Source organism: Heterodontus francisci, chromosome X (assembly GCF_036365525.1).
Source record: "Heterodontus francisci isolate sHetFra1 chromosome X, sHetFra1.hap1, whole genome shotgun sequence".
In the NCBI taxonomy this organism is placed as follows: domain Eukaryota; kingdom Metazoa; phylum Chordata; class Chondrichthyes; order Heterodontiformes; family Heterodontidae; genus Heterodontus; species Heterodontus francisci.
The window spans coordinates 3417550-3561728 of NC_090421.1; the positions used below are offsets into that span (position 1 = coordinate 3417550).

Here is a 144179-nt window from a genome sequence, read left to right on the forward strand (position 1 = left end):
TGAGTGGTTGGGATCTGGAATGTACTGCCTGAGAGTGTGGTGGAGGCAGGTTCAATCCTGGCAATTTAAAGGGAAGTGGATAAGCACTTGAAGAGAAAAACATTGTAGGGCTACTGGGAAGAAGCAGGGGAGTGGGACTAGCTTAGTTGCTCTTGCAGAGTTGGCATGGACACAACGGACCGAATGGCCTCCTTCTGGGTTGTAACCATTCTATGATTCTATGCCATGATTACATAGAATGTACAACACAGAAGCAGGCCATTCACCCATTCAAGTCTATGCTTGTATTTATGCCTCCTCCACCCCTACTTCATCTTACCCCATCACCATATCCTTCTATTCCTTTCTCCCTCGTGTTTATCCAGCATCCCCTTAATGATGTTGCCTGCCTGCAATGGGATACTCTTTCAGGACACAATTTACAGTTCCTTTGTGCTCAATGCATATTGATAAATGTCTTTCAGTACTTACTGAGAAAGGGATGGAGGGTGGACTGAGCTGGAAAAAGGAAGTTGGACAGAAAGTCATGAGGAGACAACAACCCTGTCAATAGATTTCTGGAATTAGGGAGGGAGGTGGCAAGGTAGAGATGGTGAGGGAGGGTGTTCCAGAGGTTGGGGGTAAAGTGAGAGGGGTGAGGCCATGGCAGGATTTCAACATGAGAACAAAAATCTTAAAGTCAAATCTCTGGGAACCCAGTGGAGCTTGATGAGGACAGTGATAATAGGGCTTCAGGTATTAGTACATGTGAGAGCACAAGACTCCAGCATTCTGGATAACTTGTGGTTTAGAGAAATTTCCATTTTGACTCTGGGCTGGATTTGAACCTAAGTCCGAGAAATAAATGGACAATGTATAACCTACTTCATCACCCAGTAGTCAAGAGAATTAGCTCTCAACGTAGATAGACAAGCCTCCAGTTGCCATTATGAATTTAAGAGGAGCCATGAGAAGAACAGGGAGTTCTCCAGGTGTCTTGGCTAACATTCCTCCCTTATCCAAAAAACACCTAAACAGATTGGTCATTCATTCATTTGCTATTTGCGGGAGCTTGCTGTGCACGAATTGGATGCTGTCTATGCCTACAAAACTTTGAATGAGATGCTGAGTTAGTCACTGCCTTTGTAGATATGACAGTGATAGTTCTCCATTACTGGCTTTCCTTCCTTACACTTATTTGTAAAGTGCCTTGGGATGTTTCATTATGTTGAAGATACTATTTGAAATGCAAGTTGTGGTTCTTGATATAGACCATGCAATGAAAAAAGATAATCACTTTTATTGTTTTAATATTTACAATGACACTTCAGTTATGAGGTTGTCTGTTGCCATTGTTATCCCTTTCCAGTTCAGTTGCTAGTTTGCTGAACCTGGCATAAAGAAGGAAAAAAAAAATTAAATAAATCACAATGTCTCCTTCCACCTCCACACAACATGTTTTCTCCCTCCTCTTCTGAAGGCAGTATATTGGAGTATGATCCCATAGGCACAGGCCACCCTTCAATGCCTTTCCAAAATGGCCATTGTGCATTTCTGAATCTATACAGTGAGTGTCGATTGGTTATTTGATCGTGGGGGTATCACAGCTGAGCCAAGTACCTTTCTGGTCTACAGGAGTCAGTACCACGTTTAATAGTGTACATTCCAACTGAATCAGAAACCACACTTCATGGAAATCTTTGGTAAAAGATGAAGGATTTATACAACATGACAGTAAGAAAAATGATCTTAAAAATCAACAAAAATAGATAGAAAAGGAACCAAAAGATGCTCGATTTAACTATGAGACGGGCAGGGAATCCAGATTAAAATCCTAATTATGTTATCAAATGTTAGGAGTAGCTTTACATTAATTATCTAAATTTTAGTATTAACCGACTGTGTCCTCAGTATCTTGCTCTATGGCAGTGAGGCCTGGACAATGTATGTCAGCCAAGAGCGACGTCTCAACTCATTCCATCTTCGTTGCCTCCGAAGAATCCTTGGCATCAGGTGGCAGGACCGTATTTCCAACGCAGAAGTCCTCGAGGCGGCCAACATCCCCAGCATGTACGCCCTACTGAGCCAGTGGCGCTTGAGATGGCTTGGCATATGGGCCGCATGGAAAGTGGCAGGATCCCCAAGAACGCATTGTACAGCGAGCCCGTCACTGGTATCAGACCCACCGGCCGTCCATGTCTCCGCTTTAAAGACGTCTGCAAACGTGACATGAAGTCCTGTGACATTGATCACAAGTCGTGGGAGTCAGTTGCCAATGATCACCAGAGCTGGTAGACAGCCATAAAGGCGGGGCTAAAGAGTGGTGAGTCGAAGAGACTTAGCAGTTGGCAGGAAAAAGACAGAAGCACAAGGAGAGAGCCAACTGTGTAACAGCCCCGACAACCAATTTTATCTGCAGCACCTGTGGAAGAGTCTGTCACTCTAGAATTGGCCTTTATAGCCACTCCAGGCGCTGCTGCACGAACCACTGACCACCTGCAGGCGCTTACCCATTGTCTCTCGAGACAAGGAGGCCAAAGAAGAAGAACCGACTGCAAAAATATAATCTATCTGCCACATTAAATTCCTTTGTATGACTGCATTGTTCTACAGCTAATCACATTGCAGAACCATAAATTAAAATTGTTCTGGAGCTGATCAAATCCCAGAATTTTTATCAGTCAGTGACTCCAATTCCACACAATATGGTTAATTCTTAATGCCCTCAGGTCAAAATGGCAACAGGCAATAAATGTGGCCGTGCCAGTGTCACCCACATTCCAAGAACAAGTTTCAAAAAGATCAGATCCTAGAGCTATCTCTGTAGTATTATGTATGACAGTTGTAGTGCTCGTACATAGTAAAAATGTCTCAAGGCGCTTTGCAGGAGCGTAGTCAAACAAAATTTCACACCGAGCTGCATAGGGAGACATTAGGAAGCTTGGTTACAGAGGTAGGTATTAAGTAGTGTATTAAGGGAGGAGAGAGAGGTGGAGAGGTTTAGGGAAGAAATACCAGAGCTTAGAGCCTAGGCAGTTGAAAGCATAGCCACCAATGGTGGAGCAAAGGAAATCAGAAATACACAAGAGGCCAAAATCATAGGATTGCAGAATTCTTGGAGGGTTGTAGGGCTGGAGGAAGTTACAGAGATAGGGAGGAGTGAAGCCATGGAGAGATTTAAAGACGACACAACAACTTACATTTATATAGCACCTTTAATGTAGTAAAATGTCCCAATAACACAAGGATGAGAATTTTAAAATTGAGGCCTTGCTGGACCGGGAGCCAATACAGGTCAGCAAGCACAGAGGTGATGGGTGAGTAGGTTAGCACACTGTTTGTTCACTTATAAACTTGGGTTTTGAATCCAGCCCAGACTGATAAGGTAAAAGCCTGTTGTTTGTTTTGGTTAGAAAAGTCTTCTGTGAAATAAACCTGGACAGTCTCAACCCACTTCATATGAGGGCATGAGCCCACAGCCCAACTACTCATGATTCAGCATTAAGTGGAACTAAACCTGCAGTATCACTCAGATAATGGTTAGTGTGGGAAATGGAAATGTCTTGGAGTAGGAAGAGGGTCCTCGTCTGGGGTTGAGACTGCCACATATTATTAGAGCAGAGTAAAGCAGCTGGATGTGCTACAGATCTGACCTGAAAGTTCATGGTGCTTACATCCCCATTAATGACATCCATGACCAAGACAGGCAGAAAAAAATTAACAAAAAAAAATGGAGAAACATTTGCAAATCTTTAAAGGTCGCAAAGTGGGCACAATAACAAGGATAGTGACAAATTCAAGGTATGGTACACCAGATACTTGTACAAACTAGTCATCACAGAGGAAGCTGTAAATAGTACCTGCCTCCAGGTCTGGCTGTGCAAGAGCTGAAATAAAGAACAAAAATCTGTAGGTGTTGTTTAAATTTTATTGAAGCAAAAAACAGTAACAGAAACAAAAATAGAACAAGGAGCACAACATTTACGAGGCAGACAACTGTTGTTGCAACAAACTCTTTACCTCTGCTAAAAGAAATTAAACTTGTTTGTAGATGTAGCAAGGGGTAAGGTCCCTTTTTTGTCTGAAAATAGAGGAACACATGATTCAGGTGGAATGGAAAGACTCTTCGTTGTTGTCTGCAGGCTCTCTCCTACAATACTTATCTGTGTCTTCGCCAACATCTGCCTAAAAGAATTCTTTCTGGTAAAGAAAATGAAATATTGATGTAACACATTTATGCAAAACTGCAGGGAAGAAAAGCAATTGAGAATTTACAAATCTTTAAGGACCTTGAAGTGATTCCAGTTATAAAACAAAGAAATCAGAGGTCCCTGATGACTCGGTTGGTAACTGCACCACTGTGTGTAGTACTAAGCCAAATTGACACTCAGAAGCTCAAGAAGGTGTCAAGATTAATGCCTCTATTTCCCCACTTTCAATTAGCCCACTCAGGGGGTAAATTGAACCTTGTGAGCCTGTTTTATGGGCACAACGCAGGCCAAGTTTGGGAACCACCTTCCTGCATCCCAAGAACACCTGAAAGGCCTGCTGTTGGGTCAGGCTATTTTTCAGGCACCCTGGCAACTGCCTAAAATGGGCATTAAGCACCTCACATGTGTAAATGAGAGGCCTAGTGTCTGTTTTAAACCTAATTGGATCTTGATGAACGGAGCAGACACAGGGTCTGGTCTGCTCCGGGATTCTTAAGCAGTTACTACAGCTTAAAAAGCGACTGCCAATAAATTGTTTTATTAACTGTTTCTGTGGAGCCAGGAGGAGCAGGAGTGGTCCCCACAACTCTACAGTACTTGTGATTGTCCCACTCCTTACATTGCCACTCCATTCTACCCCACCGCCCCTTCCTGGGTCTTACCAGAGGGCCGCTGTCTGTGGACGCATGATAGATGCCAGCAGCTCATCTAAATACTATAATAAGGCCCGAGGCCCAATTTCGAGCTTGCCTCAAGCCTCCTGAAGTGCACCATAACCAATTTCTAGGCCTCACTGCTACTTGTTTGAGACATTGGAAGATTGCTGATGCTTGTGGAGTCATACTCTTGCATGAATTATTGCTTTCAGGAGAGGAGGAGAGAAAATTGAGGGGGACAGAAAAGGAAAATCAGATCATAGAATTTAGAAAGGACCCATGATGTTGCTATTATTTTTGATCTCTTCAGCTTTCTCTTTCACCCCCAGATTATTGCCACATACATCCCCCAAACCATTGCCAAGGATACGACTATTTCATGTATATCCCTTCAGACTACTGTCATGCACAAACCCCTGTTTAATTATCGAGGACAAAAGGGAAAATAAAACTCCAGATTATCATCACTCCAGCACTGAAGCTGCTCTGTGAATGAGCGTAGGAGTTCATTATCACTCTCAACTCTCTCTTTAAAGTAGGAGATAAGAGAACAGGATCCAGGGAGCAGATAAACAGGATAACAAACAACAAAATGGAACTCTTACCTATCTATTGTCACTAACTTAGGAGTCCCTGGAAACGAAGCTGGGATAGCAGGGTCTTTCTGAGCAATTGAAAAACTCCCATCTACAATATTTGTGCACCACATGTGGGAGTTCCTAACAAAGGATAAGATCTATTATTAATGAAGTACAACATTTGACATTCAATCAACCAGTGATTGTAAGAACATAAGAAATAGCAGGAGTAAGCCATAAGTATCAGCCCATTCAGAGCTGCTGCTTCACTGGGCTCCTTCAATCACTGATCCTCTTGAACCAATCTGTGCAGATAGATCACTGGACATATGGTCTCACAAAGTTACACAAGGTTAGCTCTGCAGGCAAAATGTATGCATTGTAATCCAGATTGGGGAAAAAAAGACAGGCTGACCAACTGGAGAGCAGCTGGCCAGGGTTGAATGGTGGAGGTCTGGGAATGGATAGATATTTTGTGTCTTTGTGGACCACTGTCTCAGGTTGAACCAGACTGTTCACAACCTCAGCATACTATTTAATCCTGAGCTGAGCTTCCAGCTCCTTATCCACTCTATCACCAAGACTGCCTACTTCCACCTTGCATAATATCGGCTGTCTCCACCCCTGCCTCAGCCCATCTGCTGCTGAAACCTCCATCCATACCTTTGTTACTGTCAGACTCCACTATTCCAATGCTCTCCTGGTTAGCCTCCCATCTTCCACCCTCCATAAATTTCAGCTCATCCAAAACTCTGCTGCCCATATCCTAACTCACACCAAGTCCTCGCGGACCACCAGTGGTCCATGGACCACACTTTGAGAACCTACATAAACAGCAAGTTTAATGGACCTAATGGGTTTTCTATGTTTCTAGTGCTGGATAATATACAGAGGTCATATGACTAAGCATTAATGATGCATTTTAGAAAAAAAACACTGAATCCAGCCACCCTGATGTGTTTTTTTTGTTTTATTTTTCCTGAAACCACCATGTGTTCTGTTTATGCAAAGTAACTATTGTGCTATGAGACTAGGAGTAGTTTCTTCTTTTGAAGTTAAACACTTCTGTCAAGAAAACACTATATGCCAAATGAGAAATACTAATTCATCGGTTGGAAACTTACATAAAATTTTTAATGGAAAAAAAATCCTACAGTTCACTTTTTAAAAAACTGGCAGCCAAGATGGCCACCGCAATTTGCGTCTGAAACACCTTTGCACATTCCAAGGCCCAACTGGAGTCAGAAGCCTAACAAGAAGCTCAGCCAGGACAATGTTTTGGCTAACTGAGTAGACTATCCAGATCATCCTCATTAGCAGGACATTCAAAGCCATCTTGAGGCATTCATGAATGGAGATGTCCCTCCAGAGGGTAAACACTGACAATACCACCTGAGAGAGGTTTTGGTTTTTAAACTTTGGACCTTATTAAAAACAAAGGGGATTGAGAGAACCATGTGACCGTCTCCTCAGGCTGTGAAAAACTGGGAGTTTTGTTGCACACAAAGAGACAAGCAGTAACTGAAACTGAGCAGCAGCAGAAGGTTGTGTGCTTCCCTTTCTCTCTCCCTCTCTCTCCAGAAAACATCAAGTTTGAAAACCATCTGCAACTGTGGACCCTCCAAGCCTACAGAATGCTACAGCCAGAGACCAGGGGAAGAGGGCCAATTACAATTCTGCCTCCAAGAAAACCCTGAGCAAAGCGGGCCAACCACAAAGTGCACTTTGACCAGACAAGACTTCAAGAATACAACTCCAGCCTGAAGACCACCGAATCATCCATCCTCGGACTGTGTATTTAACTTTTATTTAGATTAGATTAGAGATACAGCACTGAAACAGGCCCTTCGGCCCACCGAGTCTGTGCCGAACATCAACCACCCATTTATACTAATCCTACACTAATCCCATATTCCTACCAAACATCCCCACCTGTCCCTATATTTCCCTACCACCTACCTACACTAGTGACAATTTATAATGGCCAATTTACCTATCAACCTGCAAGTCTTTTGGCTTGTGGGAGGAAACCGGAGCACCCGGAGAAAACCCACGCAGACACAGGGAGAACTTGCAAACTCCACACAGGCAGTACCCGGAATCGAACCCGGGTCCCTGGAGCTGTGAGGCTGCGGTGCTAACCACTGCGCCACTGTGCCGCCCTTATTTATTAAGGACTTTAATCCAACCAAAAAACCTCCTTTCCACTTTGTCATCTATTTGTGTGCATGTGATCCTCGTGTGAATGTGTGCGTGAAAGTGTAGCTTTTTTTTTATTATTTTAGATCGGGTTTTGCTTGTTGAGTATAATAAACTTACCGCTTTCTTGTTTAAACTCAAGAAAACCTGTCCGATTGTTTTTTTCACGATCACATTAAAGGTAAAAGGTAAAGCACTCACTGAGGTGGTAAGCACCACCACTGTTTAAAAAAGGAATAAATCTTGTTGCGGTCAAATAAGAGGAAGGGCAAGAGAGGCGACTGTGACCCTCCCCCCCACCTCCTCACCTGGCCGTAACAACTTTCCTTTCATTGTCTAAGGTGGAGTTAGTGGGACAGTTGTTTTTAATGTCTGGGCCTCTGTTCCAGCAGTGATACATTCTAATTATAACCTTGTTTAAATATCTGTAAGTAATGTGAGTGAAAATTCAAATAAATGGTGCAAAATCTATTTTTATATTCTGTAAATAAACCACATGCATGTATTTGGGGCAAATTGCTACAAGTAGTCTTCACTGGCTGAAAGTTGCTGTTGACCTGCTTCAGGGCAGCTTCTTCTCAGGATTTCCCAGCATCTCTTTAAAAATGACTCTTATTGGTGCTGTATAGCATCCTTGTCGGAATCTCAGCCGTGTTTGAATAACTGGAGCCTTGAGAACAGCGTTGCTGGTAAGAGCAGCTGCACAGTGTATATCCTTTCATGGTAAATAATGTCGTCGTCATCAATCTGGACTAACAAATTCACTTGACCATTTTTACAACAAAGTAAACATCCAGTAGTTTCTGATTAAACGTCATCGACCTGAAATTTTAACTCTGCTTCTCTCTCCACAGATGCTGCTAGACCTGCTGAGTATTTCCAGCACTTTTTAGTTTTATTTCAGATTTCCAGCATTCGCAGTATTTTGCTTTTATCCACTAGTTTCTGATTTATATTTTTTAAAACTCCACTGTGTGCCAGTCACATCTCTTGAAGATTTTAATGACGTGTAGGTGTAGATGCAGTTGGGGTGTCTGAAAAGACCAACCACACTGGGAGCTATAAAAGGCAAGACCTGGAATTCAGAAAATCCATTGTTCCCAAGTATTGTGTGTACATCTACATAAGAACATAAGAAATAGGAGCAGGTGTAGGCCATCCGGCCCCTCGAGCCTGCTCTGCCATTCAATAAGACCCTGGCTAATCTTCTACCTCAACTCCACTTTCCTACCCTATCCCCATATCCCATGTGATATTGGGTCACACCAGGAGCTAGATTTTCCTATAGTCTGTAATCTTAAAGGCTGATTTTCCAATGACTTTGTTTAGCCTGATATTTTATGATTTTGGGTGCATAAATGATGAGAGCAAATATTAGCAGCCTTTATCACCGCACCACCAAATCAGCGATTGACAACAAACTGTGTTAAATAATGGTTTACTACACTGGCCATTGAGGAACACAGCTAATAACTGCTGACATTTTGACTTGAGCTGCAGATCAGATTAACACATCACCAACACAAGATATGTGTGCACGTGTAACAAAGACTGTCTTCTAGTAGAAATCTGCATGGAGAAGGCTACATTAGGTCCTAATTAAATTATGTAAAGATAGAAATAAACGTAACATCCTGGGTAATATTACCCTCTCACAGGATCCTGGTAATCCCACAGTGAGAAGTGCAAATGAGGGCAATCAATAATACCCAAGTCTTCTTTGTCCCTTTCTAGGATTCAGTACAGTCAGTGGTTTAGCTCATGTCCTAGCTTAACCCTGTTGTACTTCTTTCCCATCAGCCTTACAGTTTGGTGACAGCTGTTAAGTCAAGAAAGTCAGGAATAAGACGACCTACATTTCAAATTGCATTTGCAATGCTACTCAGGTTTCTCCCAACAGGCTGCGTTGGATCAGCAATCAAATTCTACCAAGATTGGCCCTAAGATGTTTTTCTCTCCTATTTTCTTCTCCAAAGGTCCACTACCATAGCAAGGGAGCAGGACAGGAATAAACCAGCAAACAACTCTCAAGCAATGAATCTCAACCTCTATTGTGGAATGCATGACCTCAGGTTATGCTGTGCACCCTGTTTAATGACCTGTTTAATCCTTGCTCCTTGGCATTTCATCGATAAATGGATTCATTTACAATGCTGGGACCAGACTCTCTTTTGCTCACTGCAATCACAACAAGTATTGAACATTGTTTGGTTAGGTAATGCAGTGACGGTTCAGTACAATGCTGACCTTTCCCTACAACAACAGGACGATATACTCAGCCACATTTCTTATCAGCTGCCTTCTCTGATATCCTCCTTACGCTATCATGTGTAAACAAGGGTACATTCAAGTTTCTCTAGGTTTGCTTTACAAACGATACTGCATACTGCCCACAAAATGGTGGTCGGCTGAATCTGATTCGAGGAGGAAAACTGAAAACACCCAGAACAAACCATACCAGGAGACACCATGAACACGCCATTGGTCCACATAATGAAGCAATGCCAATCCAAGGACACTTTTGTCCTGTGGGCCCATTTGCACTGGAGATAGTAACAAAAAATTAAAATTTTACTTACAATCATGAACAGCCACCATAAAGAACCTTCAAGGGTCCTAACTTACTCTGTTGCCTTTTGCCTTAAGAAAGATGAGGCCTATTTAGCATTATTCAGTTGAAATTCTCATAACCTTTAACACTGAACTCGTACCTCATTCTAAGAAAAGTTGAAGACGCACAGTTGCTCTGACCTCGAAGATAACATGGTCTATTGGATGCCATCAAAAACGTCGTCTGAAGAGGGGACCTGAACTGTTTCCTAGTCTTTGCATTTGGCGACTTGGTGGCCAGAAATGGACTGAACAAATGTAGGCCATTACGGTGTTTAAGCTTTAAAAAGAATATGAATACAATGGTAATAGACTTTAATTTTTGATCTTCTCTCCTCAAGGCAGTGACTATTGCTGGGTTATGGTTCAATGGTTTCCAGCAGCCCTCTAGTACCTCACACAAGTAGTCATTTTAATGAGCAACTGGGGCCAGAGGAGGAGTAGATAAAAATGCATCACAGCTATGTCCAATGATGTCCTCCCTCGCCATCTACAGATAGGAGTGGGAGAAGGCTATTCAACCCTTTGATCCTGGTCCACTGTTCTATTAGATCATAATATTAGATGTAATTGAATAGAACTTCCTGAGTTCCCCAACTCAACCTTTTTCCTGCATTGATGCACTGGGCAAAGGCCACGAGGGTATATCAGAGAGGGAATTATCCCTGAATTTTTGACTTTCTTGTGACTGTTTTCACAAGGGGCTTGGATCTGGGAGGAGCCCAACCAACAGAAGAGACTGTGTGGCTTGGGGAGACAAAATTGGGCAGAAAGGGTGAGAATGGCTGAAAAGAAAGAGACTATTGCCTCCACAAAACCAAAACCAAAATTAAACAAAACAGACAGTACTAAATGTATATCTTCTTAAAATTAGAACACACCTGATTGAACAAGTCAGTCATTCGATTCAAGTGCCTTTGGCGACTCTGATTAACTAGTTGCTGTCTTGCATCCCAGTGCTGCATGCTGGACGTTACACGTGCTTCAAGTCTGTTGGCAAATCTGTACAGATCCTGAGCAACCTCTTCATCCTTACTGCTAACATCAGACATCCTGATGTTCAAATAATTTCTTAAAGGAGAAAGAAAGACATAAAAAAATGAATAAATGAATCTGCTCCCACACTTTAGGTGCTCCTGTGCCGCTATTCTCTCTGGTCTGTTCCTAGCCCTCTCCTTGTGCCACAGTTGGGCTGAAAAACAGTGCTTGACTAGATATCCAATTCTTCTTTCTCCCTTCTTCCTGGCAAAGTGACTGAGACCAAGCATACACTGGGCGAAGAAATCCGGGGGAGGTGCTACCGAAATTATTCTGTAAATCCTTTTCCAGGCTTTCTTCTCTTTTCTCATCTCCTAAAGACACTAACTCAGAGTGGGCTTTAGTCCCAGGTGTCTCCAGTAAAACCATGGAGAGCACCAGAACTGAAGCCAATCCTGACCTCATGCAATGTTCATATACTTAACAATTCCCAGCAAGATCAATGTATAGCAATGGAAACAAGAATCCTTACTAATTGTTCTCTTCCCTAGCCTAGAGATGTGAGGACCACTGTAGCACACCAGGAGCTGCCCTGGCTGAAATCAGCTGACTCTGCACATACTGGGAATAAAACATGGGAGCTTCCTGGTCTGTATGGCTTAGTATGACACATGACAGTACTTCAGAACACATGAATATAAGAAAACTTAAAGAGGAGGCCCATCGAAGTTCACCTGTTTCATTCACTATCTTAATGTGAACTCAATTTTGATGTTCTTTCTTTTTGTTCTATTATCCTGCCTGGTACTCACTAAGAGACTGGACGAGCTTGTATTTTTTTAAAGAAAAATATGGCATGGGTGCAGTAGATAGCGAAGATCACCAGACTATCAAGTACACCGTGAGTCTGTCATATAGAGCTAGCAAAGTAATTTAATACTGAGTTTATGTTAGATCCTTTCTCTGCTACAGCAATGAAGCTTATTGCTTAAATCTATTACCACTACTCCAGTGGTTCAGTGAGTAAATACAATATGGTTCTGAGCCATACAGACTAGTAAAGTCCCATGTTTGATTCCTAATCTGTGCTCAGTTAGTTGATGTCAGATAGGGCAATAGTAGGGCTACAACAAGCGGCATCAGCATCCTTGGACTCAGAAGGGGAAAAAAACCAATTTGGAACGTTGCTCCTGATCACTATACGAAGATATGTGGATGTTGGGTAAGAACAGAATTTGGTTTGGCCATAATTCATAGTCAAATAGCCTGCTGACAGTCAAGACCAGATTTTCCAATTGGTGCCAACTTAATGCCAGCAGTAATCCATTTATTACTGCCACGTCCATTTGAAGATCTAAATATCATTGTTTAAGCTCACATGAAGAATAGCAACAGATGAAGATCTGGAAATTTGCTGGAGCTGCACCCAAGTGTAAGTCACTTTCTTCAGGAGAGGGAGAAAATTAGCATTCCATTTCTAAGAACACACTTTATCTTGTCTCTCAGCAACATCCCAAAGCACTTCATACAAAATGGATTGCAATAATTGCTGTTATGTGGCTAAACAGAGGAGCCATTTTGCATACAGCAAAGTCCCACACGCGGCAATGTGATGAATGACCAGTTAACCTGTTTTTTTACTGTTATTGGTTGAGGGAGGAATGTTGACCAGGAAACGCCCTTCTTTACATCAAACAGTGCCATGCAGTCCTTATCATCCTTGGTTTAACCATTTATCTGATGGATGGCACCTCTGACAGAGCAGAACTCACTCTCTCAATACTGCAGTGGGGCTCGATCCCACAATCTTCTGACTCAGAGACTCCTAATTAAGCTGAGCTGACGCTCACATGGGAAACTTGGCAATTTTCTGACTGATTTCAAATATTCAAAATCAGTATTTATACTGATATTTATTGTGCATTTGTGCCCATTTAACCCAACAAGAATTTTTAGCGAAAGGTACAATAATCTGGCCAGGTTGGCATCAGCCACTCTTTTAAAAAAAAAACAGATATTCATCTACCTAAGGGTTTGGATATGACGGAAGGTAATGTACTTTCTGAACAGGTAAGCCAGTCGAAGCTGAACTGTCGTTAAGGTTTGATGAATAAGGTGTGTTGCTATGGCATGGAGTCGTCTGGAAATGATACCATTATACACGGCTTGGTCCAAAGTTTTATAATTTGTTCTTAGGTATGTCACATTTACAATATATGACCCATCAACAATTTTTTCAGCATTAGCAGCCTGGAAGACCTTTCCCCTGGGTTGTATTGTTCCTGCTATTGTCTCTGTTACCATATTGGGCAGAGGAATGCCTTCCTTCTTACAATGCTCTGCCTGTAGTTTCATTTCCTTTCCTTTAAGCCCAAAGACACTGTTGATAGAGTATAGATTCTTGGTTGCCTCTCGAATCCTGATTAACTGATCCATTCCAGCCCGAGAGGACATTTTCTCAAGCGTCATAATTGTGTCTAACGCTTCCAGGGTATTTTCATGGAAGCAGGTTTCTTGCTGGGACATGCTTTTGTCCTGTTCGACCTCTTCAATGAAATACTGAATTTGGGCACTTAATTCATCAAGTGCAACCTCTTGAATAATACTGAATCTGGAAATTTCTTCAAGAAGATCAGCAAAAGTCATAAATTCAGGTTGTTTCTCCTTCAATTTCTCCACTAAGCTTTCCTTTGATGGCTTTAATACTTGGATAGGTTGCTCACTAACCTCTTGTGTGAAGTTCTGCATTGGCTTGGCAAAGATTTCTTTGATTGTTTTCTCAATCACTCCATAAAGATTTTTTAATTCAGTAGACTTGAGAAGAGCTTGGACCTTACAGATGTCATCAGGCGAAAGTTCTTTTCCGCTGCTCAGTCCGTGATCCAGTGAATACAAAACAGCAGTCTGAAAATCTGTGAGCAAGTCCACAGCCATCTGCTTAGCCGTGGTCTTTAAAGTTTCTTCTTTCCAAGCTGATGCCCTCCGTTTCTTTCCTGCATTGCGGTTAGATTTATGCATTTTATTCTTCACTGCTTCAGTAAGAACTATCTCCAATTTGGGCTGAGTTGTGGGAGTGATCCTTCCATTAGACACTTCTGTGGGAATATTTTCTCCTTCAGGTTTTCTAAAGGGAATGTTTTCTTCCTTGGATACTTCTAGGATAGTCCTTTGTTCCTCAGGTTCTCCAAAGGGAATATTTACTTCCTTGGATTTTACAAGGACAGTCCTTTGTTTGTCAGGGCTATCATGCCCATCAACAAGAATATTTTTGTGCTCCTGACTGAGGAGATATTGCCCCCTGCGATTTTCTACAGGAATGATTTTGTCCTTTGATTTTTTCACAAGCGCTATACTTTCATTTATTTTGGGCGCCTGCTTTGTTTTTACTTGCAGATCATTAGATAGAGAGAAATTTTCAGAAGTGATTTTCTCGTGAGGGAGTGTTTTGCTAACGTTTTGTAGCTGCTCAGCTTTGGACCTCAAAAGTTTAATGGTGTTTTCCAAATTGTAGTTCGCGTTACATGCTTCCCTGTAATTACGTTCCGCTAATTCAGCTCGCGTTTTAAGTGCACTGCTATGTTGTCGAAGATGTTTTAGCTCATTCACCAGATTACCTTCAGCACCCTGGGAGCCAAGTGAGTCTGACTTTCTCAATTCATTTTCCACCTCAAAATATTCCTGTGACCGAATGTGAAATGCCTTGTGAAGATTCGCTATGAATTTCCTGATGTATCTGAAGGCAATTGTCTGGGCTTTCTTGCAAGGAGGAGATTTTGTGATGTCTGTTAGTATCATATCAATCTCTCCCACTGCTGCGTCCAACTGTTTCGCAATGTTCGGTTCCACCATTTTCACTGTACTCATTGGCTGCATATCCAGAAGATGCATGAGTGTTTTGGGATCCATCTTTTTCTCCCTCCACCATTTCAAAATGGTATCTTGACCACCAGGTTCTGCAAAGAATCACAGTGTAAGACCAATCATTGCGTACTTTATTATGTATTATGCTCCAAAACGTTTTGACAGTGTTTAAGGTGCTATGTCAATACAAGTCTTTTTCTTTCAATCAAAATTAAATATTGTGTAATTTCATGTGTACTCTGATTTTAACATTGTACAATACAACTCTCTAAATGTCAGCTTGGCTCAGTGGTAGCACTCTCGCTTCAGTTGGATGATCATGGGTTCAAGCTCCATTTCAGGACTTGAGCAATCTAACAAGAAATGCTGGAACCACTCAGCAGGTCTGGCAGCATCTGTGGAAAGAGAAGCAGAGTTAACGTTTCGGGTCAGCGACCCTTCTTCGGAACCGCTGACCCGAAACGTTAACTCTGCTTCTCTTTCCACAGATGCTGCCAGACCTGCTGAGTGATTCCAGCATTTCTTGTTTGTATTTCAGATTTCCAGCATCCGCAGTATTTTGCTTTTACTTGAGCAATCTAATCTAGGCTGAAGTAGCAGGTCAGTACTGAGGGACTGCTGCATTGTTGAGAGCGCTATCTTTCAGGTGAAACATTACACTGAGGCCCCACCTCTCCATTCAGGTGGATGTAAAAGATTTCATGACATTATTTGAAGTCAGAGCAAGGGAATTAATTTCTTCTGGTATCCAAGCTAACATTTGTCCCTCAACCAAACAGATTAGCTGGTCATTTATCTCATTGCAGTTTGTCTACAAATTCGTGCCACGTTCAACTATAAAAAAGTGACACTTCAGAAATAAATAATTGGCTTTGGGACATCATGAGGACGTGAAAGGCACTATATGAATGCAATGAGGTACAGAAAGGTAGTGGTTATGCTACTGGACTGGTAATCCAGGAGCCTGGAGTAATAATCCAGAGAATATGAGTTTAAATTTCATCATGGCAGGTTGAGAATTTGAATTCAGCATTTAAATAAAAATATTTGAAACTTATTCTGTCCATTAATGTGTGGTAATTTGGTATGTTAACATGACTGGAGTATTATCCCATTTGCGACCATGTTCCTTGGGGAGCAATTTGGTTTAACAGATTCTGGAATAGCATTTTAAGGGCACCAATTAAAAATGCAAATTTGCTCATGCTTGCCTTCCAGCCAGCATCACGTTAATAAAAGGTCATCAGCCTGAAACATTAACTCTGTTTCTCTTTCCACAGATGCTTCCTCACCTGCTGAGTTTTACCAACATTTTCTGCTTTTATATCAAGTTAATGAAGCTTACAGGTTACAGTAGGGCAGAGAATCAGCAGCATTCCAACCACACCCAAATCCATGGAAGCACTTTGGATGTGGTATGTCCATGTTATCGACTGTCACACTGCAAGTTTATCCCATCAAAACTGAACAGTGATCAACCCACCTCCATAAAAATAAGTCAATATATCATTATAAGGTTTAACAATCAGTCCAGTAATAATTTATCATATTATGTTTGTATAAGGTCAATTTTAGATCAATCAGAACTGTAAAAGATATTTGTCAATGTTAAAGTACACATTGCAGTTTACCACAGGACTTGGTTCTCCTTAGGCTAAGTAAAAGAATAGCCATTTTCACCAGCTTTTAAACATGATTTAAAACAATATAAGAACAGCTCTTTTACGCAAAAATGTAGTTGACCATTACAATCCTTTCACATTAATTCTCCTCACCGTCATCAACAAAATTAGTGAACTGAAGGACAAAGAAGAAGGAAGTGACTTCTAATAGTCACTAGACATTATCATATTTCTATTGTTTTACCATCAGCACTACTGTCCAGTGACCATTTCATGCCCAGAATCCCTCCTTATTACTCACTGTAGTGAACTGACCCAATATCTATAAGCATTACCTTCGAGCATTAGGGCAATCAGTCAACTTTTTAACGATCCAAGCCATTTGCCATAGTCTTGTGAATATAAAAAAAATGAGTTGGTTCAGTCATTCTTGTGTCATGCTTGAGCAGAGACTATTTTTTAAAAGCATCTCAGGACATTGAACAAGCATTCATTAACTGCATTTGTTGCCAGCATCAATGGGATCAACCGTATCAAAATCTTAAAACTTGAGAAAGGTTTTGTTCAGTATTATGCAAATTCTTCATGAAATCAGTCATGTATCTGAGTTTAGTTTCTTCATCATTTTCAGCAAGCTTAACAAGGGCTTGTAGTTGAGGCTTCATTGTCATCAGAATGCATGTCATGGTTTCCTGAACTCCTCTTCACATTTTTCATCTTGTACAATCTTAAAAGTCATTTGTTATTGTTTAGTGTCAATCTGATATTTAGCCTGTTCTAAACATCCTTCACTGGGATACCCTTGAGGCAAACGGTCTTCAACTGAATTAAGGTACTCTGCAGAAGATGCTTCCTGGCCCTGTTTTCATTTTGTTTTCTGGTGAGTTGAGGTTTGCTCTTGTCCATGTACACATCTGTGGCTGTTTGCTGCATTGACTCCACAATCTCTAGGCAATGAATTCTTAAAGTTACATCCTTGCTAAGTTCTCGGTTTCTGACATACAGGTGTCTGGAGATTGAAGTGCTTTGTTGAGATTGACAGTGACAACCTTTTAGTGTGCCCAGGGCAACTTCAAACAGGAATTCTCATATACATGTGGGGGAAAAAAACTTCTAAGATCATAATTTGGTGTCCCAATATGCTCTTTCTCTTTCCCCCCCCATCTTATAATTGTGTTGAAATCAACGTTCACCACATCATCTCCAACTCATTATTTCCCTGTATCTCAAAACTGTGGATGTCTCCTGTCAATTTGGGCACTGGGACATGTGGCAAAATCAAATACTTTTCTAAATTTACCTGGTGATTTTGGCTTTAAACGCTCATGTTGAAGACTAAACAGAGTGTCAGATAGTTTATAGAGATTGTCTATACACTCTTGTGAAGAAGCCAGGCTTGTTTGCACTTTAACATTAACTTCCTCAATCCATTCAGCAGACCTTTTTTCAACTTCTCCATCCTCCTCGACATCGTATTCATCGATTAGTATTTGATCTACAAAATACATGGATAACAGAAAATTACATTTGTAAATTACATTGAAATAGCCTGTGTGGCCTTACATAAAGCTGCTCCTGTTTTAGAAGCACATATTACTCATTGCACCTTTTTTGCTAATCAAGGTAAATACATTAGTGCTAGTAAGTGAAACACTTTCCATTTTGAGCACAGAGCATTGTCAGCATTGAACAAGTCAGGAATAACATAGTTTGATAGAGAGTGAAGCTCCCTGTACACTGTCCCATCAAACACTCCCAGGCCAGGTACAGCACGGATTAGATACAGAGTAAAGCTCCCTCTACACTGTCCATTCAAACACTCCCAGGGCAGGTACAGCACGGATTAGATACAGAGTAAAGCTCCCTCTACACTGTCCCATCAAACACTCCCAGGGCAGGTACGCACCTCCTCTATCTGGGAGTCCTCCTTAGCCCCGCTGAGGAAGCCTGGCCAACAAACTGGCAGGTGTTGGAGGCAAAAGTCACCACTCAGCTGGGGCGCTGGACAGGACTGCTTTCCTACAGGGGCCGAGTGCTGGTCGTAAACGAACTGGTGACCTCAATGCTGTGGTCATTTTGGCCCCACCCCCTGCATTTTCCGCCAAGATCCAGAAGAAGCATGTCGATTTCTTCTGGGGCAAGAGGAAACACTGGGTCTCTGCAGCGGTCCTGAGTCTCCCGATCGAGGAGGGCAGCCAGTCGCTAGTGTGCGTCCACGCCCAAACTGTGACTCTCTGCCTTCGGACCCTGCACAGATACCTGTACATTGAGAGTCCTCCCAGATGGTGTGCGCTAGCTACATATTTGTTCCGCCGGGGCACTGCCTTCAAGACGACACGCAGCTCCCGGCGGAGAATGTTAGCCGCGCCTCTCTGAGGGAGTTGCCTGTCCGTTACCGGAGTCTAGAACATGGTCGCCTCTAGTCAGGGCACTCCCCCGCTGGCGGAGGAGAGCGCCTCAGCTGTCCGGGCAGCTGGCTCTGGGGACAAACCGACGGGCAGAGGAGTAGCCAAACCCCCCGGGACGCCCCTCACTGCGGGTGACGAAGGGGCTAACCGAGCTGACCCCCGCTCGGATGGAACTGCTCATCGGACCCAGGCCCCGAAACCCTCCTTGGGAGCCGGTCCCGCACAACCCAAGCCGCCTCTCGCAAATGCCTTCCATGCAATTCCACACGGCGTGAAGGGGTTTCCTGTACAGGCTGCTCCTACACACTCTTCACTTTCTCGCCCTCGTCTGCCGCCCGGACACGCCGTGGCGGTTCGTGTTGACATCTGGTGGCGAGGGGAAACCCTGGTGGAGGTCTCTGTACGTGGGAGTCCTCCCCCTTTACATCTGAGACCTGGGATGGAGGGTGCTGCACAGGGCAGTCCTGTGCAATAGACTGTTAAGTAGGTTCACGGACTCCCAGGCCGCCTGTAATTTCTGCGGCTTGGGCGAGTCCGTGTTCCATGTTTATATGGAGTGTGCGAGGTTGCTTTGAGTATTTAAAGGGGCTGCTCAAGTTTTCGCTGCACTTCAGCCCCACACTCCTGATCCTTGAGCACCCGGTCGGAGGAGGGTGGGCCGGGAGGAGGATCTCCTCGTTGGTCTGCTTCTGGGCCTGGCCAAGGTGGCAGTTCACAGGTCCAGACTGTGGGCCATCGGGGGGTCCATCCGCCCTGATTGCCTGCCCCTCTTCTGAGGTCACATTCGCGGGTGTCCCTGGAGAAGGAGCATGCGGTGTCCGCTTGAGGCCTTCTGTGATTGGTGGGCACCACAGGGTCTGGAGTGCATCATCAATGCCGAGAATGGCATTTTAATTTGAGTTTTGTTTCATTAATTCACTTTTAATAAAATTATTTATTTAAAATATATATAAAGGGGGCCTGGGGAATAAAGGCCCCCTCGACAAATAATATATAAAAGGGGCCTGGGGTATAAAGGCTTCCAAAAAAAACCTCCCTCTACACTGTCCCCATCAAACACTCCCAGGACAGGAACAGCACTGGGGTTAGATACAGAGTAAAGCTCCCTCTACAAAAAAAAAGAAAATAAAATGGGATTAGATACAGAGTAAAGCTCCCTCTACACTGTCCCCATCAAACACTCCCAGGACAGATACAGCACAGGGTTGGCTGCGCTCTTTCCCCATATTGACGAACTGGCATTATGGTGCGCATGAACGTTCTTGCCGATGCTCTTACAAGCATCAACAATGCAGAGAAACGTGGAAAACGCCAGGTTCTCATTCGGCCATGCTCCAAAGTGATTGTGAGATTTCTGACTGTAATGATGAAGCATGGTTACATTGGAGAGTTTGAGATTATTGATGATCACAGGGGTGGGAAAATTGTTGTTAATCTCACAGGCAGACTGAACAAGTGTGGTGTCATTAGCCCCAGATTTGATGTTCAAGTAAAGGAGCTAGAAAGGTGGCAAAATGGTCTACTGCCTTCCCGTCAGTTTGGGTACCTCGTTCTAACAACCTCAGCTGGCATCATGGACCATGAAGCGGCCAAGCGAAAACACACAGGAGGAAAAATCCTAGGATTCTTTTTCTAAAATTTGAAACCAGTCTAAAATAAACCATTGAAACCAAAAAAAAAAAACAGGGTTGGCTGCTGGCTAAGTGGAGTGTTGACTGCTGATTGCAGCAACGAGCCTCAGCTGAGAGTGCTGGTGGCAGTTGGAGGTTGCAGAGGTGGAGAGAGGAGCTACACTGAGCAAGGGAGAGCAGTTACAAACAAGCAGAGGAAAACTCCAACAACAATCGCCTTTAAAAGAGAAGAAAGCGACATTCTTTTTTTGTTGGAAACAAGGCTTTGTCTGGAGGTGGGTGCTGAACACCAGTAATTTACTTTGGACAGTTGGGGGAGGAACAACAAGGGGTGGGGCTGCCAATTCAACAGGAATCTGTGCTGCTGCAAAAGCACACAGGGAAGCTCCCTCCCCACCCCAATTGCCAAGCCTGGGTCAGCTGAAGCTGCCCAGCTAAACAGACGGAAGGGGATAGATAGTGCCTGGGCAGCTTCAGCTGACCCAGGTGAAGACGACTCCCCCAACCAGAAGACCGGAAGACCAAGTTCAAAGACTGTTTTAAGTGTACTGTGAGCACCACCTCCAGAAAGCAAGTCATCCCTTTCAGCCTGCCTTTGCCTCTCCTCTATTACCTCAGCCTCTCCACTAACCTGTTGTTTGTTTGCTTGTTTAGTTTAGAGATACAGCACTGAAACAGGCCCTTCGGCCCACCGAGTCTGTGCCGACCATCAGCCACCCATTTATACTAATCCTACACTAATCCCATATTCCTACCACATCCCCACCTGTCCCTATATATTTCCCTACCACCTACCTATACTAGGGGCAATTTATAATGGCCAATTAACCTATCAACCTGCAAGTCTTTGGCATGTGGGAGGAAACCGGAGCACCCGGAGGAAACCCACGCAGACACAGGGAGAACTTGCAAACTCCGCACAGGCAGTACCCAGAATCGAACCCGGGTCCCTGGAGCTGTGAGGCTGCGGTGCTAACCACTGCGCCACTGTGCCGCCCATATGTCTTTAATACATATTCAATTTTTTCTGTGAATCTCTGATATTTGGTGTGCGAGCCCACAATTTGGGGTGGGTTTAGCTCTTAGACCATGGCAAGCCCCTCATCACCGGTGGCGGGGCCCTCTACTACCTATGCAGCTGCAGTTTCTGTGGCTGCCCACGTGGCCCCGTCACCCTTTAAATTAATAACATCCAGCCATGGGGTGAAGAGCTATCCCCACCCCAACATGTCTATTGAGGCCTGCGTAAAGGCAATGGCCGAGGTTGTCGGCCCCTCGGCCATTGTTGCGGCCTCAAAGATGTATGGGAAGGCTGTGTTCTTTTTGAGGACCGAGCGGGCGGTGTCCCTGGCCCTGAGTAAGGGGCTCGCTGTGGGGGGGACCTTCCTGCCAGTGGACCCTCTGGGGGCCACTGCGCATCGGATAATGTTGTCCAACGTCCCACCCTTCATTCCCAGTGAGCTCCTCCTCCCCCACCTGCACCATCTGGGGGAGGTGAGGTCGGGGATCACCCCAGTCTGGCTTGGTCTTCGGGAGCACAGCCTCCAACATGTCTACTCCTTCCGCCGCCAGTTATTTATGCAGCTGGCGCGGGAGGAGGACACGGAGGGCCAAGTTTATGTGGAGTTCCAGGGGACGGCCTACCACGTCTTCTGGACCTCGGATGGGGCGCGGTGCCACGTCTGCAAGGGGGTGGGGCATGTTCGTAAGAACTGCCCCAACCTCCCGGCCGCCAGCTCCACCTCAGCGGCCCAGAGTGGTTCCACAGCACCTCCTCCCACTCCCCCCACACATCCAATAGACGCCGCTCAGTCAGTTCCGGAGGCTGTGGTTTTCACAGCCTCCGGCGGGGAGGGGAGCGTCCGTCCGAGCAGAAGGAAGACGCGGGGAAAAAAGAAACATCATGAGGCGCGTCCCCTGGACACTTTGACTCAACCCGAGCCTGAGCTCAGCCCAAAGCCCATTCCCATGGAATCCACCTGTCCCAGGGCTGGGCTCAGGCCCAGGGTGACTAAAAAGGAAAAAAAGGGTGCGGAGGTGGAGGTCTCTGATGACATGGAGGTCTCTGAGCCTCCGCGCCCTAGTGGGAAAAAGAGGAGCAGGCACCCCTCCACAGAAATAACACAGGGCCCTGAGGTGCTGGGCCCATCTGTTGGGGGGGAAGCTGTCTCCTGTTTCGGATCCTCAGGTTCCCCCTACCACCACCACCAAGGCTGCAAAGTCCGGGCAGGAGCTCCCTATTCCTCAGGATGGAGGGGAGGGGAAGGCCCCGGTACATGAGGCCCCTCCTGAAGGAGTAAGTGGGGCCCTGCTTGTGGTGGGGGAGCCTGGGGACGCCACCCATTCTGCCACTGCTACTGGGTCGGGTGCCCTGAATGAAGGGGAGGGCGACGCCCCAGAGGGTCAGCCCTCCCAGCCGGAGTCCACCACCAACCAGGAGACACCTGACCTGGTGAAAACTGAGAATGCTGCCCCATCTGCTGGACCTGTGGGTGCTGGCAGAGCGGGAGATGGCCTCCTCTCTCCGCCTCGGGTCTCGGCTCCGGCTGGATTTCCGGAGTCGGGATCTTATGTCTCCCCTGGACCACTCGTTGGCCTGGGGACGGAGGTGGAGGGGGGTCCTGGGCTGCTGGCGCCCACAGGCTCCAGTTTTACAATAGAACCCAGAGACGACTCCTCCGCCATCGATCCTGGGGGTGGGATCGTGACGGGGGCGGGACCAGCTGGTGCGGCCGGGACGTTCGCCCCACAGTGTGTGGTGGATGTGTCGGCTGCTGGCGGTGACGACCCGGAGGAGGATGGGGATTCGGTGTGGGGCACGGAGGATGATCTTGATTCCATCGCCAGTGAGGTGGTGGAGTCCCTCGTGCCTCCCACCGAATCTCCTCTCACCCCCACGGCGGAACTCCGGGATTTCCTCGCGGTTTGCAGGGGCTGCCGCAATAAAGTTCAGCTGGCCCTCGACCGCTGGTCGAATCTGGCGCTGATCATCCAGTCCGTCCGTGCTGCCCTGAAGATAACGGGCAAGCGCGCGGGCGTGAAACTGGTTGAGAGGCGCCGGTTTAATGTGTTCCTCAATGGGTTGCTGGGGGAGTGGAAGGCCAGGTGCACTTCCACTCCCTCCTCACAGTGAGCTGTTGGTGACGGGTTTTAAGTACCTTTGACATGAAGATAACCATAGCCAGCCTCAACATCAACGGCAGCAGGGGGTCTCACCCTAGATTTCACAATCTCTCAGTCCTTAGGGAAGGGAGATATGCGGTGAGCTTTCTGCAGGAAACCCACACCGTTCCGGGAGACGAAGCCACCTTGCTCCTGGAGTGGCAGGGTGGGGTCGACATGAGCCACCTCACCCGTATTTCTAGTGGGGTGGCTATCTTGTTGGCCCCGACTTTTCAGCCGGAGATCTTGGGGGTCAAGGAGCTAGTGCCGGGCTGCTTGCTCCACCTCGCCGTTCGCCTGGGTAGCGTGCCGCTCCACTTTGAACATGTACGCGCCCAGGTCCGGCGCGTTGCAAGCGCGCTTCTTTGAAGAAGTGTCCGCTATCTCTCGAGCTCCATTCATAGCAGCGAGTGCATCATCCTCGGGGGGGATTTTAACTGTACCCTCGAGGTGGGGGATCGCTCCGGTCCTCAGCGCGGCCAAGCGTCGGTGGAGAGGTTGAGGGGACTGATCAGCTCCCTCAACTTGGTGGATGTCTGGCGGAATCTCCATCCCGACTCCAGCGCCTTCACGTGGAAGTCTGGAGGAGAAGGGTCTCGAATCGACCGCCTCTACTTTTCGCAGGTGTACGTCTCTCGCATCTTGGCGGCCTCCATGCGGCTGGTGCTGTGCTCGGACCACCACCTGGTGTGAGCGGAGTCCGCATACTGGCACTTTAACAACCGGCTGCTGGAGGACGAGCGATTCCGGGACTCGTTCCGTCAATTCTGGGCCGACTGGAGAAGGAAGCAGGGGGCTTCCCCTCCTTGAGGCTATGGTGGGACGTGGGCAAGACTCACATCCGTGGCTTCTGTCAGGAGTACGCGAAGGGGTTGACCAAGATGCGGGAAGCCGAGATCGGGCGCCTTGAGAGGGAAGTGCTTGGCTTGGAGTCCCGCCTCGGTCATGCCATCACGGACCCGGCCCTGTGGCAGGCGTACAAAGAGAAGAAGGGCGCGCTGAGGGACCTGCAGCTTATCGGGTCCCGAGGCGCGTACGTAAGATCGCAGATCAGATCCTGTAAAATTTGGACCGCGCCTCACCCTTCTTCTACTCGCTGGAAAAATGGTGGGGGGTCCGTAAGCAGCTCATTGAGCTGCTGGCCGATGAAGGATCCTCCATCACGGATCCGGAGGGAACTGGCCTCCTGGTCCGTACTAATTACAGTGCGTTATTCTCTCCGGATCTGTCCAGCGAGGACGCACGCAGAGTTTTGTGGGAGGACCTGCCGTAGGTCAGCCCGGAGGGCGCCGAAGGATTGGAGGCTCCGCTCACGTTCGCGGAGCTGACCGGCGCCCTCCACCAGCTCTCAAGGGGTAAATCCCCGGGGCTGGACGGGCTGACTGTGGAGTTCCTCAGGACGTTCCTCAGGACATTCTGGGATGCCCTGGGGGACGATTACGAGTGGGTCCTGGGGGAAAGCCTGGCGACCGGTGAGATGCCCCTCTCGTGGGGCAGGGCGGTCATCATCCTGCTGCCGAAGAGGGGCAATCTCTGCCTGCTTAAAAACAGGCGTCCAGTCTCCCTCCTCAGCACGGATTATAAGATCTTTGCCCGGGCTATGTCTACCCGCCTGGGCTCCGTGCTGGCCCACATGATCCACCCCGACCAGTCCTACACGGTCCCGGGCAGGTCCATCCAGGACAATATCCACCTGCTCTGGGACCTGATCCATCTTTCCCAGAGGACTGGTCAGTCGGTCGCCTTTCTCTCCCTCGATCTGGAGAAGGCGTTCGACAGGGTGGATCACGAATACCTTTTTGGGACTGTGCGCGCTTTCAGACTCGGGCTGCATTTTGTGGCCTGGGTCTGACTTTTATACGTTGCTGCAGAGTGTCTGGTCAAAGTTAACGGGTCCTTGATGGCACCCCTTCGCTTTGGAAGAGGAGTGCGTCAGGGATGCCCCATGTCTGGCCAATTGTATACGATCTGCGTGGAGCCATTCCTGTGCCTGCTTCGCAGGAGGTTGATGGGATTGGCTCTGCGTGAGCCGGCTATGCAGGTCGTCCTCTCTGCTTGCACCGATGTGCTCCTCGCGGTCACAGATCCTGTTGACTTGCAGAGGATGCGCGACTGCCAGCAGACCTTTTCTGCCGTGTCGTCCGCGAGGATCAATTGGGAGAAATTTTCCGGTCTCCTGGTGGGTCAGTGGCGGGTGGACTCCCTGCCGGAGGAGTTGACACCTTTTGCGTGGAGCACCACGCACCTCCTCTATCTGGGAGTCCACCTTAGCCCCGCTGAGGAAGCCTGGCCAACAAACTGGCAGGAGTTGGAGGCGAAAGTTGCCACTCGGTGGGGTGCTGGACAGGACTGCTCAGAGTGCTTTCCTACAGGGGCCGAGCGCTGGTCATAAACCAACTGGTGGCTTGATGCTGTGGTACTGGTTGGTCACTTTGGCCCCGCCCCCTGCATTCGCCACCAAGATCCAGAGGAAACTCGTCGATTTCTTCTGGGGCAAGAGGAAATACTGGGTCTCTGCCGCGGTCCTGAGTCTCCCGATCGAGGCGGGCAGCCAGTCGTTAGTGTGCGTCCGCACCCAGGTTGCGACTCTCCGCCTTCGGACTCTGCAGAGATACCTGTATGTCGAGCGTCCTCCCAGTTGGTGTGCGCTGACGACGTATTTTTTCCGCCAGTATCACTGCCTTCAAGACGGCACGCAGCTCCCGGCGGAGACCGTTAGCCGCGCCTCTCTGAGGGAGTTCCCTGTCTTTTACCAGGATCTATTCCGAGTCTGGAACACGGTTGCCTCCAGTCAGGGCGCTCCCCCGCTGGCGGAGGAGAGTGCCGCGGCTGTCCAGGTGGCTGACTCTGGGGCCAGACTGGTGGGCGGAGGAGTAGTCGAAGCCCCCGGGATGCCCCTCACTGCGGGTGGTGAGGGGGCTCGGGAGAGCAGAGCGCTCCCGGCCAAGCTGACCCCCGCTTGGCCGGAACTGCTCATCGGACCCAGTCGGTCCCGCACAACCCAAGCCACCTCTCGGAAATGCCCTCCGTGCCATTCCAATTGGCACGGAGGGGTTTCCTGTACAGGCTGCTCCTGCACACTCTCCACATCCTCGCCCTTGTCAGCAGGCTGGACACGACCTGGCGGTCTGCGTTGCCATCTTGCGGCGAGGGGAAACCCCGATGGAGGTCTCTCTATGCGGGAGTCTTTCCCCTTTACATCAGGGACCTGGGGTGGATGGTGTTGCACAGGGCAGTCCCGTGCAATAGACTTTTAAGTAGGTTCACGGACTCCCAGACCGCCTGTACTTTCTACAGCCTGGACGAATCTGTGTTCCACGTATATATGGAGTGTGCAAGGTTGCAGCACCTCTTTGAGTATTTGAAGGGGCTGTGCCTCAAGTTTTGGCTGCACTTCAGTTCCACGCTCCTGATCTTTGGGCACCCGGTGCGGAGGGGCGTGGGTCAGGAGGAGGATCTCCTCATCGGTCTGCTCCTGGGCCTGGCCAAGGTGGCAATTCACCGTTCTCCCTGATTGCCTGCCCCTCTTCCGTGGTCATGTTCGCGCCCGGGTGTCCCTGGAGAAGGAGCATGCAGTGTCCGCCGGTACGCTTGAGGCCTTTCACGACCGGTGGGCACCGCAGGGACTGGAGTGCATTGTCGACGCTGAGAATGGCATTTTAATTTGAGTTTTTTGTTTATTAAAATCATATAGTTATTTTAAAAAATATGTATATAAAGGGGGCCTGAGGAATAAAGGCCCCCTCGACATAAAATGTAAAAAAAAGAAAAAAGGGGTTAGATGTCGAGTAAAGCTCCCTCTACACTATCCCCCATCAAACACTCCCATTTCAGGGGCTGGGTCACATGATTTCAAATTATGACCAGGGCTACTGGTTTACTGTGATTAAGTCAAATAATGTTTTATTACATGGGATTGCCGTATTTGTACTGCCTTTTTTGAGATCACATTCTGCAATTCCTTCCATTTCTCCTAGTCTCCTGGTTAATATTTATCCCTCAACCAACATTATCAAAACAGGTGATCTGATCATTTATTTCATTGTTGTTTGTGGGAGCTTGCTGTGCAAACTGGCTGCTTTCTTTCCTTCATGACAATAGTGACTACAATTCAAAAGTACTTCATTTGCTGTGAAGTACTTTGGGACATCCTGAGGTCTTATTTTCACTAAAATACAGTTCTGATGAAAGGTCACAGACCTGAAACGATAACTCTGCTTCTCTCTTCACAGATGCTGCCTGACCTGGTGAGTATTTCCAGCACTTTGTTTTTATTTTTTATTTTCACTGTTTGGGTGTTGCCTTGTTGGTTAGACTGTCACCTTGTGCTGTAAATAGTGACTCTGTTGAAGCACTCGAATTGAAACTGGATCTGGCCCATATCCAGCAGAGAGCAAGGGAATTGTGATGGAAACTGATAAATGGTTGAATTAGATCCTGGTTGATGGGATGACCTGGAAACCCTCTTCTCTTGCCTACATTCCTAATGGGACATGCAAATTATTGAATCCCTACTATTCTATGTTCACTACACTATCTATGTTCACATTTATAATAGAACCTGCCTATGTAAACATGCCAGTGTCATTACACCCTCCCACCAGCTGTAGCACTGAAGTGTCTTGCTTTTGCATGTCCAGCTCCTCAGCTTGTACTGAATAGAAAGTTCTAAGCTCCAACCAACTCTACTTCTCTCCTTCTCAAATTGAGAGTTAGTTTAAAATTTCCCTCTCAATGTATAATGCCACTGGAGATCGACTAATTTATAATAAACCACATACTGCTGTTTGATAGCCACTGTAGAATAAACTTTAAGATTTCCTCTTTGGTGCTGCTGCCAGTTGCAAACTCAGTGATCACATCTATCAACCACTCCCTTTCCTTTCTTTCAGGGGTAAAGGTGATTTTTGGCACTTGCTGGTGGTCAAATCTTGCGTGGCTCAAAGCAAAATTCACTTTGTCCAGAATGTCCCTCAAGCGTTCTGCAACTTCCTGTTGGCAAATGTTAAAAGATCAAAAGGAGGTAAGCTATTCAAGCAAATAGTTTTAAAAATTGCACCTTTTTTGGAAATATCGATTACTTCTAAAGACACAAATCACTGCACTCAGCCTATCTACGTCCCTGCTATATAAAATGAAGAAAAAAATGTACATCAATAAAAAAATCTGCATTTATGTTTTTTCTTTCATGACCTCCGTATTGTAGATTGTTGCTACTAAGAAATAGGTTTGATTCCTCTAGTTTGTAGAGATTACTGAGTCTTTGTAAGGTTTAAAACAATAACTCATTTATTACATTTCAGGAAGTATTTACACTTTCTCTTAAGCAGGTTTAACTCTGCTGACACGATGCTGTTTCTCCTTCTGAGGTCTCCACCACATGTGATCTCTGACATCATCACAGTGGGCGCTGTCACTCACTCTGTCCCAAACATTAACCCTTTCAGACCCTTATACTACACTCAGGATGTCCCAAAGTGCTTTACAGCGATTGAAATATTGTTGAAGTGTAGTTACTGTTGTAATATGAGAAAATGCTACAGCCAATTTGTGCTCAGCAAGATCCCACAAATAGCAATGAAATAAAGGACCAGATAATTTTATTTTAGTGATGTTGCTTGAGAGAAATAGTGGCAAGGACACCAGGGAGGAATCCCATTCAATCACCATCATCTCAGCTCTCCCCCATTACCAGGATCTCCTGATCAAAGCAGTAGCTCATTACTGTACTGAATGATACCAGAATTTTTTTTTTATTTCATTGAATCTTCGATGTCTCCCTGGCAACTTGTACCTTATAGCGCTGTCTGGCTCCAATGTTATCATCTATACATCCCACACTCAATGGCTTCTCACAGACAACTGTTAGGAGTGTGAAATGTGAGAACTTTACAAATCATTTGCTAATCCTTTGTCCTCACCAAAACAAAAAAATTCCACCAGTAAGTTTGTGTTTTCCCCCGCCCCATGCATGTAATATGACAGATCTTATTCAGTAGTTTATTCACACATTATACACTATGCTCAGCATAGTGAGGAAGGTCTTCGCTCGAGTCGCTTTAAACAGGCTCCAGAAGCTGGCTGAGCGTGTCTACCCTGAGGCACAGTGTGGCTTTCGAGCAGAGAGATCCACCATTGATATGCTGTTCTCCCTTCGCCAGCTACAGGAGAAATGCTGTGAACAACAGATGCCCCTCTACATTGCTTTCATTGATCTCACCAAAGCCTTTGACCTCGTCAGCAGACGTGGTCCCTTCAAACTACTAGAAAAGATCGGATGTCCACCAAAGCTACTAAGTATCATCACCTCATTCCATGACAATGTGAAAGGCACGATTCAGCATAGCGGCGCATCATCAGACCCCTTTCCTATCCTGAGTGGCGTGAAACAGGACTGTGTTCTCGCACCTACACTGTTTGGGATCTTCTTCTCCCTGCTGCTCTCACATGCGTTCAAGTCTTCAAAAGAAGGAATTTTCCTCCACACAAGATCAGGTGGCAGGTTGTTCAACCTTGCCCGCCTAAGAGTGAAGTCCAAAGTACGGAAAGTCCTCATCAGGGAACTTCTCTTTGCTGACGATGCTGCATTAACATCCCACACTGAAGAGTGCCTGCAGAGTCTCATCGACAGGTTTGCGGCTGCCTGCAACGAATGTGGCCTAACCATCAGCCTCAAGAAAACGAACATCATGGGACAGGACGTCAGAAATGCTCCATCCATCAATATCGGCGACAACGCTCTGGAAATGGTTCAAGAGTTCACCTACCTAGGCTCACCTATCACCAGTAACCTGTGTCTCGATGCAGAAATCAACAAGCGCATGGGAAAGGCTTCCACTGCTATGTCCAGACTGGCCAAGAGAGTGTGGGAAAATGGCACACTGACATGGAACACAAAAGTCCGAGTGTATCAAGCCTGTGTCCTCAGTACCTTGCTCTATGGCAGCGAGGCCTGGACAACGTATGTCAGCCAAAAGTGACGTCTCAATTCATTCCATCTTCGCTGCCTCCGGAGAATCCTTGGCATCAGGTGGCAGGACCGCATCTCCAACACAAAAGTCCTCGAGGCGGCCAACATCCCCAGCATATACACCCTACTGAGCCAGCAACACTTGAGATGGCTTGGCCATGTGAGCCGCATGGAAGATGGCAGGATCCCCAAGGACACATTGTACAGCGAGCTCGTCACTGGTATCAGACCCACCGGCCGTCCATGTCTCCGCTTTAAAGACGTCTGCAAACGCGACTTGAAGTCCTGTGACATTGATCACAAGTCATGGGAGTCAGTTGCCAGTGATCGCCAGAGCTGGCGGGCAGCCATAAAGGCGGGGCTAAAGTGTGGCGAGTCGAAGAGACTTAGCAGTTGGCAGGAAAAAAGACAGAGGCGCAAGGGGAGAGCCAACTGTGTAACAGCCCCGACAACCAATCTTATCTGCAGCACCTGTGGAAGAGCCTGTCATTCTAGAATTGTCCTTTATAGCCACTCCAGGCGCTGCTTCACAAACCACTGACCACCTCCAGGCGCATATCCATTGTCTCTCGAGACAAGGAGGCCAAAGAAGATTACACAGACATATAACACACTGATTTCGCAAGCCACTCATTTGTATCGAAAACCACTATTTGTGGTTCAAGAGCAAGGCCCACCACTTATCTGGGCAGTAGGGATTTTGCCAGCAATGCCCGCATCCAGAGAATGATTAATTTTTTTAAAATTCAAATGAACCTCCAATTTAAAGACACTGCAGAAAAATAGTCTGTTTTGCTCCAATACAATCTGTCAAGTGATACCCAGTTGCCATGACCACGGACATTAATAGGATTTTGAATAATGGCAATTTTAGAATGTGAAGTTTTGTCCTGGTAACAGTATTCATAAATATCATTCATATTTTTAAAAATAAAATTCAGATATATGGAGAACACAATGAGAAATCCCTTAGCTATGTAACTGACAATCCCAGTCTCCATAAATTAAAAAAGTCCCACAATTTCCCCAAAACATCCCTGTTTCTCTGAAAAGAGTGTTCCAGTCTAAGGAATTGAAAGGTAAAATGCCAACATCAAGTTCAAACCTTAGTTCTGGTTGTTCACTAAAACCCGCCATCATGTGTGTGTGCGCCTCTGTGCAAATTAAAATAACTCAATGAAATTATACCAAGTTCCTCAATAAAACCTTAAGCTCTAAAATAATTCTAAAGACCAAAAGATCACATAAGGTCTGGAGAGAGAAGAGGTCTTTCTGCCCATCAAGCAGTGTTGTTAACACCTCTAGCCCTCAAGGAGTGGTGCAGGAGAAAAAAAACTGGGAAAAGAGCAGGAGAGTGGGACCAATTCGATTCCTCTTCGAAAGAGCCGGCGCAGACTCATGGGTCGAATTCTGAGCTGTACTATTCTATGGCAATAACAGCGATTCATTATTTTTTTTAAAATTGTGATTCCCCCATGCATCCCATAATTTTTTCAGTCTGACTGGCCTTTGTTGTCAAGAAGATAACCTGCTTCCCGACTCCTGCTTGTGTGCCCTTGGGCAGCCACTAGGAGGACTCGGGAGGCAGGATGCCTCCAGCGGATTAACCTACTCCTGCCCAGGGCTGCGGAGCGTCCACATGCTCGTATTTTGTGGAGTGTTCGTGCTGTGAACACCGAGCACCACTTTGCCGCCGACTGATAACCTGTTTATTAACGTGTGAGGTATATAAATTTCAATGTCAAGGCTGATGAGCTTTCAGGACAGTCTCACTGGTACAATAAACATCTTATCTGCCTTCTTCCTGTGAAGGAATGCTCCTTTGGAAGACAATGTTTCTATTGAAATTCCGGTCCCAGCTTGAAGTCGAAGGAAAACAAAATGAAAAACCGAGGAAACCTGAAATAAAGGCAGAAAATGCGATCAATCTATAGCAGGTCAGTCAGCCTCTGTAAAGAAAAAAGATAGATTAACGTTTCGAGTATAGATTACGTTGTACTTCAATATCCTTCAAGTTACAGTGACAGGATGGTGCTGAAAAACAGCGTGGGATGATGTTCCCGCTTCTTCTAACTTCAGCACTGGGTGTTTCGTCGAATGTAAATGTTAGTACAAACGTATAGAGCACTCAGCCAGGAACCGTCCTTCTAAATTATTTTTGTGAAAACATACGATTATCGTTACCCTTTCTTTCGATACCAGATCATACTTCCCCTACAAGTGCTGTTACCTGTCTTGCTCTCGCCAGCTGTGCTGTCTCGATTTTTCCTATGGCTCGTTTGACTGTCGTGGAGAGGTCACTGTCGCTTTCGTTAGGTGTCAGAATAGTGCTCCCAGAGTCAGTCTTACTTGTGTCCTCTTTATTGTCCATGTTGTTTTTAAAAAGGCACACAACTGAGAACAAAAACCTTCAAATAGTTACGAGAACCGGTGTATATATATATATAATTTTTTTTACTTTCCCTTAATGTTTTTGTCCATCTAAGTTAAAGTGAAGTGCGAGGGAAGTGGGACGAATTCTGACACCGGTCCTTTCGCACCTTTAGCCACGTGTCATGAATGAACGATTGTTTACCTGGTTGACGTTGTGTCGGCGGTGCTCGGAAATCGAGAATGGGAAATGTCACGGGTCACAAACCTGAAACCGACACTGGGGATTACTTTGGCAAAGCGTCCTTTTTCAAGAAAAGCGCAAACAAGGTTTTTTTTGGACCCTTGACAGCAAGAACAGAGGGAAGTAGGACAGACCACAACTCCCAGGCTGCAGTGGGCATTTCCACGCAGGCGCTCTGAGTCCCTGGGTGGCGTCATGCGTATAAATAGCGGCGTTGTGGAACGCTGAGCCCATTGTTACAGACAGGTCGGTACAGTGGAGCTAGTCAGAGTAGGGGCTGCGGCAAGTCACTTTCACCAGCTTACCTTCTTTCCACATTACCCGTTGCTTTCCCCCCCCCCCCTCCCTCTCAATTCCTTTACAACCCAAGCCATCGCCTGCCAATCCTCCTCTGATTGCAACAAATCCAAGCACCTCTACCGGCAAAAAAGAGCACTTTCATTAACACGGATCTGTTTGGAAACGGGGTTGAATATATATTGTATGAAAGACTGTTCTGGAGGAAAAAAAAAAGGACTCGCCCAGTCAAGCGCCATTTAAATCCCTGTACAGCACTTAAATAGGAGGGAAACTGCCGATTATAATCTACATTTCAGGTAGGGGAATGCATTTTTTTTGTTTGTGCATGATCATTGGTCCGTCACAACCAGGCTGGCAGAATACTGCTTTCTGTTTCATGGTTAGACTGGCTATAAACAAGCCTTGACACCCTTTATGATGCGGTTTCCGGGATAGTCGCCGGTAAATCTTCGTCAGAGCCAGTGATCAGTTGATGAATCATGTCATGTTAAATACCACCTCCCTCTTAATGCTCCTCACTTACCTTTTTGAGTGGTGTTTCCCTTTACTCACTAGTTGTGCAGATCAAATGTCAAAATCTAATTCTCCCACAGCTACATGAAAGCAGGTCAGCTGCAATGTAGTGTGCGCATTTTTCTGGTGACACCTCGTTAAATGGTACGGTAAAACATTTGGCGAATAACACTATCCAATATTAAGTGTTTCTTTCTAAACTCTCTACGTGTCTCCACACATTATATATTTCTCGATACATTAGGAGTCCCTTTTTGTTCTGCCTTTATTGAAATCTAAAGCAACCCCATTCTCGAATATAAACTTACCACCAAATGAACTATTCTTCTGCAAATCTCAAGGAGTCTTACCACACCGCCCCCCACCCCCTCAAACTCCTGATACTGTAATTGTGAAATGTTAGTTGTGTGAATTAAGCTATTTTGGATCTGCTTGTTATATGCATCTCTAATGTATTTTAATGACTATAGAAAATGTTATGGTGTGTGCAGTATACACTTAAAAATGCATCCTTTTTTGACACTTTTAATTTCTATTCCGATCGTACCCACTACTATATAGTGATAAATATTATTTGTTATTCTAGCAAGGCTGTTGGTAAAAAGAATCCTGAGTTTTAATTGACTAAATTGTCACTAAACTGGATGGAAAACTTCAATATATCTGAGATTTTGCGCAGGCTATCCTAACAAAGCTTGTTTATAATGAATTCCTGCCCAAGGGCAGCATACAGCTGTAACTCTGTTACTGGAGACAAAATGGACACAATATTAATCATAGATTCATCTTATAACACTGTAGTTTCTTAATCACCAAAGTGAAGGACTGTTGAGGAAGAACGCCATTTCAAGAAGTTGGAATGCATGGATTTCTGGGTCTCATGATTTCAAAACATAGGACTAGGGCCACAGGGTTACAGTGTAAAATTAAGGAAGAAAATGTGGCTCTCAAAAGGGAATTGGATAAACATCTGAAGGGAAAAATTTTGCAGGGAACGGGCAGGGGAGTGGAACTAGTTAAGTTCTTGCAGAGAACTGACATGGGCTCAACAGGCTGAATGGCCTCCTTCTGTGCCATTCTATGATTCTATTCTATTATATGGGATTGCTGAACTGTTGCCAGCTTTTTCCTGGGGATCACATTCTGCAGCTCCTTCCATTTTTCCATGAAAACCAAAAACTTGTCCACAAAAGAGTTATTCTTCCCTTTTATCAAGGCTTATGAATAAATCAAATTCTGTTAATACATGAAACTCTAGGATTTTTATGATCCATCTTGTGGGGATCGTGTTGTATGATACCATCCGTTTTCTTGAGAAACTGAAAACCAGTAGCCTTGCATGACGATCGTTCTGGCCATTGATAACATTTTATTCAGTAAGCTGCTGTGGATTGTCTTGGAACCCAGAAGGCTTTCCATCTTCCTGACTAAAAACCAAGTAAGTAAAAGGGAAGGTTACTTTGCCAGCTGTGGGAGCACCATTGCCACAAGGACTGCAGCAGTTCAAGAAGGTCCACTACCTTCTGGAGTAACTCATGAGGGGCAATAAATGCCAGCATTGCCCACATCCCAAGAACAAAAGCTGCTCGTAGGCATCTTGCTTTTCTGTTGCAAACTGGATTTGGCAGAGATGAGGGAGCAGGTTTCCCACTTGGCTAGATAAGATTGATACCTCACCTGCTAGATTGGTCCTTCTCCTAAAACTGACGATATGTTTTTTTCCAATGTGCTACAGCACCAAGAAGCTCTTCGCCTTGTAGAACAAGTAGACTTGTTCCTGGTATTACAGTTCTGTGTTAATAAGTATAATCAGAAGGATTACGAGCTACAGCTCGTGATGTTGCACATCAACAACTGGCATTTATATAGTATCTTTAATGTAGGAAAATGTCCCAAAGTGCTTCACACGAATAGAAGTAGAAACGCAAAATTTAGTTTAGTTTAGAGATACAGCACTGAAACAGGCCCTTTGGCCCACCGAGGCTGTGCCGACCATCAACCACCCATTTATACTAATCCTACACTAATCCCATATTCCTACCACATCCCCACCTGTCCCTCTATTTCCCTACCACCTACCTATACTAGGGGCAATTTATAATGGCCAATTTACCTACCAACCTGCAAGTCTTTTGGCTTGTGGGAGGAAACCGGAGCACCCGGAGAAAACCCACGCAGACACAGGGAGAACTTGCAAACTCCACACAGGCAGTACCCAGAATTGAACCCGGGTCGCTGGAGCTGTGAGGCTGCGGTGCTAACCACTGTGCCACTGTGCTGCCCCTAAACACTAAACCAAAGAAGGATATTTTAGGAAGGGTGACTAAAAGTTTGGTCAGAGGTAAGTTGTAAGAAGGAGAGGTGCAGGGGTTTAGGGCCTAGATGGCTGAAGGCACAGCCGCCAGTAGTCAAGTAAAGGGAGTGGAAGATGCACAAGGTTGGGTGAGTTTTAAGTTAGGCCTACCTATTGCTGAAATTACAGGGCTCCTCTGGGCCTATTCTCAGAAGGGTTCCTACAGCAGATGGGAAGCCTGCACAACAACAACTTGGATTTATATAGCACCTTTGACGTAGTAAAACGACCTAAGGCACGTCACAGGAGACAAAATTTGACACCGAGACACACAAGGAGATATTCAGGCAGGTGACCAAAAACTTGGTCAATGAGGTAGGTTTTAAGGAGCATCTGAAAAGGAAGGGAGAGAAGTGGCGAGGCATCACATCAGTGTACATGGTGGTAACACTGGCAGTCAGGAGAAACCTGTTGCTCAAAGTTGCCTTATCCAACTGCTGGTCAATGCAATGGAGAGACAAAAATCTTCAAACACTTGAATCAGGAATGTGATGTTATTCAGGTGAGACAGCAGCAGTATGTTTGGTGCCACGTGGTGCTTTGGCACAGTAATAAAATGTGGGTGTATACTGAAAAATACTTGTTTGCCAATTTTGTGGGCCATGCTGCCACCGTAGCAATGCAGAGAATAATCCTGGCACATCCTCAGAAGGAAGAATTAGAGATCCATTAGTACCATTTGTGCTCTGCAGCACGTCCTTCCTGTTGAGCTCAAGCTGTGTTGGGAAGAGGCAGCTTGACCACCTCTTAACAAAATAATAAATAAGGCACAATGCTATTCACATTGCTAACCAAGGCAAGTGGTACTGTATGTATTGGATTGAATGCAGATAGAACATCTGAGTTCAGTCTTCAAACAGAGCTTGTAAATGAACCATTTTTGCAGCTTGCCACCTACCTGATTTAAGGGATCAATGCATTCTCAACAACTTTGTCGACTTTAAAGAATGTATAGAATGTCATGATGGGGGTGGTGGGCTGGGGGGGAAGTAATTGCACTCTTTGTAGCCACTTGTTTTAACATACAAAGCATCTGGCTTGTCTGTCACCTGGGTTACACTGTATTCATACAGGAAATGAAATGTACAGGTTTCTTTTTACCCACTTTAGGCAGATGAGAAAAGGATTTTGCTGTTTCTCTCCTCAATCACATGGTTTATTTTGCATGCAAGACATTAACTGGCTGTTCAGCCTGCTGATTGTCATGAATGGTTGCATCCATTTGCTAAAGTCCACAGATTGTGTTGCAAGATGTATAAGCTTCAATAAGCACAAGCAAGTAACTGTTTAAATTCATGTGCTGTGCCAGGGATTATTCTTTCTCTTCCCTTCCCTTCCCCCACACAAGCTTTTGACCATTTAAATAGCTTCAAATTCTATTAATTTACAAAAGAAAACCAATCCTTATCCACTGCAACAGGTCAACATTTCACATAAACGGCATCAGGAACAACAGTCCAGGAAGCACTTGAAAATTATTCATGACCCTTGACCTACTAAATTAAGATTACTGAATAAAAACAAAGTGCGCCAATATAACCACCTGCTTGTCAGATTAAGGGGTCAGAACTTTCTAACATGTTGGGTGTTGTATTCTTGTCCCTTGAAGCTCGGATTTTTTTCTTCCAGCATCGTTTGTTAAAATGACCAGCTTTTTAAGTTCCAAATTCAGCCACCACAGCAGATGATGACTGGCAGCCGGGGCCCACTGTCACACTAACTGGCTTTATGGTTGGAGGATGTTGCTTGATAACCTGATAAGTTAGTGATTGAATAAGAGTTCGGCGCATACTAAAAATCAGGTGGTGCAAATCTGCATGCATTTTTTTGCTTAAAGACAAACTTGGGGAGATAACAAAGAATATAGTTGTAGCCCCCCACCAAAAAACAATTATGCGGCCTTGGACATGATCACCACCCGCAGCCCTCCTCCCATCTTTGATTTAAAAACTTGAAGCAAAATTGTACATCCCACCTCCTCCTGATCCATCAAGCCTGCCCCACACTAATGATGGCCAAAGCACCATGACTAAACAATTCCTCCACTCTCCCTGCCACTCCCTGCCCAGAGCCATGTAATCCCCTGAGACGGGAGAACAACCCAATAATGAGAAAAAAGTGCTCTGGAAAATTTCTCACCAACCCACATAGGTAACTGAAACCAGTCCATGAGATCACACAGCCCGCACTGGTTCTCCAAACGGTACCACACCTCATCAATAAGAACAAACCAGCCCAATGCCATTTATGTAAAGAGACTGACTACTAAATTGGATCCAATATTTGAAACTCAAGTTTTGCCATCTTGAATAATGGACCAACTTAGGCTCTTGACTCATCCTTAATATTTAACTTAGCCAGAAACAACAAGTAAAGGAGCTGACAGTCAGCTTCTTAATGACCTATTCTTCTTTCAACGACCCAGCAATGGGCTCGAATGCAGCCTTGACCATGTGCCTTTAGCTTCCCTTTTATTCATTCATGGGATGTAGGTGTCGCTGGCTAGACCAGCATTTATTGTCCATCCCTCATTGCCCTTGAGAAGGCGGTGGTGAGCTGCCTTCTTGAACCGCTGCAGTCCATTTCGGGTAAGTCCACCCACAGTGCTGTTAGGAAGGGATTTCCAGGATTTTGACCCAGTGACAGTGAAGGAACGGCGCTATAGTTCCAGGTCAGGATGGTGTGTGGTTTGGAGGAGAACTTGCAGGGGGTGGTGTTCCCAGGCATTTGCTGCCCTTGTCCTCCTTCTCAATGCAGTCCACAACAGGTCACCATTCTGTTCTCCACTGTCACACCTTCATCCAGGAATTTAATGCAAGATGTTTTTGAATCCTTACCCGAAATATAAATGGGTTTCATTTGGAGCTTTCTAAAAATCCACCGATCTAATTGAATGGCCTCCTCCTGTTCCTACCTTCCTAGAAGGGGACAGATGGGCAGTTCTCCTGAGACTGGGGCCAAAAGACTATACAACCATCGGTTACAGAATTGTAGAAATTTCAAACAGAGGGAGGCCATTCAGCCTATCGTACCTGTTCTGGGTCTAGCTCTACATTGGAGCCATCTGTTCTATTCCCATTGACCTGACTCTAATAGCCTTATGTAATCCATATTCATAATTTTTTGCATGGTCCTAATGCCACCCTGGACAGGGATGTTATACTATGTAAAACACAAGGTACTATTCTGGTGTTGAAGTGTAGGTGTGTCCCTTTGATGTCTAGATGATGCTGAGTAAGCTAGTCTATTCATGCAAAGATCAAAAATGAGGCTGAAGTGATTTTGGTATTTTCTGTTGGAGAGGTTTATGTTGCATGTTTTTACATCTTTGTTCTTTTATGTAATCCCTTCCCCATTGAGCGTGGCATACATATTTGTATTGTGAGGTGTCAGAAGTATGATGGCTATATATTGGTTTCTGATCTGTTGAGCTCAGACGCCTTGATTTTTACCTCCTGAGCTCATTTGGTTTTCAATAGGAACCACCGATAACTACTTCAATGATTGGTTTGCAGGCATTGCTAAGTCTGGTGGTGAGGGAGTTGAATAGGCACCCATTGAATTACAGTCATGAATTCAGGGACGGCTGACGTTCTTGAGCTCTGTGATCCCTCTGTCCATGTCTTTTGATGTCACTAGCATTGGCTAGAAACAAGAAAGGAGCTGATTCCACCGTTAAGTGCTGTTAATATTGTAGTCAGGCACACTTAAATGAATAACTGACAAAAGAATAACATCTCCATACACAAATCCCTTTTCCATCTTTTCTGATGATTGCTGCTGCATTTATTAATTTCATGTTGTACTGCCTCAGTAAAGCCCATGTGTTAAACCCTCTTTGCCAGTCAATGTGAAGCTTTTTTGCAGGTGTTTTTATCGAGGTGTGAAAATTGCCTAGTAACCAATTTCCAGCATTTTCTTTTTTTTTATATAACCAATTCAGTGATGTTTGAGTCTTTTTCACTTCATTGGTGCTAGGGCTCAGCATTTTGAGCAATCAATGTAACAAGTGCTTTTGCTTAGGTGTGAAAACTGTCTCATCAGGTGCGAATACTCCTGCTTAGTGATACTTATAATTTACCCATTTTTAATAATATTGTAATTGTAACCCAGCTTGCATTAAATTGTTAGCTTCTTGCCAAATTTGATATGACAGTTCAAATGGCCAAATGAATAGAATGGTTAGGTGAATAAAATTACCTGACAAAAACATGATTCATTTAACAGTTTTGCCTCTGTTGTTGCAGTGGGCAACGAGATCCTTTTCAACATATCCTTTCTCAAAGTGGACATCTCTTTGAGGTGAGGGGAAATTACAGCTGCCTTCCCTCATTGATGATGGTTTGATTCTTAATACACTGATGGTGAGACACTGTGCTGAATAAAGTAAAAGAGATACTTGCTGCGTGGAGCAGTGTTATGTTAAGGGGAACCCAAGCAATCCTTTAAACACTGGAGCCTGGCTAATGCGGTGTCAAAACTGAAAGCTGTCAGCGTGGACTTCCTTTCCTTAATTTGTTGAGGTTCTATATCTGCCTATTCTATTCAAGGTCGCAGAGACTACTAGATAATTACTTATTGAACAATTAGTCACATTCAGTTCCTAATTTTTGATTGATATCTGTCACCACAGAATTTTAACAAATACATTTTATGTTGTTTTCAATTTGTTTTGTTGCTATTTATGATTTCAATAAATTTCTGTAAATATTGGAGAGGCCCAACCTGTAATGGGTAGGGCTAGTTATAGGAAGCTCCTTTCCAGGGCATTGTGTCTAATAGAATTAACTCAACCATGGCATGTTCTGTGTTACAATGTGAAGAAGTAAAATGGCCTCCAAGGAGATGGTGGAATTGGAGGTGGCTCATTGTGAAAGGCATTTGTACAAGAGGTCTTGGTATCATAGAATTACCAGGAGGGTGGCTTGATGGTTATAAATTTTGTTTGGAATGTCTTGCATGGCATGGATTGTGTCTTTAAAAAAAATGAAGTGAGTATTGACACCACTGTGTCATCCATTGAGTTCGAGGTGGGACGGGCCTTATGGGGGGGGGGGTTAACATCAAGCAGAGTCTATTTACTCAATTAATGGTCTCTATGAGCTACAGCAAACAGAACTCGTGACTACAATTACAGTAGGGTCCTCCAATAAAAGCCGGATTATTTCTCCAGCAAGATGCAGTTGAGTGAAGGATAATTACATAATACAAATTGTGTGTAAAATTAATCCCAGTTACTTACAGCAGTCTCCAGGTCTGATTTACAGGGAATTACCCAATCATCTCAATTGTGCCTGGGAATAGTGGTGTCACTATATGCAGCCATGGTTTGAATTTGCCTGCTGTGTGTTGCTGTACTGAATAATGCCAGAGACTTGTGTAATTGGAGGGGAGGATGTTGTGTTGCATTTGGTATTTTACCTTTCACTGTATGTAGTTCCATAGGAATTGAAGGAGAATGGCACAAAGTGGGTAGCAGTGAAGGAATGAAGCGCTTCATTTCTCAGCTGACTTGTACTGCTTTATATACTGATTGGTTCTGCTGATGACGGACAGGGCTGAAGGAAAACCCACTGTGATTAATGGCTGCATTCAAATAAGTAGCAGAAACAATAGACTTCTGACTTGGGCAATTAAATGGGAAGTACTTTATCCCCCATCACTGCAAAGCTGTAAAGAAAGCCAATCTTATGACATGTAAATGACCATCTACACTGTTGCTTTAATGCAGTAGGTCAAGTGAAAGTGGACATGGTCACTAATGATTTATTTTGTCTCATTAATAGCGACGTGTAAATTCTCTTATTCACTTGTATTCGTCTGGAAAGCTATGCTGTGAGCAGTGTTTTTTTTTAAACATCACTTATTCTAAAGGTTGTTCCTCTTGAGGTGTCAACTAGAAGTCGAGATATTGTTGGGCTATATATGGGAGCAGATCATTTAAGGTTAGAATTTAATAAATGTTGCAATGCTTTTATTTTCCACAGGTATGGGCAGGAAAAAAAACACATGGGGCTGTGGAAATGTAGTCCAGGCTCATCGAACAAATTGAACTATATGTCGCGAATTGGATAAATATTTGAAGGAGAATATTTTGCAGGGCTGTGGGGTAACAGCAGAAGAGTAGGACTAATTGGATAGCTCTTTCAAAAAGCTGATACAGGCACAATGGGCTGAATGGCCACCTTCAGTGCTGTAAGATTCTGATTCATTCATCAGCACTTCACCAAGGTTCACTTCTGCATTCCGGTAAGTGAGAGGGTCTTCTCTTTCTTCCCCACCCCCATAAAAAAACATTTAAACCTATTGAGATATCCTGAGATATTGGCATCCTTGATCTTTTTCCTCAGGTTCAGGTTACGGGTCGTGCTGCTGCTGCTGCTAGTGCCAGAAATAAAGCATTTGGGCTCCTCAAAACCAGCATTAAAGAAAACAAAGAAAAGAAAACAAAGAAAATTACAGCACAGGAACAGGCCCTTCGGCCCTCCAAGCCTGCGCCGATCCAGATCCTCTATCTAAACATGTCGCCTATTTTCTAAGGGTCTGTATCTCTTTGCTTCCTGCCCATTCATGTATCTGTCTAGATACATCTTAAAAGACGCTATCGTGCCCGCGTCTACCACCTCCGCTGGCAACGCGTTCCAGGCACCCACCACCCTCTGCGTAAAGAACTTTCCACGCATATCCCCCCTAAACTTTTCCCCTCTCACTTTGAACTCGTGACCCCTAGTAATTGAATCCCCCACTCTGGGGGAAAAAGCTTCTTGCGATCCACCCTGTCTATACCTCTCATGATTTTGTACACCTCAATCAGGTCCCCCCTCAACCTCCGTCTTTCTAATGAAAATAATCCTAATCTGATCAACCTCTCTTCATAGCTAGCGCCCTCCATACCAGGCAACATCCTGGTGAACCTCCTCTGCACCCTCTCCAAAGCATCTACATCCTTTTGGTAATGTGGCGACCAGAACTGCACGCAGTATTCCAAATGTGGCCGAACCAAAGTCTTATACAACTGTAACATGACCTGCCAACCCTTGTACTCAATACCCCGTCCGATGAAGGAAAGCATGCCGTATGCCTTCTTGACCACTCTATTGACCTGCGTTGCCACCTTCAGGGAACAATGGACCTGAACACCCAAATCTCTCTGTACATCAATTTTCCCCAGGACTTTTCCATTTACTGTATAATTCACTCTTGAATTGGATCTTCCAAAATGCATCATCTCGCATTTGCCCTGATTGAACTCCATCTGCCATTTCTCTGCCCAACTCTCCAATCTATTTATATTCTGCTGTATTCTCTGACAGTCCCCTTCACTATCTGCTACTCCACCAATCTTAGTGTCGTCTGCAAACTTGCTAATCAGACCACCTATACTTTCCTCCAAATCATTTATGTATATCACAAACAACAGTGGTCCCAGCATGGATCCCTGTGGAACACCACTGGTCACACATCTCCATTTTGAGAAACTCCCTTCCACTGCTACTCTCTGTCTCCTGTTTCCCAGCCAGTTCTTTATCCATCTAGCTAGTACACCCTGGACCCCATGCGCCTTCACTTTCTCCATCAGCCTACCATGGGGAACCTTATCAAACGCCTTACTGAAGTCCATGTATATGACATCTACAGCCCTTCCCTCATCAATCAACTTTGTCACTTCCTCAAAGAATTCTATTAAGTTGGTAAGACATGACCTTCCCTGCACAAAACCATGTTGCCTATCACTGATAAGCCCATTTTCTTCCAAATGGGAATAGATCCTATCCTTCAGTATCTTCTCCAGCAGCTTCCCTACCACTGACGTCAGGCTCACCAGTCTATAATTACCTGGATTTTCCCTGCTACCCTTCTTAAACAAGGGGACAACATTAGCAATTCTCCAGTCCTCCGGGACCTCACCCGTGTTTAAGGATGCTGCAAAGATATCTGTTAAGGCCTCAGCTATTTCCTCTCTCACTTCCCTCAGTAACCTGGGATAGATCCCATCCAGACCTGGGGACTTGTCCACCTTAATGCCTTTTAGAATACCCAACACTTCCTCCCTCCTTATGCCGACTTGACCTAGAGTAATCAAACATCTGTCCCTAACTTCAACATCCGTCATGTCCCTCTCCTCGGTGAATACCGATGCAAAGTACTCGTTTAGAATCTCACCCATTTTCTCTGACTCCACGCATAACTTTCCTCCTTTGTCCTTGAGTGGGCCAATCCTTTCTCTAGTTACCCTCTTGCTCCTGATATATGAATAAAAGGCTTTGGGATTTTCCTTAACCCTGTTTGCTAAAGATATTTCATGACCCCTTTTAGCCCTCTTAATTCTTCGTTTCAGATTGGTCCTACATTCCCGATATTCTTTCAAAGCTTCGTCTTTCTTCAGCCTCCTAGACCTTATGTATGCTTCCTTTTTCCTCTTAGCTAGTCTCACAATTTCACCTGTCATCCATGGTTCCCTAATCTTGCCATTTCTATCCCTCATTTTCACAGGAACATGTATCTCCTGCACGCTAATCAACCTCTCTTTAAAAGCCTCCCACATATGATTAGATTAGAGATACAGCACTGAAACAGGCCCTTCGGCCCACCGAGTCTGTGCCGAACATCAACCACCCATTTATACTAATCCTACACTAACCCCATATTCCTACCAAACATCCCCACCTGTCCCTATATTTCCCTACCACCTACCTACACTAGTGACAATTTATAATGGCCAATTTACCTATCAACCTGCAAGTCTTTTGGCTTGTGGGAGGAAACCGGAGCACCCGGAGGAAACCCACGCAGACACAGGGACAACTTGCAAACTCCACACAGGCAGTACCCGGAATCGAACCCGGGTCCCTGGAGCTGTGAGGCTGCGGTGCTAACCACTGCGCCACTGTGCCGCCCTTGTGCATATCAAATGTGGATTTACCTTCAAAGAGCTACTCCCAATCTACATTCCCCAGCTCCTGCCGAATTTTGGTATAGTTGGCCTTCCCCCAATTTAGCACTCTTCCTTTGGGACCACTCTCGTCTTTGTCCATGAGTATTTTAAAACTTACGGAATTGTGATCACTATTCCCAAAGTAGTCCCCTACTGAAACTTCAGCCACCTGGCCCGGCTCCTTCCCCAACACCAGGTCCAGTATGGCCCCTTCCCGAGTTGGACTATTTACATACTGCTCTAGAAAACCCTCCTGGATGCTCCTTACAAATTGTGCTCCATCTGGACCTCTAACACTAAGTGAATCCCAGTCAATGTTGGGAAAATTAAAATCTCCTATCACCACCACCCTGTTGCTCCTACATCTTTCCATAATCTGTTCACATATTTGTACCTCTATCTCACGCTTGCTGTTGGGAGGCCTGTAGTACAGCCCCAACATTGTTACCGCACCCTTCCGATTTTTGAGTTCTGCCTGTATTGCCTCACTGCTCGAGTCCTCCATAGTGCCCTCCTTCAGCACAGCTGTGATATCCTCTTTGACCAGTACTGCAACTCCTCCACCCCTTTTACATCCCTCTCTATCCCGCCGGAAGCATCGATATCCTGGGATATTTAGTTGCCAATCATGCCCTTCCCTCAACCAAGTCTCAGTAATAGCAATAACATCATACTCCCAGGTACTAATCCAGGCCTTAAGTTCATCTGCCTTACCTACTACACTTCTTGCATTAAAACAAATGCACCTCAGACCACCAGTCCCTTTGCGTTCATTGTCTGCTCCCTGTCTACTCTTTCCCTTAGTCACGCTGACTTCATTATCTAGTTCCTTACAGGCTTTAGTTACTACCTCCTTACTGTCCACTGACCTCCTCATTTGGTTCCCATCCCCCTGCCACATTAGTTTAAACCCTCCCCAACAGCGTTAGCAAAAGCACCCCCAAGGACATTGGTTCCAGTCCGGCCCAGGTGTAGACCGTCCAATTTGTAATAGTCCCACCTCCCCCAGAACCGGTCCCAATGTCCCAAAAATCTGAACCCCTCCCTCCTGCACCATCTCTCAAGCCACGCATTCATCCTGACTATTCTTTCATTTTTACTCTGACTATCACGTGGCACTGGTAGCAATCCTGAGATTACTACCTCTAAGGTCCTACTTTTTAACTTGGCTCCTAACTCCCTAAATTCTGCTTGTAGGACCTCATCCTGTTTTTTACCTATATCATTGGTGCCTATCAGGTTCTCCACCTTGCTTGGAACTTGAAAGGATGAAGTATTATTTTGTCTACACAGACTTGAGGAACTGCCTGAGCTTTGTGATAAGCAACCCAAAAATGACACTCTAACTTTCCAAGGAAATTGCTAGTGCCTGGGCAATAACAACATATTTAAAATCACCGGGGATGTACACAGTGACTCATGTTCACAGATCCATCTGGAACTTTGAAGTAATAATGAACAATCAGAGATAGACATGCAGTCTGACTATAGCAGCATTGTCACCAGGCTTACTTAATATATTCTTGTGCTCAGTCTTGCACTCTCTCGTCTCGGTCAGAATGTTGTGAGTTTGCATCCTTCTCCTGAGACTTAAGCACATAATCCAAGCTGACGCTTCAGTGCAGTACTGAAGAAGTACAGCACTGTCAGAGGTGCCATCTTTCAGATTAGATGTTAAACCGAGGCCCTGTCTGGTGCCTCAGGTGGACTTGAAAGATCCCATGACGCTATTTAAAGAAAAACAGAGACGTTCTCCATAGTGTCCTGGATAATATTTATCCCTCAACCAACATCACAAAAACAGATTATCTGGTCATTACTGTTTGTGGGAGCTTGCTGTGTGTGAATTGGCTGTCGTGTTTCCTAAATTACAGCAGTGACTACACTTCAAAAGTACTTCATTGGCTGTAAAGCACTTTGGGATGTCCTGCGATCATGAAAGATGCTGTAGTAATGCAAGTCTTTTTTTAAATTTAAATTAAAACACCTCTAATTGCTCCCACCACTAGTGATAAACCTGTAACTACAGCCACTCTTGTTCTGGTGTATGATTAGTTCAGATTCCAGGAGACTGACACCAATGTGCTGGGTTCCGGTGGCAATGCCACTATATCCAACTCCTGTAATTGGCAGAGTCTGAGACCTTCAAGAAATGGAGCCTCTGATTCTGGCTCTGGTATAAGTGAGTTGGGATTAGTGGTTGAGTGCCAGGAGTTGATTTGCACACACGGTTTCCAGGGATCCCAACTAAGCCTCAGTTTAAAAGAGACTGAAATACCAGTGCTTTACCCTGCAGTCATTCAACGTGCTCTCGGGTACAACTCATGACCGGAGCGGCAAAATCTAGAAGTGTTTGTCGCAGTTCAGGTGAACACTGATATTTGCATGCACCCCTCCACAATTACACTTTACTGAACTCCTATAACGACATGGATTATCTAAGTAACTGCCTTGTCCAGGAAAGTATGGTGACATTTTCAATAAGTCTGTAGCATGGATGGAATGGCAAATTATTTTTTTCCTCCATGTCTGAACTTCAAGAGACAAGCCAATACTGAGATCGGACATCAAACGCCCAGTTTTCCCCTCCTTTCCATCTCCTTTTGCCCGACAGCTTTGTATGGCCAATTTCAGTAGAGGTTACTGGACAGTAATCGGGAGCAGGAAACCTATCCTTAGTGTGCTAATGCCAACTGTAGCTCCCTTACTCCTGCCCCTGAAATCAGCTAACTTGACAGTGTGAGCAGAGATCAGTATGAGAGGTCAGGGTCAAATACCAGGACTTTTCCTATCTGTGCGCTTCAGGTACTTGTTGCACAAATATGCTGGGGACACACTCGCATGTATACGGATGTGCATATTTAGTTTAGTTTAGTTTAGAGATACAGCACTGAAACAGGCCCTTCGGCCCACCGAGTCTGTGCCGACCATCAACCACCCATTTTATACTAATCCTACACTAATTCCATATTCCTACCACATCCCCACCTTCCCTATATTTCCCTACCACCTACCTATACTAGGGGCAATTTATAATAGCCAATTAACCTATCAACCAGCAAGTCTTTGGCATGTGGGAGGAAACCGGAGCACCCGGAGGAAACCCACGCAGACACACGGAGAACTTGCAAACTCCACACAGGCAGTACCCAGAATTGAACCCAGGTTGCTGGAGCTGTGAGGCTGTGGTGCTAACCACTGTGCCACCCTGCACATTCCTACTTGGGTTCCCGGGTCCAATATCACATTCATTCCTTCACTCAGGCAGGCAGGTGGGACATTCTGGACTGCTGTGGTAGCTCATAGACATCTGACTGAGGGAGCATCTCTACAGCTCCTACTGCATGTCTTCCTACAGGGTGGAACGCTCACTGAATCGCACCATCCTACTGATTTGCAGGCAGCATAATGCTCTCACTGAAGAGGCAGTCTGACTTTAGATCTCTGTCAGCTTTTCCCTGAACTTTAGACAGGAATTTGTCCAGTGATCTATGAAGTTAATGGGCCACCAAAACTGACAATTGATACCTTCTATTTGCAGTGGAGCAACTGCCATAAGACAGTGACACAGCAATACATTTGCAGTGAGGCACGACAGAGGGAATAGCAGAGAGCACTTGGCTCAGAAACTGAACTTGCATTTCTTTCTAATTGATTTTAAAATTTGTGGCTTTACGTGCTTTCAGATGAATGCTGCGTTACTTGGAATCTATGTTTTTAAATATTGACCATCTTTTTGATCGATGTAGATTTTCTTTTAGCTAAACTGAATGTGCTGGTGGTCCAGCTTCATGGGATAGGTTTGCAAGAGTTGATGTCAGACTGAATTTGTTTAGTTACCACCAGTGGCACCTTGTCTGTCGATGGGTCTCAGGCGTGTCGTGTGAGTTGGGTCAGCTGGGAGTTGGTGTTTTGCTTTGTGGAACCACAAAGGCTTGTTGGGCCAGAGGGGCTCATTCTATTCATTCTTTCATGGGATGTGGGCATCGCTGGCAGGCCAGCATTTGTTTCTCATCCCGAATTGCCCGTGTACTGAGTAGCTTCCTAGGGCAGTTAAGAGTCAACCACATTGCTGTGGGGCTGGAGACACAAATAGGCTAGACTGGGTAAGGACAGCAGATTTCCTTCCCTAAAGGACATTAGTGAACCAGATCTGTTTTTACAACAATCAATGATGGTTTCATGGCACTATTACTGAGCCTAGCTTTCAATTCCAGATTTTTATTAATTAATTGAATTATTTAAATTCTACCAGCTGCCATGGTGGAATTTGAACCTGTATCCCCAGGGGATTAGCCTGGGCCACTGGATTACTAGTTCAGTGACATTACCGCAATGCCACCGTCTCCCCACCTTTCACCTCAGTGAGGTGGAAGGTAGCCACCCCTACCTCCATCCGGCCTGTGCAGTGATTTTTAAAAGAAATTTTGCTATTGGGGCCCCTATGTTTTTCAAAGTGTTGCTTTGTCTGCCTAGCTTGGCACTTGCAGCTGAAAGTGGGCAGATGCCCAGTTTCCAGATATTGCTAATGTCGAATAGGCTGACTAGTTGCAGACCATCCAAATGTGACTCTCCCCTCTAATTTTATTTACAGTCTCCTTACTTTCTCCTCCTCTACTTCCTGGTAGAAAAGGACAGAAGAAACAGTGGATGTCCTCTCATGCTCCCTTATCTGGGAATCCCAACGTTTTATTTATTTTTTACTTGCTTGTCCACATTGTCTCAACATTGAAAAAGTGAGCAGTCCACTGTCACTCTTCATTCTTTGGCAGTTTCCAGGTGCTAATTCTATCCCTTTCATTGTTATACATGTGCTATTTTATCCCTTGCTGCTGAAATCCCCAACCATGCTTTTGGTAGCTTCACCCTTGACTATTCCAATGCTGTCCTGGCTTTCCATCTTCCACTCTCCATAAACCTGAACTCATGCAAAACTGTACCTGTATCCCAACTCTCACCAAGTCACGTTCGCCCATCACCTCTGTCCTCACTGTCCTACATTGGCTCCCATTCCATCAATGTGTCTTTTAAAATTCTTATCCTTAGAACAGATTGAAACCAGTTTTACATGGAGTGCAAAAGCAGCGAAAGATTCAACCTCCATAACTTGTAGCCTTAGCATAGTTTCTTTACTAAAAATATCTCTCTATATAAAACTCTCTCTCAACACTGTCGTGTTATAAACTGGCTGTCCCAAGAGACCAGACCAGCCACATCCAGTATGTGAGTGGAATATTACCAAAATGGCTGCCATAATAAATGGTTAGCGTGTTGATGGTGAAATATCACAAAGATGGTTGGGAAGAGATGAAAATGAGAATTAATATCAGCAGAATGATAACAGCATTGTTTTATTTAATGTGATTTTACGCAAGAGCTCTTAAGTGATCTTTAAAAGGGCTGTGTAAAATTCCCCCCACTCCTCAGACAAGACCTAAAATCAACAACGATGAATAATGTCTCCTACCTGAGAAAAGACGTTTCATTTGTACCCATTGTAACGCAGTTTATTGGAAAAGCCCCACTTGTTATAATGAGTGGGTGCATCTCTAGTTGGCTGCCATCTCAGTGTGTGGGAGAGTGATGTCCTTCCAAGGTCTGGCCAGGAATGCTTTTTCAATAATACCAATCAGACGTTTAGTACTGACTAGGGTTGCCTCTCCTGCACACATCTCCTCGGAGAGGAATCTGTGAATATTGTATGCAGAGGGGGGGTTGAGGTGTCTTTATGTTGAAAGAACTTTCAACTCCGTGTTGGGTCTTTTTAATTTACACCTGCGTGAAGAGGTCATTGTCCAACCCAAGCTGTCAGCATTGTGTAAAGATCAAAAATAGTGGTACAGAATGCAAACACATCTAAAATGTATGGAGCTGCGTTTTTTTTTTCAATGTGACATATATTTAAAACCAAATGAGTCTCGTTTTCAAATGAGAACCTTGAAAGGCAGTGGAAATCTATAAGTTTACCATATTGTCAGGGCATGTCTGAAACTGGATAAATTTAAACAGTAACCAAATAGATTTAGATAATTATTGTTGGACTTCAAACATTTGTAAATTATACACTGACCTGACCTGGAGTGAAGTTGGAATGGAAAGCATGTGACATGTTTTTAAATAGTTTGTGGCAGAGTGTTTCCATGGTAACATTCATTTGTTTGCCGAGCCTGTGCGGAAAGGGACACACTACAAGCTGGGCTGCAGACTTGTGTCGTCTTGTGAAATCCAAGCAGAATAAATAACTGGTTTATTATAATATTTTCCATTGGCTATTTGGATAATTCTTTGCGTGCAGAGAATAATTATGATTTTGAATGAATGGCTTTTGGTTGAGCTGTGTGGTGAGCTGGAGGTTCTAGTTGACTGGGTTGATGTCTTCTTCCCCTTAAGTCTCTGACTGTATTTTTCCAAATCATTCCCTCAGTATTAAGAACAATCTTCGCTGAAAGAAGATAAGACTTGCATTTACATAGGGGCCTCATCACACCTCAAATACAATGAGTTGCCTTGACGTGTGGTAACTGTTACGTTAAACGAATCTACAGTTGTGTGTCTGCACTTAAGATCCCACAAATGAGATAAGTGACTACTTGGTCTGTTTTTGGTGGTGTTGATTGAGGGAGGACTGTTCTCCCAGGATACAAGAACTCTCCCTGTTCCTCTTTGAGTGGCACTGCCGGTTCTTTAAAACCACCTGAGCAGGCAAATTGGGGCCTCAGTTTAATGACTCATTTGAAAAATGACATCTCTGATACCTGATTGCTGGCTGGAAGGTGTTCCATTGTCCAGGACTAACAGCCCTTGCATCAAGGATTTCTCTCAAAATCTATTGAATCCCCTTTAATTACCAGAATTTTTGTTTAATATAATAATAGATGGTAAGATTATCAAGGGATACGGAGACAAGACAGGTAAATGGGGTTGAGGTACTGATCAACCATGATCTAATAAAATGGTAGAACAGGTTCAAGGGGTTGAATGGCCTACTCCTCTTCCTAGCTTCCTTTACTGAACTGGGAAAGGGGAGGGGAACATTTCTTACCTCTAAAGAATGAACATCTGTCTTCTCAGCCCTTCACCAGTTGTCATTCAGCCAGTTTTCCAGGTAGAGGCTTGGCAGGTGACTTGTTGGGAACAACAACAATTGTGTGCAGTGAGAGAGAGTTGAATTGGTGGCAAATCTCAAGCAGCTACAGAAGCAAGTGAATTGTTTTCTGTGAATAGGACTTAAAACATTCTACCAGTAAAGGATATGGCTGCATATTGGAATAGATGCTTTTTTCCTAAATCATTGTGTAATTGAATGTTAACAGTCTGGGAGTTCTTGCTTATACTGTTTACTGCTATACTTGCATTCAGCAAATGACAGCTTTGCTCGTGGGTTTTAAAAAGATTTTTTTTAAATGCCTCACTCCTGGTCTTTTTAATCCTGCCTCAGTTAGTACAGGTAATTTGAAAGTTCTTAAAGGGCTGTGTAATTGTGACTGCTCTTGATTAAAATGAAATGCAAGTGGGATTTCAGTAAGCAGAGTTTTCACAAAGTGGAATGTAGTTTTATTTTAAATGTGGATTTCAGTTATTTGCTATCTGTTTTCACTGTGTGAAAACACCAAGCCAACTGGAATTGTGTTTGGAGAGCATTGTGAGTCAATAATTCTAGAGTTGAGTATGAGTGGATACAATTTAAAGTGAATTAGGGGTAGCACAAGATGTGTTGGTTTAAGTACTATTTCTCCTGTGGTATATTGGAATATATTAATCTATATATTAATATTACTCTGCACTCCCATTCTGTCAACTTTTTTTGTTATAAATTCCCATTTCCTCATTGATAATGGAAACTGCTTGTGTAATCTTATCACACGGCAATGATGCCTTCCCACCAGTGGAGGCACTGCACTTTCACCATTGGGAGTTTAATTACAGGGTGACAAGATTACATAGGCAATTCCAATTATAAATGTGGACATAGCTTTGTTTCTTTTATAAATTCCGAACTGACAATGACTTTCGAATGGGGACTGAATTGCGTTTTGTGTCCTGGTCCACTTATCCCTTGTGCTCGAACCCTGCTTCACCTGAAGACTACATTTGACCTTGATTCGCCATGTGCAATGTTACGGGGTTCTACCTGCTGTATAACTGCAAGTCTTTGTTATTTTTCTCTCTCATTTAAACCAGACAGGTAACTGACTGACTGCCGCTCACATACCTGCAAGAAACCAGCATAAAACAGCTCTCGATGGTGCTCTGCCCCAAGAGATGTAACAAGGAAAAGGGATTTTTGGTTTTGCAGACATGGGAAAAATGTTTTGCCAAAAGTTGATTTTGGGAAACTGTTGACCAGGAGTGGCATGTACTGTAGAATATTTCGAGCAACCTTCTCCGCTGACCCATATACAACAATTTTGCACCTTTTAATTAAATCCAACGAGTGAAAGTATCCACTGAAAGATGCTGAACTATCAAAACAGTTTAATTATGAACCTATACTTTGCATTTAAACTATCTGCTAAACTACCAGCAATTGTCACTACATCACACCCCATCTCCATTTACCACAGAAGTATACATTACACATGCATGTACCTGTCAAATTATAAATACCACCTGCCTTGCCACTGTTCAGGACTCGCCAAGAGTGATGATCTCAGTCCTAGTATTCTCCATAGCCGCACGTACAATTAGAAGGGAAGATTCAAAATCAAGTCTCCAGTCGGATATGGGTTGTAATGCAATTTGATCCAAAGTGACCATTTAAATGACTGGATTGCTACACTCTTTTAAAGCAGGAATCCAACTGGCTCTTTAATGTCCTTTGCGGAAAGGAACCTGCCGTCCTTAACCATTTTGAACCATATGTGACTCCAGTCCCGTGCCAATGCAGTTGACTCTTAACTGCACCCTGAAACGGCCTAGCAAGCCACTTAGTTGTATCAAAAAATCAGCAACAATTGGAGTAAAAACAGAAAGGCAGATTATCTGAATGGGGATAGATTGGGAAAAGGGGGAGGTGCAACAAAACCTGGGTGTCCTTGTATACCAGTCGCTGAAAGCAAGCATTCAGGTGCAGCAAGCAGTTAGGAAGGTGAATGGTATGTTGGCCTTCATTGCAAGAGGATTTGAGTACAGGAGCAAGGATGTCTTACTGCAGTTATACAGGGCCTTGGTGAGACCACATCTGGAGTATTGTGTGCAGTTTTGGTCTCCTTATCTGAGGAAGGATGTTCTTGCCATGGAGGGTGTGCAAAGAAGATTTACTAGGTTGATTCCTGGGATGGCAGGATTGACGTATGAAGACAGATTGGATCGACTAGGCCTATATTCACTAGAGTTTAGAAGAATGAGAGGGGATCTCATAGAAACCTATAAGATTCTAACAGGACTAGACAGACCAGATGCAGGGAGGATGTTCCCGATGGCTGGGGAGTCCAGAACCAGGGGTCACAGTCTCAGGATATGGGATATGCAATTTAGAACCGAGATGAGGAGAAATTTCTTCACTCAGAGGGTATGGGGAGAAAGCAGGAACAGGGTACAGAATTAGACAGTCAGCCATGATCTTTTTTGAATGGTGGAGCAGGCCCGAAGGGCCGAATGGCCTACCCCTGCTCCTATTTTCTATGTTTCTATGTGTAACCCCAACTACACACTTCTTGCATTATTAATATTTTACCAGTTTGAATGTTTTGTACAGATCTAACTTTTGACCAATTTGCTATACGCCACTCCATATTCTATTCTCACTCAGTACTGAATCTATAACAGTAATGCTGAGTGCTTTTCCACGCTTCAAATTGACACAGCAGCACATATGCACACACTTCCCCCTTACACTTCATTGAAGACACTACAATTTAGCGAGCTGGGTGTATATTTTATTAATTCTTCCTTGTCCCCTGCATTCCCTCTCCTTTATGATGTACTTAAATTGACAGCAATAGTATGTTTCTAAGGAGAAGCTAGATAAATACCTGAGGGAGAAAGGAACAGAAGGATATGCTGATAAGGTTAGATTGATGAAGTAAGGTGGGACCAAAGTGGATGACCTCGCATTTATCCACATTATACTGCATCTGCCATGCATTTGCTCACTCACACAACTTGTCCATATCACATTGGAGCCTCTTTGCATCCTCCTCACAGCTCACACTCCCCCCCTCCCCCTCAGCTTTGTGTCGTTTGCAAACTTGGAAATGTTACATTTAGTTCCCTCACCCAAGTCACTAAATATATATTGTGAATAGCTGGGACCCAAGAACTGATCCCTGCAGTACCCCACTAGTCACTGCCTGCCACCCAGAAAAAGACCCCTTTATTCCTACTCTCTGTTTCCTGTCTGTCAGCCAATTCTCAATCCATGCCAGTATATTACCCCCAATCCCATATGCTTTAATTTTGCACATTAACATCTAATGTGGGAACTTATCAAAAGCCTTCTGAAAATCCAAATACACCACATCCACCGGTTCTCCCTTATCTATTCTACTAGTTACATCCTCAAAAAATTTGATAGGCAGTCTGTGGAACCTGATGTTTGCAGAAAAGTAATTGACCGATTCTTTACTGATTTAAAGGAGGAAGTTACTGAAACTGTAAGTACCACAGGGATACAGCTTTGGACAGCCATTGCAAACCCTTATTTTTTTGGTATGTCTTGGATCGGGGTGTCAAACACAATTTACAAAACACAAACACAAGTCTTATTTTGTGGCCATACGCCCTTCAGAGCATTGACTTTAATTCCTACTGTGGGAAAACATAAGAGGTAAGTATTTGACTGGAAGGATCAAGAAAGTAGGCTCCTACAGCTACATCTTTTAACAGAAGGTTGTGAAGCAGAGATGGAACTTTTCCAGGAAATTAAATCAATAATTAAGTTAAAAACTGATTGTTTGAGTATTAGAGATATGGATCATTATAAGGCTGCATTTAAATAATGTTCAAATAACAATCAAGAATTGTTAGTCAGTGAGATCAGGTCACACAGCAGAATCCAGGAACTGAACCTGGAAATTTCTAATCTCAGTACCTTGCTACTTGATGCGTTTAAGTGTATAAGGCAATAAATATTACAAAGTATTGTGGCTAATTTTGAGAAATTGAATGTAGAAGCAGCCAGATAATTTATATGGTACCTTGCTTAGACCAAACTTGGAATACTGAGTGTGAAGTTCTGATTGACATACCATAAAAAGAATATTTTCTACTGCAGAAAATATTTGCAAGGATTTTAACCAGAACTGAAATGATTAAGCATCTGGAAAGATAGAGCAGGTTTGGGGTTCTTTAATCTGAAAAAGACTAAAAGGAGACCTGGCAGAGGCCTTTTAAAATTATGAAAGGGTTCAATAGGGTGCATATTGAGTAAATAGAGTAGGAGGAAGCTCATGTAGAGTATAAACACTGGCATAGTCTCGGGAGAGACCACGGCTAAGGGAGTAAACCCTAACAGAAAATCCGGAGTGGAACCCCGTAGGTGGTCATGTGTCACCTTTGGCATGTTTCCGGCAGTTCCTGCAGCCATACCGGTGCCAAACGTCGTGCTCTGCACTCCTTTGGACCCCACCAGAAAGGCCGAGAGGGGGGTTTTGACGCTTGGGCAACTCTCAACCTCCATACATTCGCCCAGGCATGCGCCATGGAGAGGTCACTCCATAGTTGCCTCACAGCGACTGACACCACTGACCACCTCTAGGCGCTTACCCATTGTCTCTCGAGACAAGGAGGCCAAAGAAATTGGAGTAGTTCAAAGAGGTGGCCCACCACCACCTCAAGGCAGCCAGGGATGGGCAATAAATATATACAGAGAATGAAAAAAAAAATCCATCTTCTATGCAAACAACAATGACCTGGGGCCTTTAAGTTCTATCAACTGTTCCGTCTAATAGTAGGTAGATTTTCAGTACTCGAGATGCTGTTGATGGAATTCTACTTGCTACTTCATGAGAATGCTGCTACAGCGAGCAGCTACAAACCATTGTAACCAGGTCAGATGCCCCTCTATTGGGTCAAATTACTTTTCCAGTTTCTTGTGTTCTCCTAAACGTGATGCTGGGAGCAGGATGTGGAGATTGCAGTGGGATATGGCAGGTGAATCACAGGCTTCCAATATGTGGGCCAGTAACCCTCAATGGATCTGTAATGATGTCTCCGATTTACAGCTCACTCAGTAGGTTTGTGTACTGCTCAATGTCAATTTTTGGATCTGTCTTCCAACTTCACACAAGCTGTCTCACGACTAGTTCTAACTGGTTGTACTTAAAGCATGTGAATATCTTATTTTAGCAGCTAAATGAAACATAACAATCCTAGAAGATAATGACCTCCAGTATCTGCTTTACACCAATTGGACCAATGTAATTATAGGACTGAATAGCATTGACCCTCATTTCCACTTTTTAAAGACTTTGTATTACTGCAACCATGCTGATACTTAACTTTAAAAAAAAATCTTGCACTTGCATAACACCTTTCACAACCTCCAGAATGTGCTTTACAGCCAATGAAGCATTTTTGAAGTGTAGCCACTGTTGTAATATAGGAAAAGCAACAGCCAATTTATACATAGCAAGGTCCCACAAACAGCAATCTGATGAAGACCAGATAATCTGTTTCACTGATTTTCGTTGGGGAATAAATATTGACCAGGTCACTGGGGAGAACTCCCCTGCTCTTCGAATAGCGCCCCGGGATCTTTTACATTCATCCAAGGTCAGGTGATGCCTCAGATTAATGTCTCATCCGAAGGACAGCACCTCTGACAGCGCAGCACTGGGAGTGTCAGCCTAGATTTTGTGTTCATGTCTCTGCAATGAGACTTGAACCTACAACTTTCCAACTCACAGCCAAGAGTGATATCAACTGAGCCATGGCTGATACTTAAATTAGGCACCTGGCCTTCCTCTCGGCAGTGTCCAACCCTCCACATGGTGTCTCATTCAATGGCATAAATGTGGTTGGGACCTCCTGTATTTTTTCGGGGATGGGGGAATAGCAGGTGCTGGGCAGTGCTTGATGTGTTGGGTCCCTCCTCCAATCTATGCTTTTATGCAGCAAACCCTTGGCCTACTGCTGGAATGATGGATGTGAAGGGACTCGGATTACCTGGGCTATGGGAACTTTGATGTGTACAGCCATCCCTTGATTGCTCGGGGGATTCATGGGGCTTGATCTTCCTGGTTACTCACTTTGGTTTGCTGTTTCCTCCTTTGCTGAGGTGGTTGGTTCAGAAAGAAGAGTTGGACTTCACCTGCCTTTCCTCCTCTTGGATGTTGCATTGATTTCCATGTTAAACGATAGAGCTATGGAACTATTTGCCTTGCTAATACAGAAGGTTTTTTGTGGCACAGATGGCAGCACTACCTGATGCAAGGTATGTCAAGAGACTTCATCTGACAGCAAAGCCCTATTGAAATGGACTTGAGTCAAATCAAGGCCACAGATAGGAATTTCTCTCAGATAATTCAAGACACTAAGGGATGGAGGGAGCCAAATATGATGATTGTGACATTCTGCAGTCAAGGAAACGATTTGTACAGGAACACGCTACCTTGTCAGAAAGTCATCTTCAGTTTGGTTTGAACCTTCAACCTGGATTATTGAAATTTAACTCTGCATTGCTTTCAAGGGACAAAATGGAGCCGATTGTCTTATGGAAAGTTCCTTATCCTTCCCAAAGGGCTGGTGGTGGTGTTGGGCAGTTTGTGACACTCCTTGGGAGTTCAGGTTTTGGGGAATTTAACTTGGCATTACGCTGCTCCTCGTCTAGGATCTGGGGCTTGTTTACAACTGCTTGTGATGTGAAGGCTAGTTACAAGGACCACTGACTCGATAAAGCTTAACTAGAATACCACATCACTTGTGGACTGGGTTGCTGTGGGGGAGGGATGTGATTGAGGGTGCTAGCGCTGTTGTGATTCAAGGCTGCTTCAACCACTACCTCTTGTGACCTTCCGAAAAGCTACATTCTGTTTCACGCAAGTAATACAGTGCTTAGTGGTGATATGCTGGACTGTCAAACTGTCTTTGAATCTTTTTGTGAACTTGTACAGTGCCTATACAGGATGCTGGATCAACTTTTGTCTCTGATATTTTATCTAATCTACATCTCCTATAACTTTTTCCATCATTTTATAGCCTCTTTCCCTCAACGCCACCTGCCTGAGGGTAGTTCTCCGCTGATGACATACTGCAACCACGAGAACATACAAACTGGGAGCAGGCCCCTCAAGCCTGCTCCACCATTCAATAAGATCATGGCTGATCTGATTGTAACCTCGACTCCACATTCCTGCCTATCCCCAATAACTTTCCACCCACTTGCTTATCAAGAATCTATCTACCTCTGCCTTAAAAAATAATCAAAATCTCTGCTTCCACTGCCTTTTGAGGAAGAGAATTCCAAAGACACTCAACCCTCAGAAAAAATTTCTCCTCCTCTCTTTCTTAAATGGGTGACCCCTTATTTTTTAACAGTGACCCTTAGTTCTAGATTCTCCCACAAGGGGAAACATCCTTTCCACATCCACCCTGTCAAGACCCCTCAGAATCTTATACGTTTCAATCAAGTTGCCTTTTACTCTTCTAAACTCTAGCGGATACAAGCCTAGCCTGTCCAACCTTTCCTCATAAGACAATTCGTCCATTCCAGGTATTAGTCGAGTAAACCTTCTCTGAACTGCTTCCAATGCATTTACATCCTTCCTTAAATAAGGAGACCAAAACTGTACACAGTACTCCAGATGTGGTCTCACCAGTGCCCTGTATAACTGAAGCATAACCTCCCTACTTTTGTATTCAATTCCCCTCGCAATAAATGATAACATTCAATTAGCTTTCCTAATTAGTTGCTGTACCTGCATACTAACCTTTTGTGATTCATGCACGAGGACACCCAGATCCCTCTGCATCTCAGAGCTCTGCAATCTCTCACCATTTAGATAACATGCTTTTTTATTCTTCCTGCCAAAATGGCCCCAAAAAACCCCAAAAGAAAAGGCAGTCAACCATGGCTAACAAAGGAAGTTAAGGATTGTATAAGATTAAAAGAAAAGGCTTATAAAGTTGCCAGAAATAGTAGTAAACCTGAGGATTGGGAGTATTTTAGAATACAGCAAAGGAGGACCAAGAAACTGATAAAGGGAGAAGAGAATATGAATGTAAACTAGCAAAAGACATAAAAACAGACTGCAAAAGCTTCTATAGGTACATAAAAAGGAAACGTTTGGCTAAGACACATGTGGTTCCATTACAGGCAGAGTCAGGAGAATTTATAATGGGGAATAAAGAAATGGCAGAGAAGCTAAATGATTACTTTGTGTCAGTCTGAGGAAGATGCAAGAAATCTCTCAGAATTAGAGATCCAAGGGATTAGGGGGAATGAGGAATTGAAGGAAATTCGTATTAGTAAGAAGGTTGTATTGGAGAAATTAATGGGGCTGAAGGTTGATAAGTCCCCAGGACCTGATATTCTACATCCCAGAGTGTTGAAAGAGGTAGCTATGGAAATAGTGGATGCATTGGTGATCATCTTCCAAAATTTTATAGATTCTGGAGTGGTTCCTGCAGATTGGAAGGTCGCAAAGGTCACCCTACTATTTAAGAAGGGAGGGAGAGAGAAAACGGGGAACTACAGACTTGTTAGTCTTACATCAGTAGTAGGGAAAATGTTAGAATCTATTCTAAAGGATGTGAGAAATGGACACTTAGATAATAATCTGATTGGACATAGTCAACGTGGATTTATGAATGGGAAATCATGTTTGACGAACCTGTTGGAGTTTTTTGAGGATGTTATTAGCAGAATTAATAAAGGGGAGTTGGTGGACGTGGTATATTTGGATTTTCAAAAGGCCTTTGATAAAGTCCCCCACAGAAGGTTGGTTAGCAAAATTAAGGCATGTGGGATAGGAGGTAATATACTGGCATGGATTAAGGATTGGTTAACAGGCAGAAAACAGTAGGAATAAAGGGGTCATTCCCGTGTTGGCAGGCTGTGATGAATGGGGTACCACAAGGATCAGTACTTGGGCCCCAGCTGTTCACAACATATATCAATGATTTGGATGTGGGGACCAAATGTAATATTTCCAAGTTCATGGATGACACAAAACTAGGTGGGAATGTGTGTTGTGAGGAAGATGCAAAGCGACTTCAAGGGAATTTGGAAAGACTTAATGAGTGGGCAAGAATGTGGCAGATGGAATATAATGTGGAAAAATGTGAGGTTATCCACTTTGGTAGGAGGAATAGGTGTGCAGAGTGTTTCTTAAATGGTAAGAGATTAGAAAGTGTAGATACACAAAGGGACCTGGGTGTCCTCATCAATAAGTCACTGAAAGAAAACAGCAGGTGCAGCAAGCAATTAGGAAGACTAAAAGTATGTTGGCCTTTATAGCAAGAGGATTTGAGTACAGGAGTAGCAAAGTCTTGCTTCAATTGTATAGAACCTTGGTTAGACCTCACCTGGAGTACTGTGTGCAGTTTTGGTCCCCTTACCTTAGGAAGGATATTATTGCCATAGAGGGAGTGCAACAAAGGTTCACCAGACTTGTTCCTGCGTTGGCGGGACTGTCCTATGAAGAGAGATTGGGGAAACTGGGCCTTTATTTTCTAGAGTTTCGAAGAATGAAAGGTGATCTCATTGAAACCTACAAAATACTTAAAGGGACAGACCGGGTAGATGCAAGTAAGATGTTTCCACTGACTGGGGAGTCTAGAACCAGGGTACACAATTTCAAAATAAGGGGGAAGCCACTTAAGACAGAGATAAGGAGAAATTCCTTTACTCAGAGGGTTGTGAATCTTTGGAATTCTTTACCCCCAGAGGGCTATGGAAGCTCAGTCATTGAGTATGTTTAAAGTAGAGATTGACAGATTTCTAAATAAGGAATAAGGGAATAGTGTGGGAAAAAGGCATTGAAGTGGATAGTCAGCCATGATCGTATTGAATGGCAGAGCCGGCTCGATGAGCTGAATGGCCTACTCCTGTTCCAATGTTCCTATGGACAATTTCACATTTTCCCACATTATACTCCATTTGCTAGATCTTTGCCCACTCACTTAATCTTTCTATATCCCTTTGTAGCCTTCTTATGTCTTCTTCCTTACTATCTTTGTGTCATCAGCAAATTTAGCAACCATACCTTTGGTCCCTTCATCCAAGTCATTTATATAAATTGTTAGAAGTTGAGGCCCCAGCACAGATCCCTGTGTAACACCACTTGTTACATCTTGCCAACCAGAAAATGACCCATTTATGCCTACTCTCTGTTTCCTGTTAACTAGCCAATCTTCTATCCATGCCAAAATGTTACCCCCTACACCATGAGCTTTTATTTTCCGCAATAACCTTTGTGGCACCTTATGAAATGCCTTCTGGAAATCTAAGTACAGTACATCCACTGGTTCCCCTTTATCCACAGCACATGTTACTTTAGAATTAGAATTAGAACATTACAGCGCAGTACAGGCCCTTCGGCCCTCGATGTTGCGCCGACCTGTGAAACCATCTGACCTACACTATTCCATTTTCATCCATATGTCTATCCAATGACCACTTAAATGCCCTTAAAGTTGGCGAATCTACTACTGCTGCAGGCAGGGCGTTCCACGCCCTTACTACTCTCTGAGTAAAGAAACTACCTCTGACATCTGTCCTATATCTATCACCCCTCAACTTAAAGCTATGTCCCCTCGTGTTTGCCATCACCATCCGAGGAAAAAGACGCTCACTATCCACCCTATCGAACCCTCTGATTATCTTATATGTCTCTATTAAGTCACCTCTCCTCCTCCTTCTCACCAACGAAAACAACCTCAAGTCCCTCAGCCTTTCCTCGTAAGACCTTCCCTCCATACCAGGCAACATCCTAGTAAATCTCCTCTGCACCCTTTCCATAGCTTCCACATCCTTCCTATAATGCGGTGACCAGAACTGCACGCAATACTCCAGGTGCAGTCTCACCAGAGTTTTGTACAGCTGCAGCATGACCTCGTGGCTCCGAAACTCGATCCCCCTACTAATAAAAGCTAACACACTATATGCCTTCTTAACAGCCCTATTAACCTGGGTAGCAACCTTCAGGGATTTATGCACCTGGACACCAAGATCTCTCTGTTCATCTACACTACCAAGAATCTTCCCATTAGCCCAGTACTCTGCATTCCTGTTACTCCTTCCAAAGTGAATCACCTCACACTTTTCCGCATTAAACTCCATTTGCCATCTCTCAGCCCAGCTCTGCAGCCTATCTATGTCCCTCTGTACCCTACAACATCCTTCGGCACTTTCCACAACTCCACCGACCTTAGTGTCATCTGCAAATTTACTAACCCACCCTTCTACACCCTCTTCCAGGTCATTTATAAAAATGACAAACAGCAGTGGCCCCAAAACAGATCCTTGCGGTACACCACTAGTAACTAAACTCCAGGATGAACATTTGCCATCAACCACCACCCTCTGTCTTCTTTCAGCTAGCCAATTTCTGATCCAAAGCTCTAAATCACCTTCAACCCCATACTTCCGTATTTTCTGCAATAGCCTACCGTGGGGAACCTTATCAAACGCCTTACTGAAATCCATATACACCACATCCACTGCTTTACCCTCATCCACCTGTTTGGTCACCTTCTCGAAAAACTCAATAAGGTTTGTGAGGCACGACCTACCCGTCACAAAACCGTGCTGACTATCTCTAATTAACTTATTCTTTTCAAGATGATTATAAATCCTGTCTCTTATAACCTTTTCCAACATTTTACCCACAACCGAAGTAAGGCTCACAGGTCTATAATTACCAGGGCTGTCTCTACTCCCCTTCTTGAACAAGGGGACAACATTTGCTATCCTCCAGTCTTCCTTCAAAGAACTCCAATAAATTGGTTAAACATGATTTCCCTTTCGCAAAACCATGTTGACTCGGCCTGATTATCTTGAATTTTTCTAAGTGCCCTGCTATAACGTCTTTAATAATAACTTCTAATGTTTTCCCTAGAACAGATGTTAAGCTAACTGGCCTGTAATTTCCTGCTTTCTGTCCCCCTCCCTTTTTGAATAAAGGAGTTACATTCGCTATTTTCCAATCTAATGGAACCTTCCCTAAATCTAGGGAACTTTGGAAAATCAAAACCAACACATCAACTATATGGCTAGGATGAAGTCCATCAGGACCAGGGACTTGTCAGCCCACAGCTCCAACAATTTGCTCAGTATCACTTCCCTGTTGATTGTAGGTGCTCTGTGAGGAATATGAACCTCCATGGCCCACATATTATACTTTCTTTCCTTCTTATTTTGCCTGTGGAAACATGCCCCAGCACAGGTCGGAGCCTCTGGTGGGAGTTTGGGGAATGTAATGGAAGCACTGGAGACTGACAGTATCAGCTAAGGGAGATTGACCATTCCACCCCACCCACACATTCTGATCCTTTACCCAATCTTCAGTACATAGACCCCTAATCATTGATTCATAGGAACGTAAGAACATGAGTAGGCCATTCAGCTCATCGAGCTGCTCCGCCATTTAATTAGATCATGGCTGATCATCTACTTCAACGCCACATCCCCGCACTATCCCAATATCCCTAGATGTCATTAGTATCCAGAAATCTATTGATTTCTGTCGCAAACATGCTCAATGATTGAGCTTCCACAGCCCTCTGGAGTAGAGAATTCCACAGATTCACCACCCTCTGAGTAAATAAATTCCTCCTCATCTCAATTTTAAATGGCCTACCCCTTATTCTGAGATTATGTCCCTTGGTTCTAGACTCACCAACCAGAGGAAACATCCTATCCACATCTACCCTTTCACGCCCTGTAAGAATTTTGTAAGTTTCAATGAGATCACCTCTAATTCTTCGAAACTCTAGAGAATACAGGCCCAGTTTCTGCAATCTCTCCTCATAAGACAATCCCGCCATCCCAGGGATTAGTCTGGTGAACCTCCATTGCACTCCCTCTGTGACAAGTATATCCTTCCTTAGACCGATCACTTTTATCAAATAACTCTCATAATTCAAACTGAATGCTATAAATGAGTGTTGCCCAAAACGTTAGCCAAAAGCCACAGGTGGCTAATTTGAAAATAGATTGGGCTAATTATATTTCTGATCAGTAAATAAAAATTGAGCAATCGACATCATTGGGCCTGTGATCTCAATACTCTTATTTGCACAGTGAATCCCTGTGAACTGTAACTTTTTTTTGAACGTTTGATAAAATGGTAAGATGAAACACACGTGTCTGAGCGTGTTTTGCTCGATGGGTATTTCAATTTTTGGGTTACTGAATGGTGGTAGATGTTTGTGGAGAAAATATACACCTGTGCAGTACATTTACCTGTGTTATGTGAGTGAAAGTAGAAAATGTCTCAAAATTAGTGCATGGGGCTAAAAGGGTGTCACCACAGCCACCCCTATGGCTAGTCAGTGATTTCTACCAGCCGACACTCCAATAAAGGGAACATTGGCCACTTACAGTCATGTTATGAAATGATTCTCACTGCTGCCAGTCTCTGCAGCAGGACTGCCCATCTGCAGGAAAGCTCAAAATTACTGACTGTCAAACAGCTCTGAGTAAATGCAAAAGCAGAGCACTTCCGCCTCCCCCAATACCATTGCAGTCTCAGGAATGGGTGGCAGAAGGAGGGAGGAGAAAGCTGTTAAGGATGAAAATGGGGCACATTTCACCACATTTGGAAGCTGAATCAATTCCATAAAATGGAAAATCTTGCAGTGATCATAGGGCTGTGCTAGTTAACTGTACTACAAGTCAGACTTACAAGTTCTAATTCATTGGAAATGAAACCTTGATGAGCTTTTTCAGAGCTCGCTACACAAGAAAATTCTGAAGAGTGCAAATGGATTTGCAGTCACTCACTCCCCTTTCTGTTGGCTGGAATTAAGGATGGACAGCTAGATTGAAGGCTCAGCCTCATAGCTTCTGTCTTTAGTCTTGGTATCTGTCCTTCCTTCCACTGTTGTCGGTTATCACTTAAGTTATGCAAGATGCTAGGATATTGGGAATGCAAATCTCAACAAAGCTCGTATATTTTTAGGTTAGACCTGCATATGTATTCATTAAATTTGTATTCAGCACTAGGTTCTAAAGTGGCCTTTAAGCGCAGAACACATCACGACTGCCTCGTGTAGAGAAGCATGTGATCTGGTTGCTAGGTGCACCCATTTCCAACATCACAAAGCTAATAACATCTGTTTGGAGCAGATGCCCAAGGACACATCGAGAGGCAACAGATTGGTTTATTATTGTGTGTCAGCCAAAAATAAAACATAACGCTGCCAATGGTGAAGAACATAAGGACAAACATGAAGGAAAATGGATTTTTCAGAAAATTCTAGAGTTGTTACTGGCGCTCCATTTAGTGAGTCATGTTGCTAAACTAATGAGTCATAGAGACATCTTTTGAATCAGCAACTATTACACCAGCAATGGAGAAAATAAGTTTACTTCAATCTTGATTGTAACAGTGTAAGGTCAGAGCCTGTTCCTAGATCGTTCTCTGAATAGCTTGAAATTATTTCTTTATGTGGGGAGGGGAAGAAAGTGGCAGCCATGTTGTCAATATTCAAGATGTAGAGACAAAATGTTCTATCTGGGGAATACCAGTGAACTGTACAAATTGCCAACAAGCTAATAACCCTTGAGGTGTAGATTGGTTTTCATTGAAAGAATTGACCCCAGCACAGATGACTTCATTGGTGGAATAAACAGAGTTGAACTATTCCCTGGGAAAACTAATGTTCCTGCTCCCCACCTCTATTTTGCCTTAAATGGTATTGATATACTTGCAGCATTGTCTCAATTCATCTATTGAGAGTCCTGTTCTAGTTTTTCCATGATTGAATTGAAATTTGTACCCATTTTTCTTGCCAAGAAAATGAAAATTCAGTCCAAATGGGTGTCTGCAATTCAAATAAAAGAAGTACTAAGCAATATAAAAGCTGTTTTTTTTGTTATATCTGGAGAATTCTTCCAAAGCGAGCCAAGACTCAGGCTGGATCTTAAAACTCATTTATACTCTCTATATTTATATACTCTATAGTAAAATGTCTCCAGGGTTTGGCTAAAATGGGACCAAAAATTTGGCCTAGCTCCCTTGGCGCATTCCTAAATTGCCAATGAGCAAGCCAAAACCATGTTTTTTTGTGAAATAAAAACAGATGCTGGAAATACTCAGCAAGTCTGGCAGCATCTGTGGACAGAGAAGCAGAGTTAACGTTTCAGGTCAGTGACCCTTCATCAGAACTGGCAAAGTTTAGAAATATAATAGGTTTTAAACAGGTAAAGCGGGGTGGGGGTGAGGGCAGTGGTGTGGTGGGAACAGAGAACAAAAGGGAAAGTGTGAGATAGGACAGAGGGCCGGAGAGATTAACTGACAAGGAGCTCAGGGAGCAAAGGTCAAGAGAGTGTGCTAATTGTGTGGTGAAAGACAAAGCTGTAGTTCGGATAGGGTGTTAATGACAGAATAATGAACAACCCTAGCCAAAAGCACAAACATGAAAAAAACAGTAGGCAGGGACATGGTACAAAAAATGATGAAACAAAATACAATAAAATAAAAATGGGGGGCTGTCATGCTCTGAAATTATTGAACTCAATGTTCAGTCCGGCAGGCTGTAGCGTGCCTAATCGGTAAATGAGATGCTGTTCCTCGAGCTTGCGTTGATGTTTACTGGAATACTGCAGCAATCCCAGGACACAGATGTGAGCATGAGAGCAGGGGGGAGTGTTGAAATGGCCAGCAACCGGAAGCTCAGGGTCATTCTTTCAGACTGAGCGGAGGTGTTCCGCAAAGCGGTCACCCAATCTGCGTTTGGTCTCCCCAATGTAGAGGAGACCACATTGTGAGCAGCGAATACAGTATACTACATTGAAAGAAGTACAAGTAAATCGTTGCTTCACCTGAAAAGAGTGTTTGGGGCCTTGGATAGAGAGGAGAGAGGAGGTAAATGGGCAGGTATCACACCTCCTGCGATTGCAGGGAAAGGTGCCGTGGGAAGGGGATGAGGTGTCGGTAATGGAGGAGTGGACCGGGGTGTTGCGGAGGGAACGATCCCTTCGGAATGCTGATGGGAGGGGAGGGAAAGATGTGTTTGGTGGTGGCATCACGCTGGAGGTGTTGGAAATGGCGGAGGATGATCCTTTGGATGTATCGGCTGGTGGGATGGAAAGTGAGGGCAAGGGGAACCCTGTCGCGGTTCTGGGAGGGAGGGAAAGGGGTTGAGGGTAGAGGTGTGGGAAATGGGCTGGACACGGTTGAGGGCCCTGTCAGCCTCAGTGGGGGTGGGAGGGCGATGAATCCTCGGTTGAGGAAAAAGGAAGACATATCAGAAGCGCTGTTGTGGAAGGTTGCATTATCAGAGCAGATGCATCGGAGATGGAGAAACTGGGAGAATGGGATGGAATCCTTATAGGAGGCAGGGTGTGAAGAAGTGTAGTCGAGGTAGCTGTGGGAGTCGGTGGGCTATTAATGAATATTCGTGGACAGCCTATCCCCAGAGATGGAGACAGAGAAGTTGAGGAAGGGAAGTGTCGGAGATGGACCATGTAAAGGTGAGAGAAGAGTGGAAATTGGAAGCAAAATGGCTAAAGTTTTTCCGTTCATGTTTTATTTATTTATTTATTTTATTTTATTTAGAGATACAGCACTGAAACAGGCCCTTCGGCCCACCGAGTCTGTGCCGACCATCATCCACCCATTTATACTAACCCTACACTAATCCCACATTCCTACCACAATCCCCACTTGTACCTATATTCCCCTACCACCTACCTATACTAGGGGCAATTTATAATGGCCAATTTACCTATCAACCTGCAAGTCTTTTGGTGGTGGGCATTGTGCATTGATTGAGCCACAGTACAATTCCAAACATTTTTATTTGTATTCTCTGCACTTAATTATTGGGTGATGGAGGCAAGCACCCTAAAATGTCTCTTAAAACGCTTAACTGGAGCAATGAGGTGGCCATCCGAACTGGGAGGAAACATCAGGTAGGGCTCCCACCCCTGATTGCTATCCAGTGAATGTGTGAAAATTGGGAGAGGACAGGTGCATCGTGTTGCCTCCTTGCAGTAGTTTGCTAACACATAGCAGCAATTGTGGTAGCCAATTTGTGTGCAGCATGATCCCAAAACAGCAATGAAATGAGCAACTGGTTCATCTGTATTTTGTGGTGTTTGGTTGAGTGTGGAATGCTGACCAGGACAATGAGAACTCCCATTGAAATATTGCAATAGGATCTCATAATTCCACCAAAAGAGGCAGATTTGGTTTAACATCCTGTTAAAAACAGCTCTTCTGAAAATGCAGCACTTCAGTACTGCACTGAAGTGTCAGCCTAGATTATGCGCATGTCCTGGATTAGAGTTTGAACCCACAACCTTCTGACTCAATTGAGTGCACTGCTAACTGAGCCAAGCTGATCGGCTGAGATGGAGGGGAGATGCTGTTTTATTTGGGGAAGACGGGAGGGGGAGGAAGAATGAGAGAGAAAGAAAAGGTGAAATCGCCCTAGGTGACTTGCAAGTACTGAGTGATCAATCAGAGCCAACATTCCAGTGTTGCATGACGAGGGGGAAAAGCTCATTTACTGGTAGATTGGTTTTTTAACACTGATTTGTTTTGGCAAGGACAAAGGATTAACAAATGATTTATAAAGTTCACATTTCACACTCCTAGCAGCCGTCTGTGGGAAGCCATTGAGTGGGGGGGTTGTATAGATAAGAATATTGAAGCCAGACAGCACTGCAAGGTACAAGTTACCCAAAAGGCCCAGGAGGCACCTAAGATTCAATGAAATAAAAATATTTTCTATTATCATTCAGTACATTAGTGATGAGCTATTACTGACACTCCAGCGTTTAAAAAAAATTCATTCCTGGGATATGGGCGTTGCTGGCTAGGCCAGCATTTATTGTCTATCCCTAATTGCCCTTGAGAAGGTGGTGGTGAGCTGCCTTCTTGAACCGCTGCAGTCCATCTGGTGTAAGTACACCTACTGTTAGGAAGGGAGATCCAGGATTTTGTCCCAGCGACAGTGAAGTAACAGCAATATACTTCCAAGTCAGGATGGTGTGTGGCTTGGAGGGGAACTTGCAGGTGGCGGTGTTCCCATGCATCTGCTGCCCTTGTCCTTCTAGGTGGTAGAGGTCGCGGCTTTGGAAGGTACTGTCTAAGGAGCCTTGGTGCGTTGCTGCAGTACATCTTGTAGATGGTACATACTGCTGCCACTGTGCGTTGGTGGTGGAGGGAGTGAATGTTTGTGGATGGGGTGCCAATCAAGCTGGCTGCTTTGTCCTGGATGGTGTCAAGCTTCTTGAGTGTTGTTGGAGTTGCACCCATCCAGGCAAGTGGAGAGTATTCCATCACACTCCTGGCTTGTGCCTTGTCGATGGTGGACAGGCTTTGGGGAGTCAGGAGATGAGTTACTCGCTGCAGGATTCCTAGCCTCTGACCTGCTCTTGTAGCCACGGTATTTATATGGCTACTCCAGTTCAGTTTCTGGTCAATGGTAGCCCCTAGGATGTTGATAGTGGGGGATTCAGCGATGGTAATGCCATTGAATGTCAAGGGGAGATGGTTAGATTCTGTCTTGTTTGAGATGGTCATTGCCTGGCACTTGTGTGGCACGAATGTTAGTTGCCACTTATCAGTCCAAGCCTGGATATTCTCCAGGTCTTGCTGCATTTCTACACTGACTGCTTCAGTATCTGAGGAGTCGCGAATGGTGCTGAACATTGTGCAATCATCAGCATAGTACTGAGAGAATGCTGCGCTGTTGAAGTTGCTGTCTTTCAGATGAGACATTAAACCCAGGACCTGTCCTCCCTCGGAAGTGGATGTAAAAGATCCCTGGGCACTATTCTAAGAGTAGCAGGGGAGTTATCCCCAGTATTCTGGTCAATATTTACCCCTTAATTAACATCTCAAAAACAGCTTATTTAGTCATTTATCACATTGCCGTTTGTGGGAGCTTGCTGTGCGCAAATTGGCTGCCGTGTTTTCTACATTACAACAGTGACTACACTTCAAAAAGTACTTCATTGGCTGTAAAGTGCTTTGGGACATCCTGAGATTGTGAAAGGTGCTATATAAATGCAAAGTTCTTTACTTTCTTTCACCTTGGGCAGTCATTGTAAAATGGGGGAGTGTGATGTTGGTGGATGAAATACAATTAGCTTTTCTTCATTTTATACAGCAGGGACGTAGGTAAGCTGAGGGGGGAGATGGTGGTGGGGGGAACATGATGTGCATCTTTTCACAGTAATAACTGTAATTGACGTTTCTAGTTATGTTTTGGTTCTCTTCAACAGGGTGAGAAATGGAGATGGCTGTCAGTGGGAGCATAAAGCGAAAATTCGAAGAGGTAGATGGTTCGTCATTGTGTTCTTCACCCAAGGAATCGGATGATGACATTTCCAGCAGTGACAGTGCAGACAGCTGTGACAGTCTCAACCCTCCCACCTCCAGGGAACTGAGCCGTAAGTGTCTGAAGCAATTAAAAGGACAGGCCTTCATTTTGCAATTGTAACTATAGCACGTAACTGGAGCAAAACAAGAAGTTATGACGTGTCTTCTTGGAAGAAAAAGAAAATCTTCCTGAGGGCCAGTGAACAGTTGAGGAAGTAGGGGCCTAAGAACATGCCTCATAGGAACTCTGGGGGGTGATGGTGTTGGGAGGGAGATATACTGACTGCTTTCAGATAAATAGTGAAAGGGCAGTCCCATGACTAAATCTTGGTTCCCTTACCAGTAAACTCAAGCCCAGTTTCTTTTGGGTCTGAGTGTACTGGGATGAGGGATTTGGATATAAACACAGTTAACTCCTGGACGCTGGCCTTCTGATATGCAATCTAATTGGGTGCTAGTATAAAACCACCTCCCATTAAATATGGGATTTGTGTTGATGATTGAAGGGATAGAAAATGAAACATTTTAGATAATTCATGTCCTTAGTGTAACCCTGGCGGGGGGACTCGCTCAACAGCTTTACGGATGGGTATCATGAAATGTGGCAGAATTAAATCCAGAATTAAATACCGAGCCATTATTTTTGTGTGTTATGTGAAGTGGTTAAAAGCTGGGTCTGAGTCAGCATTTTTAACAAAAACTACAGAATCATTTTAGGTTTCCAAGCTGTATATTGGCAGCTGTACCCGAGATAATGCACACTCTGTAGGACAGAGCATTTCAAATCCCCGTACACTGTAACCTAGCCAAGGAACACTGACTTACCAACAGGATCCTTCCTTAATGTTGGCAACTCCACAGTGAAACTTGGTCTGAGTCACTAATCTATAATTCTTCCCCTGCCCACCTGCTCCCAACAACTCCAGCTCTTGGTAGTGAAATACTAAATCCGACTAATTTTCCAGCAAATATGTACATTCTGATTTCCTACAGCATAATTGGTCCCAGACAACCTTCCTATGCCATGCTTGCTATTATGTTTAGTCAACCTACCACTTGAAGCATTTTAGCTCAGCTATCCTTTAATGGCTCGATCAGTACGTGCACCACCTCATGCACACCTGAACTTGGAAGGTCTATAGTTCGTTTAACAGTTGGCATTTAGTTGTTAACCTTAGCTGGGGGTGGGTGGAGGTATAGGTTGTGGGGGAGTGCCTACAATTGGCCTTTGCGTCTCTTGCAGCAGAGAGGGGAAAAGTACCATGGGGCTCCTACTATTGATAGTTATCCTGCTACAAAGCGCACGTGTGGGCATATGGTGAGAAGAATGCTTGGTTATCTGTGATGCCCCCCATGGTTAAATGGACTGCTTACACACGAAGGATGGCCACATGGATGAATAACTGGAGAGTGCTTGGCATCTGTAGGACTGTACCACAGCAAGAGTCAAGATCCTCAGGAGGCAAGTGGGTGGAGGCATGTTAAACATTAAATCTTCACCTTTTTAAAAAGGGGTAAGTTTTGGATATTTGTGTGCATAGATGTCAAACCCCAGTCAGGTGAGTGGATTACAGCTGCTGTTTGACCAATTTTAAACTAAACACAAAAAAAAATCCAAGAAGCCAGTATTCAACAGAGCAGAAAACCTTCCTGACTCTATACAACTTTGACCCCATTTTTGCTGAGATTTTGTGTTTAAGAAAAGGTCTTCAAATACAGGAAAATAGCAACACCTTACATAATATTGAAAGTATTTCAATTGACTATGGCGATAGCTACTTGACTGTTAACAGGTAGGACAGCTGAACATCTTGCCTGAAAGCAAAATGCAATTTTTTGGTGATGCACTAGCTCTTTGTAGTGCAGCAGCTGGTTAAGAGGCAGCTGGGACTGTCCGCCTTTCCACAGCTATGAGCTGATTCTAACCAAAGTTCAGAGTGACTTCCTCCACTTCTGCTTATGGCTCCCTGTGAAGACCCATGTGCAAGCAACTATTTGTGACTGTGCCTGGATCCAAAGCCATTGACCTCCCCAGGCTGTTTTGACTAACCCCTATGTTAAAAGAATTAATGAAAGCCAACTAACAGGCCCTCAACTGTCATACTATTATCTGCTGTACTTATTCTTGTCTGTATTATTATCAAAACCTAGTCCCTTTAAGCATTCATAAGCCGAGAGGGGGCAAGAAAACCAATTGAAGTAAATTAATGTTCACTATTTTCCAGTAAATGGGGCATCATGTACCTTGTCCTTGCTGGGCTGCTCTTCAAACAGCCAAATCACCTTAAGAAGCAGAAAAGTCAGGCTGCGGCCCAGTTTTCCATTCAGCCACGGAATATTGCTTTTCACATCGAATTAAAAACCACTTGATTTTTTAAAAATTCTTTCATGGGATGTGGGTGTCACTGGCAAGGCCAGCATTTGTTGCCCATCCCTAATTGCCCTTGACAACTGCAGCACTTCACTGTGAGCTTCTCATACATGCATCTCAAAATGTTAGGATGCAGGTACAGCAGGTAATTAGGAAGGCAAATGGAATGTTGTTTTTTATTGCAAGGGGGATGGAGTATAAAAGTAGCAAAGTCTTGCTACAACTGTGCAGGGGTCTTCTACTTAAAATATTTCTTATAAATGAAAATTAAAGATGCAGTAGTCTCTGCCTCAACTAGTCCCTGTGACAAAGCATTCCATTCTCCAACAACCTGACCCCCCCCCTCACTTTTTAATTTTTTAAAAAATTAACCCTTTGTCTCTCGCTCCCCAACCAGAGGAAATGGGTTTTCCTTATTCACTCCTCATTTTAAAAACCTTGATTAAATCTTCTCTTCACCTTTTCTGTTCCTGTGGAAATTGTACCAGTATCTCAAGTTATTATTTATTTGTTTGTGGGATGTGGGTGACACTGGCTAGGCCAGCATTTATTGCCCTTGAACTGAGTGGCTTGCTAGGCCATCTCAGAGGGCATTTGGAGAGTTACCATGTATTTGCTCTTTGAGTTGCTGTAGGTAACTTCTAATCCTATTTGGTCGTATTTGGGCTGATTTTAACTAACGTCTTGCTGGACGTTGGTGGGTGGAAATTCATTTTTGGGCAGTAATTGAAATGGGCACTATCATATCAACTACCTGTTACACTCCCCATCCGATACTCCGTTCGGTTGACTTCAATGGAACTGAATGTCAAGTGGGCTGTATAAGGGCATCCAATGCAATACCACTCGTTTAGCATCCCCTGTCTTTTCCCCAAAGCCTAAGGAACTGTGTGCACCAGGTCTGGGGGGAGGTTTTATGGTTGCTTAGTGAGTGGGATTTGCTCGGTAACTCTGAGTTGCTTCACTTGAACTTTGATCAGAGGATGCTAATCATGAAGAATTCAAGGCGACCTTTTGGCACAGGTGAGCAGGTGGACAGGGTTGGGGACAGACAGCAAAAGCATTTGAATTGTAGGATGGAGAAATGAACAATTGCTTGCAAGGAGCTGACTGGCTGCTTTTTCAACTTGCTGGAGCTGGACAGTAACTAAGTAGTGGACAACACTTCTGCCGCTATAATCTTCACAATTCACTTAAAACTGACCTATCACCTCCAGAAATAGCTTTAAACTGATGAGGTGATGTGTTTGTTTCCTGAATGTGGGAATATTGGGAACTGTGCTCTCAAACACTGTTTTCCCATCCCAGTGAAAGGCTCTGTTTAATTTTAACCACATTTCACAGATGATTTCCCTTCGTCAGACACTGTTTTTCACTAAGAGACAAGCTACTTTAATTTGATGTAATCCTTCCTTAGTTCTTGAAATGATTGACGGACCTGAAGAACTAGTTGTGCTGACGTTGATACTTGGGTTCATGATTGCTATTTAATTGAAAGCCTTTTCCCCTTTATCAGTTGGAGCATTTTAACGATGGTGGGCTTTGAATGATCAGTAACTTGAGTTTCTCATCACAAAATCTACATACGTTTATGGAGCCTTGAGAGCTCACCTGGATTTCTGATTCTGCTGCTGAGGGCCTAAAACCTACCCTCACACTTCTTACAAATAAAGACTTGCATTTATATAGCACCTTTCACAACCTCCCATAGTGCTTTACAGCCAATGTTGTACTTTTTTGAAGTGTATTAACTGTTTTAATGAAGGAAACACAGAAGTCAATTTGCACACAACAAGCTCCCACAAGGGAGTTTAAAAATGGGCAGATTAGACTGCAATGAGTGCTCTGTAGGCAAGTACTTGGCACTCTCTGTGCACTCCCTTCCAGTAATGTTCCTGTAAATGAGTATGTGCTCTGGTCCCTACTTGTAAAGCCTGGCTACCCAACCCAAACCCGACTAGACATGTGTTGGGTTCGGGTTGGATCAAAATTCCGAGTCCAGCATTCGGGCTCGGGTTGGGCTGGACACTGCTTCCGGGAAGTCATGGGGTCAGGCTTATCCATGATTCCCCACAACTCCAGCTGCAGGAATAGCCTGCTGCCGGAACAGATGGAAATAATTCGGGTCGGGTGCAACAAAAAAAATTAAAGGGCTCTGGTTGAGTTCAGGTTGGCTGTGGTCGGGTTGGGTTTTAATTTTATATCCGAGCCAGGCTTTACCTGCTTGATCAGATTTCAGTACCGTGCACAGTCATTGACTACTTTTGAACTCCCTTTCAGCACCTTCAATCCTGAAGAAACAGAAGCGGCTGAGAGCCAAGAACGTTCGCTTTGACCAGGTCACTGTCTACTACTTCACACGCCGCCAAGGCTTCACCAGCGTGCCGAGCCAGGGCGGCAGTTCCCTGGGCATGGCTAGGCGCCACAACTGTATCCGCAGGTACACGCTGTGTGAGTTTGCACAGGAGCAGGAGCATCTTCATCGGGAAATGCTCCGCGACCACCTGAAAGAGGAGAAACTCAATGTGCGCAAAATGAAGGTAAAGGGCTTGCCCATTAGGGGCTTGTGTATGAAGAGGGCAAAAGGCACTACTTCCTATAGCTAAATGCTGTGAATGGGTTGTGAGGTTGTGGGTTGCACTTCCATGGTTAGTTGAAGCAGAAACAATATCACCATTCAAGATTAGACTGGATAAGTGGATGTAGGAATGGGGGATATGGGGACCGGGTAGATAAATGTGATTAGGACTATTTACTTGTTTGGGGAGTTGCAGCTCCATGTGTTCCTATGAATGAACTGTCCATTAAAATTACTTGTCATAGTTTAGTCTCCTAAGTACATCCATCTGCAAATCTTTTCCAGAAATGAACTTCGCTGAGATTCAGCTCCAGGTGAATCACAACATCCTCCCAAAAAAGAAAAAAACCCTTCTCACACATGTCCGGCTTCCAGATACTGCCATGGGCTCCCAGCCTCATTTCTCAGACTGAGTTTGACCTATATACAGTTTTGCTGTGAGGGGAAGGAAAGGTCCTTGTTTTCAATCTTTGAAATTGGAGGACTGAAGTGTAAGTGTATGTTGCTGGACTTCTGGCTGGTGCTCACATTTCTGACCCATGGCTCATTTCACCAGTAAAATGTAAATTATTTTAGGACACAGAGTACTGCAACTATATAATGAGGCTGCATGTCCAAGCACAGAGTCCAGCATCAAATGGGAGACTTTGGGATATTTTTCAGTAAGAATTTGGCAAGTCTGCTGCTCATTTTGACTTGTCTGTTCATAATTGTTTGACGACCTGACTCTGTTCTTTTAAATAGTGTTGTTATGTGTACAGAACAAAATGTTACAGTTGCATGTAGGAGATAGAACATAGTGATGATCTCTCAGGTCATTTTGTGTAATAAATGGAGGAGCTGAGCCCATTAGCCCGTTGTCACATTACAATGCCTCAATCTCACTTTCTCATCTACTTTCCCATTTCTACATACTCTGTGTCCCTTTTAAAATGACTTAATATTTGGAGTCCTTCTACAAAGTTTGAAGAGCCATTACTGTCAGCACCTTGGGAAAAAAGGAGCTCTGGCAGCTTCTCTTTGTAAGCATGGCTGAGACTCCCAGTGTCTGGTAGGCTGTTGTACATCAGTTAAGATTCTCCAAATCTTAACAGAACTTTTAAAATCAGCATCATTTCAGATTACCAAATCTTGGTTCCCACGCACTTTCTGTTCACGCTTGACACAAGCGTTACCCATTTCCCTCTCTCCTGAACTCCCGCAGATACAAGCCTAGCCTGTTCAACCTTTCCTCATAAAACAACCCCCCCATTCCAGGTATTAGTCTAGTAAACCTTCTCTGAACTGCTTCCAATGCATTTACATCCTTCCTTAAATAAGGAGACAAGTACTGTACACAGTACTCCAGATGTGGTCTCACCAATGCCCTGTATAACTGAAGCATAACCTCCCTACTTTTGCATTTAATTCCCCTCGCAATAAACAATAGCATTTCTTTTGATTATAGATTCCCTTCCAATTGGAGAAAGAAGTTTTAAGATGTAAAGAAAAACAATTAATTCCAAAATAGTCGCTAGGTAGTACAGAACTTGAGTATTGTTGAAAAAAGAGACATACTGTCGAAGCTTTTTGTCTTGCATTCATCAAGACAGATGCAAGAATGCCACATTTCAAAGGGAGCAACAATTTATACTGGATGAGAAAAGGGGTGCTGATTGGTTGGCAAGTCGACTCTGGTCAAGGTGTTGCCATGGAGAATGCACCAGGGAACTATTGTCCCCCACGCTTTTGTTTAATTCAAAAAAGGCACAACACCTAGACATGTTCCTTTGTCCTGCAGAGGACAGGTCCCTGCGTATGAACGTATGTAGCTTCTAGCAAGCGTAAGTGAGCCACATTATGAGCTTGACTGATAATCTTAAAGTGGTTGTTCGTGTAATTCTTAGCACACTCAGGATTATTTAATAAGTGCTGTCCAATCGCAGAATCACATCTAATGTTAGACATTGTATTCTGAGTTTTGCAAGTACGGGTTGGTTGAGTATAGTCAGTACTCTGCCTATTGCAAACAGCCAGAGGGAGGTGCTGTGGTATGATCTGCCAGTCATTGGGACATATGACCCACATACTTGGCATTGCACCAGCACTGGAATTCATATACCATACTACTTGTGTGGTAGGCAGAACGTCTTTTTGGCTTGACCCTGCGGCTCAATCGATTTAAGATTATCAGTCAGGCTCACAATCTGGCTCACTTACGCTTGCTAGAAACTACGTATATTCATAGCAGGGACCTGTCCTCTGCAGGCAAAAGGAACATGTCCAGTTGTTGTGTCTTTTTTGAATTAAGCAAAGCATGGGGGACAGTAGTTCCCTGATGCATTCTCCATGGCAACGCCTCGACCAATCAGCACCCCTTTTCTCATAAATTGTTGCTGCTGTTGAAATTTGGCATTCTTTCATCTGTTCTGATGAGTGCAAGACAAAAAGCTTCAACAACATGTCTCTTTTTTCAGCAATACTCGTTCCAAAATGGTAAATAGCAAGTAGTTTCCAATAAAATTCAGCAGATTTTTTTTTAAAATTGCAATGCCGATGCCTGTACTGGAGGATGTGCCAGGTTGTGTCAGAAAGCAATATTTTCCAGGGAGAACATTCTTGCCAACTCCCTTGGAAAATAAATGTTCCGTCAACTTTTGTATTTCGCCCTCCGATCTGTGATGTAATTCTGTCTTTTTTTCCTCCTTCAATCATAGCGAAGGAATGTTTGCTAAACCTAGAGCTTAATGTCCAATCCAGTGTAACTACTTGTCCTTGTGTGTCGGAGGCTGATAGTCAAGGTGGTTCTTGAGTTGTCAGCTTTTTTGGGGCGAGATCAACTGTTGCTCGGTTTTCACGTTGCTGTGGATATATTCTCACAGGAGAATTTTTCTTTATAGGCATTTTTTAATAAGTATTGTAATTTCAGCTCCACCTTCTTGCTTTCCATCCTAAACTTGAATTAAATGGATGGACTACAATGTTAGGTTGGAGGCCTGAATGATTGCATTGTCAAATATGGAGGCTGCCATTTCAGGGTACAGTGTGCACATCCTTAGGATGCCAGGCGGTGTTGATAGATCTCCTTCCTGCCCCTCCCTCACCAATCGATTCATTGTTAGACCTGTAGGTGGTAATCTGCAGACTGATGGTGCCCATATGGGAGAGGACTCTGTCTCTATCACTTTCTTTTCCATGTTTTTACCAGAGATTTGAGTCCTCAACCACTCTGTCTAGTGGCCTATCCCAAAAAGTTGTCAAACCTCTCCCTTAGAAAGTAGCACAGTTCAGTTATTGAGATGGGTTTTCAAATCTGGGTCCTGTGGTTGGGATCCCAGGGCTGTAGCACTACAGTTATTGATCTACATCAACAATTTGTTCAGTGAATTTGCTTAGTGATGGATACCATAGCATGTGATATGAATGCATTGGGCATAGGGTTCTGAGTCTCCAGGAATTAAAGATTAATCTCCAGACAGCTGAGAAGAAAAATCACCAGGGCATGCAAAAAAAAACCCATTTTCTTTCAATAGTTTTATTAGTTATCAAAATGCAAGAGTTGTGGAAGTAAAGGTTGTTTGACAGCCAATGACTATCCAATCGGTCTGTTTGCTTTCCAATTGGCTGTGGGAAGGCATAACATCATGAGAATGGGCGTGTTGTGCAATCAATGGTGGAAATGTGGGGCGGGCCAATTGCAGGGAGGAGGTCATATGATGAAATCTCCAGGAATACATCCAATGAGAGTTAGCAACCCTAGCAGTGTAAGATGAGGGCTGGTGGAAGTATTGTACCAGTACATACAAGGATATAGGTCTCTGCATTTGTACCACAGATGTCTGCCCATAAACCATTCTAAACCTTTTTCAACAGTTAACCAAGAACGGTACAGTTGAGTCGGAGGAAGCCAATGTGCTCACCATTGATGACGTTTCTGACGATGACATTGATGTGGACAGTATTGAGGTAGATGACTATTTCTTTTTACAACCACTACCCACAAAAAGGCGAAGAGCTTTATTACGTGCATCGGGCGTCAACAGGATTGATACCGAGGAAAAACATGAGCTGCGAGCCATTCGCTCGTCCAGGGAGGAATGCGGGTGCGACTGTAGGTTTTACTGTGATCCTGAAGTGTGCCCCTGTAGCAAAGCAGGAATCAAATGCCAGGTAAGGTCAAAGTTTATGGCCAATAGAAATGAATATTATGCAACTCCAGGAGATCCATTCAGCATTTGTTTTATGTAAACCCTTGTGTTGAGAACAGTATGATATCAAATGGCTATTGCTGATTGTCCAAATTTTAAATCCTTGTCTGGAAAAGGAACTTCATGGCTACATACTTGCGATTCCTGTGCAGGTCTGAAGCAATATCCAAGCAGCTCCTTGCTTTTTCTTGAGGCCGTACAATCAGCAGAGTGGTAATATTGGTAACTCTTGAGTTTTGCTGTCTGTAACCACAGTCTAAACACCATCCATTTCCACTCTCCACTGCACCTACTGAAAATTGAGTAGCCTTGGTTCCAGTCTTGCTGGTGCTCCTAGTACAATTGGACAAAGTACCTCCAGCTATGAACCAGGTTTTAGTGGTCCTTGCTCATTATTCCATCGCATCTTCTACCCTACATAAAATAGAGCTCACCCAAAACTCTGCTGCCCTGTATTCTGACTCGCACCAACGAGAGTTAGTAGCCCTAGCAGTGTAAGATGAGGGCTGGTGGAAGTATTGCACCAGTATGTATAATGATATAGGTCTCTGTATTTGTACCACAGATACTTGGCCATAAACTACTCTAAACCTTTCTCAACAGTTAACCAAGAATGGTGCAGTAGAGTTCACCCATCACTTCCTGTGCTCAATACATTGACTCCCGCTCCGGCAATGCCACAATTTCTAAAATTCTCATCCTTGTTTTCAAATCCATAGCCTCACCCCCTCCCTATCTCTCTAATCTCCTTCAGCCCTACAACCCTCCAAGATCTCCCCAGTCCTCCAATTCTGGCCTCTTGCGCACCCCGATTTTAATTAATCCATCATTGGCAGCCATGCCTTCAGCTGTTTGGGCCTGAAGCTCTGGAATTCCCTCCCTAAACCTCCCTACCTCTATTTCCTCCTCTAAGACATTCCTTAAAACCTACCTCTTTGACCAATCTTTTGCTTATTTGTTCTAACATCTCCTTATGTGGCTCGGTGTCAAGTTTGGTTTGATGATTGCTTCACTGCTCCTGTGAAGCACATTGGGACGTTAAGGTGCTATATAAATGCAAGTTCATGTTGTCCTGATCAAGACAGCCCTAACTTTAACTCCGTGTGATGGCTGATAGCACACTGCTGCCAGTAATGAATTTTAATCACCAGCTCTGTGATGGAATGTGGATAAGTTATTAGTTTAATCAGGAGTGGAAGTTATCACAGGTTGGCCTGAGACTGGGTCTGGAGATGCTGTTGGCTGCACTTGCATTACCTTCTGAAATGAGCTCATGTCTCAGTCAGGGAAAGCAATTTCAGAAGCAATGCACTTGCAGTTTTTCAAAAGTGATTTTTTTTTTTAAGACTTTAGGTTAATCAGCTGCCAGCTGTGTGGGTTAGAGGTAATTTTGCTTCTTTTAAGTACATAGAGTTGCAATCAGCACTTCATCAAACAGATTTTAAATGATTAAATATTAAAACCAGTTATTGGAATAGTGTCCTGAATATTGCTGCTTGTAGCTAATTGCATCAAATCAACTCAACAGTTATGAGAGGCCTAGGAAATGTTCAGCTCATTTAATTCTTTGTCCAAACTATTTTCTAAGCAAGTCCTTGAACAACCCTTCAAATATAGGTGTTTTTCCAATGCTCCTTCCTGTATTAACATAGACCAACTCGAGCAATACATTAAATGCCCACAAAGGTGTATCCCTTTGAGTGGAGCTGCATGCCTAAGCCCCGGCGCATCTAATTGGAAAAGCTTTGCTGTGATATCTGCAAGCGCAGTTAAACAGTGATGAAAAGCAAACTTCACATCAGTCAGAGCTCCACATTGGGCCAAGAGGCTGCCAGGAAACAATGGGACGTTTCTCCTCCTGGCAGATGGCAGCTGGATGACCTCCAGCCGTAATATATCCATGGGCGACCAAAGTTGGTCCTGCCCTTTCAGCTGTAACATTGATTTTTATATCCACATGGCTTCCCAGCTATTATAGAATTTGAAAACCCACAGTAATGTATGGACATCTTGTGCCATGGGTGAGGCTTCTTGTTTGGAGACCACCATCCTGGACTAAATGGCTCGTCTCTGATCCCTGCCGGGGCCCCAGCTTATGGTGGTTGGGAGTGGTGGTGAATAGAGTGACCAGTTACTCCATGTTTAACTATATTGAGGTGCCAGTTGCCAGTGACGCTGTTCCTGTTGGCCGACGGTGTAACCGGGCAAATATCTCCATTTGTAAGCTACCCAAATGTCCATGAGCAAAGAAAGACTTGCATCTATATAGTGCCTGTCTCATCCTCAGGGCATCCCAAAGCACTTTACTGCCAATTAAGTACTTTTGAAGTGTAGTTACTGTTGTAGGGAATCACGGCAGCCAATTTGTGCACAGCAAGCTTCCACAGACAGTAATGTGATCAGGATCAGATAATCTGTATTGGTGATGTTGGTTCAGGGATAAGTGTTGGCCAGGACACTGGAGAGAACTCCCCTGCTCTTTGAAATAGTGCCACGGGATCTTTTGTGTCCACTTGAGAAAGCAGATGGTGCCTGAGTTTAATGTCTCATCCGAAAGACGGCACCTCTGACAGTGCAGCACTCCCTCAGTACTGCACTGGGATTGTCAGCCTAGATTTTTGTGCTCAAGTCTTTGGTGTAAGATTTCAACCCACAACCTTCTGACTCTGAGGTGAGAGTGCTACCCACTGAACCACGGCTGACTCAATGAGTAATACAGCTTATTGTGGCTGTCTGTGGAGTGGTCCTCCATGTTGACACAGGTTATCTGTGGGGTGATGGTGTACCAATATAACAAGTCACAGTCTTGTCCTCTGGACTATATTAACATCAATCTCTTCTCCTTAAGGTGGACAGGATGTCCTTTCCCTGTGGGTGCTCCAAAGATGGATGCGCCAACGCGGCTGGCCGGATTGAATTTAACCCTATCCGTGTACGGACTCATTATTTGCACACTATCATGAAGCTAGAACTGGAGAACAAACAGCAGGACCATCATCAGCAGCCATTGCCTGCCATCTCCCATTGCTCCAATGACGGACACACAGAGGTACAGGACTACCAGGAATTTACTGCAGAAAATTATGACTTGGAGAACGAAACGGCGGTTATGCACTTACAGTCTGCTGAGGAGATGGACAGGAAAAAGGAGGAAGAGGATGATTTAACCAGTTCTAGTGTAACCATGGATACCAGTGTAGAAAGCCTAGAAGTCTGTATATTAGGAGATGCAGTGGCTGGACCTGATGAGGCCTGTGAAGGCCTAGCGACACCTGTTGTGATCCAAACAGAAGTGACTCCTGTTTCTCCTGTGTTATGTTTTGCTGACAGCACTGTTCAGGATAGATCGACGCCCGAGGAACAGACATATTTAAGCAACTCCACAGTATTATATTATCAAATGGACCAGAGCTGTGCTGTAAATGTGAACTGCAGTGATAGGGAGGCCAATTATGTGGAAGCAGGATTAGATTCCAATTACACAAAGGAAAATACTGCAGAAAATTTAATTGCTGCTACCAATAGCTCCTTGGCACCTTACATGCCTATCACAGAGCACTTTTCTGAAAACACAGGGACCTCTAAATATTGTGATGTACAATTTCCCTCAATAGAAGATGGTGATTCTTCAGTAAATGATTGTACTAATGTGTACACTGAAAATGCTAAGCAGCAGTTCCAGTTGCATTCAAAGCTTCAAGATGGCGGCCCCAGGGCCTCTGATGGTGACCTTAGTGTGCTTGAGCCGACTGTGGAGAATGTATGTTCCCAGTTTGAAGGTCAGAGGTCCCCAGAGGAAGCCCCTGCAGCAAACTCAGTAACTATGTAATGCATTTATGCAGCTAGTTTGCACAATTGCCTGTAGCTTTTTGCTGATTTAAATGTCTATTTATTTAGGATGTTTTTGTAGTAAAACACAAAAATTAAAAAAAAAAAAAAATCTTGTAGCTGAAGATTGAAGTTAAGGCTTAAAAAAAAAAGGCAAAAAATGTTTAGGTCTGAGTTTAAAGAAAAAAATCACATCTTTCTGGTGATGGACCTACCTGACACAGGAAATGGCAGTAGGAAATAATTATAGGCGACAGCAGCTTAATTTCTAGTTTTTGGGGCAAAATCGATGTTAAAATTTTAGTCTTTTTTTTTTTGACTAAATGTTTTAATTTTTTTAAAACTATAACTGCCCTTTTGTCGCACAAACACATGCACAAATAGAGTAACGGTTAACGTCTGTGGAGGAAATACTTCAGACTCCATTTTGTGCTGTCAGAATTTCAAATCCATTAACCCTGACTCCATCAGCACAATCTCTAGTATTCCTATGGTATTACATACTGTGTAAACTGTGGCTTCATATAGAGCCTGCATTGTTCTAGGCTCTGAGGCAGATTGAGTAATTTGAGTAGATCTTTCCCCAAAGGGGATGTGTAGTCTTGAACAGAAATCTTGCAAGGCAAAAACTGGCAGCTCTAAATATGGGGCCAATTTGGGGTGTCCAAAGTAGCTGTGCAGTCCTGTAGCAACAGTGAACTGTTTGCTTTTCTTAATGAATCCTGAGTCTGGTTATTCCCATGTTGAATACACCATCAACTACTCCACACTTTACAGAGGTTGCTCCTTACACAAATCACCTTCATCTTAGAACACTTCCTATCGGTTACTTGTTTCCACATTGCGTGCAGCTTCAAGGGGCATTGTCTTTATGAAAAATATTTGGCAACATTTTTTGGGAGGGTGTGAAGAGCCACTAATATCAAATTTTGTGCAAGTGCTGTATTGTGTTTTGACATCATTTGTCATGGTGTTGTGTATTTGGTGAGGTTTTTAGTTTGTGAACCCTTTTCATAGAGTGCCCCCTTCAAATTGGGTTTACACTTTTAGTTGCATGGAACCTAGATACGTATCCATATAAGTACCACATTCTTCCTCACGGGTCTGCTTTAGTGAAAGCTCTAAGTCAGAATATATAAACTATTTTAAACCTATTTTCACTTTGGGCGGTGGAGGGGTGTTTATGTGAATATTCATATCACATGCTTTATCAGATTTCTTTTTTCTGCTGCTCCCTATTGGAAAATAATCATTTGCGCATTCCCAAAACTCTCAATATTCTGTAACAAGTGTCTTTGCAGTATGTTGATGTCAGTCTGTGCGTAATAAGATATAATCCACCTTTGGGTTCAGGTGGCCTTGTCAACCACTTGGGTTTCAGCTTGTGTTTAAGTTGTTGCCGAGACACCTTGTGTAGCGCACATGTTTGTGAATGTGGATGAATGGGACATGATTGGCCCTGGTCATTCATCAAAACAGCACCTTATGAAAGACAGCCTGTCCCTGCAGCCCCATCTCGGTCTATTTGAGAAACCCGTTCTCCCTTTGTCATGTAGAAATGTCAAATTTAATCAGCCTCAAGTTAAAACCTGAGGACCAAGTGATCATATTTACAAATAACTCCTTGATCTCTGTACTGTTCCTAGCTTGAAGATTAGCTGTAATGTTTCGACAGTTCTGTACAATCTCTCTCTCTCCTGGGCCTGTGCTGCCTGAACATGAATCAGCCTTTTCCTGCTCTTCCCCCTCCACCTCCCACAGCAAGACTATTTAGAAAAAAAAGACTTGAGTAACAAGAGGCAAAGTAACAGCAGCATTTCAGAAACGTAATCTGTAACCACCTAGTAAGGAACTTGAAAGTTGGAGTTGAGCTATCTGCAGTCAGACAAGTCAAAGCTTTTAAATACGTCTGGCTTTGATACAGTAAAAAGAAACAAAAAGTTTGAAGTCATACTCTGGATTTAGCTCTTGTTTATCTTGGAGATCCCCTCTTAATCATTTATTTTCAAGGATGAAGAACCCAAGTTTCTCCAGTCTTTTCTCATATCTCTCCTCAGCCTTGTGGCTTGTCCCTACATCACTTTCTCTCGACTGTCTCTTTGGTTTCTTGGTGACCAAAACAAGACTTGAGGTGTAGACTGACCAGAGGCTATTCAATCTTTTCACTATTTTGTGTCTCTGTTGTTTGTGCTATTGACTGCTGTTTTACAGTGGTTGAATATGTTGAGTATTGAGTCTTTAAAACCACTAGACCTCTTTGAACTTCACCCATAACTATTTCAAGACTATTGATGGGGTATAGTTTTTCTGTCATGCGATACTTTACACTTACCAGTATTGAATTCCATTTGCCACTTATCCACCCATTTATATTTTAACAAATCCATTTGTAGTTCCTTGCTGCCATTTCAAATTAAACTGTCCCCTTAGCTGGGTGTCATCTGCAAATTTGATCAGTTTACACTGAGTTTCAGAATCCATAGTCATTTATGGCACAGAAGGAGGCCATTTGGCCCATCGAGTCCATGCCGGCTCTTTGTGGAGCAATCCAGTCAGTCTCCATCCACGTAGCCCTTCAAGTTTATTTCCTAATTTCCAGGTTGCTGTTGTGAATTGGAAGCAGGGATCCCAACACTGATCCCTGGGGCATTGTACTCCGCATACTTTCCAACCCTTCCCCTCAACTCTGACATCACTTCCTTTAACAAGTACCAGCTACTTCCTACCCTTCAACCAACTGCTTATCCATTCCTTGGTTTTATCTTAAACACCATTAAATCTAAGTAGCTCCCTTTTTCATGTGGAATTATGCCAACAGCTTTTGGGAAGTCTTGGTATACCTGGTTCTGACTCAGGATTGTGTGTGTGTGGGGGAGTTTGAGTATACTTGGTTCTGACTCTGGATTGTGTGTGTGGGAGTTTGTGTATACCTGGTTCTGACTCAGGATTGTGTGTGTGTGGGGGAGTTTGAGTATACTTGGTTCTGACTCTGGATTGTGTGTGTGGGAGTTTGTGTATACCTGGTTCTGACCTAGGATTGTGTGTGTGGGAGTTTGTGTATACCTGGTTCTGACTCTGGATTGTGTGTGTGTGGGAGTTTGTGTATACCTGGTTCTGACTCAGGATTGTGTGTGTGTGTGGGAGTTTGTGTATACCTGGTTCTGACTCAGGATTGTGTGTGTGGGAGTTTGTGTATACCTGGTTCTGACCTAGGATTGTATGGGTGTGTGTCCCAGGATAGTGTGTGTGGGGGAGGAGTTTGTGCATACTTGGTTATGACCCAGGATAGTGTGTGTCTGTGTGTATATACTTGGTTCTGATCCAGGACTCTGCATGTACTATGAACTCAACTTTCAGCTTCCAAAATCAGCAGTGCTTCATAAGGGCCCACCAAACTGGAAATTAATACCGGCATTAGAAATTTCTCGCCCCCTCCCCCCTGGAACTCAAACATGGTTCTCACACACTTTGTGCTATCCTGGATGCAGAAACAAATGTAAATCCTTAAATCTAGTTCAATTTTGATGCCTGCAAAACAAACTTTGACAGAGGTGTAAAGCAATAGAACAATAATTTAGTTTGGTTTAGTAAAAGGTGACTTTAAAAAAAACCCACTGCAAAGCAAGACATGGTGATCTGAGAGGAAGGAAGAGATTGTTTTTAAATTCAGTCTGGAGTAGAATCAAAAATGCACCATTTTTAAAAATTAATTTATCTTTAATTTTTCTGGTTTTAAAGTGGATGTGTAGATGTTTCAGTCTGTCTGCTGGAGAATGTTTCTGTCTGTTTTTTGCACTGACGGGCTGGTTTGCTTTCTGTGAAATCTTTTTTATTTCAGGAGATTGGCCTCGAGTGTAATTTCTCAATTATTTTTTATCTTTACACAACCCTGACTCTTTCAAAACCCTTGGTTTCCAAGGTGGACATTTTCATATCTCACATCAGAATTGGGTTATCACACTTTTAAAAATTGGATTTTAATAATTTTTGTGTGAATGATAAGTGAGTGTGCTCAGGCATACATTTTTGAAGTGACCTGTCTATACAGAAATCCTGACAAATCGTCCCATCACATGTAATAAAATGACCCTTTCTCCCTACCCCAATTACCTTGGAACAATCTATTGCCCTAATGACCAGCCGTTTAGCTTGTTTAGAAGCAGAGATTAGAATTAATCTGCATCATGATTAAACATGTAATAAAAGCAAAATACTGCAGATGCTGGAAATCTGAAATAAAAACCAAGTGCTGGAAATACTCAGCAGGTCAGGTCACAGACTTTAACTCTGCTTTTCTCTCCACAGATGCTGCCTGACCTGATGATTAAACATATTGCTTTTTCATTTTAAACAGCTGTTTTAATTTTTAAGAACATGTTGCCTTCATGTTCCGCCCTAGCTATCTTTTAAAAAAAAAAAATTGTTTTATTTTACAAAAAGTGGATGTCCTCTCCTCCCAACTAATACACTTTGCCCAGACTGTATGGGCAGTTGCTCAGTGTATGAGAGCAGATTGAGATACCAGAGTTCGTTCTTTTCTATTTCCTCCTCTCCTTGGTGCATAAACTCCCAGTGCCTGCTCAGTGCCTTTGTACCGGGCCATATTTGTGCCTCTGCCACAGCATGAATTGCAGGCACAAACCTGCATCTCATTAGCCTGTGTTACTGGGCTTTGAGGTGCTAGTGTGCAGCGACTGAGTCACCTGTGATAGATATGCTGCTTGACAGAGATGTACTCCCTGATGTCGGGACAGTTTCAGGCATGTGAGGGCTGAGTGGTTTAGAAGGATTAGTGCACAGCCCTTTCATTATAAGATTGCAACTGACTAAGATTGATGGAGTTTGTCTCCTCTCTGCCTACTTTAAGGGTTGTATGCGACACTGGGTTCAACTAATTTAGCCCAATTCCCAATGGATGTAGGCATACAGCACAAACTTTCCCAGAACTGGATAGGGGGAGGGCTAATGGCTGATTTTGCTGCCAATCTTTTCTTAAAATCCTGGATGTTTTGATGAAACCCCTTCCAAATATGGCTTATACTTCAGAACAAATGTTTTCTGTAAATGGAGTCATACATCCTGTTCAATAATTATTTTTAAATTACTGACTCTTGAGCGAGATGCCCTGATGTTAAACCACGTGTGTGGAGTCCAATCTGCCAGTGATTCTGTAAACCTTTCTGAAAAACACTTTGGAAAACCATTTTGATATGTGGGGAGCACATTTATTTATTTAAATATTTGTGATTTTAGTGAACTAAATATCAAAACATGTAATTTAAAAAAAAATTGGCATGCCCAAGGATTGCAAGAGCTCCCCCCACTATAACGAAATATTAGATACAGCTGGGTGTGAGGCTCTGTTTTAAGTTTAGTGAGTATAACTGAAGGATCATTTTTAAAAAATTGTGTGTGAGCACATGATCGTGTTTGAAACTGAACAGGTGCCATGTTTGTGAAGGGAAAAGTGTGAATTGAGTGCAGCTAAATATAGCCATGACGCCAAACGGCCTTGAAGGTCAAATTAAAAAGTGGCTTTTGCTGTCTGCTTTACAAGTTGGGGAAGGAAGAGGAGAGGAACAGATAGGTGAAAAATAAACCGACTGGCCAAAAACAAGGACAAGGTGGAGCTATAGGCCTAGTCTCATTTGAAGGCCATAGAGATGGCTAATGTGGGGAAATTGGAAAATGTCACTGGTGCAGCTGTTCTGAGGCTGGAATTAAAAGTAGGATACAGTCAAGGAATTTTCATCCTCCATTGAGTAACATGGTTTTCTTCAATAGATGTCACTATTGCACTTTGTAAGCAGCCTTATGACCAGATTAGTGCAAATGGGTCTGTAGGCATTATATCCAGGACAGAATCTTTCCCACTGCTGCCCCCTTAAGGGGGAAATCAATATTACAATCATACTGCAGTAACAGTCATTGAGACAAGAAACTTCTCTGTACCCTGGAAGATTTTAAGGCAATGAGCAAAAAGGCAAATGGTTGGTGAATCAGTTTGCAAGTTCACATGTCTCTGTGTGCTGCAACACAGTTTGAAATTCCTTCTGCATTAACTTTGAAGCCACTTTTTACACTGCAGGATGGCTTCAAAATTCAATCCCCAGACGCCTTTGACATTGCGAAAACCTGCTTTTTCTTATGTGAATTGCGTTTGTTGTGCAACATGACTCAAAACTCGATGGGTGGTTAATCAGAGGTATTTGGAAATGCTGCTTCCCAGTCACACAACTGCATTCTTAAGGTCAGTCAGGCATGCGGGGTGGGGGGGCAGGAATCTGGAGTGTTTGTTTTTAGCAGATGTGTGGAGAAAGTGACATGTCACTCAACACTGCATTCTGAATGCCTCTGGAATTTTTAAATGCAAAACTTGTGCTACTAGGGCAGCAAATGCAGACCTACGCTGTAAGGTAGAACTCTGGAATATTGGGCGGCGCAGTGGTTAGCACCGCAGCCTCTCAGCTCCAGGGACCCGGGTTTGGATCTGGGTACTGCCTGTGCGGAGTTTGCAAGTTTTCCCTGTGACCGTGTGGGTTTTTGCCAGGTGCTCCGGTTTCCTCCCAAAGACTTGCAGGTTGATAGGTAAATTGGCCATTGTAAATTGCCCCTCGTATAGGTAGGTGGTAGGGGAATTGAGGGAAGGTGGGGATATGGTAGGGAATATGGGATTAATGTCGGATTAGTATAAATGGGTGGTTGATGGTCGGCACAGACTTGGTGGGCCAAAGGGCCTGTTTCAGTGCTGTATCTCTAAATAAAATAAATAAATTGTATCATTGCCAGGTTACTTGTCCAACATCCAAGGAGCTCTGCACCAGAAGCTACTGTAAAGCAAGTGTATAAATTGCGAAGTTTTTTTGTAACAATCTTCCATATTGTACTAGTTGCTTATATGTAGAGAACAAAAAGTTGCACCAATGTGATTTATACACCATATGTTACAGTAAATTTGGTGTAAAAGGCTTTAGGGGCTAATAAGAGGGTGAGAATTGAATGTTGGGTTTCAGGGGGCTGGACATGGCCTCACTGGAAATTGCCTTTCCTTCTAAAATGTTCCTGAAATGCGTTGTTTCAAAGTACGTGCTTTAACGCCAGCTGTCATAATGTGACCGTCTGCAAACTACTGTAGTGTTGGAGATATAAATTGGCAGCAAGCCAGTAATAATGCAGGATGGGCATCAGCAGAACTCTTATAACCCGACCAACGAGAATTGATGTGTTATGTGAACAAATGCAAGTTGGTTCATCTGAGTTGCTTTTTTCTGATTGTTCTGCCTTGTTATTCTGTGTTGGTTGTAATCTTTCTCCTGTTTCTCTCCCATCCCCCAAACCTTTTCCCCCACTCAAATGTAAAGGGGTCACATTCTCTCCTCAAACCATATCCAGGCATGAAAGCGCACAAACCCCTCTGCACCATTTCCATTGCAATGCATCTGTTATGTCGCAAAATTGTTGTCTTGACGCAAATTGCAACATTGAGTTCAGCGGCTGGCAAACACTGCAAAACATTTCTTTTAAATAAAGGCTCTCGCCCTTTGAACTACTATTGCAAAGTTGACTTTCTCAGACATGAGTCCAGTTTCTGTTGTGTAAAAATGTTACTGACTGGGTTCCACATTAAATTGCGTGCAAAGCAAAAGCAGGGAGTTTACCTTGCTTTTGGTGAACAGCCCATCTATTGTTCTTAGAGTGGTGAAATCAGTCTTTAATTTCTGTTGCTTCCAAGTTAAGGTTGTGGGGTTCAAGTCCTACACCAGAGACAGCACACATAATCCAGGTTCTCACTCACAGTGAGGGAGTGCACTGGCAGAGGTGCTGTCTTGTGGATGCGATGTTAAAGCCATGCCCCATCTGCCCTGACGTAAAATCCTATGGCACTAGTGGAAGAAGAGTAAGGAAGCTCTTCCCAGGGTCCTGGCCAAACCTAACACTGTCGATACCTAAAAAGCAGGTTATTTGGGTGTTATGTTGTGGGAGCTTGCTGTGTGTAAAATGGCTGCAGTGCTTCCTATATTACAGCAGTGCTTGCACTACAAAAGTACTTCATGGCTGTAAATGCTTTGGGACATTGAGGTTATAAAGGCACTATAGAAATGCAAGTCTTTCCACCTAGTAGCACATGAGACAACCAATTTCTGTTTTTAATTCAGCTTTCCAGCAGCTGCAGTATTTTGCTTTTGAATCAGTTTCTTCCACTGCTTTAGCTCCAGTAGATTGTGCTGTGGGTCAGGTTCCTTATCAAAGTCCCTCTTGATGTGGACCAGTGTGCAGAGAGACTCTGGACTGCCTGGATGTGCTAGGGGAGATGGCAGCTCACCCCTATTGGACGCAAGTACCCTACTGGATGTGGACCCAGTATTCAGAGGACAGATCTCTGGTCTCCCGCTCCCTGGAACACAACAGTTACCCAACCATTTTAATTGGTGCTTGAGCTAAGGGCTCTCTAGTGGTGGCCAGTTTTGGGGCTATTGTTGTTTGCAGTGTATGTAGAAATATACTGCCCCGGCAAAGACCTCTTTAGTCCATCTAGTTGGTCCCAGTGATTTGGAACTGGGACCAGAGATAAAGCTGTCCAAATTCTATATAAATTCAGGGGGAGTTGGAAAGTTTGGTCAATAAGTGGCAATAACATTTAATGTGGATAAATGTAAAATAATGAAACTGGGGAAGAGAAATCAAACTGGCAATACAAACTAAATGACCCTAGACCTCCCAGGGCCTCGGAGAGAGATTGAGATGGATAGCTCACTGTTACCAATAGCACAGTATGCAGCAGGAGGAAGGAAAGTGAACTGGATTCTCAAGTGTGTAGCTAGAGGAACAGAGGACAAGTCTCGTGCACGGATAATGAGTTTCTACAACTCACTAGCATAGCCACACCTGGAGGACCAGGTACAACTGCACTGAGGATACCCAGGCATTGGATGGAGTGCCAAGAAAACAACCAAACTGACAATGGGATGATGAGTCTGGGATTGTTTGTTCTGGTGCAGAGCAGGCTCAGGAGAGATTATTAAAGGGAATTGATGAAGTGAACCTGGATAATATGTGTGAAATTGCCACATGGGAGCTTTTGTTTAGAGGAGCGAAGGACAAAGTTAGTTACTTTCCACAAGGTGGCAAATGTTTAGTACAGATTGCTCAGGGAGGCATTCCGTGTGGGAACATTTAAAGGAGAATTTGAAAATATTTGTGGGGTAATTGACCAGGATTTGTTTTTGGGCCTAGCACAGTGGTATGCTGTCTCCTTTCTAGTGCTACAGAGTGTCATGTTCCTGCATTTAGCCAACAATTAACTATCATTTACATTAAACCAAACTCACAAAAATGCTTGTTCTCCACCAAAGGCCTTGTGTTTAATAAAAACCCCAATGTCCTTAAAATTAAATATTCTTTTTCCCCTCCTCCCTGCTTATTTCCCAATCAACACTAAGCTTAACATTCTTTATGTGCTCACAATTTGTTACAGAGCACTGCTGATGTATTCATCAGTCAGACCTTACTAAAGGTTAAAAGTCTGCATACCAAACCTGAGGCACTTGACAAGAGGGACAATGCCAGTCAACATTGAGAGAAGCGAGGAAAAGCTGCACTCCTTGATTTAAGTCTAAAAATACACCACTTCTGAATTCCTTTAAATGAAAACCTACAAGTGCTGACTGTCCTTTCAAACCATGATCTGCAAAAATCTTTGTCTCATTTAAATCTCCTGTTTTTACTTTGTGACTGTCATGGACCTATCCTGGAATGTGGGATGAGTTGCTTTTCTCACCTGGAGATTCCTTATTCTAGAAGTGGAACTAATTTCTACACAAGCCATTTTGCAGATTTTAGCATGGTCCCTTTAAGAAAGCATACAGTAAAGTCCAATAAAGTTCATGGGATTACTGGTGCCCCCCCATTGCCTGGCTAGATTGAAGTTTAAGTACATTTTGCACAGATGCTTAATGGTGTTGTCAAAAAGCTGCATAGTGATGGTGAAATAGATTTCTTCCCTTGAGTCCACTATTAAGTAATAGAAGCATAGTAACATAGAAAATAGGAACAGGAGTCGGCCCTTTGGGCCTGCTCCGCCATTCATAAAAGATCATGGCTGATCGTCTAATTCAGTATCCTGTTCCCGCTTTCTCCCCATATCCATTGATCCCTTTGGCATTAAGCGTTAAAACAAAATGGAACCTATCGCTCCTGATAATTCAATGTAATTTTTGCACTAACAAATGAATTATCCAATAACCATTTGAATTAAGCAACATAAATAACAGCAAAGTGAGAATTTAGAGTTTAGAAAATTCAGATTATCTGAATTAAGTGGAGGAGAATTTACACAATCAGTAACTACATTGTGTTTCAAGTGCCCCTTTCATGGTTGTCAATATTCAATTACAAAAAAGAAAATCCTCTTTTTTTTAAAATTAAGTATTGTTTGGAGAGAATGCATTTCTCTGTTCCCTGGTCTCTAGTGGTCAAGGTATATTATGCCCCTCCTATGTCACAATAATGGAGATATAAAAACTCGCTAATGTCCTATGGCACTGCTCATGGTAGGGCGGATGATGCACTGTTTTACACACGTAGCAGCACTATTCTGGGCAATGCACAATGTATTATTCTGTTGCTAAAATGCAGCTGTATGTACTGTGTGTCCATTTAAGGGCCCACGGTGGAATTGTTGTGTCTTCCTGGGTCAATTCAAGACTAATTGCTCTTGGCAGTTCTTTGGGTCAATTGAAGGTCAGACTAGCAAGTGTGATAGCTGAAGCGGACACAGCTGCAATTAAAAAAAAAACATATATCTGATATTGATTGGTGTAAACCTCTCTCACTGAGATGCTGCAATTGTTTGCTGTATTTTGTTAACACCTTTTATATTATTAAGAATGTGGAGCCATCACTCTATCACTTTATGTCTGGGGAAGCAAAATGCTACATGAGCCTGACCTGCACCATAAAACCCAAAGTATCCTGTAGTCCTCAGGACCAAAGGTGATTCTCAAGGCTGGGATCTAATCTTGAAGTTTAGCGAGCCTGTGCATTGTTGGAGCTTTGACGTTAGAAGCTCCTCGATTCGATTTGCACACTATCTGTGACATGACAGGGTTACCTGCTTCCTACTCCAGAGAGAAAACCCTTTGGAATTAGCTTGTGAACTTTGGGACTCATGCTTGCACAAGGATCATGCATGCTCATTTTTTTCCCTCTTTAGTCACACAAGGGCACTCCTCTCCATGTAAAATTAGAGAAAGAGGCCACATTCTTGGTTTAAAAAAAATACGGAAACTATTTTCCCCTTTTGGTTGGTCAACATATGACACAGTTAAAGTGAAAATGTGTAGCAAAAGTTGTTTTGGCCTGCAGAGCTCTCCTTCCTCACCAGAATGGAGGGTGAGGCTGTCCAGGTGGCTGCTGCTAATGCTGCTGCATGATTGGCTAACAAAGGAAATGCCCTTGTCCCCAGGGAAGATGGGTAATGTCTGTACATGAGTGTTTCTCTTCCCCGCATTCTGCTCCCCCCCCACCCCCTGCAGAACTGGTGGTGGTGGGCAGCGGGGAGGGGGGGTTGTGGTTGGGATGGCTTTAGTTGAACCTTTCCATACTGCAGCAGTACATCAGTTGTAATATTCCACGTACATGTATAAATGTGTTCTTTGAGGACAATGAGCCAACTTTTTTTTTTGTTCGTTCATTAAATTAACCCAACGAATAAAATCTGCCAGCTATGTTAATCTGCAGTATCAAAAGTAATCAGGTTCCTTGCTTCAGAAATCTCAAAACAAAATCTAGTTTACTTCAAACTGAGCATAAGTGATGGTCCCCCTTCACTTTTTGTCTGTACATCTTGTGGCAAACTGGCAGGAGTTTTGAGCACTCCTCTCCATGTTTTTCTTTCAATATTCTCTCTGATTTTCTCCACTCTTGTCCTGAAAACATTTGGGGGAATTTTCCAGCCTCAGCTAAAGGCAGAGTGTGATAGGCTTTCTGATAGTCAGTTCATTTCAAATATTCAGAATTATACACGTGAGCTCCTGCCTCATATTGGCCCAGACACTGGGAGCTTGCCTGACAGAGGAGGATGGGAAATTACACGTCACCTTTAAAAGGCTGCTGTTGTCACCTTGAGAAAATTAAAGGTAAGTGGCAGGATATATGGGGACAGAAATTTATAAAGATTGATGACAATAATTTTTTAACTTTAAGAAAGCTATATGAGACAATACAGTAGCAACCACAATCCAATATATCTGGGTGAAAATATTGGCTGATAGTGGAGATAATAAGAGACCAGACTGGAGGTGGAGGCAAAAAGGTTGAGTGCACTGGTAAACCTTCCCAATATGATCAGTGCTGTTCCTTTGGTGTAGATTGGCTCTGGTTTTTGTGTAGCAGATGGAACAAGTATCCAAGTGGCTCTATCCTGCTCCAGAACCTGCAGAACCAATTTCCATGGTTATTGCTGGGGGTACCCAGCTATGTTTGGTGATATTATAGATGCTAAGGTAGTTGCAGAAACTGGGCCGATTTTCTGTTTTTGCCCTCCTCCTCCTTTGCTTGGATCCACTGAAGTGAGCTGTAGTGATATTACTATGCTGAACCAACTGAGATCATTATATCCCAGACATTGAATTTGCTGAAATGAGAGTGCAGTCACTGCACCACTGGGAGCAGATTTACTAATCTAATGTTAATTGTGTTTCTTGCCATGCCATTTCCTGGCTCAGTGGGGCAAGCAGACCTCTACCTCACTGGTGTATTGGAGCGTGCCAGAGTGGTTGATGGGTTCTCTTCTCTCATAAATGAGTGGCCAGCCTCTGTTCAGTCTTCTCTGTCACTGTGGCAAATCACAAGGGAAAACCCACAGGTAGCACAGAGCATCAGAAAGAACAAAGCTTCCTGCTGTTTGTTGGGCTAGGACCACTCAAACTGTTAGGGCATCAGCTTGTAGGGTTATCAGGAGCCAAATGGAAAGAATTCTAGGTCCCCATTAGAGGGGATCTACCCTTCCAGGGTGAGTCATTCTAGTTGGTTAATCATTAACAGTGCTCTGGAGCACTACACACCTATGTGGCAGGTGCTTTAGCCACCCAGCAGTAGGCCCCTTTAAAAATGGCAGTGGTTAGAGCATTGGCATCAATGGGGAGGCAAGTCTACCGACCTCATTTTGAGGACATTATTGGCTTGTTAGTGCTGGTTTGTCCAAGTTAAAATTAGCCCCACTGTATTTGAAAACTTAATTTACAACATAAAGCCTGTTTCTTGACTGTGCTTGCTCATTTGTGGAAATTCTGCTGTCAGATTATGTCTCCTGTGGGTTGATGACCTGATTCTTTAATCAGCTACACAAATGGGCAGGATCAGTCACTTGTACATCTTGTCCGTGCCTCATTTCTGCTGTACCAAGATGATGGTGTGAGTCAAGCTTGCCGGTCTTGTACGTCTCCCAGATTTAGAAGAGGGTGGGTATAGCATAGGCTTGCAATAGCTTGCTTGTATATCTACCGCCTTATTGAAGAATGGCATGTGCTATCATAGATGAAAGAAAGATTTAAATAAAGAGAAAAAGAACATAAACTACAACTCCGGCCCCTTGGTTCATTTAAAAACGATTCAAAATCAATTAACCCAGCCTCTAGTCCCACCCGCACTCCTTTCAGAAATCAATTTAACAGCAAAAATTATTCTAGAAGCACATAGCAGGACCAGGGTACCAAAACTTAACCGCACAGGAGCATTATCAAACAAAATTTGAGACCAAGCCACATAAGGATATATTAGGACAGGTGCCCAAAAAGCTTGGTCAGAGGTAGATTTTAAGCAGCATATTAACCTAGAAACATACTTAGATGAGAAGAAACATTATGAGCCTTTGTGAGGGAGTTTTTCTCCATTTCAGACTTCAACACAAAGTTAAAATCCATAAAAATGGTTCCAACTGACACATTATAAAATAAGTGGGGAAAGAGAAGTCCTATCCCTCCCCTCTTCCCCCTACACACTCTGCTCCTCTGACATCAGCCTCCTGTGCTTCCCTCCCTCCCTTTGCCCCATCACTGGCAGATGTGCCTTTAGCTGCCTGGGCCCCAAACTCTGGAAGTCTCTCCCAAAGCTTCTCCACTCCTCAATATTTCTCTCCTTTAAGACTCTCCTTAAAACCTATCTCTTTGGCTAAACTTTTAGTCATGCCTCTTAATATCTCCTTCTTGGCCTCAGTGTCTGTTTTTCCCTGATTAATCTGTGAAGTGCTTTGGGACTTTCCTCCACTGAAGGCACTCTATGCCACTGTTGACCTCCAGGGAGTAGGCCAAGTCATCTGAAAGCTCTATCATTAATTACTTTTAGACTGTGGCAGATATTATGTAGGCAAATCTAATTTACCTGAGATACCAACACCCTTCAGTTCTTAGCCCTGTTGTACTGGTCACTAAACAGCCATTGATTGTGTTATGAAACAAGTCAAAAGGAATACAAAATATTTTTATTCACATATCAGGAGTTTTATCATTTTTCCACATTGAAATTAACCAAAACTGAGCCCAATCTACACACAATCCTCATTACCACTATAAACACATATCCATTCACAGTACATGTCAAAATAAAAATACTTATTGAATTAAGACATCCATCTTCACATGAAAAAATACAACTCAAAAAAGTAAGTTTTTTTTAAATGTCTTATGCAGTGCATAATTAAAAGCACAATTAAAAAATTAACAGAATCAGTAGTACTGGAACATACAAGCAGATTATCATCAGTGCAATGTCGGTGCTGTCCATCCAAGCTCCTACTTACGTAAGCATGAGTAATGTTAGTTAATCTCTACTGTTTGGGAAATCTAAACTTGAGATTCATAAAATGATTCAAGTTGTTCATTTTTGTATTAATAAATAGTGCAGTTTCAGGAGTTAACTGTGGAAGCACCTGCTGCTGCACTTGTTGGAAGGACAGACATAGCAGGGTTATTTTCACCTTCACTGTCATCAAGCTCAATTGGCTAAAAATTGGGCAGGCAATCTGTTCAGCCACTGGCTGGGCGGTGAAGATGAAAATCACCCCCATTATCTTTACTCCAACTTTGAAAGAAATATTTTAAACTCTACTCTTCTGTATTTTAGGTACTCAAAATACAGCATTGCAGTATAAAGATTAGGTGAAATTCGGAGATGCAAATCTAACGAGTTGGGAAAGAGGCAACAAATGTCCAGGATTCTACTGTGTAACAGAGGTCAGAATGCTGAAATTAAGAAATTACTGCATACAGCGCACAAGTTCTGGTGAGCTAGTGTCAATGCTCAACTTTAATGTAATTTTACATTTTGAATGGCAATGCATCAGTGTGGTGACACTACATCACAAAGAGCAGTGTGAAATGGAAAGGAACTAGAAGCAGTGGAAATGTTTAAAAAATATATAAAATACAAAAAGATATGGGTGCATTGTAGGCAGTAACATTTCAAGTATGACAGTAGAAGGTATCAATTTGCAGTCCCTTTTGCTGCTGAATATTGGTAAAGGATTTAAGGTGGGCAGCAGAATCTTTATATAATTAAGGGGGTTTTCTTTTGAGATGAGGTAAATATTCAAATCAGTGTCTCACATCTGTACTGATTCCTCAGCAGACTGAGCCAGCAGTTTAGCCAAAGGCAGGATGTTGTATTTGGTTATAAAGGCAGCTGCAAACGTAAAAAGCATTAACCAAATGCAAAAAAACTCTTCAATAAAATATATATACCAACACCATTTTATTTGGCCATTAATGAAATGCTGAAGTGCCAATAATGTGTTTAATCAGTAGATCAAGCCCCACTTGACATCAGGTACTCCATTGTGCTCGGCGAGCAGTTCTGATGAAAGGTCATTGACCTGAAATGTTAACTCTATTTCTCACTCCACAGATACTGAGTATTTCCAGAATTTCCTGTTTTTATTTCAGATTGCCAGCATCTACAGTATTTTGCTTTAGTTTTAATGTTATTGGCCTTAATATTTCCGAGATTGAGGGTGGGGCACGGGCATTAGGATGCTCCTGAGATCCACCCGCTGTGCAAAAGGTGAATTTTCCATGTCCCTTTTGTATTTCAACTGTGAAACAGTAGCTGCATAGTGAAGAGTGGAGTGGATAGAATTTGATGAAAAGTTAAGTATTCAGTGACTGACTTAAAAAAAAAGATGCTGTTTTTACAGTACAAGTACAGGAACTTCATGCCAATCAATGTATTTGAATAATGAGCCAGACAGCAACATGAGAGGCACATCTCCGACAGCAACTTTGATTTCCACATTTAATCGCGCATTTGCCCTTGCCTGAAGTTACTGTGACATTTGCACATAAAATTATGGCAAACAATATTAGCCTCATCGTTATTTTGACAGCAATTTAAGCGTTCCTTTCCCACTACTGGTCAAATCTTCCAACAACCAAAAATTTGCATGCGACTTGACTGCAAAATTTATAACACATGAAAAATAATCTCCCACTGCAGTGCACATGGCTTAAAGCTAAAATGTACTGGTCCAAAAAACATTACGTTTCTTTTAAATTAATTAATATATGTGCTTTAAGTAACAATGATATGCATTGAATTTCATTAGGGGAAACCTGCTTTCAAGCACAACCATTACACCATAGGAGGTGAAATAACTATGACAAGCTTTTGAATTCTGGAGTCTCAGTCTCGCAGTAATGTAGGAACAAATCCTCATCAACACAACACACATGTCTTGGGTAAACATTGATGGCCACTTCCAGTTTTTCAATTAAGTGTTATTGGAATATTGGTAATTTGTGGAAAGTAACACCATGCTGTGTAACAGCAGTGATGCTTCAGAATCTGAAAGCAGAAAATATTTCCGTTTAATTTTTTTATTTTTCCAACTGGTGAATGTTTTACCTATATTTTCAAATAATACACAAAAACTAACCACTTTAAAATTTCCAGCTCCTATAGTGACCATAACTCTTACAGTTTTACCTTTTCAGAAATCTGTGACTCTCCAAACTACATAACTAGAATTATCACTGATATCACAAGTGGGACAGTCTTCACTGTGCCATTAAAAACTGAAACCCTTTTTCCTAAGAGATGCAGGATTTCACAAAAAGGATTTATTTACTGGAAATTAAAACAGTTTAAAGAGATAGAACTGGAGCCTGATCCTCCACATGCGAATTCTTGGGTTTAGCACCTCTGTTGATTTATATGCTCTTTCTGTTGCTGATGTCTTAACGTTTGACGCATTCCAATAAGTTCCCTTGATAAAAACTGAAAGCAATGGTGTAAAAACATATATATGTGGACCAGTGTGCTATGGATGGCTGACCCCAAAGGATGGTAATGACTACAACACATAGGGATATGGCATAGACAGGAAAGGTGGTGTAACCCTGTGTGCCAGTGACACGTTGGCAGTTAAAGAAATGGATCCAATTGGAAGTAGAAAGTTACACAATGAACTATTCTGGTTGAACATTTTTCGAGTGAAAAGGTCTAAGTTAATGGTAGGGGTATAGTTAGGGCCACCAGATCAGAATAAGGAAGACAACTTTTGCTCTGTGAGCAGGTAAGAAGAGCATATGAAAATCCAAATATTAATGCTCAAGTGCTTCAGAGTCCAAGTTGGTAAATGTAATGGCTTCATGATCCCGTGCATCAGGGAAACCACAAGAGTCGGTTCCCATCTCAACTTGGTAGTAGCACATGATCCTGATAATATGAGGAAATGGAATTCATAGCATCTTTAGGGGACAGTGACCATAGAATGATCAAGCACAACATGATCTGGTATTCAGAATTAGGACTAAGAGCCAGGTATATAATGTTACAAAAGGCTAACCTCAAAGAAATGGGGAAAGGGCTTAAGAAAATTAGGGAAGTTTAAAACACTTCAATACAGTACAAATAGAACATCTTTAAAGGCATAATATCGAACAAGCAATATAAATGTATACCCAGAATTGGCAAAGGTTAGACTAAGCAAGCTGGATCCTGAATGGAATAACAAATGAATCAGAAGTGCATGAGGATAAATTACCTCTACAAATTCTACAGCAAGAAAGAGAAATGAATTTCAGAAGGGTCTTCATTTTGTGGGTTCAGGGCCCACTGTAGATATAAACATACAATCTTGGCTGACACTTCAGTGCAAGACCGAGGGAGTACTGCACTATCAGTGGTGCTACATTTTATGAGAAGTTAAACTGAGGCTCCATCTTCCATTCCCATGGCACTAGTTGGAGAGGAGTAGGAAGTTTTCCTGGTGTCAAGATTTATCCCTCAATCAACCGCACCAAAACAGATTATTTGTTCATTCATCTGACTTGTGTTTGAGAGAGCACCAATTAGCTTTCATATTTGACTACATAACAGTTTCTCCCTCATCAAGTGTCTCTATCCCATGCATTTCTATCCATGCTAATAGGGTAAGCCATGCCACCTTAATTAATAATATATAGAATTATGCAAATAGTTGTTAGGTCAAAAAATCCCCTACTGGAAACAGTGGTGAAGGTAGAATATATATCTTTTTAAAAGGTGAATAAATATGTGAAGAAAAAAATTCTGAAGGGTATGGAAAACAGATTTAGTGGGTAGCTCTTTCAAAGAGCCAACACAGGTGTGATGGGCCGAATTGCATCCTCCTGCAATATAAAATTCTATGATTTTATAGCAACCTGAAAGACAACCATTAAATTACCGCTAGCAACATGAGGCTGATAAATGCACTTGCAACACTTGCTGTGTATCCTTTTACCTTTTAATTTCTTAGAAAGCTGGACCCATTTGGTTAACCATTCCTTGCACTGTGTTGCATTCAGGTGCATTGAATTCAGACCTCTTATGTAACATGCCTTGAAATCAGAACCACAAAACAATGATCAGGCTAACCATGTTCAAAGAGCCAAATGAAAAAAATTGATAAAGCAGCATGAAGCATTTTCCTTTAATTAAACTGTCGGACAACTAGATTTTCTTATTCCAGTGATGGACATATTTAACTTCATATCTAATTTCCAATGCCTTGTAACAATGACATTTCATTGTACAAGAGATTCTTCAGAAAGTTAATGTTCTTGAAAATATCAAAAAACCAACACTACATTTCGCTCATGTCACCAACAGGCTCAAGTGGAACCCAGCACTGGTCTCCATATCTGACCTGCAAATAGCTGAATTCACTCAAGACTGTTGCACACCATACACAGTCCAGGCTCAAGCATCAGCTTCTAATGTGCTCGACACAGGATTTCTTGTGATAACAGGTCGGTTTATTCAGCAGGGCAATGATTCACTCCACAATGTTAGTAATGCACTACCAGCAGGGTAGAGTAATCAAAGAAAAACCTAACCAACAAATAACTTTTTAATGACACTATCCGTATTTACAGTAATAAAAACGTATCTCTCTCCCTGCATAATATCACCTGAGCATAACTTTGAAAAGGACAACGGGAAATTTAAAACAAAATACATTATCTTGGTCACTTGGAAACAATAGGTTCAAGATGCAAAGTATTATTTCTACACTTCTGCGCAACCCCACCCCACCACATACTATATACTACAGTCCAAGAGACAAACAATACAATGTGCTTCCAAGTCTCTCTCAAAGTGTTTCTTGTGGGCCCCACAAAAATAATGTAGGCTCCTGCTGCACCGGAACCACCACCCCCCAACCTTAACCTTGCCAGTGGCCAGGACTGCATGATATTGCGAGCTGTATTGGGATACCCTGCATCACACTGGTCTGATGTTAATAAGGCCAGTGCCTCAGAATAACGGCCATGTCGCTGCAGATATGGATGATCGGCCAGCGCACTCCGCTGGTAGCTCACCTAGGTCAAAATCAACACATCCCCGCATCTCAGTAACCTCTTCTAGCCCTACAACCCTCCGAGAACTATGCGCTCCTCCAATTCCGACCTCTTGTTGCACCCCTCACTCCTTTCATCCCACCATTGGTGGCCGTGCCGACAGCTGTCTAGGTCATAAGCTCTGGAATTCCCTCCTGAAATCTCGCTCCCTCTCCATGTCCCTCTGCTCCTTTAAGACCCTCCTTAAAATTCTCCTTCTCAAACAAGGATTGGGTCATCCCTCTGAATATCCCTTCTTTGTCTTGGCTTCCATTTTTATGTGATTGCACTTCTGTGGAACACCTTGGGACGTTTTCTACATTAAAGGTGCTAAATACATGTAAGTTGTTGTTGAATGTCAGCTGCACACCATTAACTCTTTTACTCACAATCTTCAGTTCATCCTCCAACAGGTGGTGCACTCCTAAGACATTTAGAGCTTGGTCCAAATGACGAATCTCCATTATGTGGCTCCAGAGGCGATGGCGCATGATGAAGGTGGGCATGTGTGGAGTGAGGAACATCACTTGACTCAAGATTTTCTAAGAACATAACAGCAGTTGAGACATGGGGAACAAGTGAATGGGTGTAACATTTCCTTTATACCTTTTATTTCAACTGGTAATTCAATCTAGTTTAAAAAAAAAAGTAGCCCAGAAATTTCACTTTGTACAATGTTCGATTCCGGAAGGCCAATTGGTAAAGGATGATACAGGAGCCAATCTTTACTCAGTCTTTTACATTTATTTACAGAGTGAAACAGAGTGGGACTAGGTGAGTTGCTCTTGCAGAGAGCTGGTATGGACACAACGAGCCGAATGGCCGCTTTTGTGCTGTAACCATTCTATGATTCCAAGCATATACCTTCAAACTCAACCACACCACTGTTTCAGTGTCTCTTTATATGGGGGCAAGTGAAACCCCAATTAATGCCCTCCACCTGCATATAATTAATCACAATTGATAAACAGTTACCACAAAAAGCCCAAAACACTGGTGTGAAATTACTTTGTCCGCTATCTTAGCAAAGGAATTAATCTGTTTAAAAACACAGCACGGTGGAGTACCAGTGACCAGTGTCATCAATTAAACCCGCTGACTTTAAACGTTAATAGTTGACAGAAATAAATTTCTTACAAGGTTTCAGCCACTTCCTCACCGTCTGGTATGCATTAATGAGTCGCATTTCTAATGGCGGCCCCGAGAACAGCTTTGCCACCACATGCAGCTGGGAGATTTCTGGGTGGATGCCTTCCTGAACCTTCATTGAAATACAGAACAATGTGTCAGCACAAATACACTGGAAGCCCAAAAACAGCTTCCTATAATTAGAAACTGGGTAAATAATGCATTTAATGTCCAAAGCCAGGTTTATTGCCTCAGAATAGCTGTTGTCTAGGTCAAAAAAGCAATTAAAACTTTGAATGGATAAATGATTTGATAGAAACTAGCAGCAACACACTGACAGTGCCCAACTTCCTGCTAAATCCAATTTAGCAGATCACAATCATAGAATGGTTACAGCACACAAGGCGGCCATGCGGCCCATCGTGTCTGTGCTGACTCTCTGCAAAAGTCACCCAACTAGTTCCATTCCCCTGCCATTTCCCTGTAGCCCTGCAAATTTTCTTTCTTCAGGTGCCTATCCAATTCACTTTTGAAAGCCACAATTGAATCTGCCTCCACCACACACTCAAGCAGTGCATTCCAGATCCTAACCACTCAATGCATAAAAAAGCTATTCCTCATGTCGTCTTTGGTTCTTTTGCCATTCACCTTAATACTGTAGAATTAAATAAAGCTTTTTTTTTTGCAGGGCAGAGGTTTTTTCTCTTCAATAAGTCAAAGGATGCCATTACTGGGAAATGGAACTATTAACCCTGCGCTCAAGGATCAGATATAACATGGGTTCAATGTAGGCTAAAGCTCTCTCTTGCTGTATATGCCCTAACCCAACAGCACTCACAGGTATGACATTTTTGTTTCCCACACTAGCTGTCCTTGTGGCCTCTTTGTGTGAGACAGCCTGCAAATCTACGCTTAAATGTCTTGGATGTCACACATATCATGTCCTTTATGTTGTGACTATCTAGTCTTTCAATTTTCTTCTTCTTGGTTACGTGCCTTTTCTTCCTTATTGATTAAATCTCCTTGCTCTCCCTTTAAGTGGTTATTTTCTATTTTTGTTACTTGCTATTAAATAACATTCTCCCCAATTACAAAATAACCATCAAGCTAGTCACCATGACAGTTCCTGACACACTCTTGTATCCGGTCTTTTTTTTCTCCCTCTTACTTTAGGTTTTATTGTACTATTTGCTAGCCAAGATGGCAGGTAGATGATCTGCCTCCATGCTTCTGCCTGGCACACTAACTGGCTGCCAGGGTTATGTAAAAACCTGGGGATGTTTGTTCTTGGACAGTGCCAATTATTAGCTTGCTGCCTTCCTAATAACATGGTCAAGATTGGGAATACAACATGCAAAGCATCAGACGCAAACCTGTATCTTGCCATTCCATGGTACAGCTTGTTAGTACACCAATGGGCTGTGCCACAACACCTGTCAAGTGCCCGTTTCAAAGTAATAAGCTTGGGAATGATATTTTCCCTAGTGTAATATGTCTGTGTACATACTTTACTGATGAGTTGCAATAGTTGGCCTTTCAGTCGCTTGTCTGGAACTCTTGACGCTGCTTTGACCAAACTCCTCACAGCATCTGGGTAAACCTGAGCCCGGAACGAGTGGTAGATTTCCATGAACTCCTGCTGCTGTTTGCGGGTCCAGAAGTGTCTTATTAACAAATGCCGTGGAAAGAAATACCTACAAACAATAAAATGTTTTATACAGATTTAGGAAACATATGACTTCAACAGTTCAGTGTTGACAGATAATTTACTAATTCTGACACTGATGCATCTTTCCTGCCCACATAAAGTTCCATTACCACTGCTTGTAAAGATATTTACTGAATCCAATCCATGTGCTACATCATTCTGCAGCACTGTTGGCAGTGCACATAAACACTTGAGGGTGTTTTTTTATTCATTCTTGGGATGTGAGCATTGCTAGCAAGGCCAGCATTTATTGCCCATCCTGAATTGCCCTCAAGAATGTGATGAGCTGCCTTCTTGAACCACTGCAGTCCATGTGGTGTAGGTAGACCCACAGTGCTGTTAAGAAGGGGGTTCCAGGATTTTGACCCAGCGACAGTGAAGGAACGGCGATATAGTTCCAAGTCAGGATGGTGTGTGACTTGGAGGGGAACTTGCAGGTGGTGGTGTTCCCATGCGTCTGCTGCCCTTGTCCTTCTAGGTGCTTACAACAGTGACTACACTTCAAAACACAAACAATGGGTTGAATGGCCTACTGCTGTGAAGCACTTTGGGACATCCTGAGGTTGTGAAAGGTGCTATATAAATGCAAGTTTTTTCTTTCCTACAGAACTCACAGCAACTCCACTTTCAACAGACAGCTTCTGTGTAACTTAAGGCACGCCATTAGAGATTAGAGAAACTGAATTCTGGTAATCAGAATTAAAAACAGAAAATGCTGGAAATACTCAAACGATCAGGCAGCATCTGTGTAGAGAGAAAAACAGTTAATATTTCAGGTTGCTGACCTTTCATCAGGACTGGAAGATGCTAGAGATGAACAGTATTTAAGCAAGTACAGAGCCAGGGCAAAGTGGGGTATGGAAAGGACAAAAGGGAGAGGAGGACAGGAGCAATTAAATGTCAAAAGTGTTGATGGTGCAAGGCAAAAGGAAGTGATAATGAGACAAATATAGAAACAAAACAAATGGGTCCAGAGGAGGTGTAAATGGTTACAACTGAATAGAGGACAGGAGAAAATCTGGCACAAGACGATGCTTCCCGTGGCCTGGAAATGTGGTGGACGAAAGGCAGGTAGGCCCTGGGGGTATGGACTACCACCGATAGGAGATTCTCAGCACGTCCACACCTTCTCCATTGCTAGTGGCTCTGATGCAGCCATCTTCCATTACCAGCACCTCCTGTCCTAGAGAAAAATGGGAGCCGTGGTTAAGGTCAGAACTGGAAATCTTGAGGCCAGTCCTGACAAATGGCTCAACCTAGATTAACTTTCAGCTGATGTGTAATTCAATTCACAAAGTCAATGTTCACTGCATATTATATATTCACCTAGTAATTAAGAATAATAATGCGGGCAGTGGGGTGCTCCACAGAATGTGAGGTACATAAAAATCCCACACACACCCTTCCCAACCTCAATTATGCCCATGTGAGAAAGCACCAATGTGAGGCAGATACTTCCTCACAGGGGAGGAGGAAATCTCATCCCAGGTCATGCTAGCACACCACTCAGTTGCTGTCATAAGGTTAGAGGATACATCTTACACTGACATGTGGAAATGATGCGATTTTCTTTGATTCCTCAGACCGTAACCAACTGCCAAAGTGCAGGCACTGAACTGAGGGGCAATATAAACTAAATTGTAGGATTTTAAAGGGGATGTAGGAACAAAGAAATCAGTGGGTCTACATACACAAATCTTTGAAAGTGGCAGGACAAGTTGTTAACGTTGTGAAAAAAAAGCACACAGGATACTGGGCTTTATAGAGTACAAAAGCAAGGAAGTTACCCTAAACCTTTGTAAGTCAATGGCTAGGCCTCAGCTGGAGTCATGTCCAATTTTGGGCACTGCATTTTAGAAAGGACATCAAGGTCTTGCAGAGGGTGGACAAGACGATTTACAAGAATGGTACCAGGGCTGAAGGACTACAGTTATGTGAAAATACCAGAGAAGCTTGGAATAGGTTATTCCAATAGGATTAGATGAAGTAAGGTGGGGGGGACTCGTGTGGAACATGAACACTAGCATAGATCAATTAAGTTGAATGGGCCTGCTTATTACGCTGTACATTCTATATAATTCTATGTTTTCCTTACAGCAGAGAAGGTTAACTGAAGATTTAAGAGAAGTGTTCAAAATCATGATGGATTTTGATTGAATAAATAAGGAGAAAATGTTCCCATTGATAGGAGGGTCGGTAACCAGAGCGGACAAATGTAAAATTTTTTTAAATATTTGTTCATTCGTGGGATGTGGGTGTCGCTGGCTAGGCCAGCATTTATTGCCCAACCCTAATTGCCCTCAGTAAGGTGGTGGTGAGCTGCCTTCTTGAACCGCTGCAGTCCTTGGGGTGTAGGTATACCCACAGTGCTGTTAGGAAGGGAGTAGAAAGCTTGTTTTGGGAGTCTTGTGTCAGGCATGCAGACAATGTGGCCTGCCCAACATAACTAACTAGCCATGACCAGTGTCTCGATACTGGGGATGCTGGCATGAGAGAGGACACTGATATTGGAGTGCCTGTCCTGCCACTGAATTTGCAGGATCTTGCGAAGGCACCGCTGATGATATCACTCCTGGGCTTTGAGGTGTCTGCTGTACAGTGTCCACGTTTCCGATGCATACAGGAGGGCAGGTAACACAGCGGCCCTGTAGATCATGAGCCTGGTGCCAGGTTTGAGGTCTTTGTTATCAAACACTCTTTTCCTCAGACGATCGAAGGCTGGGCTGGCACACTGGAGGTGATGCTGAGTTTCATCGTCGATGTCTGTCTTTGCTGAGAGGAGGCTCCCAAGGTATGAGAAGTGATCCACATTGTCCAGTGGTTCGCCATGGATCTTAATAGCCGGGGGGCAGTGTTGCGCTGTGGAAGCAGGCTGGTACAGGACCTTAGCTTAAAGCCCATTCTTTCATACACCTCCATCAATGCATCGAGAGTTTGAAGCTCAGCCTCTGAGTTTGCACATATGTAAGCGTCGTCAGCGTACTGCAGCTCAATGACTGACAAAGGTTGGGGTGGCCTTGGTTCTGTATTGAAGGCAACGTAGGCTAGTTTCCCGCTCGTCCTGTAGGGTAGATCTACTCCCACAGGGAACTTCAAGGAGAAGAGGTGGAGTGTTGCAGTGAGGAAAATGGAAAAGAGCATTGGTGCAATGACATAGCCTTGCTTGACCCCAGTTTGCACTTGGATTGGGTCAGTGGCAGATTTGTTGGCAAGGATGCCTGACACAAGACTCCCAAAACAAGCTTTCTACTCCGAGCTCGGTCACGGCAAGAGGCTACCAGGAGGGCAGAGGAAATGCTACAAGGATGTCCTGAAAGCCACTCTGAAAAAATGTGACATCTCCACTGATTTGTGGGAATCTCTTGCCCGAGACCACCCAAAATGGAGAAGAAGCATCCACGAAGGTGCCCGCCAGTTCGAACAACATTGAAATGTCCGGGCAGCAACCAAGTGCAAACAGTGGAAGGAGCGTTCGGAAATTCGAGCATCCCATTCACTCACCTCAGCAAACACCACCTGCCCCACCTGTGGCAGAGGGTGAGGATCCAGAATTGGACTATTCAGTCACCTAAGGACCCACAATTCCGGAGTGGAAGAAAGTCATCCTAGGTTCCCGAGGGACTGCCTAAGAAGAAATAGGGAGGGAGTTCCAGGATTTTGACCCAGCGACAGTGAAGGAATGGCGATATAGTTCCAAGTCAGGATGGTGTGTGGCTTGGAGGGGAATTTTTGCAGGTGGTGGTGTTCCCATGCATCTGCTGCCCTTGTCCTTCTCGGTGGTAGAGGTCACGGGTTTGGAAGATACTGTCGAAGGAGCCTTGGTGAATTGCTGCAGTGCATCTTGCAGATAGTACACACTGCTACCGCTGTGTGTCAGTGGTGGAGGGAGTGAATATTTGTAGATGGGGTGCCAATCAAGCAGACTGCTTTGTCCTGGATGCTTCTTGAGTGTTGTTGGAGCTGCACCCATCCAGGCGACGAGTATTCCATCACACTCCTGACTTGTGCCGTGTAGATGGTGGACAGGCATTGGGGAGACAGGAGGTGAGTTACTTCCCTCAGGATTCCCAGCCTCTGACCTGCTCTTGTAGCCACAGCATTTACTTGGCTGGTAACGCCCAGGATGTTGATAGTGGGGGATTCAGCGATGGTAATGCCATTGAACATCAAGGGAAGATGGTTAGATTCTCTCTTGTTGGAGATGGTCATTGCCTGGCACTTGTGTGGCATGAGTGTTACTTGCCACGTATCAGCCCAAGCCTGGATGTTGTCCAGGTCTTGCTGCTTATGGACATGGGCTGCTTCAGTATCTGAGGAGTCGCGAATAGTGAACATTGTGCAATCATCAGCGAACATCCCCACTTCTGACCTTATGATGGAGGGAAGGTCATTGATGAAGCAGCTGAAGATGGTTGGGCTTAGGACACTACCCTGAGGAACTCCTACAGTTATGTCCTGGGATTGAGATGATTGACCTCCAAGAACCACAACCAAGGCATCACTCCAACCAGCGGGGAGTTCCCCCCCCCACCCCGATTCCTATTGATTCCAGTTTTGCTAGGGCTCCTTGATACCATACTCGGTCAAATGCTGCCTTGATGTCAAGGGCAGCCACTCTCACCTCACCTCTGGATTTCAGCTCTTTTGTCCATGTTTGGACAAAGGCTGTAATGAGGTCAGGAGCTGAGTGACCCTGGCGAGATAACGGCAGAAGAACCAGAGGGGAGAAGAGAATTTTTTTTACACCACGGGTTATGATGATCTGGAATCCACTGCCTGAAACAGTGGTGGAAGCAAATTCAACAGTAACTTTCAAAAGGAAATTGTATAAATACTTGAAAAGGAAGGATTTGCAGGGCTATGGGGAAAGAGCAGGCGAGTGGGACTATTTGGATAGCTCTTTCAAAGAGCTGGCACAGACATGATGGAATCAATGGCCTCCTGCTGCGCTGTATGATTCTATGTTTCAGAGAAAATTAATCCAATTTCAGAATTATCATTTTCCACTAGGGGATGATGATGATGTTACTAAATCCAAAGAACACAAAAAGGACAGGTACAAAACAATTACTAAAACTTACAGAAATTTGCTATTTTCCATTTACCTTATAATCTGGCATATAGGTTACAGCTTCATGCAGGTTTTGAATGATCTGTGAGTGCAAGCTATACTTTCCAACCATTACAAAAGCACTATTTGCTAGCTGGGATAAGAATTGTGGAAGTGTCTTTCATACTACTGTGGTCAATACATTGTATTTTATGGTACACAAGTTCAAAGCTTTGGTCACAACATATTTAAAAATAAGGATGGACCAACATAATCCGTCACTGTCCAACTCTAGAGCACCATTGAAAATTAATTCTTAAAATACTCACATCAATATAAACACCATATAGTTTGCAAATGGTGGAATTGATAGAAGCACAACAGGTATCACCTTTATAACATCTCTGCGAAACTGGAATAGAAAAGCTTTTTACAGATTGTTAAAGACTTCAGATGTTACCAGGTAGCCAACATTGTCAGCTACCTTGAAATCATTGCACAGTACTTAGTTCCATAAACACACACATACAAAGCTTGAATTTGTTCTGAATTTATTATTGCTCACTACAAAATGAAATATCACTCTTGTTGCCTCAATTTCTACTTAATTTCTTCCTTTCTTGAGAGTGTTTTTTTTGTGCATTCATCAACGTGAGGGACATTAGTTTTGGGGAATGGGACACTTTCCACTTCAGACATAGAGTGCCAGCAATGAGGACTTCCAGATCTGTTATAGCACAGATGCAGAATAAAGCTCCTTCCATTCTACCCCAATCTCAGAGGACCAGACTACTCTGATCTAGATCAATGTGACAATTTCCATTTCCTACACTCAGGTACCCTGTGGCCTAACAGCAAATTAAAAATCTCTGGGTCTCATTTTTCTGTCCACCCCTGAACCTCAAAATCATTAGCAGGCTTTAATGTGACACTGGCAGAAGCTTTGGAGATATTTGCATTTGTCTACTTTCTCAGCCAGAGTCCATGGTGTTTGACTCAGATGAATGTACACAAATGTGGAAAAAAAAGGTGTTTTGAGCAACTATGATCCTGTGAAGAAAGTACCTTAATGCTTAGAATGGGAACAACAAAGAAATGTGGCATTCTGCAGCACAATGACCTTCACTTACTATGTAGAGAAAAAAACTCCTCCTACCTGTCTTAATTTTTCCATTTCTCTGTAAGGCAGCTGGTTGTACTTTAGCCCCTGATCAGCCATCTTACGTTTTATTCCACAGATTTCCTTGAAGTCAAGATACAATAAATGGAAACCTATAAGAGAAGTGAGAACTTATCAATTGTGAAAAAGCAAATACTGTTTAACGTGATTGGCAAAATAACTAGAGGGAGATGAGGTGATTTTTTTTTATATAAACACAGCGAGTTATGATGATCTGGAATGCGCTGCAAGCAGATTCAGTAGCAACATACAAAAGGAAATTGGATATATTCTTGAAAAGGAAAAGAATTATAGGGTTATAGGGAAATAGCAAAGGAGTGGGTCTAATTGCATAACTCTTTCAAAGAGCTGGCATAGGCACGAGGGGCTGAATAGCCTTCTGTGCCATAAGATTCAATAAAAGAAAGAACTTCATTTCTGTAGCACCTTTCACAACCTCAGGACATCCCAAATGCTTTAAAGCCAATGTAGTATTTTTTTTTTAAGTGTAGTCACTGTTGCAATGCAGAGAAACATGGCAGCTGATTTGCGCACAACAAGCTCCCACACACAGCAATGAGACAATGACCAGATAATCTGTTTTAGTGATGGTTTGCTTCTAACAGCAGCAATACAGAATTTTGTAAGAACATAGGTAAATGAGGTAAAGAAACATACACAAACAAATGCTCTACAGCATTTACTGAGGCAGATGTGTTAATGTACAGATTGTTATGACCAGGTGAGAAAGGTGTCCAGGGTTCCCTCTCAGCCTTCACCACGTCTTACTGTAACAGGGTTTAATTTTAAACACACCGTGTTTTTAGCTCCTCCTTGGTGAATCCTTGTTCACCGCTTTCCAATTATAAGGCAAAGAAACCAGCACAAACAGGCTCTCTCAGGTTTAAAGAAGAAAAGTTGAAATTTATTAAATTTAAACTCTAATTTGGTTAATGCCTACGGATACACAACGTGCCCACGCAAGCATGCATACGCAATACACACATGCAAATAGAGACAGAAAAGAGAAGAAAAATAAAGTGGAAAGTTTTGAGGTGATATCTGAAGAGTTGTTGTTACAGTTCTTCGAGCTCACTGTAGAGTCCTTGATTGTAGGTAGATCTCGCTTTTCGTTGGGGCCCAGTATTCTTCTTAAACCTTGTTTGCTGTAGGAGACTTTTCTCTCTTGGGGTTCATGTGTCTTCAGTGGATTCTGAGGCTTGTGAGAAAAAGATGGGAGCAGACAGGAGAGATATCTTCTTAGTCCAAAAACAAACAGCTTTCTCTGCCCAAACTGTTTGTACAAATTCAAAAAAACTCAGGTTGCCCAGCAGGTTAGTCATGTGACTAGCTGGTTTGACCATGTCTGTTTGTGTATTTGGCCATCTTAGCAGTCAACCTGGAATGCGAGCTCCCCCACCTTCAATGTCTGGTGATCAAAAGTTCATTGTGGGTTAAATGTCAGGGAATGGCTGCTTTGTCCTTCCAAACACCGTCTGTTAATATGCAAATGTCTTTTCTAGCCAGGGCTGATCTGTTTAACAAGTAACAGTTTAAAATCAATGTTCATGACAAAATTAATGTGCCTCATTCTTGGCAGGTAGGGGGCTTAGCATGACACCTCCACACCCAACGGAATGAATGCGACTTGAGAAAAGACGCATTTCATTAAAAGGGTCGAGAAAAATGTAAGCTACAGACAAAACCATGTATTTCTCCCATTCATTCATAAATCCTAAAACTTATTACAGCCTGTCTTCTCTTGGTGCCAGTGCTGCTTTAATTGCCCCCTTTTTAGCATCACAATAAACGTGCGGTTCTTTTTTTTTGGGAAGTTTCTCTTCCATTTGCTCATTTCCATGGCTGCCTAGGGTCTTTGTTCCTGCTGAGGTAATTTTTTGAAACAGAGTCAGTAGTGGGTGGGTCTATCCTGAACTCTCTTTCAGTGCTTTGCTGAGTCACGCAAAGGCTTTTGACTTCTGGGGATGGGTGGTTCGCTTTTTTCCTGATTGTGGGGCAGGATTCTTTGCGAATCTCCTCTTTGTCCCAGAGGTCACTCCTGCCTGCAGGTATTTGTGCAGACTCCACTGTACTGCCCTGTGGCACTTTGACTAGGTAAGGCATCACCCTCACGGTTTATCTGCCCCCAGAGGTCTTTCTTTGTCTCTGCTGGTTCCTGTAAATGCTGTTAGCAACTCTGGTGGGGTGTTTCTAGTGTCTGCAAATACGTAGGAGGATGGGGGGGGTCTAATTTTTCACATTTTTCGGGGTTGGCTGACCAGACAGTAGGGGTTTTCCTCCTGGACTTCCTTTAACCTGCCCTCTTGGTCATTTTTCCCCCTTCTCTGTCTAACCTTTTGCCAGCCTTGTGCCTTCCTGTCCCTTTTTGTTCTCGGCGGGGGTCCCTTACAATTCACCAGCCCTCTGCTGGAGGGTCCTCCTAACACCAGTACAGGACTTAGGGGTGCAAGTTTCACTGTAGGTTGGGGTTTCCCATCAACCTGACACATGTGGCAACTCCTGCACTACTCCACCACATCTTTGTGGAGTTTTGGTCAGTCAAACTGCTGTCTTATGCGGGCTTTGGTTTTTCGTATATGGCACGTACAGCCACTATAGTCTCGTGGGCCCTTAATATTTCTCTCTGGTACCTCTGCAGCACCACTAACTGGTGAACTACTGTCCACTCCTTGCTCTCAGGTCTGTCAGGAGAACTCCATTTCCTCATCAGTACCTCATTCTTTAAATTGTAGCAATCAGGGACTCCCTCTGCTTCACTTTCAGACTGGGCAGCCTGTACTTATTCTCGCAATACTAAGCCTCAGCTGGGGAAAATCCATTTAATTCATTCCCTGGGTCTCCTAACTTTCCAAAGAAAGTCTCAGACAGGCAGACCTCAGTCATCTGCCTGCAGCGCCAAAGCAGTCTCCTCTGGGGGAGCTGGTTTGATCGTGGTCTGATACACTACACATTCAGGGAAACTGCAGGGGTCCATCTCCTCCACTGCCCTGTCTCTCTGACCTCCTGCGGTCTTTCTTTCACTATTGGGGGAGGGGGGACTACCACCTTCACCCCTGCCAGATCATTACCTAGGAGCAGGTCAACCCCAGCCACAGGCAAACTAGGGACAATCCCTATGGTCACCGGTCCCGAAACTAGGTCGCATTCCAGGTGCACTTTGTGTACAGGTACAGGCAAACACTGCCCTCCAATACCATTCACCACCATTTTGGTGTTCACTGCACCTCTGGGGGAAAGGTCAGGCATTTTCCCAGTAAAAGAGATCTAGTGGCCCATGTGTCCCTGAGAATCACTATGGGCTTGCTTGGCCCACTCGAGGGGTATAGGGTTACTCTCCCTTCAGACACAAAACCGTGATAACCTTCAGGAATCCGATTAAATGTTCCTGCACTGGTCGTGGTAAGCTTCCTGGGTCTCACTCTACTGCAGTTAAAGACACAGCTTGTTCTGCTGTGCTTTCCATCAAGTTCCCTTCTTCACTGAGCAGGTGTGCTCTGATTAACCCTAAATGTTTTCCCTTTAGTTTCCAGCAGTCAGCTCTTAAATGCCCTGCTTTATTACAATGGAAGCATACAGGTCTCCGGGTCTCACTCTTGCTCACAGCACCTTCCTTTTTGGCTAGAGGTGGACCTTTTGTGTCTCCTGCTTTCCTTTCTCTCCCAGGACCGCTTGGGGTCCTATCATCTTCCCACCCTTTGTCGCTTTCGGATTTGTGGGGGGGGGGAATAGGAAAGGTTCTCCCCTGGGAAACTGACTGACATAAATTAAAGCAAACTCATCGGCCAGGATGGCCGCTTGCTGGGCTCTTTGGGCCCATTGCTCCTCCATATGGGTCTTTATGGATAGTGGGAGAGAGTGTTTACATTCCTCTAACTGAATTACTTCTCTGAGAGTCTCATAGCTGAGCTGTACTTTGAGTCCTCAGCCACTGGTCAAAAGCCAGCTGCTTACTTCTTTCAAACTCCAGATAAGTTTGATTAGCTTGCTTCTTGAGGGTTCTAAACTTTTGGCGATAGGCTTCGGATACTAATTCATATGCCCCGGGGATAGCATTTTTGGTCAGTTCATAATTTTGATGAACTCTCATCTGGCAACAGGGAATAAACCTCATGGACCTTTCCAGTTAGCTTGCTCTGCAGTAAAAGAGGCCAGGTCTCAGCTGGCCATTTTAGCTGCCTTGCCAGTTTCTCAAAAGACACAAAAATGCCTCGACATCTTCCTCATTGAATTTTGGGATTAGATGAGCTAGCTTTAACAATTCTGTACCCAGCCCTGAACACTCCTCCATATTGGTCATGCTTTCACTGGGGTTATTCTGTCGCCCCCTAGTTAACTCAAGTGGTGTCAGCTCTCTTTCCTCGCATTCCTTCTGGAATATTTTTTCTCTCTCCCTCTCCTCAAATTCAAGTTTCCTCTGTTCCAGATGTATCTTTGCTAATAATACCCTGTCGCAGTCTGCTTCTAACCCTGTTTCTGTTTCTTCAGATTCAAAGGAAAAATGGTTGGTTACTAGCCTTAGGAGTTCAGACTTTCTAGCCTTGGCACGTATAGTGATCCCACACTGCTGAGCCATTTTCCTCAACTCCTCCATAGACAGTGCTTTTAACTTATCCCAAGTTACTTCACCCTGACTTGGAGAGCTATTAGCTTCAGTTGCAGACATGTTAGTATTCAATCACACACAACCACAAGAAAACCTGTATTGAAATCTTGCTCTTTTTTTGATTGGGAACAATTTGGCTTCCCACTTCCAATTTCTCGTTTGTCTGTGGATAAAGAATTCCGGACGCTAGCACCCTAATTTCTGTTACGACCAGGTGAGAAAGAGGTCTAGGGTTTCCTTTCAGCCTTCACCTGGTCTTACTGTAACAAGGTTTAATTTTAAACACACCGTGTTTTTTTGGCACCCCCTTGGTGGATCCTTGGTAGCCGATTTGCGCACAGCAATGAGACAATGACCAGATAATCTGTTTTAGTGATGGTTTGCTTCTAACAGTAGCAATACAGAATTTTGTAAGAACGTAGGTAAATGAGGTAAAGAAACATACACAAACAAATGCTCTACAGCATTTACTGAGGCAGATGTGTTAATGTACAGATTGTTATGACCAGGTGAGAAAGGTGTCCAGGGTTCCCTTTCAGCCTTCACCACGTCTTACTGTAACAGGGTTTAATTTTAAACACATCGTGTTTTTAGCTCCCCCTTGGTGAATCCTTGTTCACCGCTTTCCAATTATAAGGCAAAGAAACCAGCACAAACAGGCTCTCTCAGGTTTAAAGTAGAAAAGTTGAAATTTATTAAACGTAAACCTAAACTCTAATTTGGTTAATGCCTACGGATACACGACGCGCCCACGCTAGCATGCATACACATTACACACATGCAAATAGAGACAGAAAAGAGAAGAAAAATAAAGTGGAAAGGTTTGAGGCAATATCTGAAGAGTTGTTGTTATGGTTCTTCGAGCTCACTGTAGAGTCCTTGATTATAGGTAGATCTTGCTTTTCATTGGGGCCCAGCATTCTTCTTAAACCTTGTTCCGTGTAGACTTTTCTCTCTTGGGGTTCATGTGTCTTCAGTGGATTCTGAGGCTTGTGAGAAAGAGATGGGAGCAGACAGGAGAAATCTTCTCAGTCCAGGAACAACAGCTTTCCATGTCCGTTTGTGTATTCGGCCATCTTAGCAGTCAACCTGGAATGCGAGCTCCCCCACCTTCAACGTCTGGTGATCAAAAGCTCATTGTGGGTTGAATGTCAGGGAATGGCTGCTTTGTCCTTCCAAACACCGTCTGTTAATATGCAAATATCATTTGCAGCCACGGTATTTCTGTTCAACAAGTCCTCCCCTCATTCCAGTAACTGTTTAAAATCAACGTTCAAGACAAAATTAATGTGTCTCATTCTGGGCATGTCGGGGTCTAGCATGACAAGATATTCAAAGAAAGCATGACAAACAAATTTTGAAAGAGGAAGACTGTCCAGGGAAATAGAAGTTGAACAGGTCCAGTCAAATAATGCTAGCAGCTTATTTGCGTGCGAATATATCTGACAACATAAAAAAAAAACTGAGAGACAAAGAAACGCTACCATGAATACACATTCTCACAATACTGAGTTCCTGATCTCAACCGAGCCATGGTGAGAAAAGAGCCTCTCTCAAGAATTTCCCAATGACCTGTTATATTTGATGGCATAAGTAAAGGCATGGGAGCACGATTGCATATGCTACAAGGGAAACCAAGGGAAGGGGAGAAAGCAATAAATTAGATTTCTTTAAAATTTGTCAAATACGAACAACCTGAAAAGATGATCAGTACCTTCTGACCATTAACTCACCTCTGAAAAAGGTTGAGTAGATCACATAAAAACGTGGAAAGTTTCTTTCTAGAAATTGTTCGTATTTTGCATTCAAACGTTTGGCCTTTGAGATGATGGCTGAACTTAAAGTACTCCTCTTCGCTGTTGTAAAAAATTGTGACAACGGGTGACCAGTAAGCCTGGGGTGGGAGTGGAGAGCAGGGTGGATGGAAGAATAAATAAGAAAGTCATCAATTAATCTGTAAGCAGTTTTATCACAATAAGGGTGTGCTGTTGCTTTCCAGTTGTACTAGGAGATAGAGAAATGAAGAATGCATCACCAGTGAACAAGATCCTATCCATACACATACAGATTTCAACAAAGGTCACTGGACAGCAATCAAGAGCTGGAACTTGGGTCAATTTTCCTCACACTAGTCTAAGAGCACCGAAGCCAACTGTATTGCCTGGTGCTTGCCTGGCTGAAATCAGCTAACTCAAAACAGACCAGGAAATAAATCCATGTCCTTCTTGTCTGTTTGATTCAGCTGCACGCTTTACCAACCAAGTCACTGGGAAGCATCATTACACAGTTAACGAAAGGAGGCATTGTCAACATACAGCAAGTTTCAAACTGTGATTAGTGGACAAATTTTTGGTTACATACAGCAGCAAAATACTTGCTTTGCACTCAGAAGGTTTTGTAAATACTGCAGGGTATTGCGCACGACACATTTCAACTGGGTTTCTGGTGTATTTGCGCTCAGAAGGTTTTGTGAAACATTGCAGGGTATTGCACGCTATACATTTCAGCTGGGTTTCTGGTGACCCCATACTATCAAACAGACATGGATCTTTGAATGATAAACAGATTACAGTAATTCAGCTATTACAGTACTGTGCATGGATTTTTGAGTAAAGCTGTCGATGTCAGAAAGACAATGTGCCCACACAGGTACACACACTTATTCTTGCTATTTCAAAGACAAAATACTGCAGATGCTGGAAATCTGAAATATAAACAGAAAATGCTGAAAATACTCAGGTTAGGCAGCATTTGTGGAGGGAGAAACAGAGTTAATGTTTTAGCAACGTCATCAACCTGAATATTAACTCGTTTCTCTCTTCACAGATGCTGCCTGACCTGAGTATTCCCAGTTTTTTCTGTTTTTTTACTGAGTTTTCCAGCATTCACAGGGGGAAGTGGGATAACTGGATAGCCTTTTTCAAGTGCCAGCAAAGGTACGATGGGCTGAATAGCCTCCTTCTCTGTAAGATTCTATGATTTTACACTGTTGCGATCACAACACCACAAAATATGAGAACTGAAGAAAAGCTGCAATCATGACTAGATACAAGAGGGCTGCTCCAATTCCAAAACACATAATTATTGAAAGTAAATTTAGATCAGATTGTCTGCCAGTTCTTAAAGAGACAGCTTAATAAACCTGACATGTGCCTACATGAACAATTCATTCAATATTTAGTGGAAAAAATGATACACAAATTAGAACACCAAAAGGGCTCATATTCTTTAAATACACTGATAAATCCTAGTGACTACAGTTTTACTTTATTCTAAAATGCTTCTCCATAACCCTCAGATTGTGTTAAACCCTTTACCGTTCACTATCAGCCCTGCTGTATTTGTCTTTGTCGGTTGCGGAACTGGGCCGCCTAGAGATAAAAGCACCAAAACAAACGTAGAAATGGTGACTAATAATACATCGCACGAAAGACCTCGATTAAAATCTCTCTTACTGGGAGACATAGATAGTCGGATAGTGTAAAAACTCGGAAAAATGACATCCTCTCAGCCCCTGGAGCCTAAAGCAGCTTCTGACCAACGCCATCTTGGACAACAAGGCAGCTGAGCGGGTCAAAGGTCATCGAGTCTCGCGCGATGTCATCTATCTCCTTAGACAAATACAGCAAAGTCATTTAAAAAGAAGTTTGGCAAAAAAAAATTGGGCTTCTCGTCATCCCTATTTGTCTTAGTTTTCATTCTTATTATTACCATGGTCGAAGTTTGATGGCCTTACTTGAGGAAGGATGTCAAGGAGACAGGACAGATGGCAGGAAGAGACTGGAGTAACTGGGGCATTTTTCATTAGAAGAAACAGGATTAAGAGGAGATCTGATAGCGGTGTTCAAAATTCTGAGAGGTTCCGATAAAGCAAATCCAATCCCTATTCAGTGACCCCCACCACCATTATGCGAATGTCAATGAGGCTTAGGCCTCACAGCTGCCATTCAAACATAGCATAACCATTTGGGTGAGATACTGGCCTGTTGGTGCCTGTGAAACTATTCCACAAAAAGAGTTAGGACTGAAAGGAGGAGACTGGAAAAATAAACAACAGTAACTTGCATCAATATAGTGCCTTTAATGTCATAAAACATCCCAAGGCGCTCTAAAGGCATTGTCAGACAAATTTTGATACCAAGCCACATAAGGAAATGACAGGTGACCAAAAGCACAGTCAAAGAGGTAGGTTTTAAGGGTTATCTTGAAGAAGAGAGAGGTAGATAATTCAAATTATAAAAACGGCAACAAAGAATTAATATGCTATGGAAGACCATAAAAATATTTTTGTATGTAAACCTTATGCATGAGCTTCATATATATATAATCTAATTATACTGAAGTAATATAAAGGCATGCTGAATGCATTTATCATACTTAACATATTTATTGAAGAACATTTATTCTATATATCATCCTATCTTTTTACTGTAATTTGTTACACAATAAAGATTATCAATTTTTAAAACATTAGCACAACCAAAAAATTGTGATAGTCCTAATTGAAAATCCTTATTTTATTCCCTCCCTATTTCAAGTAGATTTTTCATTTGATTCCTTTGGGTGCAGTTGATCTCAGATTGGTGCAGTGTCCATTTAGAACTGGCAGTATCTTTGGCTGTGCTATCAAATGCAGCAGCGAGCTTTGCCTATGTTCCACTCCCAATAGTTATATTTTAAATGTATTAAAAGTTGGGGCCCCTACACAGGTGTAGGATGGTGCCCGTCTAAGAGCGAAGTCCAAAGTACGGAAAGTCCTCATCAGAGAACTCCTCTTTGCTGACGATGCTGCTTTAACATCTCACACTGAAGAGTGCCTGCAGAGTCTCATCGACAGGTTTGCGGCTGCCTGCAATGAATTTGGCCTAACCATCAGCCTCAAGAAAACGAACATCATGGGGCAGGACGTCAGAAATGCTCCATCCATCAATATTGGCGACCACGCTCTGGAAGTGGTTCAAGAGTTCACCTACCTAGGCTCAACTATCACCAGTAACCTGTCTCTCGATGCAGAAATCAACAAGCGCATGGGAAAGGCTTCCACTGCTATGTCCAGACTGGCCAAGAGAGTGTGGGAAAATGGCGCACTGACACGGAACACAAAGGTCCGAGTGTATCAAGCCTGTGTCCTCAGTACCTTGCTCTATGGCAGCGAGGCCTGGACAACGTATGTCAGCCAAGAGCGACGTTTCAATTCATTCCATCTTCGCTGCCTCCAGAGAATACTTGGCATCAGGTGGCAGGACCGTATCTCCAACACAGAAGTCCTCGAGGCGGCCAACATCCCCAGCTTATACACCCTACTGAGCCAGCGGCGCTTGAGATGGCTTGGCCATGTGAGCCGCATGGAAGATGGCAGGATCCCCAAAGACACATTGTACAGCGAGCTCGCCACTGGTATCAGACCCACCGGCCGTCCATGTCTCCGCTTTAAAGACGTCTGCAAACGCGACATGAAGTCCTGTGACACTGATCACAAGTCGTGGGAGTCAGTTGCCAGCGTTCGCCAGAGCTGGCGGGCAGCCATAAAGGTGGGGCTAAAGTGTGGCGAGTCGAAGAGACTTAGCAGTTGGCAGGAAAAAAGACAGAGGCGCAAGGGGAGAGCCAACTGTGCAACAGCCCCGACAAACAAATTTCTCTGCAGCACCTGTGGAAGAGCCTGTCACTCCAGAATTGGCCTTTATAGCCACTCCAGGCGCTGCTTCACAAACCACTGACCACCTCCAGGCGCGTATCCATTGTCTCTCGAGATAAGGAGGCCCAAAAGAAAAAAGAAGAATTAAAAGTGTAGCGGCAGGGGGAGCGTCCGCACTCTCAGTACATTTAAATTAGCCCAGTGTAAGGCAATGAAGTGTCCAACTGGTGTAACCTGATTTGACTCCAGGCTGAAGGATCTCATACTGCTCCCCTCTCGAGTCAGGTCTGTGGTCATACTGTAACTTTAGCATTGCTGTGACACACACACAAAAGTTGCAGTCGAAGTACACCCTTTAGATCTTGCTGCAAGGACCAGGGCTGTGTCTAGTTGCACTGACTGCCAGTTATTGCAGAAATAAAACAAGGTGACTGTCTCATTATTAGCCATGGGTATAAGTTGGGCTTCACTTATGTGCCACAAATTACCCACTTGCCTTCTTCAAAGTAGCAACTCACCAAGGCTCCTTCGACACAAATTTTCAGATCCTCTCTGACCACAGGAGAGGTAGCAGAGGATTGGAGGACAGCGAATGTGGTACCATTATTGAAGAAGGGTAGCAGGGATAAACCAGGTAATTACAGGTCGGTGAGTCTAACATCAGTGGTAGGGAAATTATTGGAAAAAATTCTGAGAGACAGGATTAATCTCCACTTGGAGAGGCAGGGCTTAATTAGGGATAGTCAGCATGGCTTTGTCAGGGGGAGATCGTGTCTAACAAATTTGATTGAATTTTTCGAGGCGGTGACTAGAGGTGTAGATGTGGGTAAAGCAGTTGATATAGTCTACATGGACTTCAGTAAGGCTTTTGATAAGATCCCGCATGAGAGATTGATTAAGAAAGTAAAAGCCCGTGGGATCCAGGGTAATTTGGCAAATTGGATTCAAAATTGGCTTAGTGGCAAGAGGCAGAGATGGTCGAGGGCTATTTTTGTGAATGGAGGCCTGTGACCAGTGGGGTACCGCAGGGACTGGTGCGGGGACCCTTATTGTTTGTAGTGTACATTAATGAATTAGACGTGAATGTGGGAGGTGTGATCAGTAAGTTCGCAGACGCCACGAAAATTGGTGGTGTCATAAATAGTGAGGAGGAAAGCTTTAGATTACAGGACCCCTGTGTCTGCGTGGGTTTTCTCCGGGTGCTCCGGTTTCCTCCCACAAGCCAAAAGACTTGCAGGTTGATAGGTAAATTGTCACTAGTATAGGTAGGTGGTAGGGAAATTTAGGGACAGGTGGGGATGTTTGGTAGGAATAGGGGATTAGTGTAGGATTAGTATAAATGGGTGGTTGATGTTTGGCACAGACTCGGTGGGCCGAAGGGCCTGTTTCAGTGCTGTATCTCTAATCTAAAGGACGATATAGATGGGCGGAGCAGTGGTAAATGGAGTTTAATCCTGAGAAGTGTGAGGTGATGCACTTTGGAAGGTCTAACAAGGCAATAGAATATACAATGGATGGTAGGACCCTAGGGAGTACAGACGGTCAGAGGGACCTTGGGGTGCTTGTCCATAGATCACTGAAGGCAGCAGCACAGGTAGATAAGGTGGTTAAGAAGGCATATGGGATACTTGCCTTTATTAGCCGAGGCATAGAATATAAGAGCAGAGAGGTTATAATGGAGCTGCATAAAACACTGGTTAGGCCACAGCTGGAGTACTGTGTACAGTTCTGGTCACCACATTATTGGAAGTATGTGATTGCACTGGAGAGGGTGCAGAGGAGATTCACCAGGATGTTGCCTGGGTGGAGCATTTCAGTTATGAAGAGAGACTGGATAGGCTGGGGTTGTTTTCCTTGGAGCGGAGAAGGCTGAGGGGGGACCTGATTGAGGTGTACAAAATTATGAGGGGCATTGATAGGATAGATAGGAAGAAACTTTTTCCCTTAGCGGAGAGGTCAATAACTAGGGGGCATAGATTTAAGCTAAGGGGCAGGAGGTTTAGAGGGGAGTTGAGGAAAACTTTTTCACCCAGAGGGTGGTTGGAATCTGGAACGCACTGTCTGAAGAGGTGGTAGAGGCAGGAACACTCATGACATTCAAGAAGTATTTAGATGAACACTTGAAACGCCGTAACATACAAGGCTACGGGCCAAGTGCGGGGAAATGGGATTAGATTGGACGGGTGCTTGATGGTTGGCGCAGGCGCATTGGGCCAAAGGGCCTGTTTCTGTGCTGTAAAACGCTGTGACTATGACTCTGACAGCATCTTCCAAACCCACGACCTCTACCACCTAGAAGGAGAAGAACAGCAAATGCATGGGAACAACACCACCTGCAAGTTCCCCTCCAAGCCACACACCATCCTGGCTTGGAACTATATTGCCGTTCCTTCACTGTCGCTGGGTCAAAATCCTGGAACTCCCTTCCTAACAGCACTGTAGGTATACCTACACCCCAAGGACTGCAGCAGTTCGAGAAGGCAGCTCACCACCACCTTTTCAAGGGCAATTAGGGATGGGCAATAAATGCTGGGCTAGCCAGCGACATCCATATCCCCCAAAATGAATTTTTAAAAAGCACCATCATGAAAACATGGTTAGAAAAATGTGCTTGGCTGCATTATTTTCTCATGATTTTGATATCAGTGCTTGTTTTTTAATTCATCAAACTGAGAAAAGCCAATGGTAAGGAATGGGTCCAGTGACAGTGACAGTTACAGATGCTGCCAGACCTGCTGAGTGAATCCAGCATTTCTTGTTTTTGTGACAGTTCAGGACTCCCAGGTCACATATAGCATAGATTAGATGTACAGTACAGATAGCTGTACTCATTAAGTTATCTTAATCCAGTATTGCAGCCTTGTGACAACTGTTGCCCACACAAGACATCTTTATGGCTCCTCTGAGTGAGAGTGACAATCCAGTATCAGTGTGTGTGTATGTCATAGACTCAGGACAGGAGTAGCCTCAGTTGTGAAGCCAATCAAACCTTACTGACACTTGCTCCTATGCTGACGTTAAGAACTGTCACATGGATGAGGCATTGGAGGGCTGCTAGTCCCATGGAACTAGACCTTCAGGTGAGGAGATGTTGGGGAAAAAGTAAACAGAACATTAAAATAACAATAATATAAAAGCAAAATACTGCGGATGCTGGAAATCTGAAATAAAAACAAGAAATGCTGGAATCACTCAGCAGGTCTGGCAGCATCTGTGGAAAGAGAAGCAGAGTTAACGTTTCGGGTCAGTGACCCTTCTTCGGAACTCTTTTTTGCTGTTCCTCGAGCTTGCGTTGATGTTCACTGGAACACTGCAGCAATCCCAGGACAGAGATGTGAGCATGAGAGCAGGGGGGAGTGTTGAAATGGCAAGCAACCGGAAGCTCAGGGTCCTGCTTGCGGACTGAGCGGAGATGTTCTGCAAAGCGGTCACCCAGTCTGCGCTTGGTCTCCCCAATGTAGAGGAGACCACACTGTGAGCAGCGAATACAGTATACTACATTGAAAGAAGTACAAGTAAATCGCTGCTTCACCTGAAAGGAGTGTTTGGGGCCTGGGATATAATAATCACTGTTAGCAATTACTCAATTTTTTACAAGTCTAGTTATCAAAATATTAACTAGGAAGCACGCTTTCAGACAAGCCCTGCCAGAAAGAGTAGTACCTACTTTTCCATGCAAGTGTTGGTAAATAGGATGGTTGCCTACTTTTGCCACTCCTGTTCTCTAGCATATACCAATGAGGAGGGGTGAGCCTGTTTGTTTCTACTTTCAAGCCAATGACATTTTGAATTGATTACATCGAATATGGGCTGCAGAATTTCCACAGCTGCAAATATCCAGCTGAGACCAGTTAACTCAGCTTTCTGTTGCGGGGGGTCAAACATGGCATTTTCCTGGCCTGTATGACTCAGTATAGTGCATCAGATAGTGCATTTACCCACTTAGCCTCCTGATGTTCAGTTCACTCTGATTCAGCACACAGAGTGGAAAAGTGTTGTTAGTGTTTAATGTGTCAGTGGGGGTGTGAGGTTAAAGCTAAGGCTGCTGCTCTGACTGCACATATTCATGCTCTGACTCCTGGTGATGAGTATTCATTGTACTTATCCAGAAGGACAAGACTCATCAAGATAACAAACCTCAACATTGTGAAAGATGTGCTATGCTCTGATTGTGAGGCCCTTTTTATACAACCGCTTATTATAAATCAACCTTTTATGTGAATTAATGTTTCCTATTCACCTAATAACTTTAATCATTGATCAATATTTACTCTACACCTTCCAGATACTGCATGAAAACAGATATACTAAATCACATGGATGGTGTGAAGCTAAAATCTGGATCCAGGATCCTCTAAAAATCTACAGGGACCATGATTAGCAGAATTAGACCACCAGCTTAACAGTGTCCAGCTACTAAGTGGTAAGGACAGAAAACATATTAGAGTTTGGGTCAGGAAGAGAAACAGTAGGCTGAGGATATTCAGAATGGATGGGAGGTGACAAGAGGCCAGGTTGAGGGTGCATTTGAGGTCAGGCATTTGCATGAAGCCTGTAGGGGTAAGTTGCTGGAGCAATGAGTATGTTTGTGATTTTCAGGGTTATATAGCGGGGAACTGTTATGGCAGCTATATTCCACAGAACATTCTTTGGGTAAAATATGATTGATTAACTCACAGAGACCAACCAATCAGAAATGACATTAGAGAAATGGTTCTGTGATCTGAATGATCCCTGGTTCTGGAATCTGATCGGTTGAAGAGACAAGTTGAAGTCTTTGTGATATGATTGGTTGAGGTTCTGATTGGCTAAGGAGAGCACAGTATTCATACAGATGTACACACCACTTTTAATAATATAGCTAGTTATCCCCAAGTAAATAGCTTCAGTTTTACCCTCCATGTGGAAGCAACTTCAGCTACATCGAACAACAAATTAAAAAAACTACGATTCATGCTTCCTTCCATTCTTTTTCTATTAACAGTAAAGAAAGAAAGAACAAACTTTCATTTATATAGCACCTTTCACAACCTCAGGATGTCCCAAAGCACTTTACAGCCAAGGAAGTAGTTTTGAAGAGTAGTCACTGTCATAATATGGGAAAAGAGGCAACCAATTTGTACACAGCAAGCTCCCACAAACAGCAATGTGATAATGACCATATAATCTGTTTTAGTGATGTTGATTGAAGGATAAATATTGACCCCAGGACACCAGGGAGAACTCCCCTTCGCTTTTCTTCAAGATATTACCATGAGATCTTTTCCGCCCACCTGCGAGGGCAGACGGGGCCTTGGTTTAATGTCTCACCCAAAATACGGCACTTCTGACATGCAGAACTCTCTGAGTATTCTACGTTTCAAGTGTAAGATGGCTGGAAATTAAAATATTTTAATTTGTGTCACACTGCCGGGATCAGAAAGTAGGAAACTAGCAGTCTTGGATAAGGATTGGAATTTTGTTTGTATCACTAAGATATTATTAAAGTTTGAAATAATGACTTTTCTGCAGCTCTCTTTTTCTGATGGTGCTGTGGATATTTGAATGGATTTGGCAGCTATAACATAGTCACTTTCACCGAAGCCTTATCACCTGGTACTACACCAATCTTGATAGCTGCTGAAAATGTTGTTACATTGGGGAAAGTCCAGTTCTGTCATGCTTGTGTTTCAGAATAACAGTGATAGTGTTGATCAAGGACTGTATTAACTTAGAATGGGCTGTAATTTATATTTTCTGCCCCAAACTTTCAGAAGGAGTTTTCATTTTTGGTGCTATTATTAGGAGGCGAATGGAACAAGTCAAAGAAAACAGAGTGGGGTGAAGAAGTAGGGTGAACCAATGTAAAGTTAAAAGGCAAGCTTCATTAAAGGGGTACTTTTGTTAAAGTTTTGTTCTCATCAAGGTGAAGGATATCAGTGCTGAAGAATGGCATCCTTTCCATTTCAGGCACCCAGTGCCAGCATCAAGACCTCCCAGCTCAGGCATAGCATAACCAGCTGCAGAGTTCAGTTCCCTCTACATTGCCCCAATGATATACCTCAACCCCAACCTCAGGGAGCACCACTACTGCATCAGTGGGACATTTCTTCCCACAATTCCCACACCATCATCCTGTGACCTCTCTGAGTGAGATTGCCAAATTAGGGGCAACTTTTTGCTGCAGGCCCTACACCCAGAAGGAACTGGGTTGAGACTGCCCAACTCAATTCAAATGGGACCCTTACAGCCCAGTCTGGATTTGAACCAAGCCCTAGCAGTGAAAAGTCCATGTCTAATCCACTATAACACCCAGTTCCCCTGTGGAGGATTACCTACAAAGTTATTTCACCCTTTTGTGGATTCCACATCATTTTGGGCTTTATTAATAGGGGCATAGAGTACAAGAGCAAGGAAGTTATGTTGAACTTGTATAAGACTCTAGTTCAGCCTCAGCTGGAGTATCGCATCCAGTTTTGGGCACCACACTTTAGAGGAAAGACATGAGGGCACTGGAGAGAGTACAGAAAAGATTCATGTGAATGGTTCCAGGGATGAGGAATTTCAGTTATGAAGATAGATTGGAGAAGTTAAGACTGATTTTTTGGAGAAGAGAACGCTGAGAGGTGATTTGATAGAGGTATTCAAAATCATGAAGGGTCTGGACAGAGTAGATAGCGAGAAACTGTTCCCACTCGTGAAAGGATCGAAAACAAGAGGGCACAGATTTATAGTATTTGGTAAGAGAAGAAAAAGTGACATTAGGAAAAACTTTTTCACGCAGCGAGTGGTTTAGGCCTGGAATGCGCTGCCTGAGAACGTGGTGAAGGCAGGTTCAAATAAAGCATTCAAAAGGGAATGAAAAGGAAGAATGTGCAGGGTTACGGGGAGAAGGCGGGGGAATGGAAATGAGGGAATTGCTCTTTCAGAGAGCCAGTATGGACACGATGGGCCGAATGGCCTCCTTCTGCACTGTAATGATTCTGTGAAACAGGTTCCTGTCTTTGCCATGAACTCATCAGTTGAAAGGCTGCCCCTCAGGGCTGGAGTACTGTGTACAGTACTGATCTCCTTATTCAAGGAAGGATGTAAATGTGTTGGAGGCAGTTCAGAGAAGGTTTACTCAACTAATACATTGAAAGGGCGGGTTGTCTTATGAGGAAAGATTGGACAGGCTAGGTTTGTATCCGCTGGAGTTTAGAAGAGTTAGAGGCGACTTGATTGAAACATATAAAATCCTGAGGGGTCTTGACAGGGTGAATATGGAAAGGATGTTTCCTCTTGTGGGAGAATCTAGAAGTAGGGGTCACCCATTTAAGACAGAGATGAGGAGAAATTTTTTCTCTCAGAGGGTCGTGAGTCTTGGGAATTCTCTTCCTCAGAAGGCAGTGGAAGCAGAGTCTTTGAATATTTTTAAGGCAGAGGTAGATAGATTCTTGATAAGCAAGGGGGTGAAAGGTTATCAGGGGTAGGCGGGAATATGGAGTCGAGGTCACAATCGGATCAGCCATGAACTTAATGAATGGCGGAGCAGGCTCAAGAGGCCGAGTGGCCTACTCCTGCTCCTAATTTGTATGTTCGTAAAATAGATTTCAATCCCAGCGCAAGGAATGAAGGGGCTTTCCACTACTTCTGGGAGGAATCCCCACTAGAACTGGCAACCCCAATGATCGTTTTCCATATGTAAATTTAGACAGTAAATATTCAACAGTGAAGGCAGGAGCAACACAGCTAAGCCCAACTTCCATATCCGTACAAGCACATTTTGCAGTAGTTGTCACTGTTTAGTGATCAGCAGTGACTCAGGTAGTGAATGAGTGATATGGATCTAGCACACATACGTATATCAGGTATTTTAATCATCGGATTAACACCTGACAAGTTAACCTCGGATGATTTACAAAAGCACACTATAATTAAAGCTGGATTAATCACAGTGCCAAATGATAAAGCAATTTCTTTAAATTGTTAACTACTAGAATTACATTTCCTTCTTTATGTATCTTCTTTTCTGCAGCTAGCTGACAGCTCAAAATGGTTCAATGATTCCCAATAGGAAAGCCAAAAACATAAGTACTATGGTTGACTGACACTGAAGGCCCCCATTTACATGATATGTTTCCTAGTTTGTCGATTGCTTTTGGTATTTTATGAACAACTTCATCTGATTCAGTGATGTGTTGGCAGATGGTGGCTTTTTCACTATTTAGTCAAGATTAGGGAATTTGTTGACAAATTCTGAAAACTAGTCGATAACCATCTTCAGAAATCATTGGCAGAAAGTGGCTGCTTGTGTTTGAAATGTGTGGATGAGCTCTTCCGATGGCTCAGCTACTATCTGCATTGCCCGTTGTAAAACAGCCATACAGATCAGGTTCAATCCTCAGTTTGGGTTGTTAGCCAATCTCAACCAAGGTGATAGTGGGAATGATACTGTGGGTCTCAGCACCTCTGAGCAAGGCAGGGGATATAAATCAGCAAGAGTTCCTCCTCCTGATTGCTATCGAGTGACTCCAGCTGGAAAGTGCACACATGAACTTCCAGTGAGGAGCGAATTGGGCTTGGCTGTGATGCCCTCTATGGTTGAACATCCTATTGACTCTCACTATCTGGACGTGCACATGAAGATTGGCTACTTGGGCAGGAAAGCCAGTGTGGTTGGCACCTGTGGCACTATATTTTAGCTCCAGTCCATGCATCAGCAGAGGAGAGGAGAAATTGGAGGGGAAAAAGTATCTTAAAAGAAAACAATTATGGGACAAACTGTAAAATCTGACCTTGTAAAGGTACCAGATATTGAGAAATTCCAGAAGCATTGATATTATGAAGTTTGTTAACATATCTTTTTACCACAAGTAAATGAGCTAGAATAATTTTCTAATTTTCTCAATGAGACTCAATGGTAGGAATCTGACACTGTCAACCTACAGTAAGATCAAATTCACTAGGGAGCTGAAACATAACAAGTACCTTGGGTCACAAGATTTGCTAGATTGAATTGAAGTGGATTGAGTACACAGGCTGAAAAAACCACCACAGGAGGGACAGGAGACTCTCCCAGTCTTCAGACACACACACACAAACATACAATTTGAGTTGGTCATTGAGTCAGAGGTAGTTATTAATAATGCTATCAATAATATTCCTCAGATATATAGTAAAGAATTAACAAGCAGCAGGTCATGATGTGATGCAAATGTTGAAAATCCAACCTCCAGCTCCTTTCTTTTTACAAAAGATGTGTTATCAATAGACAATGAACAGGAATATTGATGTATTTTATTTTACTTTATTGCTGTATTTCAACAGTTATTGAAGTTACACATTTCTGTTGTGAGTTGCACTTTGTCCATCGTAATCCGGTTTAATGAAAAGCAATTTTCTGAAAAATCAAACATGATTGTTACTTTTTTCAGAAACTGGTTAGACTTGGGTATATGAGCAGATACTTGACTAGACTATCACTCTAATTACACGTGTGTGAGTGAGGGATGGAAGAATTTCCCTGGGGGTTCTTCCAATCTCCTGTTGTAACTTCAGTGGAAGATCGGCGGAGACTCTGGAGAAATGGAGGAAACCATATTTACACTGTTTCTCTGGAGTTTTCACTGAAGTTGCAGCAGGAAATTAGGAAATCCACCATGGAAATTCTACCTAGGGGTGTTTAGAGGTAGAAATCCATCATGGGTGGCATCGCAAAGCAAGCAATTTTGCATCGGCTGTCTGTTATATGCCCTACCTGATATTGAACTCAATGGGCTGAATTTTGTTGAGCTCCCGACGTTGGGCTCTGGGGCGGGGGGGGGGGTGGCCGGTGTCAGACGATCGTAGCGGCCCGCCACGGAGCCTGCGCTGGGATTGCCGAGCCCGATCTTCCCGGCGGAGGTGAGACTCCGTGGCGGCCTCGCCGCTGCTCGGCGACGGGACCCAACTTTAAATATTTACATAAACCTCATGAATACATTTACTTACAATTCCTCATGATCTTACTGGCTGTCTGGGATGTTCCATGCAATGGGTGGCACTCACGTGCCTTCACTCTTCACTTTCCTGTCCAGGGAAAGCTGGTGCCACTGAGGTGGGAAAGGCGGGAACTTAGGATTTTTAGTGTGGGGGGTGGGGGGAGCGGAAACAGGGTCAACTCTGCATTTCTAGTGTGGAGGGAGAAGGGGTGACCTCTGCGCTTTGTGCAGTTGGCGGGGGAGAGATCAAATGTTCAATGTAAGTGTTTTGCGGAGTGGGGATCAGGGCGGCCATTTATTTTCATTGTATTGGGTGGGGAGGAGGGAACGGGTCAGACATTTATTTATAGTGCAGTGGCTGTGGGTACGGGGTTCAAATCTGCAGTGTCTGTGCAGGTCTGGCAACCCTTTAAAAACGGCGTCGCAGAGCCACCCCCGCCACATGATTGGGGGTCGGGGGGAGGGGCGGCCTGCCCTGCGTATTTAAATGAGTTGCTCTCGGCAGCAGGAAAAGAAGTCTCAGCCCAGTGAAACTGAATATCAGGTGTGGTATATAACAGGCAGGTGATACAATAGTGCCTGTTTTGGGCAGCATTTCTACATCATAGTTTCTTTATTAGTTTCACGTCAATACAAGCTGTGTAATGTACCTCAGGTGTATGGTTACCTGAATTGAATTCATGCAAGCAGTTTGAAGCCATGTTTAAACTGTGCCTGTGCAGCCACTTCTTTAGTTGTGGATCTCATGCAGCCAATAGTACCAGCAGATTTGATAAGGGCAGTACCCAGGAAATCCCAGGTTTCCGAGGTGTTGGTCAGTGAGTCTGGCAAATGATCTTTAATGGTGCTACTGGCTGTGCAAGACCCACAGCTCGAGACCCTCTGGCATTAGCAGAGTAAATAGGTGCAGTGACATCACCACAGGGAGTTGGTCTTCTAGTCTAATAGGAGATAGTTACTTTGCAACAAATGTGAAGCCAACGTTTTAAATTCTCTTTTTAATCTTGTTCATGTTAATAGGTGGCACACTGTCCTGTGCATGCGTTCAGAGCTTCTGGGGCTGAGAGTAACATGGGGCTGATGGTGGAAATCAAGTCTGTTGGTCACATGGGTCTAAGGTGCTTTCACATTTTGAAAAACCGCAATTAACGGCAAATGCCATTAAGGGGCCAAATTCTTTTAAAATTATTCTGCTTTCCTCATTAGCCTTTGCACGCCATCACTCTGTGAGTGATTGGCCAGGCTCGGCAGCAAAAAAAAAATCTCAGACCCCTCCTCTATCACCATGGCAAAACTTCTGGCACCCAATGGTACAAATGGTGGGAAATATGCCAAAGGACATACTTCCCTCACTTGTATCTTGTTTCAGGACATTCACCCATATATCGTGTCCGTTAGTGACCTCATTCTGCATCTGTATCTGCCCCCCTCCATCCATCTCCTGCTTCATATGCCTGGTGCTCCATTTTTAACTGGAAGGATAATCATGCAGGGCGCCATTACTAATATGCGCCCATCGCGCGAAGCTCTGTGCAAGGAATGTTAAGTCAGAACATTTATCCAGTTGTATCTTATATAATGTATAAAATTATAACAAAAATCAAATGCTATCGTACATCATTGATCCAGTTGATGTAAGATGAGACACGGGTCCAAACTGTTGGTTTCATGTAGGTGTCACATCCTGCTGCAGCGCCAAAGCTAGTGGCTCCGTGGATGTAGAATATCCCATCCTGCTGACAATTTAGAGGTCCACCAGAATCTCCCTGTGAGGAAAACCATTAAAACCCAGTTATATTCGGACCATCATATGGGAGTATGTAAAATTTATTTAATTTTAAAAATCTGTCAATCAAAATGGGGACAGAAATCAAGGAGAAATAGAAAGAAAGAGAGCCAGATAAAGAGAAAAATTGTGAAGAGAAATATTGAAAAGAAAATAGGAGTGAAAGAAAGAAGTGACAAGTGAGCAAGAAATGGAGAACGAGGCTGATGAGAAGAAAAGAACAGAGCAAAAAAGAGAAAGACTTGCATTTCTATAGCACCTTTCATGAGCACCGGATGTCTCAAAGTGCTTTACAGCGAACGAAGTAATTTTGAAGTGTAGTCACTGTTGTAATGTAGGAAACATGGCAGCCAATTTGCGCACAGCAAGATCCCACGAACAGCAATGTGATAATGACCAGATAATCTGTCCTTTTGTGATGTTGATTGAGGGATAAATGTTGGCCAGGACATCGGGGAGAACTCCCCTGCTCTTCTTCAAAATAATGCCATGGGATCTTTTAGGTCTACCTGAGAAGGCAGACGGGTCCTCGGTTTAACATCTCATCCGAAAGACAGCACCTTGGCACTGCACTGGAATGTCAGCCTTGATTATGTGCTCAAGTCTCTGGAGTGGGACTTGAACCCACAACCTTCTGAGGCGGGACTGCTACGAATGAGCCACGGCTGACACCATGAAGAAGCAATGAGGCAGATGGCTTTAGTAAAATCAAGAGGGAGCTGGATGAATTTTTGATGAGGGTAGTCTTGACGAAGGTATGAGGCGCGATTGGATAGGCAATGGCAAACATTTAAAGAGCGCATGGATGAACTGCAACAATTGTTTATCCCTGTCTGGCGCAAAAGTAAAATGGGAAAGGTAGCCAAACCATGGCTTACAAGGGAAATTAGAGATAGCATTAGATCCAAGGAAGAGGCATATAGATTTGCCAGAAAAAACAACAGACCTGAGGATTGGGAGCAGTTTAGAATTCAGCAAAGGAGAACCATGGGATTGATTAAGAAGGGGATAATAGAGTACGAGAGCAAGCTTGCAGGGAACATAAAAACTGACTGTAAAAGTTTCTATAGGTATGTGAAGAGAAAAAGATTGGTGAAGACAAATGTAGTCAGAAACAGGGGAATTTATTATGGGGAATAAAGAAATGGCTGACCAACTAAATGCATACTCTGGTTCTGTCTTCACAAAGGAGGACACAAATATCATACCAGAAATGTTGGGAACACAGGGTTTAGTGAGAGAGAGGAACTGAAGAAATCTGTATTAGTAGAGAAATGGTGTTGGGGAAATTGATGAGATTGAAGGCCGATAAATCCCCAGGGCCTGATGGTATGCATCCCAGGGTACTTAAGGAAGTAGCCCGAGAAATAGTGGATGCATTGGTGGTCATCTTCCAAGATTCTATAGACTCTGGAACAGTTCCTACAGATTGGAGGGTAGCTAATGTAACCCCACTATTTAAAAAGGGAGGTAGAGAGAAAACAGGGAATTATAGAACAGTCAGCCTGATGTCAGTAGTGGGGAAAATTCTAGAGTCCATTATCAAAGATTTTATAGCAGAGCACTTAGAGAACAGTGGTAGAATCGGGCAGAGTCAGCATGGATTTACGAAAGGGAAATCATGCTTGACAAATCTACTAGAATTCTTCGAGGATGTAACTAGTAGAGTTGATGAGGGGGAGCCAGTGGATGTGGTTTATTTGGACTTTCAGAAGGCTTTCGACAAAGTCCCACAGAAGACATTAGCGTGTAAAATTAAAGCACATGGGATTGGGGGTAGTGTATTGCGATGGATAGAAAATTGGTTGGCAGACAGGAAACAAAGAGTAGGGATAAATGGATCTTTTTCAGAATGGCAGGCAGTGACTAGTGGGGTACCGCAGAGATTGGTGCTAGGACCCCAGCTATTCACAATATATGTTAATAATTTAGATGTGGGAACTAAATGTAATATCTCCAGATTTGCAGATGACACAAAACTGGGTGGGATGGTGAGTTGTCAGGAGGATGCAGAGAGGTTTCAGGGTGATTTGGACAAGTTGAGTGAGTGGGCTAATGCATGGCAGATGCAGTATAATGTGGATAAATGTGAGGTTATCCACTTTGGTAGCAAAAAGAGGAAGGCAGATTATTATCTGAACGGCTATAAACTGAGAGAAGGGAATATGCAGCGAGACCTGGGTGTTCTCATACACCAGTCGCTGAAGGTAAGCATGCAGGTGCAACAGGCGGTAAAAAAGGCAAATGGTATGTTGGCCTTCATAGCGAGAGGATTTGAGTACAGGAGTAGGGATGTCTTGCTGCAATTATACAGGACCTTGGTGAGGCCACACCTGGAATATTGTGTGCAGTTTTGGTCTCCTTATCTGAGGAAGGATGTTCTTGCTATAGAGGGAGTGCAGAGATGGTTTACCAGACTGATTCCTGGGATGGCGGGACTGACGAATGAGGATAGATTGAGTCGGTTAGGATTGTATTCGCTGGAGTTCAGAAAAGTGAGGGGGGATCTCACAGACACCTATAACATTCTAACAGGATTTGACAGGGTAGATGCAGGAAGGATGCTCCCGATGGTGGGGGAGTCCAGAATCAGGGGTCATAGTCTAAGGATACGGGGTAAACCTTTCAGGACTGAGATGAGGAGAAATTTCTTCACCCAGAGAGTGGTGAGCCTGTGGAATTCACTACCACAGAAAGCAGTTGAGGCCAAAACATTGTATGTTTTCAAGAGGGAGTTAGATATAGCTCTTGGGTCTAAAGGGATCAAAGGGAATGGGGCGAAAGTGGGAACAGATTACTGAGTTGGATGATCAGCCATGATCATAATGAATGGCGGAGCAAGCTCGAATGGCCTACTCTTGCTCCTATTTTCTATGTTTCTATGATTGAGGGTAATGAGAGGTAGAGTGGTGTCTGATATTTTCTAGACTTTGGGACCTGCTGGCTGAACCATAATTGTCTTTTCCAGCCCTGTACATCCCTATGTTCCTGTGCTGAGAGATGAAAAGAAAGGAAAATGGAAATTGGAAAAAACCGGTAAAGGCAGCCTTGGCACAGAGGCTTCCCACTGGAGGTCAAGGTTGTCAATATTTTCTTCAATCTGTCCATTGAAAGAGAGTATCCAAGATTATTACCTGACAACCGGAAACTATGCCATCACCTCCAGCACACACCATGTTTGTTGTGACATAATGGCCCCACCATGCAGGCTCGGAACATACTTCATAGGAAACAACCTTGATGGGAGCCTGCTGAAGAGTAGGACTAACTGTCCCACCATCTGCATCAAGAAAAAAGATCCACTGTTACTGTTGCATTTTTGGCAATCACTTTTATTATAATCCAAATTTTATTCTAGATAATAATCTAGCACCATATTGTCTGTCTGTCTATGGAAACATCAACAAGCAGACTGAAGACCATTTGATGGCTTCGAACCATTTGCTTTCCATGTGTACATTCCAAGTTAAGTATTTATGATGGATGAAGCTAACTTTTTCCTGGATTAATACAGTGTACACTCATGGAAGATCCTTAAAGGTGTCTGAGGTTTCATTATGCAGATTTATTGGAAAATAACATTCTGGTGCTAGCAGCAAAATTCTATACCCAATCTTTGGCCTCCCTGTCTCGAGAGACGATGGGTAAGTGCCTAGGGATGGTCAGTGGTTCGTGAAGCAGCGCTTGGAGTGGCTATGAAGCCCAATTCTAGAGTGAGACTCTTCCACAGGCGCTGCAGATAAAATTGGTTGTCGGGGCTGTTACCAATGTACTGCTTTATATGCACCATCCTCAAAATTTCAAAGCTGTGAGGCTTTGAAGAAGCAAACAATGAAGGAGGAGGAAGGAGCAAGAAAGGAAAGAAATTAAAAAGCAAACATAAAAAATGAAACAAAGGAGCCCAGAGAAAAATAGTGCACTCAGGGCAAAAGGCAGCATTGATAACTGCCTACTGCAGCTACAGTATGTGTTAACACTCACAGTGACAGGATAAATAAGTGTGGTGAGTAGATTTCTCATGAGTGAGTCTGAGTTTTGGTTTCTATTTATAATACCTGTAGGATGGTTGTAATTAAAAATATGGTGATTCTTAATGAGTGTTTCTGTAGTTTTAGCAGTCCAGGAAACAGCTGAAGATGCTTTTTGGCATCTCTGTTCTCTTGTACCTCTTCATCTGGATGGCAAATGGGTAGAATGCCAACTCCTCTAAAACTGGTAGTGCCAATATCTTTCTAGTGATAGAGGTTGTGGTTCAAGCTGGGAGAGACGGACAATAGCATTGGGAATTTTATCTATCTTATGACACTGGACAATATCATTATTATTTGAGTCAAAATTAGCCAGCTTCTTAACCCTTAAAATGCCAGCAGCTTCAAGGAAACTCCAGCCTCCCTTGGCTGATCAGTTTGGTTTGTTTTCGGCTCATACTAAAACAAGCAATACTTTTAATAAAATTGAGAAATAACAATGAAGCGCCAAGGTCCATAGAACAGGATGCTAGCAAGGTTAGAAAAAAAGAGTAAAAGTAAAGACAAGGGCTTCTGAGGAATATATTGGTTGGTGGCCTAATAATGCATAGACAGGTAAACTCAAAGGCCTAGATTTTCTGCTTAAGTTACATTGGCCCCTTAGCTTAACTTGGACAGATGAAAGTCAATCCCTCCTTGTCCCTATCGCTTCTGGGATTTCCTGCCAGAAGTTATGGGGATATAAAATACATCCACCTATATATGAGTGAGTATATTGTAATGATTAGCAAATGATGGAAATACATCAACAACAACTTGTATTTTTATAGCGCCTTTAACGTAATAAAAGGTCCCAAGGCACTTCACAGGAGCATTATAAAACAAAATTTGACACCAAGACACATAAGGAGATACCAGGACAGATGACCAAAAGCTTGATCAAAGAGGTAGGTTTTAAGGAGCACATAAAAGGAGGAAAGAGGGTTAGAGAGGCAGAGAGGTTTAGGGAAGGAATTCCAGAACTTAGGGCCCAGGTAGCTGAAGGCATGGCTGCCAATAGTGGAGTGAAAAAAGTCGGGAATGCTCAAGAGGCCAGAATTGGAGAAGCGCAGAGATCTCAGGTTTTATTTATTCGTTTCATGGGATGTGAGCGTTGCTGGCAAGGCCAGCATTTGTTGCCCATCCCTAATTGCCCTGGAGAAGGTGGTGGTGAGCTGCCTTCTTGAACCACTGCCATCCATCTGGTGCGGGTACACCCACAGTGCTGTTAGAGAGGGAGTTCCAGGATTTTGATCCAGTGACAGTGAAGGAACAGCGATATATTTCCAAGGAAGGATGGTGTGTAACTTGGAGGGGAACCTGCAGATGGTGGTGTTTCCACGTGTCTGCTGCCCTTGTCCTTCTCGGTGGAAGAGGCTGTGGGTTTGGAATGTGCTGTTGCAGGAGGCCTGCTGAATTGCTGCAGTGCATCTTGTATATGCTACACACTGTTGCCATTGTACGTCAGTGGTGGAGACAGTGAATGTTTAAGGTGGTGGATGGGGTGCCAATCAAGCGAGCTGCTTTGTGCTGGATGGTGTCGAGCTACCTGAGTGTTGTTGGAGCCGCACTCATCCAGACAAGTAGAGAGTATTCCATCACACTCCTGACTTGTGCCTTGTAGATGGTGGACAGGCTTTAGGGAGTCAGGAGGTGAGTTACTTTCCACAGAATTCCCAGCCTCTGACCTGTTCTTGTAGCCACAGTATATATGTGGCCGCTGCAGTTCAGTTTCTGGTCAATGGTAACCCCAGGATATTGATAGTCGGGAATTCAGTGATGGTAATTCCGTTGAATGTTAAGGGGAGATGGTTAGATTCTCTCTTGTTGGAGGTTGTCATTGCCTGGCACTTGTGCGGCCGAATGTTACTTGCCACTTATCAGTCCAAGCCTGAATGTTGTCCAGATGCTGCATATGGACATGGGCTGCTTCAGTATGTGAGGAGTCACGAATGGTACTGAACACTGTGCAATCATCAGCGAACATCCTCACTTCTGACCTTATGATGGAGGGAAGGTCATTGATGAAGCAGTTGAAGATGGTTGGGCCTAGGACAGTACCCTGAGGAACGCCTACAGTGATGTTCTGAGACTAAGATGCCTGACCTCCAAAAACCACAACCATCTTCCTTTGTGCTAGGTATGACTCCAACCAGCGGAGAGTTTTCCCCCGATTCTCATTAACTCCAGTTTTGCTAGGGCTCCTTGATGCCATACTCGGTCAAATGCTGCCTTGATGTCAAGGGCAGTCACTCTCACCTCACCTCTGGAGTTCAGCTCTTTTGTCCATGTTTGGACAAAGGCTGTAATGAGGTCAGGAGCTGAGTGGCCCTGGTGGAACCCAAACTGAGCATCAGTGAGCAATTTGTTGGTGTTTAAGTGGCGCTTGGTAGCATTGTCGACAGCACCTTCCATCACTTTGCCGATGATTGAGAGTAGACTGATGGGGTGGTAATTGGCCGGGTTGGATTTGTCCTGCTTTTTGTGTACAGGACATACCTGGGCAATTTTCCACATTGCCGGGTAGATGCCAGTGTTGTAGCTGTACTGGAACAGCTTGGCTAGGTGTGGGGGGGGGGGGGGGGGTGTGGGTGGTGGTGGTTGCGTTTGGGGTTGCAGCACAGGTCTTCAGTACTATTGCCGGAATATTGTCAGGACCCATCGCCTTTGCAGTATCCAGTGCCTTCAGCCGTTTCTTGATATCACGTGGAGTGAATCCGATTGGCTGAAGACTGGCATCTGTGATGCTGGTTTGTGGGGCTCATTTGATGCCCCTTCCGTAATTTGTGCCACTGTACTGCTGGGTACAAGGAATAAATGTTTCTGTGTCTCTTTGGGAAAAGGAAGGACCTGTTAAAATTTAAATAGCCACTAAGTCTACGTGATAACAATCAATTGCATAGATATCAGTATGGAAGCTGCTGGCCACTCTGTGCTGCGGCAATCTCCATGACCCCTCCAGACTGACTCCCTGGTGGAGGTCAGCGAGTCCAACTGAAGAATGCAAAAGACTCTGAGGCTAGAAATCCTTGAAGTGAGCAAAATTCCTGTTGTGCTGAAGATGCAGCAGGTGGAAAATCTTGACGTGGCCTGCATGCCATGGGTTCATTTGTTTTCTGATCAAGCTTTATGATAATTTGGAGAAAAATACACAAATGCACATGAATTCCAAGTTACCTACTTTGAGTGTAGCCCCAGCCAGTGACGTAACACAGGTAGCTGTTTGGTAAGGTGGCACCTGCCTTGGGCAATGCTCCCAGCTGGACATATTGGTTCAGAACAGCATCCTTTTTCAGGTAGAGCAAAGCAATGTCATTCCTTTAAAAGAAATCGTTTTCTGCATAAATATCTTTTTTTGTGTTTTTTTTATCAGTATGCTGCAGGTACGCCTTAAGATGTCACCCAGTGCAGACCTGTCCATACAGTGGTTTGCAAGTACCTACAGTTAAGCTGAGTTATTGATTTAAGTCGAGTTTTATATTTTTTTCTCATTTTACTCCCCTCCAGTCTTGAAGGCACTCAGTTCTGCTGGGGCAGTGTTCCACATGTAGCACTCACCCTCCGCTACCTCATTCAAGTGGCTACGTGCCAGTTTATATGATGAGTGTCAGCAGGCTCTTCAACTGTATGTGGTGGGGGTATCACGGTTGAACCTGTTGCTGTCATTCCCCAATATGCACACACACACACACACACTTTCCCGTGGTCACTGAGGCTAATTATAGTCCCAGTGCAGCTAATGAATATTATACAATCAATGCAGAGGCTCACACAAAACCACACTAACAATGAGTTACACTTCTTTTATGGGGTTGTAACCTTTTTTTAAGGACTAGACCATGAGACAAAGTAGCAGTCACGATGAACTAGATTTTAAAATTAATATGGCAGCAACACATTTCTCACTTATCCAAAATAGTAATATAGCTACATACCCAGTTGCAAGGTCACCATTCCAGCTTTCGTGGAGAATGATATTTTGAACATTAATGTACTGTTCGGTTTCATCATTCTCATAAATGTTGTGATCACCCAAGACTACACGGTATGTCGTGCCTGATCTGTTGATTGAAGGAAATGATAAGTCACTCCAAACTAAAGGGGTGGAGTAGATGGCTTCAAATGACAAAATCTCTTAATTGGACGTTTCTTGTTGGTCAAGAGGCGGAACAAGATCATTAATGGAGCACCTTTGTCTGCTAAAGTAGCTAGGGAGATATTGCTACTTCTGTTATTTTGCTTGTACATGGTTATTCATTTGTAATGGTAATGTCAGGTTAACGCTATATGCCAAATGGTA

At 43.6% G+C, this 144179-nt stretch overlaps 5 protein-coding genes across 15 annotated transcripts in view; 2 read left to right on the forward strand and 3 right to left on the reverse strand.

The window, feature by feature from the left end:
* Nucleotides 1–3956: 3956 nt before the first annotated feature.
* LOC137358668 (myosin-9-like) lies at nt 3957–51398 on the reverse strand. Of its 3 annotated transcripts, none has more exons than XM_068024819.1 (8): nt 51048–51398; nt 33096–33259; nt 28677–28887; nt 17995–18189; nt 13238–15164; nt 11115–11304; nt 5452–5565; nt 3957–4179 (listed from the first exon to the last, which is right to left on the reverse strand). In XM_068024819.1, the coding sequence occupies exons 1-7, from the start codon at nt 51064–51066 to the stop codon at nt 5470–5472; spliced, it is 2802 nt and encodes a 933-aa protein (XP_067880920.1). In that variant the 5' UTR covers nt 51067–51398; the 3' UTR covers nt 3957–4179; nt 5452–5469. The 3 variants fall into 3 exon arrangements, with proteins under 3 accessions (XP_067880920.1, XP_067880921.1, XP_067880922.1); XM_068024820.1 differs by lacking the exon at nt 51048–51398 and adding an exon at nt 34303–34362; XM_068024821.1 differs by lacking the exon at nt 5452–5565.
* LOC137358723 (small ribosomal subunit protein uS8-like) lies at nt 20323–20785 on the forward strand. Its single transcript, XM_068024967.1, has one exon. It carries the CDS (start codon nt 20346–20348, stop codon nt 20736–20738), a length of 393 nt encoding a protein of 130 aa, XP_067881068.1. The 5' UTR covers nt 20323–20345; the 3' UTR covers nt 20739–20785.
* Nucleotides 32662–85275, forward strand: LOC137358669 (cysteine/serine-rich nuclear protein 2-like). 8 transcript variants are annotated; one of them, XM_068024823.1, is made up of 8 exons: nt 33726–34075; nt 40893–40947; nt 42633–42894; nt 42996–43186; nt 71925–72092; nt 76673–76932; nt 80823–81119; nt 84006–85273. In XM_068024823.1, the coding sequence occupies exons 5-8, from the start codon at nt 71933–71935 to the stop codon at nt 84984–84986; spliced, it is 1698 nt and encodes a 565-aa protein (XP_067880924.1). In that variant the 5' UTR covers nt 33726–34075; nt 40893–40947; nt 42633–42894; nt 42996–43186; nt 71925–71932; the 3' UTR covers nt 84987–85273. The 8 variants fall into 8 exon arrangements, with proteins under 8 accessions (XP_067880928.1, XP_067880924.1, XP_067880925.1 ...); XM_068024824.1 differs by lacking the exon at nt 40893–40947 and adding an exon at nt 66684–66969; XM_068024830.1 differs by lacking the exon at nt 40893–40947 and having other exon boundaries at nt 80823–80915; nt 84006–85275.
* Nucleotides 85276–99445: 14170 nt separating this feature from the next.
* On the reverse strand, nt 99446–122083 carry letmd1 (LETM1 domain containing 1). Of its 2 annotated transcripts, XM_068024635.1 has the most exons (9): nt 121966–122083; nt 120244–120404; nt 113884–113999; nt 113057–113139; nt 107477–107663; nt 106001–106102; nt 105231–105383; nt 103743–103839; nt 99446–101821 (listed from the first exon to the last, which is right to left on the reverse strand). In XM_068024635.1, the coding sequence occupies exons 1-9, from the start codon at nt 122055–122057 to the stop codon at nt 101748–101750; spliced, it is 1065 nt and encodes a 354-aa protein (XP_067880736.1). In that variant the 5' UTR covers nt 122058–122083; the 3' UTR covers nt 99446–101747. The 2 variants fall into 2 exon arrangements, with proteins under 2 accessions (XP_067880736.1, XP_067880738.1); XM_068024637.1 differs by lacking the exon at nt 120244–120404 and having other exon boundaries at nt 121966–122059.
* Nucleotides 122084–133420: 11337 nt separating this feature from the next.
* Nucleotides 133421–144179, reverse strand: part of LOC137358665 (chymotrypsin-like elastase family member 1) — a 15644-nt gene continuing 4885 nt past the window's right edge. The window contains exons 4-8 of the mRNA XM_068024813.1: nt 143815–143940; nt 143061–143197; nt 139007–139152; nt 135703–135852; nt 133421–133506 (exon numbers count right to left, since the gene is read on the reverse strand). Coding sequence (XP_067880914.1) covers nt 133489–133506; nt 135703–135852; nt 139007–139152; nt 143061–143197; nt 143815–143940 — 577 coding nt within the window. The 3' untranslated portion in view covers nt 133421–133488. The remainder of the gene's footprint in view (nt 133507–135702; nt 135853–139006; nt 139153–143060; nt 143198–143814; nt 143941–144179) is intronic.

Bases quoted from the DNA above. Each gene is read 5' to 3' on its own strand.
- LOC137358723 (XM_068024967.1), top strand. From the start codon at position 20,346: ATGGTGCGCATGAACGTTCTTGCCGATGCTCTTACAAGCATCAACAAT.
- LOC137358668 (XM_068024819.1), bottom strand. The intron at 18,190-28,676 runs GTATGTGGTTTA...TGTATTTTGTAG, and splicing joins ACAGTGGCTATCAAACAGCA to ATCAAATACTAATCGATGAA. The intron at 5,566-11,114 runs GTGTGTTCTAAT...ATCCTTTGTTAG, and splicing joins TGACTGACTTGTTCAATCAG to GAACTCCCACATGTGGTGCA.
- LOC137358669 (XM_068024827.1), top strand. From the start codon at position 71,933: ATGGAGATGGCTGTCAGTGGGAGCATAAAGCGAAAATTCGAAGAGGTA. The intron at 72,093-76,672 runs GTAAGTGTCTGA...ACTCCCTTTCAG, and splicing joins CACCTCCAGGGAACTGAGCC to CACCTTCAATCCTGAAGAAA. The intron at 76,933-80,822 runs GTAAAGGGCTTG...CTTTTTCAACAG, and splicing joins TCAATGTGCGCAAAATGAAG to TTAACCAAGAACGGTACAGT.
- letmd1 (XM_068024635.1), bottom strand. From the start codon at position 122,057: ATGGCGTTGGTCAGAAGCTGCTTTAGGCTCCAGGGGCTGAGAGGATGT. The intron at 114,000-120,243 runs GTGAGTTAATGG...CTTCTCTTATAG, and splicing joins CTACTCAACCTTTTTCAGAG to GTTTCCATTTATTGTATCTT. The intron at 101,822-103,742 runs GTAAAAGGATAC...TTCTGCTTTCAG, and splicing joins GCTTTCTAAGAAATTAAAAG to ATTCTGAAGCATCACTGCTG.